Source organism: Mizuhopecten yessoensis, unplaced genomic scaffold (genome assembly GCF_002113885.1).
Source record: "Mizuhopecten yessoensis strain PY_sf001 unplaced genomic scaffold, ASM211388v2 scaffold10565, whole genome shotgun sequence".
Taxonomy (NCBI): Eukaryota; Metazoa; Mollusca; class Bivalvia; order Pectinida; family Pectinidae; genus Mizuhopecten; species Mizuhopecten yessoensis.
Window position 1 is genome coordinate 135,038 of NW_018408610.1, and position 144,179 is coordinate 279,216.

The 144,179-nt window shown below is 35.5% G+C and overlaps 6 protein-coding genes across 25 annotated transcripts in view; 5 read left to right on the forward strand and 1 right to left on the reverse strand.

Annotated features, from left to right (window-relative positions):
- The window catches only part of LOC110461109 (dentin sialophosphoprotein-like), a 95,120-nt gene extending 69,921 nt beyond the window's left edge, over positions 1-25,199 (forward strand). For 6 of the 19 annotated variants that reach the window (XM_021514402.1, XM_021514397.1, XM_021514401.1 and 3 more), the window contains exons 5-19: positions 387-755; positions 1,019-1,547; positions 2,525-2,614; positions 4,782-4,937; positions 6,403-6,492; positions 7,116-7,262; positions 8,921-9,010; positions 9,620-9,865; positions 11,344-11,433; positions 12,056-12,235; positions 13,713-13,802; positions 14,425-14,604; positions 17,077-17,091; positions 20,584-20,673; positions 23,472-25,199. In XM_021514402.1, coding sequence (XP_021370077.1) covers positions 387-755; positions 1,019-1,547; positions 2,525-2,614; positions 4,782-4,937; positions 6,403-6,492; positions 7,116-7,262; positions 8,921-9,010; positions 9,620-9,865; positions 11,344-11,433; positions 12,056-12,235; positions 13,713-13,802; positions 14,425-14,604; positions 17,077-17,091; positions 20,584-20,673; positions 23,472-24,580 — 3,471 coding nt within the window. In that variant the 3' untranslated portion in view covers positions 24,581-25,199. Of the gene's footprint in view, positions 1-386; positions 756-1,018; positions 1,548-2,524; positions 2,615-4,781; positions 4,938-6,402; positions 6,493-7,115; positions 7,263-8,920; positions 9,011-9,619; positions 9,866-11,343; positions 11,434-12,055; positions 12,236-13,712; positions 13,803-14,424; positions 14,605-17,076; positions 17,092-20,583; positions 20,674-21,936; positions 22,027-23,471 lie in introns of all 19 variants that reach the window. The other 13 variants (XM_021514415.1, XM_021514407.1, XM_021514406.1 and 10 more) reach the window with 13 other exon arrangements.
- Positions 25,200-43,561: 18,362 nt separating this feature from the next.
- On the forward strand, positions 43,562-69,704 carry LOC110461078. The gene is made up of 9 exons (XM_021514362.1): positions 43,562-43,878; positions 47,385-47,478; positions 47,810-47,847; positions 50,190-50,252; positions 50,854-51,207; positions 52,020-52,554; positions 52,727-52,918; positions 53,907-54,125; positions 67,346-69,704. Exons 2-9 carry the CDS (start codon positions 47,394-47,396, stop codon positions 68,713-68,715), a joined length of 2,856 nt encoding a protein of 951 aa, XP_021370037.1. The 5' UTR covers positions 43,562-43,878; positions 47,385-47,393; the 3' UTR covers positions 68,716-69,704.
- A 9,494-nt stretch (positions 69,705-79,198) lies between these two features.
- Positions 79,199-87,397, forward strand: LOC110461106 (mammalian ependymin-related protein 1-like). Its single transcript, XM_021514395.1, has 5 exons — positions 79,199-79,340; positions 82,090-82,200; positions 83,250-83,371; positions 84,525-84,730; positions 85,278-87,397. Exons 2-5 carry the CDS (start codon positions 82,108-82,110, stop codon positions 85,478-85,480), a joined length of 624 nt encoding a protein of 207 aa, XP_021370070.1. The 5' UTR covers positions 79,199-79,340; positions 82,090-82,107; the 3' UTR covers positions 85,481-87,397.
- LOC110461095 (acylcarnitine hydrolase-like) lies at positions 86,626-98,356 on the reverse strand. Its single transcript, XM_021514382.1, has 4 exons — positions 98,284-98,356; positions 96,203-96,398; positions 91,887-93,477; positions 86,626-89,420 (listed from the first exon to the last, which is right to left on the reverse strand). Exons 3-4 carry the CDS (start codon positions 93,446-93,448, stop codon positions 89,021-89,023), a joined length of 1,962 nt encoding a protein of 653 aa, XP_021370057.1. The 5' UTR covers positions 93,449-93,477; positions 96,203-96,398; positions 98,284-98,356; the 3' UTR covers positions 86,626-89,020.
- A 394-nt stretch (positions 98,357-98,750) lies between these two features.
- On the forward strand, positions 98,751-108,944 carry LOC110461104. 2 transcript variants are annotated; one of them, XM_021514391.1, is made up of 6 exons: positions 98,751-98,803; positions 101,130-101,477; positions 103,170-103,368; positions 105,068-105,121; positions 107,998-108,201; positions 108,726-108,944. In XM_021514391.1, the coding sequence occupies exons 2-6, from the start codon at positions 101,166-101,168 to the stop codon at positions 108,887-108,889; spliced, it is 933 nt and encodes a 310-aa protein (XP_021370066.1). In that variant the 5' UTR covers positions 98,751-98,803; positions 101,130-101,165; the 3' UTR covers positions 108,890-108,944. The 2 variants fall into 2 exon arrangements, with proteins under 2 accessions (XP_021370066.1, XP_021370067.1); XM_021514392.1 differs by having other exon boundaries at positions 98,767-98,813.
- Positions 108,945-124,236: 15,292 nt separating this feature from the next.
- Positions 124,237-144,179, forward strand: part of LOC110461094 (CAS1 domain-containing protein 1-like) — a 38,044-nt gene continuing 18,101 nt past the window's right edge. The window contains exons 1-12 of the mRNA XM_021514381.1: positions 124,237-124,379; positions 129,207-129,303; positions 130,345-130,531; positions 132,883-132,993; positions 134,194-134,245; positions 137,226-137,309; positions 137,795-137,885; positions 138,616-138,724; positions 138,949-139,073; positions 139,594-139,664; positions 140,454-140,574; positions 143,832-143,940. Coding sequence (XP_021370056.1) covers positions 124,247-124,379; positions 129,207-129,303; positions 130,345-130,531; positions 132,883-132,993; positions 134,194-134,245; positions 137,226-137,309; positions 137,795-137,885; positions 138,616-138,724; positions 138,949-139,073; positions 139,594-139,664; positions 140,454-140,574; positions 143,832-143,940 — 1,290 coding nt within the window. The 5' untranslated portion in view covers positions 124,237-124,246. The remainder of the gene's footprint in view (positions 124,380-129,206; positions 129,304-130,344; positions 130,532-132,882; positions 132,994-134,193; positions 134,246-137,225; positions 137,310-137,794; positions 137,886-138,615; positions 138,725-138,948; positions 139,074-139,593; positions 139,665-140,453; positions 140,575-143,831; positions 143,941-144,179) is intronic.

Genomic DNA, 144,179 nt, shown 5'->3' on the forward strand with positions numbered 1-144,179 from the left:
GCTCGTTCTGACATAATAACAAAAACAAATTGCTATCAATATCCCTAATAATTTTGTCGACACAACCCGATGCTCACTTTGAGAACATTACAATATTTTGATTTGACTTCGGTTAATCAAAGTTTTAGGGTTCATTTTGGATTCGATGTTTCCTAAAATATCCTTAGCAATAATTGAAAAGGGAAAGTATTAGAAACCAAACAGTTGGAACTTGTAAATTATTGCAGTATTTCCAAAATGAATTAAACTGCGCAATACAGCTGTTTGTATCACTTTTATCTGCATGGCTATTAAACTCATTAACGAAACTATAAAAACGTGTTATTATCATTGGTATAAGGTTCTTTGACACATGATTTACCATATATTTTTTTTTATTTCATTAGAAAATTGAAGTAAACAGGGTTCCGCTGAATCTAGAAAGATCAAAGCCAATAACCGAAGGGAGAAGACAACAGGTAACCAAGCAGCAACTGCAACATGGATTTAAACGGAATGATCAACATCGAGACTTGTCTTGTCGCAGTGTCCACGTTGGTTACTGTTCGTATACAGAATACAAGCATGATCGATATGAAACAAGATCAAGTCACATACCAGCGGCAGTCCCTGTCAGAAAACTCAAAAAGTTAAAACCATGGAAGAAGGTTAAGATACAACCAACTGTTCCATCACTGAAACCACAACTTGCTAGGAAAGCGCCCACGTGCTTTCAACATTTCAAGAAAAGGAACTACCATCATATTACATCAAAGGTAAATTCACATACACGGGTATATTTTAAATCAAGACTTGTAAATGCATGATTTAGTAAGCTCCTTTTATCATGACAGAAGAAAACATAATGCACCATGAATAAGGATGTGTGCCCTATACTTACAAACAAATACGTTATCAGGAGAAATTGTAGATAATATTTTTGACTGAGGAATATTCTTAATTATTAATTTAAATATATCTGTATCATTATTTCTTTTCAATGATTGTGTTTCTATCTCGTTGTATGTCTTGATTTCAGTGTCCCTCCTTTACTTCATCCGTTAAGCGCCAAAATCTTTACAAGAACAGAAACGTAAGGGCACCGGCCAACAGCATCCAAAATGTCAAGAAAAATATCATTCCCGCTTGTAACATGGAAACTTTTCAACATGTCACCCCGCCGAAATTTTACGCAAAAGCAAATTTGGAATCCAGTAAAAGTAAAACGTGTTGGCATCATCTGCCGTTTACACCTTCAGCAAACGATCCCGAAAGTTGCTATGTTCGTGTTCATGTGTATCATAACTCAAAATATCTTTTCAACATTGATGTGGACAACAAACATGCTTATGAAAGCATTCAAACGACATTATACCAAAAGCGTGTATGCCCAGTAGGATCGTTTCTCCTTTTCTATAACGGTAAATTGCTGGATAAAGCTGGTCATCCAACAATATCTGATGATGACAATATCCACATTACTGTAAGAGGCGTTGGTGGCATGAATCAAGATGATCTCCCAAAACCAACTGATTCAGAATACAATCGTGCTCAAGCAGCGAGGTCAGGTAGGTTTTGACAAAATACTAAATACTGTGGGAAATAGCTTACATATTTTATAGTTTAAAATGAAACTGATCAACGTTTGCTGTTCAAATTTAATTTGACTAAACGTTTCTCTATAAAATTGATTAAATTTACAAGATATACAAAAAAGTAGATACTACTAGTCTGAAGATTATTCTTTATGTTCCGAACGTCAGTTCTTTCGACAAATCCTGCTAAAACTAGTATACTAGGGTTTTTTATTTGGTTTGTTTGCTTGTTTTGGGATTAACGTCCACGAATCAGCCAGGGGCATAATAGAACATGTGCTTAGAGAGACATCGCATGAAACACCAAGTAGATAGACATGACAGAACGCAGGGAAGATAAAAAACGAAAAAAAGGCCAAGTGTTGCAATTGGGACAGCAGACCAATTGTGGTCTTTTCAATGTCCTTTCGTAGAAGACACGGAAGAAAAACCCCAATTGTGTGGGGGTTCCACAATAGTCACTTTTTACGATACACATACAGTGGGATACAACAAGTTGATTTATGATTTCTTCAATGTCTCCTAAATGGCAGACTAAAGAACCATTCCCAATTCTGCCGGTTGATCTCAAAAGCCAGTCGATGCTCTTGGTGGTTTTGCATACATGTATATATTACACTTACTTTGTTTGTGTTTGCAAGAATAATTCATTAGACAGAAGGTAAACTGCGGTATATATCCTGTGTGTAACGCCTAAAGCGATGTTGGTTGTGTCATTTCTAAATAATATTTGTATAGCTCCTTTAACCAGATTTAAGAAAAACGAACGTATTAAGTGGTTTTAAAGTTCATTGCAACCAATGAAAGTAGGTACAGATCGTACAGACAAACTGGTGAAAATTGGGCTTCAAGGGATAAATTTCAACAATCAAGTGCATATTGATGAATGGCACATGTTCCCTCCTTAAAAATAACCGATGAGTTTGAAATGTTGATATTGAATAATACAGACATGCCAGTTCGTACTTCTGATGACGATGGACAATCCGATACAAGTGTACATCAACACAAACAATCTTCAGACGTGACTGAAAGTACAGGTATGTATAACAGTTTGTCTACTACTATTTGTAGTCAGGAACACTTTGATAAGGAAGTATTTCAGATATTTTTAAAGATATTTTGATGCAATATTTAAGGTTGCAGTTATTAAAAACAAGACTTGTTTACCAACTATTTATAAAATGATCGATGTGTTTGATCAAAAACGGTGGTTTATAATGTATGCAAATGTTATGTCAATAGCTTTAACATAAGTTACTTCAAATAATTTAGCAGGGTCCTGGTTCTATTGTGATTTTTTTTATAAATCCTTATGTATTGACACTAATACATATATGGCATATTTATAAAACAACAAACCGATTATGTGAAAGTAGTTTTATCAATATTGCCGTGTTTAACGAGCTATCTGTGAACGTATCTTACATATTGCTTAAAGAACACATGTCCTTCTTGTTACATATTATCATACTGAAGCTAGTTATTCATTCTGACAAAGATGACGTTTTAGATTTAAACCAAACAATTATTTCTCAAGATGAATAATTGCAAATTGTTAATCGATTAGTTATTGATGATTAATTAAAGAGAAATACAAAAATGTAATCGGCTCCAATTCTGTGTGAACTAGATATTTGACCAGGTGCTATGAATACGGATATTTTTTCATGTCGTTATAACGTTCTTAATATTATTCCTTGCCTCGTTCACTTTCAGCATTACAACCATTTTTTGATATTTTACACAAGTTTCCCATAACCTTTAATGCAACACTGAAATAGAGATATTGAAATACAAGTGAACCACCAAATGAATAATCTCGCGAAGTGATTAAGATAATGGTATGTATCAAATTTTAAAACGCCCTTTAGTTTTTTTTATCAAAGCGTACAAGAGTATTTTTGTTACTTAGAATGTGATATTTAATTTACGATGTTGTTGTTTTTTCGTTTTTTTTCATATATATATTTCCCCAGCAATTATTTTCATAAATATGTATATACGTATACTGCTTCCAAGCACAGATATATATATAAACATATATACATATTTTGATAGGGGCTGCCAGGGTTGGGGAGCCCTGGAGTCAACCCCTTTACAATATGGTGTACTCACGCAGGAGGGTTCTCTTTCAGCATTCAACATTCTTCATTCATTATCTTCTCCATTCAGTTTATTTGTATAAGAGTGAAAAAATAATAGGAAGGGCGATGGGAAAATAAAATATTTGCAAATAGAGTACAGGACAAGAACACAAAACATACTTCTTTCACACCCTAACAAATTCCATATACAACATTATATTACAAACAAAGACACATTTAAGCTGCATAAATAAACGTAGCACTAGTATACATAGAAAGAACCCAACATAATACACATGTAAATACATCTACATCTAAACTCATACTACACATACATGTACATATATGCATTGATTGAGACAGCCAGACAGACACCGACAGACATGCAATCAGACAGTACATATATACATACATTGTGACAGACTTACATACATTGCATCAGACAGACAGATGCATCATTATGCACGCATAATTTCGAGCAGTTATGAAACAGTAACAAATACACATGAAAATACATCTATATCTAAACTCATACTACACATTCATGTTCATATATGCATTGATTGAGACAGACAGACAGACAGACAGACAGACAAACAGACTTTCAGACAGACACCGACAGACAGACAAACGGAAAGTACATACATACATTGAGACAGACTTACATACATTGAATCAGACAGACAGACGCATAATTATGCACGCATAATTTCGAGCAGTTAAGAAACAATAACAAATACATTGATCAAACACGTCTGCATGACACCATAATTCCAAGTTAAATACCATTGGTGTGAATTGATTTAAGTGGAAAACAACTATCATTATTTTGTTTTTCAAATCTTGTCAAAGTCTGAAAGAATGAGGACATTCTCAGAAAGTATGTTCTATACTTTCAATTTCTTTGTAACACATATTAAAAAGGTTACTATTCAAAACACCAATAGTTTAAGTTATTGTTCAGTGGGAGAAAGCGATTTTGTACCCGGTACTGGAATCACTGTGGTGTTGTATCCGTTGTTCTTTTAAAAGGAATGCTATACAATGCTATATATTCGCACATTTATTTGTATTATTTACTGTAACATACATGTCTTTTGGTTGGTATTGTATAATGCAGACACGCCATCCTGTTCTTCTAATGACAATGAACAATCCTGTACATGTGTGCCACCAAATGAACAACAATCCTGTACATGTGTACCACCAAATGAACAACAGTCTCGTACAGGTGTACCACCAAAAGAACAATTTCCCGTAGTGACTGAAGATACTGGTATGCATCACAATTGAATCTAAACCGTTACTATTTATTTTACCGATTAGGTGATACTTAACTTTGCTCAAGTGGCCTATTCTGATCGCTTTCCATCCGTCGTCGTGCGTGGTCCGTAAACTTTTTACAATTTTTGGCTTCTTCTACAGAACAAGTGAACGGGTTTCCACCAAATTTGGCAGGGGCAATCCTTGGTGCAAGAGGGTATCAAATTGTAAATTGAGATGCCTGCCCTAACCACAGGAGCCATGGCGGGGCCACAAAAGGGAATATTAAACAATATTTCAAAAATGTTCCTTTACAGATTCAGATATACTTAATTAAATCCTGCACATGGATCACAAGCTCATCAGGTGCATTATCTAATTTGTAAATTGTATTACCCCAAGGCCTTCCGTTCTCCCTTGGGCAGGGGTAAAGTTGACTAGTTTATATAGGGAAATAACTCTTTTCGAAATATTTTGTCAATTTTCTGCAGGAAATTATTCGCACTTGGTCAGAATCATATTTGGTGTATGAAGGTATGAAGTTGTTTAATTGGGATCCATGCTCAATCCCAAGGCGCTAGGGCGGGGTCTTTAAGGGAAGAGCTACCAATATTTCGAAAGAAAATAGATGTACTACAATCAAATTCTGTGCATGGATGAAAAGCCCACCAAGAGCTTTATCTATTTTCAATTTCATTACTCCCAGCCCATCTATTCCCGCTTGAGTAGAGTGTAAAGTTTACTTTTGTTTATACAGGGAAATAACACCTTTGAGTATATTTTGTCCATTTTCAGCAGCAAACTATTAAAACGTTGTTGGAATGATAATGGTGGCTTACGGCAATTAGATTGTTTGAAAAAATAAGATAATGCCCCATCCCAAGGGGCTGGAGGGGTGGAGCTGAAAGGAGGAAAATGGTTAAAGGTTAAAAATTCTGTAGGGGGTTCCACATTAGTCACTTTTTACGATACACATACAGTGGGATACAACAAGTTGATTTATGATTTCTTCACTGTCTCCTAAATGGATGACTAAAGAACCATCCCCAATTCTGCCGGTGGATCTCAAAAGCCAATCGATGCTCCTGATGACTATGCTTGCATGTATATATTACAATTATTTTATTTATGTTTGCAAGAATAATTCATTAGACAGAAGGTAAACTGCGGTATATATCCTGTGTATAACGCCTAAAGCGATGTTGGTTGTGTCATTTCTAAATGATATTTGTATAGCTCCTTTAACCAGATTTAAACAAAACGAACGTATTAAGTTGTTTTAAATTTCATTGCAACCAATGAAAGTAGTATATCTGAAAAACTAAGTAACTGTTCATGCCAGATCATTCAGACAAACTGGTAAAAATATAGCTTCAAGGGATAAATTTCAACAATCAAGTGCATATTGATGAATGGCACATACTCCCCCCTTAAAAAAATAAGCGATGAGTTTGAAATATTGATATTGTATAAAACAGATATGCCAGTTCGTACTTCTGATGATGATGGACAATCCGATACAGGTGTACATCAACACGAACAATCTTCAGACGTGACTGAAAGTACAGGTATGTATAACAGTTTTTTCTACTACTATGTGTAGTCAGGAACACTTGAATAAGGAAGTATTACAGATATATTAATGATAATTTTTGAAGCAAAGTTAAGGTTGCAGTTATCAATAACAAGACTTGTTTACCAACTATTTGGAAAATGAATGATGTGTTTGATCAGAAACGGTGTTTTATAATGTAGCGAAAGTAATGTCAATAGTTTAAACATAAGTTACTTCAAATATTTTCGCCGCGTCCTGGTTCTATTGTAAATTTTTCATAAATCCTTACGTAATGACACTAATACATATATGGCATATTTATAAAACAACAAACCCATGGTGTGAAAGTAGTTCTATCAATATTGCCGTGTTTAACGAGCTATCTGTGTACGTATTTTACATAGTTCTTAAAGAACACAGGTCCTTCTTGTTACATATTATCATACTGAAGCTTGTTATTCACATCAGTATTCAAAACACCACTAGTTTTCAAGTAATTGTTTAGTGGGAGAATGCGATTTTGTAACCGGTACTGGAACCACTGTAGTGTTGTATATGTTGTCATTTTTATTTCAACTGTATTCGCACATTTATTGTTATGATTTAGGGTAACATATATGTCTTTACAACCTTTAGATGGGTTGGTATTGTATAATGTAGACACGCCTTCCTGTTCTTCTGATGCCAATGAACAATCCTGTACAGGTGTACCATCAAATGAACAACAATACCGTACAGGTGTACCACCAAAAGAACAATCTCCCGTGGTGGCTGAAGATACTGGTATGCATCACAATTCAAACTAAAACGTTACTATTTATGTTACCGAGTAGGGGATATTTAACTTTGCTCAAGTGACCTATTCTGATCGCTTTCCATCCGTCGTCGTGTGTGGTGCGTAAACTTTTTACATTTTTGGCTCCTTCTCATGAACAAGTGAATGGGTTTCCACTAAATTTGACAGGGGCAATCCTTGGTGCAAGAGGGTATCAAATTGTAAAATGAGATGCCTGCCCTAACCACAGGAGCCATGGCGGGGCCTCAAAAGGGAAAATTATCCAACCATCTTTTACCGATTCAGATGTACTACAATCAAATCCTGCGCATGGATCACAAGAGCATCAGGCGCATTATCTAAATTGTAAATTGAATTACCCCAAGGCCTCCCGTTCTCACTTTGGCAGGGGTAAAGTTGACTATAGTTTATATAGGGAAAACACTTTTTTCGAAATATTTTGTCAATTTTCTGCAGGAAATTGTTCACACTTGGTCAGAATCATATTTGGTGTATAAAGGTATGAAGTTGTAAAATTGGGATCCATGACATGCCCAATCCCAAGGGGCTAGGGCGGGGTACCAAAGGGAAGAGCTACCAATATTTCGAAATTTTTCTTTAGACACAGATGTACTACAAGCAAATTCTGTGCATGGATGAAAAATCCATCAGGAGCTTTATTTACTTTTAATTTCATTAATCACAGGCCATCTATCCTCTCTGGAGGAGAGTGTAAAGTGTACTTTAGTTTATAAAGGGAAATACCACTTTTGAGAATATTTTGTCTTTTTTCAGCAGTAAATTATTAAAACTTTGTTGGAATGATTATGGAGCTTGATGGCAATTAGATTGGTTGAAAAAATAAGATAATGCCCCAATGATTTCTTCACTGTCTCCTAAATGGAAGACTAAAGCACCATCCCCAATTCTGCCGGTTGATCACAAAAGCCAATCGATGCCCCTGATGACTATGCATGCATGTTTATATGACAATTATTTTATTAATGTTTGCAAGAATAAATCATTAGACAGAAGGTAAATTTAGGTAGATATCCTGTATATAACGGATGCCAATGAACAATCCTGTCCAGGTGTACCATCAAATGAACAACAATACCGTACAGGTGTACCACTATTTGAACAACAATCCCGTACAGGTGTAGATTGTTTGAAAAAATAAGATAATGCCCCAATGATTTCTTCACTGTCTCCTAAATGGAAGACTAAAGAACCATCCCCAATTCTGCCGGTTGATCTCAAAAGCCAATCGATGCCCCTGATGACTATGCATGCATGTATATATGACAATTATTTTATTTATGTTTGCAAGAATAATTCATTAGACAGAAGGTAAATTGAGGTAGATATCCTGTATATAACGCCTAAAGCGATGTTGGTTGTGGCATTTCTAAATAATATTTGTATAGCTCCTTTAACCAGATTTAAACAAACGAACGTATTAAGTGGTTTTAAATTTCATTGCAACCAATGAAAGTAGTATATCTGAAAAACTAAGTAACTGTTCATGCCAGATTGTTCAGACAAACTGGTGAAAATATAGCTTCAAAGGATAAATTTCAACAATCAATTGCATATTGATGAATGGCACATATTTCCTCCTTAAAAATAAGCGATGAGTTTGAAATGTTGACATTGTATAATACAGACATGCCAAGTCGTACTTCTGATGACGATGGACAATTCGATACAGGTGTACATCAACACGAACAATCTTCAGACGGGACTGACAGTACAGGTATGTATAACAGTTTGTCTACAACTATTTGTAGTCAGGAACACTTGAATAAGGAAGTATTACAAATATATTAAAGATAATTGTTCATGCAATATTTAAGTTTGCAGTTATTGATAACAAGACCTGTTTACCAACTATTTGGAAAATGATGTATGTGGTTGATCAGAAACGTTTGTATATAATGTATGCAAAAGTAATGTCAATAATTTAAACATAAGTTACTTCAAATATTTTAGCAGCGTCCTGGTTCTATTATGAATTTTCATAAATCCTTATGTATTGACACTAATACATATATGGCATATTTATAAAACATCAAACCATGGTGTGAAAGTAGTTCTATCAATATTGCCGTGTTTAACGAGCTATCTGTGTACGTATTTTACATAGTTCTTAAAGAACACAGGTCCTTCTTGTTACATAGCTAGTTATTCACATCAGTATTCAAAACACCAATAGTTTTCAAGTAATTGGTTAGTGGGAGAATGCGATTTTGTAACCGGTACTGGAACCACTGTAGTGTTGTATATGTTGTCATTTTTATTTCAACTGTATTCGCACATTTATTGTTATGATTTAGGGTAACATATATGTCTTTACAACCTTTAGATGGGTTGGTATTGTATAATGCAGACACGCCATCCTGTTCCTTTTATGACAATGAACAATCCTGTACAGGTGTGCCACCAAATGAAAAACAGTCCCGTACAGGTGTACCACCGAAAGAACAAAAGTCCCGTACAGGTGTACCACCAAATGAACAACAGTCCCGTACAGGTGTACCACCATTTGAACAACAATCCCGTACAGGTGTACAACCAAAAGAGCAATCTCCTGTGGTGGCTGAAGATACTGGTATGCATCACAATTCAAACTGAAACGTTACTATTTATGTTACCGAGTAGGGGATATTTAACTTTGCTCAAGTGACCTATTCTGATCGCTTTCCATCCGTCGTCGAGCGTGGTGCGTAACCTTTTTACATTTTTGGCTTCTTCTCATGAACAAGTGAATGGGTTTCCACCAAATTTTGCAGGATCAATCCTTGGTGCAAGAGGGTATCAAATTGTAAATTGAGATTCCTGCCCTAACCCCAGGAGCCATGGCGGGCCCTCAAAAGGGAAATTAGCCAATATTTCAAAAATGTTCTTTTACCGTTTCAGATGTACTACAATCAAATCCTGCGCATGGATCACAAGATCATCAGGCGCATTATCTTAATTGTAAATTGAATTACCCCAAGGCCTTCCGTCCTCACTTTGACAGTGGTAAAGTTGACTATAGTTTATATAGGGAAATAATTTTTTTCGAAATATTTTGTCAATTTTCTGCAGGAAATTATTCACACTTGGTCAGAATCATATTTGGTGTATGAAGGTATGAAGTTGTAAAATTGGGATCCATGACATGCCCATTCCCAAGGGGCTAGGGCGGGGTACCAAAGGGAAGAGCTACCAATATTTCGGTTTTTTTTCTTTAGACACAGATGTACTACAATCAAATTCTGTGCATGGATGAAGAGTCCATCAGGAGCTTTATCTTCTTTTAATTTCATTAATCACAGGCCATCTATTCTCGCTTGAGGAGAGTGTAAAGTTTACTTTAGTTTATAAAGGGATATAACACTTTTGAGAATATTTTGTCCTTTTTCAGCAGTAAATTATTAAAACTTTGTTGGAATGATTATGGTGGCTGATGGCAATTAGATTGTTTGAAAAAATAAACTCATGCCCCATCCCCAGAGGCTGATAGGGTGGGGCCCAAAGGAGGAAAATGGTTAAAAGTTAAAAATTATGTAGGGGGTTCCACATTAGTCACATTTTACGATACACATACAGTGGGATACAACAGGTTGCTTAATGACTTCTTCAATGTCTCCTAAATGGAAGACTAAAGGACCGTCCCCTATTCTGCCGGTGGATCTGAAAAGCCAGTCGATGTTCTTGTTGACTTTGCATACATCTATATATTACACTTACTTTGTTTATGTTTGCAAGAACAATTCATTAGACAGAAGGTAAACTGCGGTATATAGCCTGTGTATAACGCCTAAAGCGATGTTGGTTGTGTCATTTCTAAATAATATTTGAATAGCTTTTTAACCAGATTTAAACAAAACGAACGTATCAAGTGGTTTTAAATTTCATTGCAACCAATGAAAGTAGAATACCTGAATAACTTAGTAACTGTTAATGCCAGATCGTTCAGACACACTGGTGAAAATATAGCTTCAAGGGATAAATTTTAGTTATCAAGTGCATATTGATGAATGACATATATTCCCTCCTTAAAAATAAGCGATGAGTTTGAAATATTGAAATTATATAAAACAGACATGCCAGTTCGTACTTCTGATGACGATGGACAATCCGATACAGGTGTACATCAACACGAACAATCTTCAGACGTGACTGAAAGTACAGGTATGTATAACAGTTTGTCTACAACTATGTGTAGTCAGGAACACTTGAATACGGAAGTATTACAGATATATCAAAGATAATTGTTGATGCAATATTTAAGTTTGCAGTTATTAATAACAAGACCTGTTTACCAACTATTTGGAAAATGATGTATGTGTTTGATCAGAAACGTTTGTTTATAATGTATGCAAAAGTAATGTCAATAGTTTAAACATAAGTTACTTCAAATATTTTAGCAGCGTCCTGGTTCTATTATGAATTTTCATAAATCCTTATGTATTGACACTAATACATATATGGCATATTCATGAAACAACAAACCCATGGTGTGAAAGTAGTTCTATCAATATTGCCGTGCTGAACTAGCTATCTGTGTACGTATTTTATATAGTGCTTAAAGAACACAAGTCATTCTTGTTTCATATTATCATACTGAAACTAGTTATTCACATCCGTTTTCAAAACACCAATATTTTCAAGTAATTGTTTAGTGGGAGAATGCGATTTTGTAACCGGTACTGGAACCACTGTAGTGTTGTATATGTTGTCATTTTTATTTCAACTGTATTCGCTCATTTATTGTTATGATTTAGGGTAACATATATGTCTTTACAACCTTTAGATGGGTTGGTATTGTATAATGCAGACACGCCATCCTGTTCCTCGGATGACAATGAACAATCCCGTACAGGTGTACCACCAAAAGAAAAACAGTCCCGTACAGGTGTACCACCAAAAGAACAACAATCCCGTACAGGTGTACAACCAAAAGAACAATCTCCCGTGGTGGCTGAAGATACTGGTATGCATCACAATTCAAACTAAAACGTTACTATTTATGTTACCGAGTAGAGAATATTTAACTTTGCTCAATTGACCTATTCTGATCGCTTTCCATCCGTCGTCGAGCGTGGTGCGTAACCTTTTTACATTTTTGGCTTCTTCTCATGAACAAGTGAATGGGTTTCCACCAAATTTTGCAGGATCAATCCTTGGTGCAAGAGGGTATCAAATTGTAAATTGAGATTCCTCCCTAACCACAGGAGCCATGGCGGGCCCTCAAAAGGGAAATTAACCAATATTTCAAAAATGTTCTTTTACCGATTCAGATGTACTACAATCAAATCCTGCGCATGGATCACAAGATCATCAGGCGCATTATCTTAATTGTAAATTGAATTACCCCAAGGCCTTCCGTCCTCACTTTGACAGTGGTAAAGTTGACTATAGTTTATATAGGGAAATAATTTTTTTCGAAATATTTTGTCAATTTTCTGCAGGAAATTATTCACACTTGGTCAGAATCATATTTGGTGTATGAAGGTATGAAGTTGTAAAATTGGGATCCATGACATGCCCATTCCCAAGGGGCTAGGGCGGGGTACCAAAGGGAAGAGCTACCAATATTTCGATTTTTTTTCTTTAGACACAGATGTACTACAATCAAATTCTGTGCATGGATGAAGAGTCCATCAGGAGCTTTATCTTCTTTTAATTTCATTAATCACAGGCCATCTATTCTCGCTTGAGGAGAGTGTAAAGTTTACTTTAGTTTATAAAGGGATATAACACTTTTGAGAATATTTTGTCCTTTTTCAGCAGTAAATTATTAAAACTTTGTTGGAATGATTATGGTGGCTGATGGCAATTAGATTGTTTGAAAAAATAAACTCATGCCCCATCCCCAGAGGCTGATAGGGTGGGGCCCAAAGGAGGAAAATGGTTAAAAGTTAAAAATTATGTAGGGGGTTCCACATTAGTCACATTTTACGATACACATACAGTGGGATACAACAGGTTGCTTAATGACTTCTTCAATGTTTCCTAAATGGAAGACTAAAGGACCGTCCCCTATTCTGCCGGTGGATCTGAAAAGCCAGTCGATGTTCTTGTTGACTTTGCATACATCTATATATTACACTTACTTTGTTTATGTTTGCAAGAACAATTCATTAGACAGAAGGTAAACTGCGGTATATAGCCTGTGTATAACGCCTAAAGCGATGTTGGTTGTGTCATTTCTAAATAATATTTGAATAGCTTTTTAACCAGATTTAAACAAAACGAACGTATCAAGTGGTTTTAAATTTCATTGCAACCAATGAAAGTAGAATACCTGAATAACTTAGTAACTGTTAATGCCAGATCGTTCAGACACACTGGTGAAAATATAGCTTCAAGGGATAAATTTTAGTTATCAAGTGCATATTGATGAATGACATATATTCCCTCCTTAAAAATAAGCGATGAGTTTGAAATATTGAAATTATATAAAACAGACATGCCAGTTCGTACTTCTGATGACGATGGACAATCCGATACAGGTGTACATCAACACGAACAATCTTCAGACGTGACTGAAAGTACAGGTATGTATAACAGTTTGTCTACAACTATGTGTAGTCAGGAACACTTGAATACGGAAGTATTACAGATATATCAAAGATAATTGTTGATGCAATATTTAAGTTTGCAGTTATTAATAACAAGACCTGTTTACCAACTATTTGGAAAATGATGTATGTGTTTGATCAGAAACGTTTGTTTATAATGTATGCAAAAGTAATGTCAATAGTTTAAACATAAGTTACTTCAAATATTTTAGCAGCGTCCTGGTTCTATTATGAATTTTCATAAATCCTTATGTATTGACACTAATACATATATGGCATATTCATGAAACAACAAACCCATGGTGTGAAAGTAGTTCTATCAATATTGCCGTGCTGAACTAGCTATCTGTGTACGTATTTTATATAGTGCTTAAAGAACACAAGTCATTCTTGTTTCATATTATCATACTGAAACTAGTTATTCACATCCGTTTTCAAAACACCAATATTTTCAAGTAATTGTTTAGTGGGAGAATGCGATTTTGTAACCGGTACTGGAACCACTGTAGTGTTGTATATGTTGTCATTTTTATTTCAACTGTATTCGCTCATTTATTGTTATGATTTAGGGTAACATATATGTCTTTACAACCTTTAGATGGGTTGGTATTGTATAATGCAGACACGCCATCCTGTTCCTCGGATGACAATGAACAATCCCGTACAGGTGTACCACCAAAAGAAAAACAGTCCCGTACAGGTGTACCACCAAAAGAACAACAATCCCGTACAGGTGTACCACCAAAAAAACAATCTCCCGTGGTGGCTGAAGATACTGGTATGCATCACAATTCAAACTAAAACGTTACTATTTATGTTACCGAGTAGGGGATATTTAACTTTGCTCAAGTGACCTATTCTGATCGCTTTCCATCCGTCGTCGTGTGTGGTGCGTAACCTTTTTACATTTTTGGCTCCTTCTCATGAACAAGTGAATGGGTTTCCACTAAATTTGACAGGGGCAATCCTTGGTGCAAGAGGGTATCAAATTGTAAAATGAGATGCCTGCCCTAACCACAGGAGCCATGGCGGGGCCTCAAAAGGGAAAATTAACCAACATTTCAAAAATGTTCTTTTACCGATTCAGATGTACTACAATCAAATCCTGCGCATGGATCACAAGATCATCAGGCGCATTATCTAAATTGTAAATTGAATTACCCCAAGGCCTCCCGTTCTAACTTTGGCAGGGGTAAAGTTGACTATAGTTTATATAGGGAAAAAACTTTTTTCGAAATATTTTGTCAATTTTCTGCAGGAAATTATTCACACTTGGTCAGAATCATATTTGGTGTATGAAGGTATGAAGTTGTAAAATTGGGATCCATGACATGCCCAATCCCAAGGGGCTAGGGCGGGGTACCAAAGGGAAGAGCTACCAATATTTCGAAATTTTTCTTTAGACACAGATGTACTACAATCAAATTCTGTGCATAGATGAAAAATCCATCAGGAGCTTTATTTACTTTTAATTTCATTAATCACAGGCCATCTATCCTCGCTTGAGGAGAGTGTAAAGTTTACTTTAGTTTATAAAGGGAAATACCACTTTTGAGAATATTTTGTCTTTTTTCAGCAGTAAATTATTAAAACTTTGTTTGAATGATTATGGTGCCTGATGGCAATTAGATTGTTTGAAAAAATAAGATCATGCCCCATCCCCAGAGGCTGGTGGGGTGGGGCCCAAAGGAGGAAAATGGTTAAAAGTTAAAAATTATGTAGGGAGTTCCACATAAGTCACTTTTTACGATACACATACAGTGGGATACAACAAGTTGATTAATGATTTCTTCAATGTCTCCTAAATGGAAGACTAAAGAACCATCCCCAATTCTGCCGGTGGATCTCAAAAGCCAATCGATGCTCCTGATGACTATGCATGCATGTATATATTACACTTACTTTGTTTATGTTTGCAAGAATAATTCATTAGACAGAAGGTAAATTGAGGTATATATCCTGTATATAACGCCTAAAGCGATGTTGATTGTGGCATTTCTAAATAATATTTGTATAGCTCCTTTAACCAGATTTAAACAAACGAACGTATTAAGTGGTTTTAAATTTCATTGCAACTGCAGATAGGTTAACAGTGATCATACATCAAAAAAAAATTTGATATCATTTTAAAATAAATAATTATAAAAAAATAACAACAATATAGTATATACATCTAACTAACCACTGACATTATATCTCAGTCTGTGATCTAACTAGCACCTGCAATTATGGTCACGTACTGGATCGCCAACATTTAGTTCCACAAATCGATGATAATGGGTATCAGAGTTTAACTCTACTATGTAATAGAAGTAGACGCAAGAAAGAAATAGGATCATTATTTTAAATAAAATCGAATATTTAATTTCATGTATATAGCAAAACACGTACACATGCACGTGGGAGGCAAGCTTGTTGACATGACGAAAACACGTGTACATGTATCACAATGTGCACGACTTACAAATAGCGAAGGTGCTATGTTTACATACGAGGACTTATATATAAAGAGTGATAGGATTGAATATTCATAGTGTCGGTAAGTCAACTTTGTTATTTATTGTATTGAACACAGGGATTCACTATGCCATATACTGATATATGCAAATATAAAATGAAGAATGCCCAGAGTGAGATTAATGTATTGTATGTACTTCCACTTATGTTACCTCGCTATCCCAATATTCATAGTCCGTTCCAAATGTCCAGTTTGACCACTTGAATTGTTCGGGAAAGCGTCACCTGACAAGGCAGTAAAACACAAGTGGTGTGAGCGAGATGAAACGGTTCCAAAAGGGGTCCCCAGAGAGGGGCCGTCAGGCAACTGCAACTTCTTACCGCACTATGAAACCAAGTAATATGATTTCTAAGTCCGTATTCAAACTTATTGAACAATACTTATTCATCATCAGAAGTTAATTGCACACTTGCCAATATTCAAAATTTAAATTGATTTAGCTTTAAACTTATATTTGTTGCCAATAAAATTGAACAAGGGATGGGGCACACGTTTTTACAATTTATCACAGTCTTCTCCCGTCATACATTTACAATTAAATGTCAACAATGATAATAGGCATGAACATAAAGTATATATATATATAAATATATATTGAATTTAGTACCGGAATGTGACACAAAGTGCATATATGTAATGACAAACTACACACGTATAAAAAGAGAGAAACGTTTTGGATTTTTTTAATTTATTGCACAACTCAATGTCTTTGGCCATTTATTTATTTTCTAGACCATGCATATAAATGTATGTATACTCTCTTTCATACTTTAACTGTCTCCATACGCTAACACTTAGTAAGTCATATTAGCCATCACACAAACTAAACTGTATGGCAAAACCATTCCGTGTACATGTACAATGTGTGTCAGATATGGAAAGTGTTGAGATACTTGATAATTATATTTTTTCAATATTTTACAGAGATTGAAGCATACTTGTAGATGGACCTTTTCTTGTCTTTAATCAGTTCCTTTTGTCCGAAACAGAAGCCGTAGTTATCGGCAGCACGCGCCCTTTTTACAACGTAATAAAATATTTTTTCCCCTGTTTTCAAAACGTATTCCGATTCTACCTGAAGTCAAAAATTAATTCTTCATAGAGAAAAGGTTGTTACATGATAATGCATGCTAAGTCAACATCAAATGGAAACATGAACTGTTGTAAAATTACGATTGAAAAAAATCATAATGCGATCCTATTTACTAAAAGTAGGTTCTCCTTCCTCAGTTATTCATTCTGGTCCGTCATTTTGACATTTTTCTGACGAAGAGCTGATTTTTTTTATATATTGTGTCGTCGTGCCAGAGGAGGCCAGGTATTTATATTAATACTAATTTAAATCTTGCATGTCAAAACAAACAAAACCCGTTTAATTAAGCAATATAATTAAATCATACCATTTTACTGATCCCGGTAATATTATAAATTATGTAAATCTAATAGCGCACGTATTTCATTTTACCCCGAGAACCAACAAAGGACAGAACAAAATACGCTGTGGCCATCACAACAGTTATCCCTTGGAGGGCCTCATGACAAAATCAAACTAACCAGTTATTTATCCCTTCCTTTCGCATAAACCACTGTATAATAATAGAAACACAAAGTAAACTCTCTCCGATACATGCCCATTAACATATTAAACTAAGTCCATCTGTGTTCAAACTCACACAATGATACTACTACTAGCGAGGTTAATAGTTTTAGATATTTATTATTAACATAAACAGTGCTAGCATTTCTGTCGATACGGAAGAATACATGCACCATACTAACTGCTAGGGCAGTCATTTTCTGCTTTGAATACTTCCCACTGGCAATAATGATTCCGTAACGTACCCTTTGCGCTATCTTTTGACCATTTGGCAACTTTTCGCTTCATAGCTGACATTGTACAACACTTTTCTTTCGCTTTCTTCACACGGCCAGTCATTTTGTTTACAAAGAAATGGTGTGCTATGCGCATGTGCTAGTAGAGGGTAATCCCTGAACAAAACGTTGGTCAGACATGTAGAAATACCGATGATTATCTTAGATTTAATCATTTTTATGAATCTATTTCAGCCAAATCCGATCGTTATTTTCCATAAGGAGTCTCACTTGATATGTTTATGTAGTATTTGAAAAAAAAGACACAAAAGAGTTACTTCGGCGTGATGCCCCTTTAAAAGAAAAAATTATGATTTATGAACATTTTTTGTGGTAGATTCCCCACGTAATGTACTCATGTACCAACCTTTATGTATCATTTATATTCTTAGAATTCAGTCTCTTGGGATATACTAAAATGCTAAAATAAAATTATATATATATATATGCATGTACATGTACCATGGTAGATAATCAGATGAAGGATGAGTATAGCTATATGGCATGTAAGATTCATTATATAAAATTTCAACATCATATCGAACCAACTGTGTATTCAATATATCCAAGACCTTTGGGTCAAGTTAAAAATTTACATATAGTAGTGCAGGTAGCCATTATAAACACCGTGCCTGAGAATGGAACTTATATTAAACAAGGTGGAATAGACTGCATTCGATTTCAGATTGTTTTAGAGTATATTACAAATTAGTTTTACAGTTTGATTATACGATTGTATTGTTCACAGGGCATGCATTTTTAATATACATGTAGAATGTAGAATGGGTTGTCTTGATATGTATATATATATACATACATATAGTATGAATAACTTGTATATGAACATGTTTGTATGTACAATGCAATTGTGGCAGATTCATTTATCAACAACAAAATGGAATCATTGCATTTGGGATTTCTTGTCTATGAAAAAATGTCATACACTGCATACAATTACAGATATATATATATACTACATGTGTGTACAGTTATTCAGTTTACAGGTGAGTATGCACGTAGTGCATACTGTTTTTTCCACAGTAATATTTAGTTTATTATAATATTATTTACTTTAATATAAAGTCAATAGTTTTAACATAAATTACTCCAAATAATTTAGCAGCGTCCTGGTTCTATTATGAATTTTCATAAATTCTTATGCATTGACACTAATACATATATGGCGTATTTATAAAAAAACAAACCGATGGTGTGAAAGTAGTTCTATCAATATTGCCGTGTTTAAAGAGTTATCTGTGTGCGTATTTTACATAGTGATTAAAGAACACTGGTCCTTCTTGTTACATATTATCATACTGAAGATAGTTATTCACATCCGTCAATAATGACGTTTTAGATTGAAACCAAACAATTATTTCTCAAGATGAATAATTGCAAATTGTTAATCGATTAGTTATTGACGATTGATTAAAGAGAAATACAAAAAAGTAATCGGCTCCAATTCTGTGTAAACTAGACCTGTGACCAGGTGCTATGAATCCAGATTTTTTTTCATGTCGTTATACGTTCTTAATATTATTCCTGGCCTCGTTCGCTTTCAGCATTACAACCTCTTTTCGATATTTTACACAAGTTTCCCATAACCTTTAATGTAACACAGAAATAGAGATATTGAAATACACAGGTGAATCACCAAATGAATAATCTCGCGAATTGACTTAAGTGAGTATTTTTGTTACTTAGTATGTGATATTTAATTTACGACGGGTTAGTATTTTTTTTTTCATATATATATTTCCCCAGCATTTTTTTCCTAAATATGTATATACGTATACTGCTTCCTAGCACAGATATATATATATAAACATATATACATATTTTGATAGTGGCCGCCAGGGTTGGGGAGCCCTGGAGTCAACCCCATTTACAATATCGTGTCCTCACGCAGAAGGGTTCTCTTTTAACATTCAACATTCATCATTCATTCTCTTCTCCATTTAGTTAATTTGTATAGAGTGAAAAAAATAGTAAGGGCGATGGGAAAATAAAATATTTGCAAATAGAGTACAGAACCAAAACATACTTCTGTGACACCCTAACAAATTCAAGAAACACGTAAACTGCAAAAATAAACGTAGCACTAGTATACATACACAAAAACCAACATAATACACATGTAAATACATCTACATCTAAACTCATACTACACATACATGTACACATATGCATTGTTTGAGACAGACAGACAGACACCGACAGACCGACAACTAGACAGTATACATATACAAACATTGAGACAGACTTACATACATTGAATCAGACAGATACATACATCATTATTAAACAATATTTTGTTTCCTGAAATTAACGTTTATGCGTTTCATATATTGGTATTGTAAAATACAGACATGCCAGTTCGTACTTCTGATGGCGATGGACAATCCGATACAGCTGTACATCAATACGAACAATCTTCAGACGTGACTGAAAGTACAGGTATGTATAACAGTTTGTCTACTACTATTTGTAATCAGGAACACTTTGTTGAAGTAAGGGGGTAATATAGACATAAACTATTTATAGACAAATTATATACATTTTTGATGTTATATTGAAGACTCTATTTAATAATAGTATGAATTGTTTACCAACCATTTGGAACATGATTTATATGCTTGATAACAATATTTATATGTCGTAAATAAAAAATGCAGGAGTAATGTCAATAGTTTTAATGGAAATTACTTTAACTAATTGAGCAGCTTCCTAGCCCCAGAATCTGGAAACTTCATTATTCTTAATTTTTAACTTACAATTCTTAATTCTATTCATTTCATTGCATCAAATTTTATTGACAAAATGTCATAATCAATTGGATTGAATAACAGGCAAAGCCTATATAAATTCTCTCCGTCAAATGGCCAAAGTTGAATAAACAAGGAGACATAATATTTTAGACATGTTGCAAATGAAAAAAATAACACAAAATAATTCATAATAACACAAGGCTAAGGGGAAGTAACTCATGAAGGAAACATCTCACACACCTCATACACACTTACACACACATACAAGTACATGTACAAATACATTTATTTCAGCATATATATACCCTATCATAGACAGATATTGGCAGACTTAGACCAAAAGTCCATGTGCATATATTGCACAGGTCACTGCTACCAACAACTGTTACAATTAAAAATAATAAATTCATTTAATACATATAAAGTGTATTTATTTACAATGTCATGATAAGTACACGCAATAGACAGTAGTCATGCTCAACTAGAATCTCCTGGATGAAATATACAATATATAGTATATTTTTGTAAACATCCTGGCTTTAAGTCATATAAAAATTAAAACGACGGGATTTTCCAATAAAAATATGCACATCATCAAGTATTCTTCTATTTGTAAGCCCATCACAATCAGGACAGCCCTGGAGAAGAATGTTTTTTATCAATGTGGTTGTGGTTTCCATAACTATTAAGAGAAGTGAACAAAGTTGTTCTTTGATTATTAAAAATGGGACATTCCAAAAAGCAATGAGATACTGTTTCATGTTCAGCAGAGCAGGTACAAGCAGGACTATTAGTAAGATGGTCATGGTGTAAATCATAATTTAAATTACTGCAAGAGTTCGAAGTCGACATAAAAAAATACTTGCTCTGCGGTTACCTTCTGTTTTGAAAATTGAAACAGATTCACTATCAGAAATAATATCTTTATTCAAATATTTTTTTAATGCTGCAGGAGAGGGAGAATTAAGAAGATCAGAATTTGCAATGTTAATGCACATTTGAGGGAAAAAACTGTCAAAATAGTTATTAGTTCTACATAAAGGTTGGTTGAAAAGCTAGTTTGTCTGAGAGGAATAATTCTATTCCGTGCCAAGATGAGAAGTTCTCAAAATGGTGAAGCTCAAAGGCATTCTTAAATATTTGAGAACGTGCTTAAATAAGAATGTGTTTGTTAATACATAAGTGGCCCTATTTGGAACTCTTTTAAACAAATAAAGTAATATCAATGTATTAAATGCTGCGGGAAATAAGTAAGATAACCTTGCACTTTTACTTCGTTTATGTTCAGCTATTTAAAACCATGCTTAAATTGTCAAGCTAAATTGAGATTTAAAAAAAAAAACAGTGACACCAGTTTAATTTTTATATTAGACATATCATTGAGTTCCAGATATGAAAAATACAGCTTTATTTGTTTTAATATGAAGAATCAATAGAGCAATGACTGACAGTTTTTGAAACAAAGGTACAACTTTTTATGTTTGATATAATAAAACATTAATTGTTACATTCACATATTTTTTTTACTAAAGTTCTGGGAAAGAAATGTAAGGAAAAGAGCCTGTCACATTGTAGGTTATTGAGGTAAAGAAATGTGGTACTGGCGGCTTAAAGATGTGGAAAGAGTCTTAGCCTACCTTACTTAAGTGTCAATATAGTCGGGTAAGAATTCATATTTGCAGGGCAGATACAAATTCTTGTGCTTACCCACTGACGAATGATCTAATGAATTTCCAAGGAAATTATAGAACAGCATATAAGCAGAAGTACACACCATATAACATATGACTACAACGATACAGGTTCCTAGTCATGTGTGTTTGAATTACGATACGTAGTAATGAATAGGGTATAACAGGTTCACATCTACAACGGGTTGTACTGGTGAAAAACTCTCTCAAATAGCATAAAACCACTGTTACTTAGATTTTACCCTCAAAAATGCGATTGGTCAAGTCGAGCGACACATATGTTTGGCCAAATTTTGTTTAACTTTCCGCATTTATATTGATATCCAAAGTTAGGATTTCGATTAAATTTTTACAAAATTACTAAAAGTATCGATGGAGGAAAATTTCCCAGACCGTATACATGAAACAACCACGCTTAGTAATGTAAACATTTCAGTGTGAAAGATTTATTTCTAATGTATTTTCATTAATGTTAAGAAACCAGATTAAATCTTAAAATAATACAGAAATATATATGTAGAATTTTCGCAAAAACTGATCAAAATACAAAAATGGCATTTTACTTTTAACAGCTATGGCAGGTTAAACTTATGATGAACAAGATATAACGAAGACAGAAACAAATTTACTCCCTGCAACAAGTATAACACACATGGTTTAATTATTATTGATTTACAAAACCCCATCACAACGTATGAGGTATAAACTTGTGTGGCAACATGCCCTATTAAATATTAAAAATAGGTTCACACGTAAGATTGTTTACACTGTTAAATGCATACTCATCAATTTCCAGCCCAGATCTACGACCGGGAGTTGAAGGACGAGTTACGAATCGTTTTGATTGGCAAAACAGGAGTAGGAAAGAGTGCGACAGGCAATACTATACTTGGGACAGACGCCTTTAAATCTTTAGTTGCAGGTGCCTCGGTGACTGATAAGTGTCAATCTGACAACGCGCGTCGATTCGGAAAAAATATCTTAGTTGTTGATACGCCAGGCATGTACGATACTGACCTCAGCATAGAACAGACTAAAGAAGAGGTCAGCAGATTAGTCAGTATGACGATACCGGGTCCTCACGCTATTATCCTTGTTGTCACCATAGGAAGGTTTACAAAAGAAGAACGAGATGCAGTTGGACACCTTGCTGATCTGTTTGGTGACGACATGTATAAATATCTTGTTGTGTTATTTACAGGACGAGACAATTTAGAACGACAGTCGGAAAGTTTAGAAACATTTATAAAGTATAGCACAAAACATCTTCGGGACTTGTTAGGTATGTGCAATTATCAGCATATTGCGTTTGACAATACTAAACCGAGAGCACAACGGGACAATGATGCAAAACAATTGCTGGATATGGTTGATGGAATCGTTGAACGTAATGGTGGTTCTCATTATACCAATGCATTGTATAAGAAAGCAGTGGAAGTCTTCAGGTCACGTGAACTGGAACGTCAGCGAGAAAAAGAAGAGCAAAAGCGATTACATGAAGAGCAAATCAGGAATGAAGTAAGTGCTGAGTACAGAAAACTTCATCAGGAAATGGAAAAACAAAATAAGCGCTTAGATTATGAGCTACAGCAGAGTAATTACCGTGCTGTTTCAAACGAAAATAGAATTAAAGATATAAGTGATAAAATGGAAGAACAAAGAATACATAATAAGGAAAGGGTGAAAAGGATGGAACAAGAAAAATATGATATACAGGCTAAGTTGCGAGACGCTCAGTCAGAAATAAAGATACAAGCAAAATTTACTGAAATGGGAAGAGAAATTGAAAGGCAGTTGCAGGCGAATAAAAATATATCTTATGCAAGCAATACAGAAATTTCGAATTTAAAAGCAGATTTAGAGAAACTCGGAGAGGAGAAAAAAGGGTGGTGTCTTATTATGTGATAGAATGTTTTAATTTGATGCATTAATTCTTACATAACTCTGATATTTTTGAGAGTTGATACATTTTCCTTGTGAAATTGACAAATCATATGATTTAAATATTAAGCATTAATCGAAATAGAGATACCTATACAATGATGTTGGACAAAATATCCTTCTCAAAGTTTTATCGAGTGAATTTCGTTAAAATCGTCAAATTTAGTAAGATATCAATAAATATAAAACAAAACGTCATTTTACAAAACAAAATGTTTGTAATATCTCATTACAACTATAACGTAACCATTTATTGTAAACAACATCATATATTACACGAACACTGCTGGTTACCTATATAAATATCCAAATACCTTGTATTTTTTAATTAACTTTACTTCATTGCAATTTTACAAAAATGGCTAAAGACCGTCTAGATATTGATAGTCCGGTGGCTTAGCAAAATTTTTGTGACACGCTGGTCCAAAGCACCAAAATTGGTACAAATGCTCCTTAGATGATACAAAATCATTCTGCAGGTATGTGCCCGACCTACGACTTCCGGTTTAGGATTTTTCAAGATGGCCGCCACCACCATTATCAAAAATAACCTTATGTACTATAACTTGGAAACTAAAGCATATACAAAGACGAAACCAATGTCTATACCCACTATTTCAGGGTCAACGAATGTGATGATAGTACTTTTTATAGGGGTCGATGTCATATTTGGCCATATTTGGCCATATTGGCCAAATACTAAAATCAATGTCTCCGCCATTATAAAAAAAATAACCGTTTTACAATAACTTTAAAACAAAAGGAGTTAGAGATGAGCAACGAGTGTCCATATCCACTATTGCATGGTCAAGCAATGTGATTATACTAGTTTTAGGATGACCAATGCCATATGTGGCCATACTTGGCCATATTGCAAAATGGATGCTGCCTGCATTATCAAAAGTAGACTGTTTACAATTGATTCAACGCTCACAGATTTGTAGAGGCAGTAATGTCTACATCCCCTATCCTATTGAGTCTCAGTGCAATAAACTAGTTTAATAGCGACTGATGATATATTTGGCCATATTTGTCCATATATGACCATTTTTCACATTGACGCCATTCAACCAGCGTCTATATTACTACTATATGCGCAGTCAACTAGTAATAATTTGAATGTAATTTCAGTCAGTGCAAAGTCCTCTACAATAGCACAGTGCTGTGCACTTGAGACCCGTACTCTTGCAAACACATTTTCTTGTGCAGACGGGGTCTGCCTTGCATCCACACTTGATAAGCTGCCTGCATGTTTTATAGACTTCTGGCTGTGTCGTCCAAACTGGTTGCCATTGATTGTTCTGTTTCGCCCAACCAAATCGCTCTGGACTGGGTAATTTCTGCTCAGCTTCCAAGCACTGCAGCCAGATACTTGCCTGATAAACACTGCGATTTGTGTGTTCGATCAAAGCAGCCTGAGTTGGTGGCAGATTTTGCATCATTGGTGTCTTTCGTGGAAACAGGTCTCTCCGTAGGTCATTTACACTGCTAGAGCCTGACGAGCGATCATACAGTTTGCATATGAACTTCTCTATGAGTTCAAATTGTGGTGAAATGGCACTCATTGGTTCAAATGAGTGCACGTTTGGATACATGAATGCCTCTGTGACAGATGGACATGACCTCCAACATTCCCAGCATGATTTCTTTGCCTTTCCAAGGAACTGAGAGGTCGTATCAGACGCAGTGAAGGCATGGAAGAATGGAAGGGCACATGATCCGTCTTCTCCAAGCTCAGAGCAAATTGAATTGATATGGAAGTAGCGGAAGTTCTTGCCCTTTCCAAATGCTACCCAAAGCTGAAGAGTGATGTACATCTTTACCAGTTGGAAATAAATGCCAATAAGAATTACCACAACGTCTGTATCCACTCTGCTGACCATGATAACTCTTGCTCCTTTTTTGGCAGCATCTGCAACATGTAGACACATTCTCGTATCGGCCTCCTCTTGGTCAGATACTGGCATCTGATCACTGTCGCCCTTTGTGACAACTGATTGCCCTGCGGTAATATGAACTACCTTGTCTGGAGGATAATCAGTCGCTGCTACATCTTCTGTGAGTAGGGCAAACAACTCTTCTTTGTTCTGCGAGTCTTGTAGAAAGGCACCAAAGTCCTTTGGTAGCTTTGTCTGTGACGAAACCTTTTTCCGGACCCCTTTGCCTCTTTTCTCACGTGTTGCCTCCTTCAGACTGTCATTCTTGTATGCATCCCATACAACATCAATGCGCTGACAGTTCTGAAGTTGACGAATGGTCCAGCGTCTGAAGACGACCTCACTATACTGGCCAAACGTTGACGCATCTTCTCGTGAAAGTGAATGTACCACTGCTGGGCCACCAAAGACTTTGCAATCAAAGTTAGGGGGAACTTCTGGCTTTGCACAGTTCAAGAGATCCAATAGCTGGGACTTGCAGGTTGGTAATCGCAGTTTGCCGTGGTCGCTCAGAGATGGAGGCCATGGGTGATTTTCATGCATGAAGAACTCATCATTGTCGTCACCACGCACTTGGCAGGAGAAATGGGGAGCCTCTTACCAGAAGTTATTAACGTGCGAATGTCGGAACATTCGAATGGCGGTATGAGCTGATATACACGCATAATGATGACGTCATCTTAAATAAATCCATGCGACATACACACAAACACACGAACAGGGTCGTTCCAAGAGATGCTACGAGCATCTAAAAACGGTTGATTTCTGATAATGGAGAGGACATCTATTTTGGAATATGAGCAAATACGTCCAAATATGACATCAGCTACAATAAAAGTACTATCATCACATTCGTTGACCCTGAAATAGTGGGTATAGACACTGGTTTTGACTAAGTATATGCTTTAGTTTCCAAGTTATAGTAAATAAGGTTATTTTTGATAATGGTGGTGGCGGCCATCTTGAAAAATCCTAAACCGGAAGTCGTAGGTCGGGCACATACCTGCAGAATGATTTTGTATTACCTAAGGAGCATTTGTACCAATTTTGGTGCTTTGGACCAGCGTGTATCGAAATCGTCAAAATTTGGGGCTAAGCCACTGGACTATGAGACACATGATGGTTTAACGTTCATTATGCACTGAAGATCAGGGAGGATATACTTAAAACGTTTGTTACTCTGTTCATCTTTAATTGTTCCCGCAAAACAACTCTGTGGTAAATGTGTCTCATAAGTATTGTTCCTCATACGTTGCATTGCTTGGTCAATATGTCAAAGGTAGAACTCTGATATTGCTATACATAGGCTCAGAACGTCACACACATATATATATAGCAGTTTTTGCCTAATTCGCAGGCTTGCGTTTTTTCTTTTTTGACCAAAACGAAAAAACAGTTCACACAGTATGAGTTTAGTTCTAGTATTCATCGTTGCAGTTTCCGCGAATCATTGTGACATGTCTTAGTTTTCAAAGATGTTTCTTTCAGCTTTCTTTATTGATCATTGATGTTGTAAGTTTAAAATCTACAATAGCTTTAGCGTATTATTTTAAAGGATGCAGTATTCATATTGTTTAGCCAATGATTGATGAACTACAAACCGCAGTGCTTATAAACTTCGTCCTAGATAATATATTCATTATGTTGACCAGTTGGACAATGATCAAAGTTTGTCAATTCTTAGCTCACCTGCCAGAATGGCAGGGGCCATATAGGGGAAATAGATTTAAAACCTTTAAAATCCTTTTCCTACAGCAGAGATTAGGGGTTTTACCCTAACTTAGTCTGAAGCATCCTTAGGCCAAGGGGACTCAATTTTGAATAAATCGTGGGTATGCCCCTGGGGGCATACGGGAGGGGCCCAATGGGGAAAAAGAGGAGGTAAACCCTTTAAAATACTTCTACTATATGGATTAGGGATTTATCATTTATTCAGTCTGGAGCACCCTTTTGTTTTAAGAAACATAGCAAATTCTTCAAAATCTTTTTTCTTTTGTAGAAATGATCAGAGTTTGTCCAAATTTGGGATGAAGCACTCTTTGGTGAGGGGGAACCAATTTTGTATAAATGTTGGGTCTGGCCCCCTTGGGGCAGATGGGCGGGGCCAAATTAGGGATATAGAGGAATAGCTTTAATATCCTTCTTCTGCCGTCGGGCTGAAGGTATTTTGACCAAATGTGAACAGTAGCATTCTTTGGGGAAGGGAAATCAATTTTGAATAAATGGTGAGTTTGAACCCCCTGGGGGCAAAGGGGAAAGGCTAAATAAGGAAAATAGACAAATAACTTTAAAATCCTTCTTCTTCTGTAGGAATGATAGGACTATGTCCATATTTGGTCTAAAGCATCCTTGGGTGAAAGGGACCTAAATTTGTATCAACGGTGTGGTGTGTCTTACCCTCCTGGGGGCAGAGGGGCGGGGCCCAATTTAGGAAACATTTCCAATTCTTCAAATTCTACTTTTCCTGTAGGAATGCTTTAACTGATTGCATATTAATATAACCCCTGACTAACCATGTCAACCAATACATGTACACTTCCAGGAACATCCAACATCTGGCAATTTCAACTTCAATTTTGCTTACATTTCCAGGTGAGAGATACACGCCCTCTGGGCCGCTCGTTTATTAAACCATTCTAGAGCATGGTCATTCAAAATGGTTCGACGTTTCGTACGAAAAAAAATAAGGCTTCATATGAAAAATGAAAAATCAAGTTTGTGTTATAATTTTTTTTTTTAACAATAACAAACAAAAATCAGAGCATTGTCGGCGTGAGGGATATTATCGACATACATGGATTAATAATATGGGTTCATGGTGAAATGGATACAACAATGTTACATTTATATTGACTGTGGTGGATTTGCTATAAAAAAAAACACATTTGTTCTTGGAATCTTGATTGCAGTGTATAGGTTTCGGTTTTTAAAATAAACCAATTTCCTTTATTTTATGTATTTTGATATCATATATTATTTAGATCTTGATACATATAATTTCAAACTTAAAAATCTAATAAATGCATATATATATTCATATGTGTTATATATCTGTTGTAAAATGGACATTTTGGAAATATTGTTGTTGTGGTAAACGGGAATATATAATCGATATATGATATCAAGCTTTACTTTCATTTTGTTATTATTATTATGCTGTTATTACAAAAGTGTGATACAGTCAAACATTTTATGATTGAATGCGCTGATTTCAAACAAAAACGTAACAGATTATATAATGAATTGTGTGTTAAAAGTTTATTTGATATTTGATACCGTTTCTGTTCAATCAACATGTGATTATTTACACTCAATTGATCTTAATAATAAAATTTGATATGATTTACAACCAATTCGTCCTTTGTTGATACATTTTTACATTTTAACACCTTTTAAACCTTTTAATTTCTAGTTTGATGTTTTCCTTTTTTTTGATTGCTTATTTCAACGTGTTGTTTGTTGTCGGTGGGCTGTGAAACAATACAAAAAAAAACAAAAAAACATTGAAACATTAGAATAACAATGAGTTTGAAAAAAGGCTAGACTGACAGTAATACGAATATATACTTATCGCCCTGGTGTGAGGGAGACCTGAGGAGTTGTTTCCCCGAGATAAATCATGTTTTCCGTGGGCGAAGCCCAAGGAAAACATTAATTCTTTAGGTCTGGTTGCATATATATACTACAAATACCTATGACTGTCGGTGTTTTGATTTTATATCAAATTAAACAACAATAACAGTCCTTCAAGTTCTTCAGCTGTTGGAAGTTGGAATCTCCCATTCGCAGCCATTGTTTATGGTGTCTCCCGGAACACATCGGGCGTTAGAGAGTCTAACAAAGAGAGACAACTCGTCCGAAAATGGGTGAGGGGTTCCGAGAGGGAAATTCGACAGGGTAAAATGAATCGCGTGAGGGAGACTCGATGTTTTATAATCCTGTCATGCGATGTGTTTAAACCAATCAGACACGCTGTAATATCGATGAGGAATAATATTATACAATGTACATTTCGTATACTGCTAACAATTGTAAATTAATTATTGAGACTGTGCATTCAACAGCTTCATTGTCCAGTTTGATATACTTGCAATGCACGATAAACAGCTTCATTATTTTTCACGAAGAGCAGTCTGTAGATTGAAGCCGGTATAACATCGAGAAATGAATTTTGACTTTTGAGAGTTTTGTTGGTTTGCCAATCGTAATTCATAAAGGGTTTGAATTGCCGAGAATCACCCATTCATTTTTTCCATAGTTTTTAATGAAAAGCCTAGCTGATCATGGATCTTTGTAAAGTAATAAAAAAGCATACCCTCCAGGACAAAATCGGAATCAGATATGAAATAACAACAAGAGGAACGAACTTTGTATACATGCATACATTACAATAAAAGGACCAAGCTTTCAAAACACAATTATGATAGAGTACGAGTTTCACGCTTCACGTGCATAAATATATGTAATACAAATCAAATCAGGACAAACATGTCATTCTCTAACTTTTAAACACATACTGAATCAGCCTCATACCTTGGTAAGGGACTTGTTAAAAAAGTACGATATACGTTTGAAATCTACAGAATGGGTGTCTAGGGTTTTGACTCCCAACTACCCTTTGCCACCAATTGTCAGTGTTTCAAATGAACAGATATTAGTTTGTTAATGCATGGTTGATCACAAAATCAAAGCATCGTAATTTTATTGTTGTTTTTGAAAACGTAAAATATTAATTTAATTATGAATATGAAAAAAAATTAATAATAATTGGCTATCATATTGAAGCATAAAATATGTTTTGTGACATCATAAATAGCTGTAATTTTATTTATTACTGAATGTTTATGTTGTAATATGTATTTGAAAGGTCTCACGATGTGCAGCCAATTCGAAATACTATCTAAACCAACCATATTTATAGCACAGTTAGTCAGCAAAACATCCAAAATGTCTTAAACACGCCGTTGGCGGTTTCGTCATTGCGAAGTAGTAAACATTTTTTGTTTCTCTGAGGTTAATCATGTTTCATGAAGGAGCTGAAAAAACAAATCTATCACAACAAAAACACAATAGAACAGGTGTTCAGGTTGACGCGCCATGGTCGTCGTCTGCTCCCGTCATATTCGGAACTACGTTTTAGTGGCTCTTGTCAAGTTTTCTAGAGATGCTCCGAATAAGGTAAAGATGATCGAGGAACCTTGAGCGCATGAGAGCAACATGATGTTTTATTGTCCCGTCGTTTGACCAGTATCATCCAATCAGACACGCTGTTATATCTATTAGGTAGAATAATATTAGTTGTTAAGTAGGCCTACTGAAGACATCATTTTTTACATTGCCTTCCATGACAATGCCTTACTTTAAGCGAGCGTTCGCCCCTGTGAGGAAAGCTTTGGGTTCTGTCCCTTGGCCGAGAAATACCATAGTCTTTAACAAGAGGCCCAGAGGACCTGTATCGCTCACCTGAAAATGCTTAAAATAATTGGTATGAAGAAAACTCCATGGTAGGTGCTTTAAGTACATATGAAATTTCAGAAAGATCCATCCAGTACTTGAGATATAGCGAGAACAAAGTTCAAACAGAGCCCCACCCTTATGCCTCTAGGGGGGTCATACCCACCAATTATAAAAATTGAGTCCCATTGGCCCAAGGATGCTCCAGACTAAATAAGGGTAAATCCCTTAATCAACCCTTAATCCCAATGGTCGAAGAAGGATTTTAAAGTTTTTACCTCTATTTCTTCTATTGGTCCCCGCCCTCCTGCCCCCTGGGAGACCACACCCACTGGTTATACAAAATGGAGTCCCCTTGGCCCAAGGACGATCCAGACTAAATTAGGATAAAATCCCTTAATCCGTATTGTAGAAGAAGGATTTTAAAGGTTTTACCTCTATTTCTCCTTTTGGGCCCTGCCTCTCTGCCTCCAGCGGGTCAGAACCACGGTTTATACAAAATTTGTTACCCAGGATGAAAAATATGGGACAAATCCATTCAGTCCTACAGAAGAAGAAGGATTTTAAAGAATTAGTTATATTTCCCCTATTGGGCCCCGCCCCTCAGCCCCCAAGGGGGCCAGACCCACCATTTATACCAAATATGTTGCCCTTTCACCAAGGATGCATCTGACCAAGTTTGGTCAAAATATGCTCAGTCGTTCATGACAAGTAGAGAATTTTGGGAAAAGTTGACGGACGGACGACGGACGCTGCGGTATGGCATAAGGTAGCAGTGTACATTAGAGGGTTGTAGCCATGGGTGATCTTTTTGTTAAATGGCTAATGATATGTAAAAAAATATGAAAATTAAACTGTACTAAAATTGGTATAAGCATGATGAAGTAGGATATGTGAGCTTAACAAAAAAAAAGAAAAATTATTTTGGTTCGAGAATAAAATTTTGGCCATAATCCGAAAGGGTGCCTACACATGATAAGCTAGCTAAACAGGAGCTAAAATGTTGACAGCAGCACACGACGCAAAATTGCAAACAATTCCAGTTTGAGAACTTTACTGGGACCCAGATAATTCTGCAACCAAGTAGGTATTCTTTAATTTCAGACAGAACTTAGGACAACAAATACTAGTTGCGGGGGTTAAAAACGGATTTTTTGGTAATTTTTGATGTGGAAACCACGGTTTTCACACAAGTGACATACATAGAGAAAAGAGGTTTATACACTTCTCAGTACTTTATATGTATTGCAAATATAATGCAGTTTACAAATATATATATATGTATATATGTGTTGTGTAGGGTAAATCCGCTGTGTTTACATTTCATGTGCCTTGTTTCGGGCCATTTCTACTGTACACTGTTACCTATACGAATAGAGAAAAAAATGATCTATGAAATGTGTGCTTTTTATACTTGGTTAAGCCTTATTTACCTTCAGTATTTGCGTAGAACCACAAAAAGAACAATAAACATGATTTTTGGCACAATCTATTTATTCATATTGGGAATGAATAAGGGGAGATCACTCTACAGTTCTTAGGTACAGTTCCATGCTATTTGGTACATTTGGTTCCTGTTGAATAAATTCCTCTGCAGTCCGTAACAGACAACAAGCAAGTCTCAGGTTATATCACAATGCATTTAGACTATATATCACTGTTTGTTACTGTGTTTACAATGTGGTATCTATGGTTACCAATACAGAAAGTGCAATTTTTTGGATTTTTTATGATATATCAATTTACATTGTGTTTACACTTTATTTTTATAGATATAGTCTACAGAAACATTTAGCAAAGTGTAAAATGTCGATTATATTCAGTTCGGTTATATCAGTGGCAGAAAGGCAGCTATTTGTGGCAAAATTGGCACAGCATACAGTTTCCAGTGATCACTGTCATCAATGGGGAGGGACAGTAAATAGAGATGGCTATGGTGTCATACGTCTGATGTTCCGGAATCGTAGATGGCGTGTCACTGTTCATCGCCTACAGTATTTCATGCATAATGATTGCCGACCTTTATCCTCTCAATTGCATGTGTCTCATCTTTGTCACAACAAATTATGCGTTAATGTCGACCATTTGTCTTTAGAGCCATGCAACATCAACAGTGATAGGACATTTTGTATGCTTGATGGAGTATGTAGAGGGCACCGAAGCTTTGCTTATTGTATCTTTTGAATAGGGCGAGTATAGTGTTCATGACGTTGTTAATCCCTAGTGAAATATGTGGTTTGTTTTTAAGTTCGTGTTCAATGTTTGTTGATGTTGATGTTGATACCCTAGTTGTGTATAATATTTTGCTGGGGTGAGCTATTTGTAGAGATTGTGTTCTGATTTTGCGGCTACTTTTTCTGAGTTTGCTTATGTGTCGACGTCGTTTGTATTGTGTTGTTTGTTTTTTGAGACTGTGGTATCTATCTGTGATCCTGTGGGGAGGAGGCAGAGACTGCCTTTAACCCAGCCTGGAGCCTGTTGTTAAATGCCATATCTGTTTTCACGGCAACAACAGACTGTAGTGGCCAGCACAATGCTCTGGTTGATTGCACCAGGTGCTAGACATTTGCCGTTCAACTCTATTTCTCTGTACATCTTAATAGCCGATGTTACAAATTTGCAGTGAACGCACTTGCCTTGTACTGTAATGCACAGACCCATTAGGTGTACTATGTTGATATTAGGGTCGGACTGTGGACATGAGTGTAGTGTAAATGACTGGCACAGAACAGATAGAGATTTTATGATATTATTATGTTTCCATTTTGTGTGTTAGCTAGGGTGCCCTCTATTTCCCTATCAGCTGCAGCAGGTCTCATCTTTGAAAGTAGCGTTCCTTCCGGTCCTTGGTACTGGTGCTGTATGGCATCCATCGCGTTTTTTGGGGGCCTCCTGTTCTTGCCGGGTAGCACAGTTTTAAAAGGTGAGAAATGTGGGTCTGATGAGCTGCCAGGTCTTGGTTTAGCATTACATGCAGTAGGTAATACTAATTTGTGGTCCCTCATTTTTGCAGTAGCAATTCTCATACTTCTTCTTTTGTGCCAGCTGTTTTTCCCCCATCATTAATTTACTTCACAGTGTTGTTTATTGTTGTTTATGGTGTGTTGCTATGAACAAGTAATATTATGACATCATTGAGCCTTGATGACATCAAAGATAATTACATTGATGACCCCACAGCATTGATGACATCATAATACCTGTGATGTCATGAATAAAGAAACCCTCATCACAATATAATCAACATACGTTTGTGCTATTTACATACAAATAATGTCAGAGTTTTGTTTTACCCAAATAATAATTTCAAACCTGAAAAATATAAGTTGATGGACATTTTTCATTTTCAAATTACCCCCGTTGGCATTGTTTTGAAAAATGGTGCTCATAGTGATTGGTGCTTTGTTTATGTAATTTACAGTGAATTCATGTGATATTCATAGCAGAAATTGGTTTAAAACTCTTGTTTACTGTTTAAACCACCTCTTTGATCATTTTTTGACTAATATAATTGCAGGAATCAGGAAGAAATTAGTGTAAAATAGCATTTTTTCATGAAATAATTCCCATTTTTAAGAAGAAAAAAAACAAAAAATTGACATATTTGGAGTGAAAATGCACATTATTTTTTCAGAATTTAAAATACTGATAATAAACCTCTGTGGAAAGTGTGAGAGAAGAAATATGGCAGTGTAGCACACATAATTATTACAATTTAAAATACATAACAGTTTGCAAAGCTTGTGCTAAATTGCAAAGCAAAATTGCTAAAAAGGCGAATGCATGTTACTCGATCACTATAAATAGAGTGAATACGGATATCTAGACATCTAAAGGGTTTTCAGAGAATTTTCAGAACAAATAAGTGATGTATAAGGTAGCAGTGTACAGTAGAGGGTTGTGGCCATGGGTGATATTTTTGTTAAATGACTAATGATAAAATGTAAATAAATTTTAAAAATAAAACTGTACTAAAATTGGTATAAGCATGATGAAGTGGGCTATGTGAGCTTCACAAAAATGTTTTTGGTTCGAGAATTAAATTTTGGCCATAATCTGAAAGGGTGCCTACACATGACAATGCCTCACTTTAGGCCTTTAGTTGAGCGTTCGCCCCTGTGAGGAAAGCTTTTGAGTTCTGTCCCTTGGCCGAGACATACCATAGTCTTTAACAACAGGCCCAGAGGACCTGTATCGTTCACCTGAATATGCTTAAAATAATTGGTATGAAGTAAAAAAAAAAAGCACTCCATGGTAGCTGCGCTGAGTACATATGAAATTTCAAAAAGATCCATCCAGTACTTGATATATAGCGAGAACAAACAGTTCAAACAGAGCCCCACCCCTATGCCCCTAGGCAATAAATATTGTCTGCAATATTAAGCTATTTGTTTTAAACAACTGAGGTCCCACAATTATTTTTTCTTTGTTCGCTTTCCTACACTGCATTATTTAAATAGCCGATGTGTTATACGCATAAGAAAGCAATGAACTTTCGGTTATTTTTCTATCTTTTGTCCCATTAGCTGACCTTACGATGATGTCATTCTACTACAATAGTCAGGCTGTCTTTCGTCTCGTTATAACAAATACAATTGTTATCCCTATGTCCCCTTTTCAGCCAGAAATACAAATTAAAAGGATTATTTCCAGCTATTTTAAATTTACATAGGAGCCTGTACCGTCATAAGTGCTACGAGCTATCTGCTGCTGTATTAACTTTATTCAATTCCTAATAGGAGTTATTACTTTGAATCACTCTACTAATTATGTAGATGGTAAATTAACCTAAATACAGCATGGGTTTGAAAAATGGAATATCAGCCTGAACATTTGTTTTCTGAAAGAAAAATCAAATTGTGTGCATCATTATACATTAAACAACGTTTTCTTTCATGCTAGTAAAAAATATGTTTCATTAAAAAAACGAAAATTTTGTGACAACTTTAATGTAAAATATAGTATTTTTCATTCTTACTATTCTTGTATACCACACATTTTAAAAGTAGGACGAAATGGTGTTATTTTAAATATGTATGCAAACATTCAGTCGAAAAAAAAGTGTTAAAAAGTACTTATTTCGCACAACAAAATATCATGTGTAACCAAATAGGTGAGGGGCAAAGACACCTCCCTGGCGTCCAGCAGAAAGCAATGCACCTGATTACAGGTAATTGGTAATGAAATTCAGCTTTTCAGTGCAAGTTAGATCGCAAAAAAATCCATTCAGATTTGCTTCATCATTAGGCATGATTAATGAATTGTTTGTTAACAATCAATTATGAAATCAATATCCTTGTCACAAACTTGTTGTCATGCCTGTGATCAGCCATTTACAGTCAAACACTTTATGATATAATGCGCTGATTTCAAACAGATTTTATAATGTACCCTCTATTAAACGTTTCTTCGATACAGTTTATGTGCAATCAATCTTTGATTATTTGCATTCAAATAATATCTATAATAAGATATGATATATTTTATAAACAATTCGTTTGCTATTGATATATTTTGACATCTTTACACATTTGAACCTTTTGTTTCTTATTTTAATGTATTCAGTTTTTGTGAATGGCTATTTGTACACTGTTGTTTGGCCCTAAATGACACAAATTGTCCATGGTCCGTAAAACAGTACAAAACAAACAAACACACTGTTTAGAATTTGTTTTTGTACATTTTGTTATCACTTTTTATTCATTTTATCATCAGAGTTTTGTTTCTACATTGCTTTTAGGTGATATTTTATAATCATTTGTTAATATTCATTTCATTATGAAGAGTAGGTGAATTGGTGAAGGTTTCCCTTGTATCTTTGAGAAATATCATAAATGTAAAGGTATAAGAAATGTAAAAAAAAAATGATATAAATGGCTTTTGGATATATTGACTGAAAGTGGCATACAATTGATTGCTTAAATGAAGATTTTAGTATTTGTCCGAAGTGCTACATAAGGTATCTGCACAAAAGAGAATAAGACTCAGATCGTTTGGAAGATGAAACTATAACATGTATTAGTTTTCCTCTCTTAACAATCAAGGACCTATTTTATGAGTCCTGTTCATATAAAACATGTTGTCTTTGTTTTAACAATGTTAACTCGAGCGGAAACAAATCCACATTTCTGCCAAAACGTGACAGGCATCAGTTACTTTTCACACACAAATTGTGGTGTTCTGCGTTATCACGTGTATGCCTATTTCACAGGTTGTCCTACAAGGAAAAGAGTCTTTGGATTCTCAATTATTAAGTAGGTCGTCTGAAATAATTGATGACCTTTTAGAAGTGTCCCACAACTTATTAAAGAATCGATCAGCCTTTACTCTGAATTTTTCTCTCTAAAACCACACTGTCTCCGAAGATTTGACAGGTTGGTCCAAAAAACGGTTACTCAAAATCCCTTCGTACTTGGTCCCATTTCTTTCTTCTTTAGTATATATCAAAACTACACATGCTCTTTTACTGTTTTGGGTAAAGATAAAAACTGATATATCTTGGAAACAGTGTTCCGCTCTTTTTGGCCTTTCTCTGTCTCTTATTTCAAAAGCCATTCATTCTGTAGAACAAGCATTTAATAAATTTATAGTTCCAGTGTTCCTTGGTCCTGACCATTTAAGTAGGGAATATACTTTCACACAATACTGTATTCTCAGAAACATTCTTTGGAGACAGAGTGACTGCCATACTAGATGGTACATATATTTATATTAAAGAAAGTGCTGACCATTAGCTTTAGATAATGTCTTACTGTGGCCAGAAGAAGTGTAATTGTCTTGAATTTATGAGCATAGCTCGACCATTTTGGACACAGTAGGGCCGTTCTCTGGAAGCCAAAATGATGGAAGCATTATAAAACACATCACAGACAAGCTCACATGATTGGATCAAGACGACAATGTAGTCGTTGATCGTGGTTTTAGAGATATCTTGCCAATGTAGGGGGCAGCTGGTATTACCAGTATTGCATTAACCTTAAACCTGGCCAATACGAACACTCTGACCTACAGGCTAACATTGCCAGGACAGTTACTAAATTCCAATTAATTTTAGAGTCTTATCATGACCGTAAGTAAACATTGGACATTTTTTAAAACTCAACTTATATCAAATTGCCTCATGTATATAATTGAGCATGCATATTTCGAAGGGATCAATTTATCAAAGATCATTGGAAACTGACAGAAAAGACAGAGAACTTCCACAGAAAAATGATGTTATGACTTCCAAGAGAGCAATGTCAGAATTCGAAACTATGGATGCATCTTCACTCACTTTTCCAGAGCTCAATTTGGAATATTTGAAGACTATAACTTGTGGCACCTACCAGTTAGCATTAGCTAATGGAGATTATGAAATATAAGTGTATCAGCACTCTCAAGACCGCACCCGTTGTCAAATTCGCTCCTGACACAAGAGCCAGACTAAATATAATTCAGTACAGCACGACACCAAATGATATTAATCCAATAAAAGACTACTACTGTCAATACCGAGTTGCCAGAGTTGTTCAAAGAACTATGGGAAAGTATGGTTTGGTTGGGTTTAGTATTGTCTTATCGACAGCTTTGGGAAAGTGTGATCATACATCAAGTTTACTTTATTATGTTAGCTATAATAGCAATCTTCAAAATCCAGAACAGTTGCAGCCAAGGGCTAAAAAGATCCGAAAAAGCTTGATTTTTTTCTTTTTTTCTTGTGAATCCATAATTACCAGTTTGAAAACAAACTTAATACCTCGCATCATTTTTTTCTCTTCCTTCTTTTTTCCTAATCTGCCATTCGAACACATCTCATACTCTAGCATCTTACACATTGTTATCTGTAAATGTCATCAGCAGTTAAAAGGGCGTCTAACTTTAATATTTATATAAAAATTAACAAACACACAATCTCTGAATTCCATTGATATCGCAAGGATCTGACAGCTGACCGGTTAGTAAAATTGATGTTTAGGTGCCCATCTTGAAAAGGATTAAACCAACGAATCTTTTCCAAACATTTTCTCTGTTGATTAAATAGTCATTCCATCCCAACTTGAACATTTTTTTCTTCTTTTCTGTCAGTTTTCAGATATATTAACTTGACCATACATACAGCCATGACCTCTGATGTATAGACCATATGATTATTTGATTACGTCTTTGAATATGTTTCACCACATATTTTGAATTTATATTTTTGTCGCTGGTAGTTCATAACCTAGTCCACCTATAATAAACATGTTTTTGGTATACAAAAGTTAAAAGATACTTTTATTCTAAGATGAACACATAAGATCATTGCTTGAGATGGCTTCTGACTGTTCTCTTTTCTCTGTAAATACCTGATCACTAACCAAAGCAAGGGATTTTTACATGGACACCCTAACAAATGATTCTTAGTTTTAGTTGCATCATCAATAATCCATCAATGCGTTATTAGTTTGACAACATTCGTCATTTGGGGGAAAACCGGCTTATTGAGAATTTCAGTTGTATGCTTCTACGAAAGACGAACCAACTACTCATTTAAATTATAATGGTGTTTTTTTGTTGTGATAAGTAAGGTTAAGGTCTACACCTAACCAACAGAAAATTGAAACCAAAAGGAGGGGCTGTCTGTACTCATTTTTGATTAACAACTATTCTTTTTTTGAGAAAAAGAAATGGTTATGGTATGATGCGTTAAAACAAGGATTTAAATTGTTCTTGTAACGTATCTGTTCACAGAATCTAAACAAGTAACTTTATAACATTTTTTTTATATTGGATGTAGATTCACAAAAGCTCCAAACACAATTAGAAAGCAAGGCGGCTTTATCTTATCCTGACCACCTTTTTAATATCTACTCCCATTCAGATGTGACGTTTTGAAATCAATTTTAGAAAGTTACAAGAATCTTATTTCTATATTCTTATAGATCCTTGACTGTTTTTTTTATCGGAAGTCTGAAACCTACATTGTTCCTTGTGTGCATGAATTGGAGGTTATGCGCTCTTGATAAGCTTTTGGTATTTCCATTTCTGCCAAAGTCTTCGTCATACAAAGATATGAGGGGGGGGGGGGGGGGATAACAAAAACACGTGAAAGGCGTTTAGTGTCTCAGTAATATGTATATCAAAAGACCCAAGGTAATAAAAAATTTAAAAAAAACATAATTCACTGTTGCAATGTCAGTAGGTATTGATATGTTTTCAGTGTCTTAGGTTACTCGTTTCAATCCTTAAACAGATGCGTAACCATTTCCAACAGATACGTTATCGGTCAAGTATTACACTCATGCTACTTAACATTATGACTAAAACAAACGTTGAATACATGTTATCACCACTTTGGATCAAATGTTCACATAACCAAGTCAATTTTATTTGAGAAAATAATTCACCAAAACAGAAATGTGACCAAAGTGCACATATACTTCACATGTTTTTCAAGAGATGTGATCCTTTATGTCCCACTGAATTCTTTCATATCGTTTTACTTATTAATCCTTTAAAATCCAATTAACTTTGTTTTGAAGATATTTCTCTTCCAATTTAAGCAAGCTGGTGCAAAAGAACATGTACAGCTGGTAAAAGGTTTGACTACATCATCCACATCAACATTTTACGAACATAACCTGAGTCTAGAGTATCGTTGTTATAAGAAACGATTTAAGATTTTAAACAAAATTAAAACACTCAGTATTCACTTTAGTTAACACATTGTACAATAATGTTGCACTTCAGTTTTATCGTGTTAGTTATAACAAAATAACCACGGCAATGAGTAGGGTGAGGGTTCCAAAAATGGAACTCGTTATGAAGAAAAATATTAATGTTTCCTACTTTTGAAAGACAAATGTTTTACTGAAATGAAACAGAACATGGCTTTATCCTTCATTTTGTGTATTTCTTATGTAAGTATGTATCATTAGCGATTGATTTGAGTCGTGTTCACTTAGAATTTTAACCTGGTAGAGGACCCGGAATGGAACATTAAAGTCAGTTTATGAAAAAAACTTACAGCATTTGAAATAATTATCTGACAATTTCTGACAAATTTTACTTATTTATTCCCTAAAATATTTGTTTGAACATACAGTGACTCAGGTTAGGAAATATGATATGACTTTTGTGTTGTCGCACCGTACCGTTTCTCGGGGTATTTTTTCATGTCCTTTTTCTACTATTTCAATTGAGTTTATGAGCGATTTAAAAGAGGTAAGCAGATGAAAATTGCTCAAATTGCATAAAACTTCATCCATCTTGATTGAGAATATATACCATTCATTTTTATGCAAAATAAAACAGAAAATGCTGCATCATATATATCAAAAGTGTTTCATTTTGGGTACCGTTCCATTGTAGGTACCCTCACGCTACAGTTTTATTTGACAAATACAGATCACGTATCTGTAAAACAAATACGGTTTTAATGCGTGATACTTGATATAAATGCTTATATAATAAATGTCGCTGGATGTCTATGCGATATAAGTCAATATTTCAAGCTATTTGAAATTTGTATTAAACGATAATAAACGACTGTAGTAATAGGTTTTTCTTTTAGTAACGTATCGGCAAGATATTTTCATAATTTTGCGACATAAATGTATCGTAAAGAAATCACATTTAAGCCCATAGACAGCACAGTTAACAATCCAGTTTCGAACCCGATTGCCAAACGTACACCAAGTATTTTAAGCTACTGTTTGTCAATGTCGCCACGCTAACAGGGGAGGGGGAAATTCATCAGGACCAGTGTTGGTTTAACGAGATATTTCTGAATTCATTCCAAGATTTCAGGAGCGATTGCCTCCAAATTGGGTACAGATGTTCTTTATGAGTTACCGACTAAGGCTACCTAGTCAGAAAGGGCTACAGGGAATGATTCCAAACATTGTGCACATGTGTCCCCTTTGAGTATCTCACTTTTCGTGTCGAGCAAAAAGTAAATATCAACGATACATAGGTGTATAGATAACTCTGGATTACTTCTGACTTTGTGATTTTGTGATTTTGTCATATATATTTGTATTTGTAATGAACAAACATAATTAACATTGGAAACAGGATATGTCAAACATTTAAACGCGTATATAAGAAATTGCAGTGGCTATATTTCTAATGTAAATCACATGCATAATTTGTAAGGAAGCATGTGGCATACATTTCAGAAACAAATAGCGTTATATGAGATTTTATTGTCTTTCCGAGCAAGGTGAGGTTTAAATTTCTCGGTATCCAGTTTGTTATCGTAGGCTTAGCAAGGCGCTCTGAATGAACTTCAAAATTGATATTTGTTAAAATAAAACAGATGTTATATCTTCAGTCCTTTATCAAACTACAAAGAGCGGAGTAAAATACGATACGAGGACAATTTGATTAATGATTTTTTATTAAACCCTTATAAAGAAAACTGTATTGACAATTCCTGTCCCAACACGGTCGTCTTTTATATACATTTTTCACGTAATGACCTTATCTGTCATCTGTCATACAACCACTGTTCTAACCAAACGTGTTACCTACCGTAGTAGTATTGACCTCAGTGTGTTTCAAACAACCGCTGTACTGAATACATCGTCTCTCAGACAACCGCTCTACTAACAACGTCGACTCTCAGACAAACTGCTGTACTGGAGGTCGGGGATCGAGAAAAAAATACACCTGCTGTCACCAAATGCACGCATCATAAGCGACTAATGTTTTGGCGTTGATGTTGAACGAGTATTTAAACATTTGTCGCCTGTTTATACATTGTGTGTGTACCTACGCATAGGCGTTTTTGTATTTGTTATGCCGTGGCGTACATCTGGGTATGTTATATTGTGACAAATAGTGAAGAAAGTGTAGATTCGACATAGTCGTGGTACGCTAAGAAAAACAAAAAGGCAAAAAGCAAAGGTAAGCATATTTTATCTACTTAGGTTTTGGTTTACGTGCCACATATATTGTTTTTAGTTTGTACAAGAATGAATCGTAATAAAAGGGCACCCATCTATTTATTTGTCTTTCTAGAAAATACTTAAAACATACGTAGTACGTTTACGACAATTTCATAGTTATTATTTTCGTAGTACAAAGAATAACATTGCGTTTTAAGTTTTAATTGTTGGCCCTAATGACTATCCTGGGCCGTAAATATATTGTTTTAAGCGACTTCTTCTCTAGAACTAAGTGATCGATATCAACCATATTTGGCTTGTAGCATCCCTAGGTGGTGGGGATTGAAAATTGTACAAATGGTGGGGCTGACCCGCCAGGGGACTGAGGGTCGAGGCAAAAAGGAGGCAATTTAGCTATATTACTATAAACAACTTCTTCTATAGAACTATGCGTTGGATATCAATCATATTTGATCAAAAGCATTCATGGGAAGCAGTGATTCAAAATTGTACCAATGATGTGGCTGAAACCCTAGGGGGCTGAGGAACGGGGCTAGAAAGGGTTATCTGGCTATATTGCTTTTCCTCTCTGGAACCAAGTGATGTATATTACCCATATTTGACTGGAAGCATCCCTGGGTGGTGGTGCTTCAAAATTGAACAAATGGTGGGCCTGGCCCCCAGGGCTAAGGCCAAAAAGGTGTATTACTTGGAAATGGTTGAGATCCCAATTCCGTATAACCATATATACAATTGCTGAGGATAAAGAGAAAAATGCACATTTGCCGCAAGGATGGCCCTAGGGTCTGGCCCCTACCTTGGAGACATAGTAGCTGGGTCATAACTTGAAACTGTTGATATACCCACCCCAAAACTATGTATACAAATGCTGGGCATAAAATGGTGAATGCAGTCATGATAGTAGAATTGATCCTTGGGTCTGGTAATACCCTAGGGACCTAGTTTCTGAGTCACAGCTTGGAAACAGTTGAGATCCCTGCCCCATAACCATACATAAAATTTCTGGGCATGAAAAATCTAATACAGATATTCTATAAGGATTGGCCTTGGGATCTGGCATATTCCCTGGAACTCATTTGGAGAATGTTTTGCCATGATTGCTTCAACATCCAGGTGAGCAATACAGGCCATCTGGGCCTCTTGTTATTATTTAAAAAATCCCGACCGACCTTACTTATTTTCCCAGCCATTTTACCTGTTACTTTTCATTTAATTGTAAACATTCAAGTCCCCAAAGAAAACGGCCAAATCAAAATCTATTTACTTACGTCTATTTATTGATTTAAGGTACGTCGTCATTTATATGTTATCTTAAACGTCCCACCTCCGTTAAGTATACCTTGGACCGTAATCATGTCGGAGCATGATATTTAAAATATATCCAAATTGTCAATGTGCTTAGTACAGGTACAATGTAGAATGATTTATTGGGTTTGAGATTGTACCTGATAAGTGACATGTTTTTAGTTATCGATTTAGAGGGGCTATTAAGCCAAACGACACCCTAAAAATCGAGTAGATACTGAAAGTAAATATATCCTTATTTTACACATACACAATAGATCGCAAGTAAACTTAGAATCCCATTCGTGTTATTAAATTTTAGACACATCTTTTTACTTTCGATTTTTTTTATTTTTTTTTACAGATTTCGTCCATGCAGAAGTAGTATCTGAATTTGTTGTATTTTTAGCTCACCTGGCCCGAAGGGTAATATGGGTAACAGGGGTCAAATAGGTTAAAATATTCAAACAACTTCTTCTCAATAACCAAAAGGCCAAGGGTACTGATATTGAGCCTGTAGCATGCTGGGATGACGGGCTACCAAGTTGGTTCAAATGAATTACCTTGACCAACTTCCAAGATCACAGGGGTCAAATGTCTTTAAATCTTCAAACAACTTCTAATCAATAACCAAAAAGCCCAGGGTACTGAAATTAGGCCTGTAGCATTCTGGGATAAAGGGCTACCAAGTTTGTTCAAATGAATGACCTTGACCCACTTTCAAGGTCACAGGGGTCAAATGTCATTGAGTCTTCAAACAACTTCTTCTGAATAACCAAAAGGCCCAGGGTACTGATTTTAGGTCTGTAGCATGCTGGGATGAAGGCTTCCAAGTTTGTTCAAATGAATGACCTTGACCCACTTTCAACGTCACAGGGGTCAAGTGTCTTAAAATCTTCAAACAACTTCTTCTCATCAACCAAAAGACACAGTGTACTGATATTGGGCCTGGCGCATGCTGGGATGAGGGCTATCAAGTTTGTTCAAATTAATGACCTTGACCCACTTTCAGGGTGACATGGGTCAATTGTCTTGAAATCTTCAAACGATTTCACAATAACCAAAAGGTCCATAGTACTGGTATTAGGTCTGTAGCATGCATGGGTGAAGGGCTACCAATTTTGTTCAAATTAATGACCTTGATCCACTCCTAAGGTGACAGGGGTCAAATGCCTTAAAATCTTCAAACCACTTCTCAATAACCAAAAGGCCCAGGGTACTGATATTGGGCCTGTAGCATGCAGGGATGAAGGACTATCAAGTTTGTTCAAATTAATGACCTTGACCCACTTTCAACCAAGTGTCCTTGTTCGTCATTCCAGGTGACAGGTGTATGTATGATTTTCTTATCAGAAATTATTTTATAGGTACACTTATGTTAGTGAAAAAAATGTCAATTCATATTAAGAGTTTTGAGCAGTGGTTTGACAATCATTAATATAACTAAAATGACTGGTTCCCAAAAAATGTGAATATTGAAATAATAATTGTGTACATCGCATTTTGGTGATGGCTTTCACACAACGTTTTACTCTCAAATATTGATATATCATGTCTATTTATTGATTTAAGGTACGTCGTCATTTATATGTTATCTAAAACGTCCCACCTCCGTTAAGTATACCTTGGATCGTAATCATGTCGGAGCATGACATTTAAGATATATAAAAAAATGTCAATGTGCTTAGTACAGGTACAATGTAGAATGATTTATTGGGTTTGAGATTGTACCTGATAAGTGACATGTTTGTAGTTATCGATTTTTTTCCTTTTCTCGTGCTTTCTACTTCGAAAACTACAATAGATGGAAATACTTTGGTTTGTTTGTGTTTTACGTCTTATTACGTCTATAGTCATTTAAGGACGTGTCAGGTTTTGGTGATGGAGGAAAGCTGGGGTTCCCGGAGAAAAAACAACTACCTACGGTCAGTACCTTGCGACTGCCCCACAAAGGTCTCGAACCCGCGACCAAGTGGCGGAAGGCTAATGGTGGCAGAATGTCGAATGCCTTAACCACTTGGCCATCGCGGCCCCTAGATAGAAATACAACATAAGAAATAAACAATTAACCCTTATGACTATGCACTTTGAAAGTTTCTCTTTAAACTAAATACCTTTTATTGTATAATCGTTTTTTTAAAACGCTTTATTATGTTTCGTTTGTTTTGCTCATGGTATATGAATCACGATTAATAATGTCATTATTTTCTAACGTTGCAGGTAAAAACAATGACGGTTGTCTTTGTGACCCGCATTCCTAAAGGGTTAAAACATGCCCCTGTGTCACGAATAATAAAACAAGGCATTGAAACAGGTATGTCGAGATATTTAGTAAGCATTCAGGAATCATTAACCTAAAGGCTTCTCTGCATCCGTAAGGAAATGATAGATGAATATTCCAATCAAATGTTACCGTTATTTATCGCACTTTTTTCCGAATTATGTATGTAACCTGATTTAAAGGTTTCTGTGGAAGTCTTTGAAATATGCTTTTGAACAAGAACACCTGGCATTAGAAATGATTAAAATGTATTTTTACTGATAAAATGATTTGATTATCTCTGTAAAATGTTTGCGTTTTCGTGTTACCGTTCATGACACTATTCGTATAGTGTTATCTAGTGTATTGCGTTTTATGATTGCAGTTGCTCAGGTAAAGAAAATATGGGTACATCCAAATAAGGTAAGGTTTCCATTTTTTAAGCATTAATGAAATTTATTATATGCATGAACATTTCTCGCAATCACATTGGTCGGATCATATACACGTGACCAGTCCTCAAAAACTCATGTAGACTGGTTATATCCGGTGAATATCGATTTCTTAATATAGCCTATATGGAAATTCCAGGAACCTGTCGTAGCGTATGCGCAGTTAGACCAGAACGCGATCTGCCAGACGACATTAGAAGATGGCTGCAGGCGAACGTTTCTCCTCCGTTACATCAGAAAATTACCAAAACTATCCGAGAATAAAGATGCGTTTAACATAAAAAGGCCATTACACACGCAGTGCATGTCCTCCATGCTTATCTTAAGAAAAAGAACCTACGAAGCTGAACTGTTGAATTCAAACCTGGCTAAATTTTACACGGAGGCTCGCTTACAAAAATCAGAACCTTGAGTTTTGTTTTGTTTTATTTTATTGTTGAAGCATATGATAAAACAGTTATGGGCTTTTGTGCTGGTAAATATGATGTGCTATGAACCTGAAAAAGTGATATTGACCTCGGTTTCGCCACAGTCAATATCACTCTTTCTGGTTCATATCACATCATATTCACCAGCACAAAAGTCCATATTCGTATAATATCATTTTATTACATTTTTGCCAGTGAAATATGGAATCTATCAACTTGATAAAGCTGATATCTTTCACACTGTGACAAATATCAAAAGCGATATTTTCACAGTGTGAAAATATCACTTTTTAGTATTGACCAATCATAACGGTATCTTCTATTCGCTGCATTCAAAGGCAACGATATTTTGTTCAGATTCATATGAAGCGACGGTAGAATAAGTAGTTTGTGGTAAATGTTTGGTACACAAACTTAAGTATTTCCATATATATACCAGTAATGACCTTTTTTATAAGCAATCATACCAGAAAATAGCAGAAAACGTCGATATTGCGTTGAGAATACCAATCAAAATGGCGCGCAGCCTTGTTGCCAAGCGTGACGTCATTAGAATATGGCGCTTATAATTACGCTTCTTATTCCCGCCCTTTTTTAATGCATTTCATTTCAATGTTTTATGTTTTAAAAATGTAATAAATAGAAAAGTTAATGGTGTCTTCAGTAATAACAAATATATTTCACTCGTGTGGCTAATATTTTGATATTTTTCACGAGTGCGAAAACATATCACTTAAGTTCCATGAAATTGTAATAATTAATTTTAATGATGCCTAAAAAATAATTCTTTCATAAGCATAATGGCATTTGCAAACATGCTTATTGCCAACAGAATTATAAATAAGATAATCATATAAAATCTATTCATTGAATCTGATTCAATAAAATGTATGTGTATTTTCACACATCCTTAGTATCATGTCAATGACCGCAAATGTCTTCATTCGCCATTTTCTAAGCCTGGTCCGCACGCTCAGCGGCCACAGATAATTTTACATAACCATTTACTTCCAAAAGTCTCTTAAGGCCATTGCGGTTTAATTTGCAAAAGTAGAAATCGTAATGGTGTGTCAAAGACAACTAGCAACAAGATGAACCAGGATTACGGAGAAGAAGTTTCCTCGGAAACGGCGAGTACATTAGATCACAGTGTTAAGAATACAGAAGTAAACGTTCTGCAGTTAAAGACAAATGTGTTGCACGCAATGCATTCGTGCAATGGAGAGGTCAGGGAATCACAGGGTAATGGCTATTAAATCTAGTTTGTAATCTCATTAGAATAAAATACACCTAAATTGACGTATTCCTTGAGTTGATATTTATTGACGAGTGTCTTCAACAATTTGAAAACTAACTAACAAGAGTAAGATAAACGTGATAACTAATCATCACGAGTTTGGGAACCTGTTTCTTCCATAACATTCGTATTTGATCAGAAAAAAACACATTGTTCCCTTTGAAATACATCATTTATGTTTCCGATGCGGAAACAATTGCCATGGAGTATGACGTCACAATACAAATTGACGTCGACATGCTTTGTCACGTATCGTCATCAATCAAATATTGACCAATGAAATCATGTCCAAGGAGTAACCCACTACTGGATAACCAAAACTGTTTACCAAAACCTAGCAGGTTTATCCAATGCGTCATGAGAAATGAAACCTACATGCTTATGGGAGAAATCATTTTCTAAAATCGCACATTATTTATCACCATATCGAGAATGTTGCTCTTCTGATTGGATTCATCATATTTGCTGTTCTGTTAATCTGCTAATTAGATCCCTAATCAGGATTTATCAGAATCATTAAAGCCAGATTATAAATAATCTCTAGCTGCAATCTTAAGTTTTGAGACGCTTGTCTTATCTATTTTTCAGGGGTATGCATTCGTTGAACTATACTGTGAGTCTTCAATAGACATGGTTCTTACGTTGGACAAAGTGAGTTTGAATATAAATACTTAAAAAAGACAATATATATAAATGTGCAGCAATGCTGCGGTTAAGCAGTATGTTGTGAGATGCACACGTGTTATAACACATTAATAGCTTTACAGATAGTATCGTATTAATTAAAGCACTATTTCTGAACGGTTTTGTTTTGTTTGTTTGAAACACCTTATTAATATTCTCAAATTTATGTGAATTTTAGCTTTCTTCATTTCTTTTTCAACACTTTCTCCTGGCTACTATATTTTTAGCCCACTATCAGTATTCAAATCGCCCTGCGTCCTTGGTCGGTCGTCCGTCCTTAACTAATTATTGTTATCACTATTTCTCAGGAAGTACAAGAGGGATCTTTCTCGAAGTTTTTATTTTTTTTTATAAGTTTTTTATACACAGCAGTATTAATTTTGATCAAAAGTTACTTCAAGGTGCATTTACTGTTAACATGACTCGATCAAACAGATTAGAGAAAAGATAAAACTGACAAAGAACTGATGAAGATGGTACAATGGTGGGCGCCAAGATCCCTCTGGGATCTTTTGTTGGCACTACAGCCACATATAAACTATCATGATTTATAAAAGTTTTTTTCTAGCAAATTGAAGTAAACAAAGCTCCGTTACAACTAGAAAGGTCCAAGTCGTCAATCAGAAAGAGAAGACAGCAGGTAACCAAGAAACAAGTGGAACATGTTCAAACTCCTGACTCCTTAAATAGCAGTAGCTTTGTTGGATACCATACGTATACAGAATATAAACATGACCGAAACAAAAAAGAAAGGGGGCACAAACCAGCAGTCATTTCCATTAGAAAACTCAAAAAGAAAAAACCATGGAAGAAGGTCACAATGCAAACTCCCATAACACCACCAAGACCAAGGCTTGTCAAGAAAGTGCCCACGGGGTTTGAACATTCCAGAAAAAGAAATTACCATCATATCATAGCAAAGGTAAATTGTCTTCAATAGAGAATTATGTTTATTATTCTTATTAGTAAATACACAAATTTAAGTTTTGGAATTACAAATAAAATCAGAATATATTCACACTACCTACATGGATATTGCGTCGTTTGGAATGTATGTACAGTCAAATAAAATATAAATATTGATTTTAACTTATTGAATATTATAACCTTTCATCTTCTTATCATCCATATATCGCCTCAATTAAGTAATTAACCGGATTGAAGGAATTTGAGAACCTTATTGGCATGTTCTCATGACGAACTTACCAATCAGAAACTAGCTTTCATGAGTCGGCCCATTTTTATTGACGCGTGCTGAGCCTGTCAATTGTACAAGACTGAATATTTGGATATATGAACAACCTACTGTCAGCGGTTTACAGATCCCATTTTGAAATAATAATGGCCAGATTCCTACAGTATGCATGACAAGCAGCTCGTTTCGACATCGGTGAATTTTTACTTCGCAAAAACAAATGTTGACGTTGTGTCTGATTAAAAATATGTTTTTCATTCAAGGACTGGGTCACACACCGGAGGTAGATTCAGAAAAAAAGTAGGGGGTCTTGCTTAAATTTGATGATCGGAGCTTAACATGAGTGAATCATGGTTCTTTCGGCAATAATAACATGACCCGTTTCAATTCAAGCATTCGTTGCAAACGAATCGTTTTGAAACAGTCTTAGATCAGATATGATCACAGTTCGACTGAAAATCTTTTTTTTTGTAATCATATTTGTCTAAGTAATTTTTCTCATGTGGTATATTTCTATCATAATGAAATTGTTATTGTAGTGTCCATCCATCACGACATGTGTTGAGCACCGAAATCGTAAACAGAACAGTGTCCTTAACAGTATTCCTGTCGACAGTATCCAAAATGTTGAAGAAGATATTATTCCTGCCTGTGGCAAGGATGCTTCGAAAATTTCAACCCCTCATACAGATTGCGGAAGCTCATCTCTAAAAACAAGTGGTTATTTTACTTTTCAAAAGCGTTTGCCGCTCAAGCGTGTTGCAAACAACCCCGGTAGTCAGTTTGTTCAAGCCCATGTGTATCACAACTCAAAATATCTTTTCGACATAGATGTTGACAACAACATGGTTTTTGAAAGCATTCAGACTGCAATATGTCACAAGCATAAAATTACCTCAGACTCGTTTCTCTTATTCTTTAACGGTAGGTTGTTGGATAAAACGTCTCAAACAATGATATGTAACGATGAAAATATTCACATGACTGTCAAAGGTGTTGGTGGCATGAATGAAGATGATCGACAAAGTTCAAGAAGAAGAAGAAGGTTGAGAGGTGCTCAGGAAAGGATACGAGGTTGGTAAAACTTTACATATAATTGAATCATTTACATGTACAAACATCAAAGCGTATATTCCATTTTACACAATTACCTACTTTCGTTTTGCATAATGAATGTTTAAAACATAAGCTGGGCATCATGATTATGATAATTTATTTGGAATTTATTTACCATCGTTTTTTTTAGGTGCGACATGGAATCGTGTGGAAGATAGATACTCATCCTCGGGACCCTTCGAGCACCAACATGTTACTCGAAAACCTGTAAATAGCAGTGGACGAAGGACTTACTTTGATCGGTGGTCAGCAGAAAATAGAAGTGCATCTAGCAACAGAGGTTATTTAGCCACACGTTCAAAACCAATCACTCGGCAAACAGGTAAGCATTCATATCTGTATCCCCAATGAGTGACACAATTATCGGTGTACGTCAATGTCACGCAGACGGTCCATCTGATCTTGAATGCAGCAGAGGCATTTAGGAGGAGAGTTGACTTTTTCGACAAAATTGCCCCACAAAATGGCTTCTGCTTATTTGAATAAATATCTTGACGATTTTCTCTCGGTTTTGTTATAAAAGTGTGTTACGGTACTGCAAACCCTATGTTCGTTTTCGTTTTTTAAGTTGCCAAATACTTGTCTCTGATTGATAGAACTTTGAGTATTGACAGATTTTAATCATATTTGATATGTAGGTGTTTCTTGATACAAGGAAATCTATTGCAGACACAGATTTGAGAATGGATCACCGTAAGTTAGCCTCTGATTGGTTTAAAATTTCATATTAACATATTTTGCTAAAATTGGTATACACATTCTGTTTCCTACTGGGACAAAAAGGCCGCAATAACATGCCTTCTCATTGGCTGAAATTGTGATACAGTCCCCTGTTGATCAAAGAAGGTATGTAGGGGCTTTTAAATCGTTTCGTTTTTCTGGTTCATCTTTGTGACCGTGGTTTGAGGTATTTCATAAATGGTCCCTTTTTCAATTGAAAATCGTCGTTTTTCTTTTGCCTGTATATCTGTAGTTGGCAATCATCATCCCATTTGTTATATAAATAATAATATCACATCTGTACAATGTAATATTCTCTTCTGAATAGAGCTCAGCATGTAAGAAAATCGCACTGGCTTCCGATATATACAAGTTTAACTACATATTACCTGGTTTAAACATTTTTCTTTCAGATTTGTTCCTCTATATATCAAACATCCAAAGACAAACTATTGCTTATATACTATAAGTAAAAACGTAACCTACGTATATTTCGGGCATATATTCCTGCGAGGTCTAGTGGCAGTTACTTATAATGACATGAAATCTGCTTAAAGAACATGACTTAAAAATAACTTGGGGTATTTCAGAAAAGACAACGAAACCCGTTGAGGATATAAGCCCATCTTTACGGGAGATATCCTCTTCCCTCGATCACTTACACCTTACTCCTACACCTTCATCTCGCAGTAGACGATCAACTATAACGGATGTCGATGATTGGCTGTCAAGAGGAAACAGAACTGCAAGTGACTACTACAGCTCTCGACATTTTGCAATATCTCCAGAACCAGTAGATCAACAAACAGGTGACCTTTTATATTTTGTTTTATTTTTCCTTCATTTCATTTGTTTTGAATTTTAATCTATTTCTTATCGTTGCGTATGTGAAATATGTACAGCGTTATCTGTTTCATGTTCAGTTTCATGCAAAACATATAATCACGCATAACGCATAACTTATCTGTCTGTGTTCTTTGGAACACAACTATCTGTTAAATGTTCTTATGATTATGATTTTAATCATATATATTTAATGAGTTAAAAATCTTCCCTCCTAATTGACCCCGATTAACAGTTTGGCGAAGAGATGATTAGGAAAAACACGAATTAAAGTTAATTCAGCTATTGGTTTATTTAACAACCTAGAGGGCCTGTATAGCTCACCTGGATGATAAAGCAACAATTGGAATTATTCTTATTACATAGAATTCCTCCAGTGGTTCAGAAGACTATTTTTTTTAAAGATTTAAGCCTCTAATTTCCCTATTGGGCCCCGCAAATTTCAGCCCCGTAGGGGGTCCATACCCACCATTTATACAAAATTTAGTCCCCTTTGCCCAAGGATGTTCAAGATAAAATTGGGATATAATCCCTCTATTTATATGGTAGAAGAAGGATTTCAAAGGTTTTTTCCTCTATTACTCTCATTGGACCTCGCAACTCTGCCCACAGGGGCCCCAATCCACCGTTTATACAAAATTTAGTCCCCTTGGCCCGAGCATGGATCTTAAAGGGTACCACTATTTCCCTCTATTTCCCCTCTATTTCCCCTATTCGGCCAACCCCTTTGCCCCTAAGGGGGGGGGGGGGGGGCACTCCACTTTTTTTTCAACATATAGTCCCTTTTCCCCAAAGATGCTTCAGATTAAATTAGCATAAAATCCCTTGATACCTACAGCAGAAGAGGTATTTTAAGGTTTTTATTTCCTCTATTGGTCTCTGTCTCCAGGAGGGCGACGCCTACCATTTATACAAAATCGGGTCCCTTTTGCCCAAGGATGGTCCAGACAAGAAAAATGTCCTTATCCCTACAGTATAAGTTGTATTTTAAAGGTTTTACCTCTATTTCCCATATTTGGCCCACTTCTCTGCCCTCAGGGAGGCCACAACAAACGTTTATGCAAAATTGAGTCCCCTTGGCCCAAGAATGCTCCAAACAAATTAGGATAAATCCCTTAATCCATACCGTAGAAGAAGGATTTCAAACGTTTTTACCTCTTTTTCCCCTATTGAGGCCCCACCTCTCTGTCCCCAGGGGGCCACACCCACCATTTATCCAAATTTAGTCCACTTGGCCCAATGATGCTCCAGACCTAATTAGGATCCTCTCCATTCAGTAGAAGAAGGATATTAACTCAGTTATAATTTGAAGCAAATATTCTCGGTATTGACCCACCACACGAGTACATAGTTCTGTATATGTATCGACAGGAAACGAGAAAGCTGGAATCGCTTCGTACACAAAACAGACAGCGAATGTACAAGAACAAAGTCAACTAAGAAGGTGTGGCTCCCCTGAACAAAAAGAAGGTTATCCCCTGTAATACTAATTAGATCATTTATTTTGTGACTTTTCATTTTATCAGCAGAAATGTTATTACTTTCTGTTCGATTAAATATAACTGGGCAAAGAAGAGATAATGGAAGTGCAGGCAAAGAAATGTGTCGATGTTTTTAGCGCAATCGGCTCCTTTTTGAAGATCGGATCACAGACACTTTCATTTAATATGTGAAACAATAATACAACATAAAAGACATGTTGGTACTGGCTTATAATGCATTTTCTCACATAATGATAAATAGCTCTTCAGATGAGTAGCATATGTCCGACATGTTGAATCAGCCCAAGCCTTGCTTTTCATCCCAGCTGCCACCTCCTGCAGTTCTTTTTCCAGCACACAATCTTTTGACAACAAATAGGAAAGACATGATCATACAATTCCTAAATAGTGAATGGTGTCAGGTGTAGAAACGGCACTAGTTCATACAGTAGAGTTAAAAATATGTAGCTTATGAGGTTCGTGGAGCCTGGAACTTGTATCTGCGATTACATTATTAATATATACACACTTCAATGTAAAATTACGAAAGATAAGCATAGCTTTTGGGTTACGCGACGACCCCTTGTTGAACCAGGGTTATTGTCTGTATGAATAATAATGCATCTGTTTTGTAGACTTGTACACCACCGACAAAAAGCAAGAAATAATGTTGTAAGTTATTTGAGGTTGTTGTGTTCCGATTGCAGGGCCGGCATATCTAGACGCCAGTTGTTATAGAAGTATTATTGCATACTAGACCGAGATTTACGCATTTCCGGCGGTGCTGGAAATTTCTATCCGACCCCCGGGTCTAGATCGCTTACACGCGCAGACTGACTGGGGAATTATAATGACCTTTTCACGCTATTGTTCGTGACGTCAATTTATGACGTTTTGGGGTCAGTCAGGGTCATTGACGTCACAAGCAATTGTCATCCGGGCTCCATATGCAAATGAGAAATGTGCGGACAGTTAATAACTTTACTAGAAAAGCAGCTATTTAAGGTAATAAGCAAGAAATAGAAGGGGGTCTTTTGCTCAATATTTTAGCCCGGGGGTTTGAATAACCTTATCAATTAGTCCCCTTTAAAGTATGCCCCATCACCGTCTGTACAAGCATCTGTCTGTAAAGATGTAACAGGTTTTGAGTCGATTAATACTGCCAGGAAGGATATCCACTATTCTATATTTGCGAAGAATTTCTCCGTTAATAACACCCTGTGATTCATGTTGGTCACCGACTCTTTTATGTTTATTTTGCGTCGTAAGAAGGTCCCTTCTATTATTGACCAGTTTATAGAGAACCCTAGGGTTTTTAAGGGTTTTATGAGGATATGAAGAGCCCTTTCATAGCGCAACGAATTAAAAAGTCATCCAGTTAGGCTATAACCGTAATACCAAATCTGTCCTTGACAATACGGCAAACCGCACTAATGAGTTTTTGGAAGATCTGGGCGCTTTTACGTTCCCCAAAAAGCAAACGGGAATCAAACATGTATGTGGGCTCATAATCCCCCGAGAACTTCAAATTAAGCATGTTGCTTGGTTATTTGAAGGGTAAATAGGTACCGACCGATACGCGCTACTCAGATCGACATAAGCCATGTTACAAGTTGGTGTTACATGTTTTTCAGCCTCTTTTATGTTCATATAAGTACACGAGCAGTCAGAAAGAATGAATATGGTCGTTACTAGGCCGGTTTGCGTCATGAATCAACCGAATCTTCCAGTCCGATTTTGGTATGGCACCCAAGGCATTTACAATTCTAGGTTTAGTCTGTGTAATAACATATACATTGTTTCTTTCATCTTGTATCTGTTTCTGTACTAAGTCACGATGTTTTGCACATGATGAATAATTGTCAATTTCAATATCCTCTATAAAATCCTCCTCCAGAATTTTAAAATCATGTCTGATACCATCTAAAATATAATCACGTTCAGGATCTTTCTCATTTAATAAGTCATGCCGCGCACTTAAACACAAAGGAACTTTAACCTCAATGTCCAATATCAATATATTTGGCACATCACGACCTTGATGTTTAGTAGCTGAATAATCTCCCACGAAACAAACACTAAAAGTATGTGCCAGTCTACATGCTGGTAGGTTACATGTGTCTGCATTAAATTGTCGGCAAATTCCGCGTCCATTGGGTAGGAAAGGCCCTATTTTACGTTTATAAGCCCCATTGTGCCTGCTCAACCTGCTAATAGTTTCGTCGTCGGGTTATTTGGTTTAGCTAGTAGTTGAAAGTCCTGTAAATCTCTCTTTGAGGATGACCAATGTAATCCTTCTTTCGCCTTGGCTTTCCGGTTTTCCTTGTCGTAAAGGAGAACACTTCCGCGTAAGTACCGGTGAAAGAAACGGAATGTGTTCTTTGTGAAGCAAAGATAATCCCGAATGCTTTGCATGTTTACCTCTTTTTTTTCAATCACGAGGAGCAAGATAGTAATGGAACCATACCCCCATTGTTCGATGGATAAATTCTGAATCTCCGGTTTACTTGGGAGTCAATGTTAATAGCGTCCGCATCGCGGTGTGATGGTTCCTTCCATACACAATCGATTATTTTGTAAACTTCAGACTTTGATGAGTGACAGCTGGGGTTATCAATATTACAACCAAACAGATTAGCCAATACTGAATGCATACCTCCCTTGTCCCCGCGTTGTGGACGAGTCGAAGTATCGTCCCCACCTTGCGTGCTAGAGCTCATGCCAGCGTTGGATTGAAGCCGATTAATTCGTGACCGTGTCTCTTCAAATTGAGTTCGTCAGCCCAGTTCCTTTTATCCAGTTTCAATTGGCGCAATTCTTCCTCGCGGTCTTGAAGGCTTTTGTCCAGTCCGGTATCTTGAAACTTGGCCCCGTCCTCAGAGCTCGAGTCTGAACCATGTAATGTTTCGTTGTCTTCTGCCATTTCGTCACTCACATACTTACTGGCGATTGCCGACTTTGGTTCCCCGAGTCTTTTAGGCTCAGTCTCGTTTCTCGCTGGCCTACTATTCATCAGCAATTTGATAAAAAAAATGTCAGCAACTGTACATGTGGTGCGCCACAGTACGTGGTAGGCACATGTTTAGCATAGAGAGAGCTCTAAATGGGGATAACTACAAAATGGCTATTGTAATGGTATAACATTAAAGTGATAAAGGGAGATAACTACATAATGGATATTCACAAAACTCAATTTATATCATAAATTCTCAACCTAGAAATATTCTGATTACTAAAGTCTTTATAAATTATTTAAGTCTAACTCAACTGTCGGAACACCCAAAAAGGACACCAGAAGTACGCTAAGATAGACAAAGTTAATAATATTCATTAAATGTAAACATTACTAATATCCACCGTCCATTCCCGTATCCTAATCTACGAGTTGCTTCCCTTAGCCTATAAACTAAACATACTGAGTACTTCAAGGTTTTGGAACGATCCAAAGATAAAGCAGCCACCAGCAGCTCATAAACCAAATTTACCCTAAGGATGTCCGATCGCAACTGATTCGCCCCTTGTAGGAACGCTAACATCAACGGGGCAACGCACGCGCTTAACGGGGAAACACACGTTACCCAGCGGACTTCGAAGATGTATTCGACACTTTTTAGTGAAATATTGATGTATTTCATACCATAGTAGCGATCCCAATTTTTTTGGTTCACTTTTCCTAAATAGATGTCATTTTGATAATAAGTTGATATTTCCGGTGCGTGGTTCTATAAAAAGAACCAGAAATATAGTCATGGCTACGTAATCGCGAAACAGGTGTAGCTGCACTCAAGTGACCCCGGCTGACACAGTTCGAGAGGTCACGAGAGTTTACAAAATGGCGACTTTCACACACACTCGCAACGTCCGCGCTCTCTGCAAAAACATGTCCTTTCTCACTCTCTCTAGACGGTCCTTTCACTGGACTAACGGTTTATCAAGATAATAAGGATATTTTCATCTGAATAATAACCATATTGAACATTGGAAAACACTTGATTAAGATTAAATAAGGTTTGAATGGACATTTTTTTTAAAACATGTGTTTGACAACTCAAGATATTTACAACATTTTAAACTACTGTCACTCTACAGTCAGTGACTATGATTGAACAATTCATTAAAATATCATACTTCATGACAAACAATCCAGTAAAATACAACTTTTAACAATATAAGCGCTATATCATATTGTACAAAATTCCTCTTTAATACGCGATGTCAAGTGAATTAAAAAAACAAATCTGAATAATTGAATATAGTTGTTGTGTGAACACGGCGTGAAAAAAACGATGCTCGTCAAAACATCGGATCGAGTCACTCCCAGAGTTACAGGATACAAATGCTAGTATGATTGTAGTAAATATGAATTATTATCTGGTAGTGAGTGACTTAATGAAAACCCTCGCGAGAACCGCACAAGAATGTTGTCTGTCAAACAGGGCTCCCCACACAAGTCGCTTCAAGGGTTCAAGTTCAGGGTACATACAGTGAGATAACGATCTGTCAGATAATAAACAGGAAATAATGATAGGATAATAACTAAGGTCACTTTAATTAAAACGTCAGACATTCCTGAACTAATCCAGACTTACTGACGTGCAGCTTATTTTGTTGTATACAGTATAACCTCGATGTATCGCTACCCGTTGTACCGCCAAACTCGTCTACCATTATCAACTTTGTCAGAACCGATCGATTTCCCCACACTTTCATTGGATATTTTACAATAATTCATGAAGCTAACAAGGCTATTGATACAAGTCAAGTCAGATTACCTGAGTGAGATCTTGAAGGTGTTTTGAATGGTGTACAGGTAAAATCTCACTTGCTTTGCATGCTTTTTTCCAACTTCATTCAGCCTTGTTGTCTTTGTGCTTAGTTATGATTTTTTCAATGTCAAAGTCTAAGTCAAAAGTTTTATTTAGAGTCGGTACATGGTATAACAATACAACATTAGCTCTAAGGAGCTATCAAAACCGACTAACATACAGGACATACTCATTGCATAATAAAACAGTTACAAAGTCAATAATTTACTCATACATCACATTTCATTTTCAACTAGGTTAGCACTATCATTTGTTAAAAGCACATGTACACAAGTAGCTGTTTAAAATAGCAGATATCAGTCTAAAAACATGGGGTGTAAAAGCATATTTAAAAACCTTGTGTACTTGTATGAGAGTAATAAGTGATGCTATGTTGTTGTGTGGTATATTATGTAGGTTGTTTGCATGTGACACATTTACATGGTGGTCCGTACCAGCTGTTTATAAGTGTTTTGAATTGCGAAAGTGTTGTTGCTGTTCGAAAGTGGTCTGGCAGAGAATTCCATATTTTTGGTGCTTCAGATCGAAAAGAGTGTTTGCCAAATTTGGTTGTTCTTACTTGTGGCATGTCTGCTGTGTTGTGGTATCTAAAGGAGTATGTGAGGGGGCAGAAGTTAAAGTTTGAGAGGATGAATGAGTGATATATAGTGAGTTTGCCTAGTCTGTTTAAGTGTCTGCCTATTCGTTTTGATACGTTTAATTGTCTAGATGTTTTTTTACAAGTGTTTGAGATGTGTGTATGAAAGTTTAGTTGGAAATCTATGGTGACACCTAGCAATTTCACTTCTGGTTCGCAGTGAATCAAATTGTTCTGTCCTAAACTAAATGTGATATTTTCTTGTTGTGTTTTTTTGCCTATAGCCATTGGCTGGAATTTGTCTGGATTTGCCTGCATGTGGTTGTCTGCGAACCAGTGTATTAGTGCGTCGCTGTCTGCCTGTAGTGAAGATTTGACTATGTCTAGTGAGGAGTGTGCTTTGCTGAGTGTGTTGTCGTAGGCATAGTTGTACAGGTTGCTATGTTCTATGAAATGGAATATGTCGTTGATAAAAATGTTGAAAAGAATAGGGCCTAAAATTGATCCTTGGGGTACCCCCTTGTATAAATTTTGAAATGTGCTAGTGGTTTTGCCAAGTTTGTCGCATTGTTTTCTATTACTTAAAAAGTCCGAAAGTAAATTTGTTGCCGACTGATCTAAACCATAATTTTGGAGTTTGAGAAGAAGAAGGTTGTGGGGCAAACAGTCAAAGGCCTTTGAGAGATCCATCAGTATGCAGGCTACATACTGATCTTGGTCTAGTGCCATCTTCCAGTCCTCAATGACTCTCAGTAATGCCGTTTGACACCCATATCCTGCTCTAAATGCAGAGAGATAAGGGTGAAAAACGTCATCAAAGAAGTCACTGAGTTGGGAATGTATGGATCTCTCAAACATCTTGGAAAGTGCCGGGAGAATGCTGACGGGTCTGTAGTTGCCTTTGTCAAGTGTACTGTTTTTCTTGTGTATTGGTCTGACTTGTGCTGATTTTAGGTTGTCTGGAAAGGTGGAGGTGGATAGGGCGGTATTAACAAGTGTAGTGACTGGTTTAGTGATGGCGGGTTGTGCTAGACGTAATAATTTAGGCGATATGTTATCGTAGCCCGTTGCTTTCTTAGGGTTTATTTTGTTAAATTGTTTATGTATGAATTGTTCGTCTACTGGTTTAAATTTGAATTGACTCATTTGAGTGTTGTGTTTCTGGTTTTCTGTGATTTTTTATAAACTAGGGTGGGTATTGTTTATGTCGATGCTGTTTGTACCTATTTCTTTTGCTTCGTTAACAAAAAAGTTGTTAAAAATTTCTGCTACTTCTGTTTGCTCATTAACTATTTTCTCTTCATCTAGGACGATGTCAATTTGTTTTTGATTTCCTTTGTTGGTTATAAGAGGTTTAATTGTGTCCCAAAAGTTTTGCGTGTTTTGCCCCCTGTACATTTGTCTATGAAATAGTGTCTTATTGATTGTTTTCTTAATTTAGTGACCTTATTTCTCTGTTTTCTATAATTTTCCCAGTTGTGGCCTAAACGGTTCGATGTGAATTTGTTGTGTAGCATTTTCTTGTGATATATTTCCTGTCGTAGTTTCTTGTTCATGAAGGGTGCTTGAATGGAAATATATGGCATTATTCTGGAGATTTGACAAATTTTCTTACAATGTTCTCGATAAAAGTGAATACACGGGTACTTCAGGAATGCATGTATAGGTAATTTTTATCATTAATTTCATTATTCATTGAAATGTTTCATTGCGTTGACATAACGTCCGGAAACGAAAGTAAAAACACTGCCCTCTGGTGATGGTAATTCTGAAGTATTGTGTTTGACCAGATTCTTGAATTACAAGTGATCAAGCGTCTGGTTGAACGAGACTATATTCGGCGTAGCTTTGCGCAGGCAACAAGAGCCTGGTTGAACGAGACTAAGTAAGCCCCGTGGGTCAGTTTCATATGTTGTCATTTCGTATGGTACGTGTGTCTAATCAATTTATTACTTTACATCCGAATACAATTTACCATATTAGCTCTGTCGGTTATTTATTCATTCACATTATATGGCTTCTCACATAGCTTCCCAAAAAAGTAAACAGGTTGTGAAGAAATTCAATTCATTTTACAGTTAAACGTCGGACTGTGGATGCTAATTGGACCAACAAATCGTAATTGTAAAAATGGAATAAAAAAGAGTAAAAGCTCATATGAACTGTAGACCTCGGAATGGTCTTAATGCAATGATCTGTGCAAATTGTTCTGAATTTCACATTGAACCAACTAGTATGAATTACGTAAACGTATGACGCTTCACAGACAACAGACAGGACAGTACGTATTATGAGCCAATATTGGATCATCGTTAAAGGGACAATTTAGTGAAGTAATATTTTTTTATAACTTTGCCACAAAATTCTTCATGATTATATAGTTTGATACTCTTTATGAACAATTCATATTGGGAAATTGGCAGGAGACAATATAACTGCACAGCCGTACGTTTTAGCGGCAGCTGTCGGTGATTTTGTAGCTAACAGGAATGTCTTTCCAGCCGAGGAGAGAAGGTAACTTCTCGCTTTATTAGCCTAGCCTCTCTAGAATACAAGTACATGCAATTATTATGAATAAAAATCATCTCCCAACAGCGTCTCAAACATCATTATAAATGAGTGATCTATTTTACGTTTAAACCTGTTGATATCATACATTCTGCTGTTTGAAATTCTCCCTTTGGCGCCCTCTCAGTGGGTGCATGCTCTAATTGAACCTGTTCGTTTTTATTTAAATCCAAATGTGGACAGAAATTTCTGATTAGAGGTAAATATTATGAAACTTATACTCTTACTTGCGATATACTGTGTAAACTCGGACTCATAACTAACACCGTGTTGTCGGTCGACAGTGTAGTGCTGTACATGTTTACCTCTCACTGAAAGGTCCAGATATTGCGCTATTTTGGGCGTAGCTATTTTTATCACGGCTTTCCCAAAAGATGAAACTGACCCCTTTTCGTTACGGAGTGATGGCCCTTTGCTGGAAAGTACTTGTCCAGACAACTCCTCCAAAACGATGGGGCCAGTTTCAACGGAAGTTTTAAGATATGATAACTACCCCTTTGGTGATGTGCATCCAGGTAACTTTTTCCATCACTTTTTTACGAAGTTATAACCCTTTCTTGAATAATCCTTTTCCTTAAAACTTATCATGATCAAATCGGCTACTGCCTCCTGATGTTGTGAATCCAAGTAGTATTTTTTCATTCCGATCCTTTTAAAAGGAGTGATGGTCCTTTGTTAAAACTTTGTCTGTCTCCTAAACCACCCCTCCGATTTCAATGAAAGTTACAGATATAGCAATTACCCCCTTGTGTCGCAAATCAGGGTAGTATTTTTTTTCATTTCGACTCTCTTTGACAAAGTTATGGCCCTTTGTTGAACAAACCCTAAAACATTTTGTCCGGACAACTCGTTCTTAAGTTAAAGATCGATTTCAACGAAACTCCCCAGGTATGATAAATACCAACTGAAGTTGTTCCTCCATGTATTATTTGTTTAATCTGACCCCCTTTTTACGGAGTGATGGCCCTTTGTTGAAAAATATTTGTCAAGACAAATGGGGCCGATTTCAACGGAAGTTTTCAGATATGATTACTGCCCCCTGATGTTGTGAATTCAAGTAGTACTTGTTCATTCCGACTCTTTAAAAGAGGAGTTATGGTCCTTTGTTAAAATAAAACTTTGCCTGTCTCCTAAACTACATGTCCGATTTCAATGAAAGTTTATAGATATGGTAATTACGCCCTTGTTTCGTGCATCATAACTTTTTGTCCGGACAACTCGTTCTGGATCGATTTCAACGAAACTTTCCAGAGATGATAAATACCACCTGAAGTTGTACATCCAGACGTTATTTTATTTTCATTTCGAGCCTTTAAAATGGATCTTTGTTGAAAAATCTTTCTACGGGCAATTCCTCCAAAACTACGGGGTTAATTTGATCAGAGTAGTATTTTTTTCATTCCGACCCTTCAAAAAGGAGTTATGGTCCTTTGTTGAGAAAAAAATGTTGTCTCCGAAACTGCCGGTCCGATTTCAATGACAGTTTACATGTTTGGTAAATAACCCCTGATGTCGTGCATCAGGGTAGTAATTCTTTCATTTCGACCCTTTTTAAGGAGTTATGGCCCTTTGTTTGAAATATTTGTCCGGACAACTTCTCCTTAACTACTATGACGATTTTAGTAAAACTGGTTCATCTTGGCTAACAATATTTGGTGTGCAAGTATGTTTTGCAATTGGGAGGGAGTACAGAAAGTATGTCAATTACCTATATACTTAAATAAGTGTACAGATCAGTGAATAAATAAACCATTACTGGTGTGAGACTATGGATTGCTTTGCAATGCTTTACCTTACTAAGCATTTAGATAGCCATTGACTTACTGTTCTAGTTGTTGAAGGTTGTGAGGTCGCGTCACCAAACATTTCGAACTCCGTCCCTTGAAATACTTGAGTTACTGCCCCTTAATAAGTAGCTTTTCATGTAAGTTTGTTTTCAATTTTAAAGTTATTAATTATAACTTATAAGTTGAACTTAAATTATTCCGAGACAGAATAATTGCTTTCATTTGACAATAGAAATTTTCATTGGAAACATACATCATTTGTTTAGTCATGTGATTTTGTTTTTTTGATAGTCATACCACACATGTGCGAGTTGCAGTGTGTGGTGAATGAAATATATGTGATATGAATAAGAATGTAAGCTTGTATAATTATCTGATACTAATTTGATTCCGATAGCACCTGTCTAGATTTCCAAATAACGAACACATTCGGTCTATATAACTGATACACATCTACTCCTAATGATGGTCAAGTTTTTAATGAGTGTAGTATTAAAACACAAAAGAAAAACTTTTGGGAAGTCTCAGATCTAGAAAAATAAAGAAAGTCAAGTTTAAATATTCTATTTGTTCCTATCTGATGCTTTGTGACTAAAAAAATTATCCTAAAATTTGTTAAAAAATATTGATTTTCATTTAGTTGAAATATGATTGTTTGACTGTAAACCGTATCATTCCATTTTTATCAATGTAAACGTAATCCGTATCACACAGGGACGGCATCCGTATCAGCATACATACCAACTGCATATTTTGGTAAAAATATCGCTAAAACTTGTGTTTAGTTCAGAATATTCAATGTTATTTTGTTAATAAGTAACTTGCCAAGATATGTACGTGTTGTGTAAAAGTAATTTAATTAAATAGTTATTACATTTAAATCTCCACAAAGCCGTATGTAAACGGATGTACGGACATATATATGATTAATTCAGTCAAAACCAATTCAATTAAAATATACATATATTGACATAGCAGCTTTAGACATACTTATTATATATAGACTGAGATAAAAGGGTAAGTTATACAAGAAAACGCAAACTAATGCAAACTACACATAGCAACAAAAACAAAAGCAAAGGGTTATCTCCCCCTCGTCATAAGAACCTTAATACAGCAATTAACCTTCCACCTCCTCCTCATTAACCTCCTCATTCCTTATTAGAACCTTAATACTGGAATAAACGAAGAAATGAAAACATATACTATATGACACTTACAACGCTGATGCACATGCTCAATAGAAAACGGGAATCGACTAGCACATTCCACTAGTTACCGACAATAATGCAATATTAATTATATATGCACTTTAGAATATATCAAATAGTACATGTTATAACATTTACAAAACCTTAATAATTACACACTTATAACGTATTATATGTTTTAGTTTTCTAAACAAAACAAAATAATCATTTTGTTCTCCATCAGACACAATTCTTTTGTGATATTTTCAATGGTTGCCCAACTAAATCAGAAACATGTTTTAACGACTTCTCAAATAGGTTGTAAGATAATGCTTTATCGACCATGTCGATTTAACTATTAAACATTTAAAATATATATTTAAGTGTGGACAAAACATTACTTTCTACAAAAATCGTGTAGAGATTTTAAATATCAAATACTATCCAGTTGTGCTAAATCAATCAAGCCTAAAATATATAGTACTGTATACTATGTACGATCGAGCTATATTTTCATTAATATAAATAATTCTCGTATTAATTTAAACATATGATGTATAAAAACAAAGATATTATCACGAAAATAGATAACGGAATAACATGTAATACAAGCACAAGTTAAATAGTATTCGTTTCAATAACCCCATCACTCAATAACCCCATCACACGTATAAGGTCTAGACTTGGTGGCAATATCTTAAACAGGCTCTCACATAAGATTGTTTACACTGTTAAACGAATATTCGTCAATTTCCAGACCCGTACTACGGTAAGGAGTTGAAGCAACAGTTACGGATCGTGTTGATTGGCAAAACAGGAGTTGGAAAGAGTGCGACAAGCAACACTTTACTTGGGACAGAAGCGTTTAAATCTTTCGTTGCGGGGGCCTCGGTGACTCATAGATGTCAATCTGACGAAGCGCGTCGATTTGGGAAACATCTCGTAGTTGTTGATACGCCAGGCATGTACGATACTGACGTCAGCATAGAACAGACTAAAGAAGAGGTCAGCAGATTAATCAATATGACGATACCGGGTCCTCACGCTATTATCCTTGTTGTCGCCATAGGGAGGTTTACTAAAGAAGAACAAGATACAATTAGACAACTTGCTGAGTTGTTTGGTGACGACATATATAAATATATGATTGTGCTATTTACAGGAAGAGACCATTTAGAACGACAGTCGGAAAGTTTAGAAACATTTATTAAAAAAGGCACACAACATCTTCGGGACGTGTTGGATATATGCAACTATCAGTACATTGCGTTTGACAATACTAAACCAAGAGCAGAACGGGACAGTGATGCTAAACAGTTGGTGGATATGGTTGACGTAATCGTTGAACGTAATGGTGGTTCTCATTATACTAATGAAATGTATAAGAAAGCAGTGGAAGTCTTCAGGACACGTGAACTGGAACGTCAGCGAGAAAAAGAGGAGCAAAAGCGATTACATGAAGAGCAAATCAGGAATGAAGTAAGAGCTGAGTACAGAAAACTACATCAGGAAATGGAAGAGAAAAATAGGAGTTTACAATATGACCTACAACAAAGTTGTGAGCGTGCTGTTTCGAACGAAAACGAAATAAGAAATATATATCGTCAAATGAAAGAAAACAAAAGAAAGGATAAGGAAAGGGAAGATAAGATAGAACAAGAAAAAGATGATTTACAGGCTAAGTTACGAGACGCTGAGACAAAATTAGCAAAGTACATGGATGGCTATGAAGTGGATCCCAAACAAGTGAAGCTGTTACAGGGAGATGTGAAAACTCTAACTGCAACTCTACACAAAAAAGAGAGAGAAAGAACAGAACAGGAACAGGATGGTAACGAACAACAACAATCTATGCAAGCGGTGCTTGATTCATTACAAAAGAAAAACGAGAACCATCGTAAATTGAATCAAAGGTTGTTAGATAAAGCTGATGAAAGAAAGAAATATCAAGAAACGGAGAAAGAAAAGATACTAAACAAAATGACTAAAATGCAAGAAAAACTTGAAGAGCAGTTACAGGCGAGTAAAAATACATCCGATGAAAGAAATGAACTAATTTCGGATTTACAAAAAAACATAGAGAAACTCCTAAAGGAGAAGAAAAAAAAGTCTTGTTCAATTATGTGATAGTACGTTTTACTGCGATGCATAAATGCTTGTATAACTCAGTATAATTTTTATTTATCATGGTATGTGTCCCATCGCCCAATTGCGGATCAATACACCTATAATGGCTCAATCAACCTAAATTGTATAGCTGTAAAAAATGTATAGCCGTATCAAGCTATAGTTTCTAAGATTTTAAACTTGCATAAAAATCTAGGATAATGTTGATATAGAGAGAAGCATACATTCAGGTGTAACCATAACATGATTGATTATTTCTCATCGAATGTAAACAGAGTACATATGTAAATAAACACGGAAAATAGTATTCATTTTTACACAAGTTTATGATAAAATTGTGGTGCCACATGTGTACAAGAGTTTTACATGAAGATTGTATTTTTGTTCCTTTGAAAACAACAACGGCGATCTACATTCGTAGCTGAAGAAAGATAGTTTTTTAATTTGTGTATGTATAACATACATGTATATAGACTTTCCTCATCATATCATTGCAAAAGAACCACTGAACATCATGCTTACACATGTATACTTCTAATGTACAGATGTACACCTGTAGCTCCATAGCTGGTATTTGATATAAAAACAGTGCTTTATTGAGAAGTGCTGTCTCTTTTAAGCTCCTTTGGTGGCACATGATGGTCTAGATGATGAATCCCGATATAAATACGTATATAGTCTTAACTGCTTGCCTAAATCTATCTCATTCAAAAATCATTTGTGTATATATGTATAGTTACGAATTATATTACTTTTTTTGTACCCGCATATGCTGTTTTACCTGTTGTCCCGTTTTTTAAACCAAATAAGTATACAACATGATGGATAGTTTTCTGTGTAAGGCAAGTCGAACATTTTAGTCATTTAAAAGTATTGTACTGAAATAAAGTACAAAGTTTATACAATACAATATGCTTGAATATTGAGTAATTCGACGTATGAATTGCACCAATTATGTTTTGATTAAATAAATATGATAAGGAATAGTACATATCCAAAAACGAGATGGCCTTATTCAAATATAATATATATTTTTATATAGTTAAATACCTTGACAAAATATCAAACGGATTAGTTTGTCATAACATACATGTAGCTTAATGTACAAGAGGAACATGTATTTATTTATTCTTTTTTAATTTATAAGTAATACTTTTTTTTCTCTTTTCAATCATTCGCTTTAAATAGATGATATGTGTTCTCCCTCTTTTTGAGTAAAGACGATACATTTAGTGTTTATTCTTAGCTACGGAATACAAACTTAATTATTTTGTTATGTTATTATATTGAGAGTGTTACTCTGAATATATTACTTCAGTCTCTTGTTCAAACACCAAGTGCTGGGTCCCATTTGTGTAAACATTTAATGATATATATATAAACACTATTGGCCATATTATTTGCAAGCCGAAAACGATAATCGTCATTCCGCTTTGATATTTACATTGTATTTGTAATCCGGAAAAGGAAGAAGTCATTCCGTTTTGTTACTTGTACACCAAACGTTCACCCTCGGGACATAGAAACCGACGATACATTTATACATTCGAACATGAGCAATGCAAGTTCCTAAAAGCACCTTTACATGTGGAAAGATTGGATACATAAACAACGTAAGTCAGGTCATTTCGCACAGCATTCTAGGTATATCCTGACAGCTGTTCTTTTACCGAAATATATGTCTTAGAACTTGCATGATGAAACGAAAGTGACCCGGTCAACCTGTGCGCACAGGGGCTCGGTTTAGAATTACACGTCAACATAAATATGTATAGTATAACTCTGCAGTAGCATGATTAATACAACAACAGCAAAATTAAAAAATACTAAAAAAGAAAACTAACCTGAAAATCTAATTAAATATGAACTTGCATTGCTAAGTGTCTCGGTGAATGAATGTCATTATTTTAATAAGTTAAATGATATAAAATTTATGATAAACTTATGCTGTATTTTTTTCGACATTGTCTTTTTATTTTGATACGTTAACCTTTTGAAATTTCTGTTATGTACATGTAACACAGAACTGTCCAAATTCATATGTAAACGAAGGGACAGGCTGATACTGAATACTGTGGGGTTTTTTGTTGAACAAGGAAAATAAGATGACACTTACCTCTTCAACTTTTCCTTTTTACCTTTGTGTATTTTTATGTCCGATTTGTAATGTGCTGTATGTGCTCGCAATTTTAATAGGGTGCTCAGCTAAGGTTCAATTAAAATTTAAACACGATGTGTGGATAATAAAGTAAGAATAGCATCAGTGAACTGTCAGGGCCTGTGTATGAAATAAAAAGACTAGATGTATTGAGCTATCTTAAAACACATTACACCAACTTTAATATAATTAATTGGTCTTCCAGATACATATTTTACAAGTCACAAAGAAAAAGCTATAGAAACAAAGTGGGGGTCTAAATGTTTGTTTAATTCCTTTCAATCGAATGTCCGTGGAGTTTGCATTATGATAAACAATAACTTTGAGTTTGAAAATCATGATAAGTAAGATGACAATGTAGCAAATATGTTAACTGTCGATATAACCATTGAAAAAAGAAGAATTACACTTGTAAATATCTATGGTCAAAATAATGATAAACTAGATTTCTATGAAAATGTAAGCAAAAAGATCAAAGATTTTAACAATGCAGAATGTATCATATGTGTTGACTTTAATCTTGTTCTTAATCCTGCAATAGACACACACAACTACAGAAACATTAATAATCAAAGAGCTAGAGATAAGGTTGCAGATCTTATGGAAGAATTTACCCTTGTCGATTGCTTTAGAATAAATCACCCATATTATAAGCGCTATACATGGAGAAAGCGAAATCCTTTTAAACAAGCTAGACTATACTTTTTCCTTATATCTGATAACCTCGTGAACTAAGTAGAACAAACACGCATACAGACAGGATACAGAACAGACCATTCATTATTAACATTAGAATTAAATATACATGAATTTGAAAAAGACCGTGGATTATGTAAATGTAACAATAGTTTATTATGTGATACTCAATATGTGGCCAAGGTAAAGCAACAACTTAATGATATTAAATAGCAATATGCATCACCAAAACACAATGAAAACCTGAATAATATTTCTGGAAAAAAAAATTGACTTGAAAATAAGTGATCAACTCTTTTTAGAAACCATGCTTATAGAGATTAGGGGACTATATATATCATATGCATCAAAAAAAAAAATAATATATAAATAGATTAGAAAGTAAACTAAAAGAGGAGATTGATCAAATTGAAAACAGTAATACATAACTAGAAGACACACTTGCTTTAGAAAACAAAACAAAATGAAGTAAAAGATATTAGAAAAGAAAAATTAAAAGGACACATGATCAGATCAAGAGAAAAATGGATAGAGGAGGGAGAAAAGATAAGTAATTTGTTCTGCAGTCTAGAATAAAAACAAACTATATAAATTAAACTATTTTCAGAATTGAAAAAAATAATGGTGAACTTATCACAAAACAGAACGAAATGTTGAAAGAGATAGAAATGTTCTACAAAGATTTTTATTCAAATCACTTTGAAAGCGTTGCAGATGTTGACCTAAACGTAAATATCGAAGGTGATTTGAAAGAAAAAGAATTATTATTTGCACAGAAAAACATGAAAAACAATAAATCACTAGGTTCAGACGGCTATGCTGCAGAATTTTATAAAAATAAATGGCAAGATCTAAAATATTTTATTATAAGATCTTTAAATCAAGGGTACAAAAATGGGCAGTTATCTATTCCACCAAAAACAAGGTGTCATAATATGTCTTCCATAAGGTAATAAACCAGGACAATATTTAAGAATTGGAGACCTTATTACTCTTCTGAACAAAGCTTACAAATTAGCATCTGCATGTATTGCAAATAGATTGAAATCAGTTTTAGACTCTGTAAATTTCTTAAACACAAACAGGTTTTTTAAGTGGGAGATACATTTGGGAAAATACAAGGTTAATAAATGATATAATGAACTATACAGAGCAACATAATATACCTGGACAACTTATTTTTATTGATTTTGAAAAGGCTTTCGACTCTGTGTCATGGGACTATCTTGCATAAGTATTAAGTTTTTTTCAATTTTGGAAATAGTAAAAAGAAATGGATACAGGTTTTTAATACAAATACTCGGCTATCATATAGAATGTTTTTTTATCCAACTTCGTAGACATAAAAAGGGGGTGCAGACAAGGGGATCCAGTATCATCTTACTTATTTCTTTTGATAGCTGAAATATTAGCTATCATGGTAAAAAATAATAAAAACTTTAAGGACATAAACATAAATAACATAGATCACAGGCTCTCACAGTTCGGTAATGACACATCCTATATTTTAAATGGCACAAAATCTTCATTCATAGAGGCTACAAACATGTTAGATAAATATGCTAAAATATCAGGGCTAAAAGTGAATACTGAAAAAACAAATGTTATTTGGAAAGGAAGCAAAAAAAATAGTACTTATGTATACCATTACAGGTGGAAACTAAAATGGAGAACAAACAAATTTACCTTGCTTGAGATTGATTTCTCTGTCAACTTAGAAGACATTGTACTGTAATTTCAACAAAACTATTGGTAGTATAGATGGCAAGTTACATCAATGGTCAAGAAGAATTTTAACACCTTTAGGGAGAATAACTGTTCTAAAATATCTTTATCATTGCAAAAATGAATCACCTGTTTATATCTCTCCCTACTCTAAGTAAAAACATAATTCAATCATTGAACAACATTTTTTACAATTTTATCTGGCAATCACCAATTGATAGAATAAAACGCTCAACAATTGTTCAAGACTATAGTGAGGGTGGAGTCAAAATGATTGACTTAGATAAGTTTATACATTGTATATGGACTTAAAACTACATGGATTAGGAGAATACTTCAATGACAATGAATGGCTAAACTTGTTTGGGGAAATTGGTAAACCTAAAAAAATGGAGAAATAGGAATTGAATACATTAAAAGTATTCATACAGAAAATCAATTTTTGAAAGATGTTTTTGAAGCATGGACCAAAGTGGAAGAAATGACAATTATTAAAAATTTTGATGATCTATTCAAATCGCCAATATGGTACAAAAACAAATTAAGATTAAAAATGACCACTTTTTCTATAATGAATGCAAGGCATATATTCTCTCATAATCTGTTATGAAATGGACGTTTTGGAAATATTGTTGTTGTGATCAATGGAAATATAAAATCGATATTCGTAATCAAGCTTTACTTTCATTTTGTTATTATCATTATTTCTGTTATAACAAACGTGTGATCAGCCATTTACAGTCAAACATTTTATGATTGAATGCGCTGATTTCAAACAAAAAAGTAACAGATTATATAATGAATCGTGTGTGAAAAGTTTATTTGATATTTGATACCGTTTCTGTTCAATCAATATGTGATTATTTACACTCAATTGATCTTTATAATAAAATTTGATATGATTTACAACCAATCCGTTCTCTGTTGATACATTTTTACATTTGTTTGTTGTCGGTGGGCTGTGAAACAACACAAAAACAAAGTAAAACATTAAAACAGTAGAATAGCAATGAGTTTGAAAAAAGGCTAGACTGACAGTAATACGAACATACAATGTAGCATACTGCTAACAATTGTAAATTAATTATTGAGACTGTGCACTCAACAGCTTCATTGTCCAGTTTGATATACTTGCAATGTACGATAAACAGCTTCATTAGTTTCCACGAAGACAGTCTGTAGATTGAAGCCGGTATAACATCGAGAAATGAAGTTTGATTTTTGAGAGTTTTATTGGTTTGCCAATCGTAATTCATAAAGTTTTGAATTGCCAAGAAACGCTCTTTCTTTTTGTCCCCTAATTTTTAATGAATATGGATCTTTGTAAAGTATCAAAAACGTACCCCTCCAGGACAAAGTCGGAATCAGATATGAAATAACAACAAGAGGAACGAACTATGTATACATGCATAAATTACAATGAAAGGACACAACTTTCAAAACACAAATATGATAGAGTACGAGTTTCGTGCAAAAGTAATATAAACGTTTCAGATCTTTGGACTCCAACTTTTTGCCACCAATTGCCAGTGTTTGAAATGAACATATTAGTTTGGTAATACATGGGTGATCTCAGAATCAGGCATCGTAATTTGATCGTTGTTTTTGTAGACGACGTTAATTATGAATTTGATAATGAATATGAACAACAAAAATCGACAATTTTGAATGGCTATCATACTGATAACATTATTAAAAATGTTGGCATATGTATTTGAAAGGCCTCAAGATGTGCAGCCAAGTCGAAATACTTTCCAAACCAACCATATTTATAGTACTGTTAGTCAGCAAAACATTCAAAATGTCTTTAACACGTCGTCGACGGTTTCTTCATTGCTATGCAGTAAACATTTTACTTAATTGTCCGTACTGTAGGGAAACATTAAATTTTTTGCCTGAGGTTAATCTTGTTTTATGAAGAAGCCGAAAAAAAATATATGAATCAAAAACAATAACACAATAGAAGAGATGCTCAGGTTGACGCCCCATGGTTGTCGTCTGCTTCCGTCATTCGGAACTAAGTTGTGGTGGCACTTGCGAATTTTTCTAGAGAGGCTCCAAATAAGGGAAAGATGATCGGGGAACCTTGAGCGCGTGAGGGCGACATGCTGTTTTATTGCCCCGTCATTTGACCAGTATCATCCATTTAGACACGCTGTAATGTCGATGAGGCAGAGTAATATATGTGGTTAAGTAGGTCTACTGAAGACATCAATGTTTACACAGCACAGTGAGAAGTGAGCATGCTTTTCCCGATTCTCCCCACTCAGCCACGATTACATATAATAAATACATTTATACAACAGTGAGGTTTTTTTCCGAAGTATGCTTCAGGACAACTTTGGTTCATATTCCTTCATTTGTACGGAAGGACAAAGTTGTCAAAGATTTACCTCCGTTTCCCTATTGGACTCCTCTGTCCTAAGAAAGCACAACATCCGTTTCTGATCATGAATCACTCTGACCGAAGGAAGATCCAGATGAACGGACCTTGCATGGTTGGGCCTTTTAGGCACCGAATTCCATCAAAGCTCCAAAACTTTGAATTCTCAAATCATCTTTATTATTTTTTTAAAAGACTGTAATGATACTTTTATTGGCGTGTTTCCAGTTATGAAAGTTTTGGTTACAAGTTAAAAGCTGGATGTATTATTTTAATTTGAATATTTAGACAATTTTGTTCAGATTTTGCATAATCTCTTCCATCATAGAGCACATTTTTGAACAAATTGTTCATTGTCCTAACGATGATCGCGAAAACATAATTCGCAAAATGATATGTCTATTGTAAATATAAGCCGCGATAACAATCTTCATAGCCGTTATGTAGTCATTAAATAGCGCGCATGTGGTTGTGACGATTTATATAAGTAATGATGTTTGAAAATAGGTTATATCATACATATGATATACTTACTTATTATGGGTCAATATGCAGTCAGAAAGCCTATTCATTTGACTATTTAACATTTAATACGCCGAGTGGCAAGTCTATTTGGTAAAACACCGCTAAGATTGAGTTCCTCCAAATGTCTACATCGCAAAATTAAAAACCGTGTAAACTTAACTTTCTAATCTTTGGTCAAATTCGCGAAAATTTTAGTCCGCGTAAATAACCCGTTATGCGGTATTAGTTAGATTCAAGCATGTGATCTATAGTTTACGGATCTTCTTTTTTCCTCTTATTTATTTGATTTCTATGATCCCTGTAATAGAAGGAGTCCTTGAACATAAACAGAGATGTTTATATTGAGATAGAGTACCAGGAAATAAATAAATATAGAACTTAGCTATATCTGTCTCGACGACAGACAACAAATAATCATAAGATACATCAAGGAGATGTGGGAGAGTATATGACATATAAAACTATTGCATGTACGAGATTAAGAAAATCCATTATCTAAAACTGAACGAAAGTATTGTGATCCGTTTTTTGTTAAGAAAACATCTAATTATAGGACTATGTACTTTGCGCGCATGCCAATGGTATAAAATGTTGCCTATCCGTATCAGGCGACATTTTTAATGATTTTAAGGATTGAAACTTCCTCGGTCGGTGTCATGGAGTGACGAATCTAGTTGATCTTGAAACACATTCAACGTAAATTGCTTCCAGTTTGTTGTCTCGAAATCAGCTCAATTCATCACGTCATGAACTCGTCTGAAGCAAGAATAAATTCTCAAATTTCAATTAACATGCGTTTTTGAATAGTTAGAACTTGTGAAATCTAATAGAGTCTGTCGCTGATACTGGTGGAGCTTGTGCAAGTCTACGTGATGACGTTATGTAAACAATGTAATCATTCACTGGAGGGTCACCATACAGCGGTGTAGTGTAAACTGATATTTCAATATAGCAATATTATGGTATAATACAATATGATAACATATAATAAATGTCAAATTTGATTGTATTTGATTGATTCATCAGTTTGAAAAAAATCGTCTTGCTTGATATACCATTTCTTTACACCACAGAGGTCCTGCATTGTTTTCCTTTTCTTTGTTCGCTTTTCAACACTACATTACTTAAATAGCTCAAAGCATAACAAAACATTATACTTTTGTATTTTTTTCTACCGTTTGTCCAAATTTCATCATTTATTTCTGTAAATGTCCATATAAACCTTTCCGTAACGTCATATAGAGAAGGGAATTAGTGTAAGCTTCCAGCTTGTTTTTTAAATCGTCATAATATACTTCTTAAAATGTTCGATCTATAAATGGTGGAGATGACTTTTTTTAACCAACACGTCAGAAAGTTTAATACTTTTAAAATGTTGAGTCAGAGGCCCTACATGGTTTACTATTGGATTAAAGGGGTTTGGTGGGGAATTAAGAGTTGGAACATTTAGTGAAAATATATGTGCTGATGATAATTTAGCTGACCTTATGATAATGTCATTCTAGTGCAATCGTCTGTTTGTGTTTCGTCTCTTGATAACGTGTCGTCACGAGCTGTCGTCACGTGCTGACCTTGGAAGGTCGACACGTTCGATAAAAGAGACACAGATTTTGAATAAACAATACACATTAAAATGCCAACACATAAATAATAATTTAGATACGGACCACGGCTGTAAACTGAGTCATGACTAATAACCAGTTCTCAATAGTCGCACCTTGTTTAAAACTGTGCAGGCAGACCGGAACCAAAAAATTAGACGGGTGCACTGATTGAGCCACCTGATCACCAGTAGGCATCAGGGATAACACCCGACCCACCCCCTACATTTACTACACTTTCCCTACTTTTTTCAAAACCTTGATCCCTGAACACAGCCGTATTTACAATCCAGTTTTCCGATCCCTTTGCCAAACTTACACCAAGTGCTTGGAGCAATGGTTGAAGAGAGAAAATGCATCTGACCCATGACCAGATCGTGATCCGACTTTGAGACTCCAACCTCTCTACGGACGCTTTAACCAATTGAGTTATCTGGTCACGGGTCCGACTCAGTCCTGCTGAACATCTTTCTTCTTTTGGAAAATGTTGGTCCTAAAAGACAACACTATTTGCAACCCAGGTTCGGGTATCCCTTTGTTTGTCTAAGCATTGTTTAGTCAAAGGAACCACGCTTACAGAAAAGGGAAAACTCAACAGGGCCATATCTGGATTTGAACCTGCGACCTCCAAGCTGTAAAAGAATGCTCAAACCATTTGAGTTATATCTGTTCACCGTGAAGCACCCGGCCCAGTTCCACTGCGCAATTACCCACCAATTAAGTATGTATATCCCTTCTCCCTCACATTGACAGAAGTATTAAACGTATCATAACAATATAATCCGTGACATAGGTAATTAGGTAAAACAAAAACGTTTTTAATTGAACTTTTATAATTATTATACGAACCACAAAAAAAGTCAGGAGATAAGGAGGATGATATGCTGAAATAGACTCAAAGCATATTATTTTGTTTCGCCATCATTTTGATTCGAAAAAAAGGAAATATGTATGTACAGGTATTTTATTATGTCTCGACCATAAATGAATTTATACGTGTCATATACTTATTGTAATGTTACGAACGGTCCTATCTTGTCTCGAGACAGGCTCAGACCGGCTGCGTAATGCCACTGCCCATGAGACACGCTTAGACCCCTTCTATCCTCCCCTAGATAGTACTTAATGCTAAAGGGTACATTGCCCGTACGTACGTAACTCTTTATCAACTGCAACGGCTTCTGTGATTAAAGATATCTGTGGTATATGAGGATCGCACTCACCCTATCTGTCTGATGACAAGAGATTGGGTCAAAGTTTAACACAACCGAGATCATATACTAGTAGTTATATTAACTGCCACTTCAGCATCGCATACTACAGATAAACGCACTTCACCATGTCGTTTCACCCGGTATCTTCGTCATATATCGATCACGTTAAGGATAACACTAGAGGAACTCCGGATAGAATGATAACAACGGGTTCATTCAGGAGCATCGTCTGAGGGTCAGGGTACGGGAGTCACGTGAGGTAGGCATAAAACCGCCTCCCCCTCGCGATCACAAACTGTTAGGGATCCACACCTGACGCCCATGTAAGTACACATATGTCGTATATTAACATTTGCTTTGAATTGCTTGATGTTTTAAAAATGTTTTCATTTCATAATTCTACAGAAAAAGTTCACAAACTGCATCCACAAACTGCGCACATTTACAATAAATTACGATGGTTATAGCAGAAATTTTGAAGAGAACAAACGCAAATTTGAATTCAATAAAATCGTTTTTTCTATATATGTCATCAAATTAATGTATACGGCTTGCAGAAAACGTTTCGTTTATTTCATATACCAAGAACAATTTTGCTATTTTTTCCTAGCTGACTCTAAATTGATATTAGACCGTTGTTGGATTTCATCACAAATGCATGAATGAAACTGTACCCAAACTGCGAGTATCGTTGTGAGTCTGTAGTGTGGTTCTTTAGGTACACATCAAACACAAATTCTGACGGTAGAATTGCCTCAGTCTGCGTTGTTATTAAGATGTTTGTGCAAAGACGTGTCGAATAATACTTTAACTTAAATTGTACTATGGATATGTCATACACTTTCACCTGTTATGTCCTATAATTTGCATATTTCTACTTGTATTGCCATTTGATCATGTCATGGTCGGCTTCAACATTTACGAAACTGGGAGCCAGACCCTAGTTCCGTTTAAGAAAAACAGAACTGGGAACCAGATCCGTTTTAAAACTAAAATAACACCAACAATGAAACTTGGACCAAAATACTAGTTATGTTTCAGAAAAACATCATTACCAGCCTCTTATAATCCACTGGGAACTTCAGTTACGTTTTCTCTTAAACGGAACTTGGGACCAGACCCCAGTACAGGAATCGAACCCACAACCTTTCACAACAAAAAATAACATTTACATAGCCCATATAAAAGAACTGGTCTTATACGGAACTGAATTCCAAACTCCAATAACGTTTTTTGTTAAACAGAACTAGGGTCTGGATCCCAGTTCCGTTTATCTTAAGCGGAACTTAGGAACCAACTTCAGGCTCCCTATTTATTCTTCTTTATCATTCGCCATCAAGATATATACACGTAAACTGTCTCGATATAAAGTAGCTAACAGGTAGGTACAGTGTACTGTGTTTTTTTTAAGGATGCTGGTTATCATTTCAAAAACGTGTTCATTCCATTTCCTTATAATTGGTATCAGTGACTAAAGGCGAATGTATTACCAATAAAAGTGTATCACCGATGGTCTAGCACTCTGTACTGTTTTGGCATTTGTTTTATAAGAAATATATATAATATTTAGTCATCTTTGAGAAAATGATTTATGAAACTTTTTACGTGTGCAATATTACGAGACTAGTACTTCAGAAATAGACGTACACTTGTTTTAAACTTATAAACATGAAAAAGTCCCCCCCCCCCCCCCAAAAAAAAAAAAAGCTGAATAATAACATCCTTTATAACTTGCGTAATGGCAGTGAAAATATCGTTTTTTGAAAAATCAACATTAGCTTGTCTTTTTTTCTTCTTCTTTTCTGTGATATAAGTAGGCCGGTTTTTCTCTTTATTATGACTGATATGTGAACTTTCGTACCTACCTGGGCCGTGAGTTTGCTATAAAATCACCGATATACACGTGCATGTACGTAGAATCTAAATGAAATTGCAGTTCATATAGAATGAATATATGGAATAGCCACACAGTGTAAAAGTTCTTGAATTAGTAGTTTATGTTAAAATAGCATTAAAATATAAAATACCTAGCTATGAAAAGTACGCAAGAAGATGTGTTACAGGAATATATTAAAAGAATGAAGCAAAATTGTGGCAGTTGTCATAATTCTAGCGTGACATGTGCACAAGCACATCAAAACTTCGATATAATGCCCCTTGTATCATTTGCTACTTCGCTTATCGCCAACATATTTCACAATTTTCTTTTTCTCCTTACTTAACAAATCCGTTATACCTTATCCTCGATATATCGCCAATAAACCCCTTTTTAACGTCAGAAATGTCGAGGTACAAATGGCGGCAATATACGGGGTTCATTGCACGCAAAACATAGAACATTGATATATAATAAAATGTACGCAAAATATAGGACTTGCATCTATTGTATAATATACGCAAAATATAGGACTTGTAGACATAATATTAAGTACACAAAACATAGGACGTATATTATACAGTTTATGTCAAAGTATCATTCCACATTTCCATGCACAAACATGTTTCTAATTACACTAGATGAAGCAATTGTACGGCCAAGAATGTAAACATAAACATGCTATGAAGACGAAGCTATCACTTTGCAATACACAACTTCCGGTTAAAAAACAGTTTCGTTCATACACCTATGGTATTCTACACATATTCGCTGTGAACTCTGTAACATCAAAAAAATATTGGTTGAGATACATAGAAGTATTTCAGTGTTTTGATTCATTTATTTGAACGTTAGTGTAACTCAAAAATAAAAATAAACAAAAATAAATGGAAAAAAAGGGATTTTTTTTTAAAAACGTAAACAATGTCGCCAGATGGGAAGATTCACGGAAATATAAAATGTGATTATCAAAATCTGTCTTGAATGATACTTAATCAATTCTAGAATTCCTTATGATGTTAGACAAGTTTATATAATATGTAACGGTGAATGTGATGTTAAATAAGTCAAGAGTCAAGAGATTTTTTTCCAGTGCAGCATGCCAATTTCACAACAGTTACATGTATAACTTTCAATCACTTATGTATGTTATGATTTTATATAATCAATTAGGTATGTTATAATTTTATCCCCAGATCGGATACAAGGTGAAAATGTTACAGACGATTTTGTTGGCCGTTCTGTTGTGTTTTGTGTCCGTTCAGGCACAGAACCCTACACCATGTATAGCGCCGTCGCAGTTCCATGTAAGTTTCACATATTTAAACCTCTGTGCATTCTCTTAATAACCTTTTGTCTGTACAAAGGAAGCTTCAGGGATTTAGCGACTTTCTGGATCCCCGAGATCAGCTCAAATTCCCGAAGACGATTATAATTGTAATATATAACGGAAATGGCTTTGTATAAGTTGTATAACGTGTGCCCAATCCCGTTGCTATTCAAGGCAATGAAATATGTTTAAATAACAAAAATTCCGAAGCCAAGGGCATTAAGCCAGGTCGAAAGGAACAGGAAGCATGCTTTATCCCTCAAGCCTATGATTTAACCTTTTTATTATACCGATACAAAACCGGAACCTTAAAGTACTTATGTATAGATTGAACAAGTTAGAGATACACTGAATGTTATGTCTGCAGCAAAGGAGTGATCTTTAGATAACAGACGTTGTTTCCTATTCTATATATAGATTTCATGAGTATTAACGTAACTGCCTGTTCTAACCATTTGTTTTATAGGCTATGACGTAGTTTCCTGTTTGTACGTTATTTGATCCTATAAGCAATGAGTAATCACATGATTTCAATAATTGTATATTGTTTGTCCTCTCAAGAAGAACATAACTTTCTCCTTGCATTTGATATACTTATAGAAATATATTTCATAAGAACTCATTTTGAAGAGGGACAGTCAGTCAATCAATCAACCATTCATTCATTCAATCAATCAATCAATCAATCAATCAATCAATCAATCAATCAACCATTCAGTCAGTCAATCAATCAATCAATCATTCAATCAATCAAACATTCAAATCAGTTATCTGTTGAATAGTCTTTCTCAAATATCCTTTTCATTCAGTATCTAATACACATTATTTTATACGTTCATACTTCAAAACCAAAGCACTATGTGGCAAACTATTTTCTTGCAGATTATTTCGAAAAATAAATCAATTTTAACATTTCGATGAAACTGTCATTAAATAAATGATAATGAAAGCCAATGCGCTGATTTTTTCCGCCATTTTTTTTTTTTTTTTTAAATTATAAGAAATTTTACTTTTGCCCTTTTGAAGGCCCGAGCGTCGCTTTACGACCATCAGGCAGATTTCGTTAACCGCTATATCTACATTTACGACGCTGCAAACCGCCGCCGTGTCTTGTTCGAAGAGATGGACGTAGGAATGCCGGGACAAAAGTATGTACATACAGCTACTCATAGATCCGACCAAAAGTTCAAATTCTTTATCAAGTTACCTTATCATTTTCACCACGGCGGACCACAATGGACTCACCCAGATAAATGTATGGTAGAGTCTGCTAATGTTACCTAGCTAGGAGTGAAAGGATTAAGGATGAACACTTCTGTGATTAAAATCACGTTCAAGTTGCGGTTTGATCTTGTTGATGGGTTTTTATACTATTCAACATATAATGACCAATTCTAAAAACAAACATGCATCTGAAAAAAATTGTAAATAAAACAATTTGCCTGTTGTTCGCGGAACTTATTCTATCTTTTTTTTAAGAAATTGCCAGTTTAGCGGCCATTCTGAGAATTTGTATTTCTTTCGCTCCACGAGCAAAATTTAATTTTTGACACCAGACCTGTCACTTAAATTGTCATTGTGACGTCATTTTTTAATTGTAGCAAGTTGATTTATGCTGTACAAGTTTATAATGTTCAATTTAATGAAAATAATATGTAAAACAGTGGGAAATTATCCATTACTGGTAAGGTTTTACTTATTTAGTGTAACTGAAGCTCCATGACCCCACAAAAGGTGAAAAATAGCACAAACATTATATGACATAATACGCACACGGAAACCCTCCCCCAACTAATTCCTGTCGATTTTTTAGAAGGTGAAACACGTTTTTGTTTTGATATTCAATAATAAACAAGGTTTGATAACAGAACGTTTTATATCGGGCTTTAAATTAGTAGTTATGGTGATATATTTGGGGGGGTCGTTAAAAAATGAGGCGTAGGGGAAACCTGAATCGATTTTCTAAGAATAAATTTCCTTCAATAATTTAGAAGAAATTACATTTTTGAAAGCACTTCAAAGATATTGTATGAATGTCTTCTGCATTCTGCTCTTCTCAGAGGTGCACACCCTTGTCTTGAACATTTATTACATGATAAGGAACAGGAGTAGGTCAAATATTGAAGAAACTAGACTTACCTGTTGCGTCACTAGCATCATCCGGGTCCTTTTTCTGTTCCACTTCATGACACATACTGGTTTATTGATTTGTCTAGTTTATCCTTTTTAACTCTATTGTATTTATGAGTTGTTAAGATTTACAAATGATAACATAATATTGTACATTTTTCTAATAATCAGATTTTACGTGTACATGGAGTTCGCTAACGAAAACGTGATGTACCAAATCGATATCAAGAGCAGGGAATGCACAAAGAGCATCCCACGACCATGGCGACCGATCGGAATCCCTGGCAACGCGACGTTTGAAGGGGAGATGACTCTTGGAGGACCAGGGGAAAGCTTCGTTGTTCAGGAATGGTCAGACAAGATCCCGTACCGGCATAGTAAGTATATTGTAGAAGAAACGACCCGTTTTACTATGACATACGGCCGTGTCATTAATATGGTATTACTGTACACACGTATAATAAAACCGAAAGGTGCTCCGGTTGGTCAAAACTCTCGGAACATATTCCTACGCCACTACAGGTACTATTTTCATTTACTATACAACATGCTAAATTTACTGCTATTTTAAATGAATTTGAGTTAATATTTATGTTATCATTATTATTTCCATTGCATTTAAAACTGTTCATTATAGAGGAAAAAAAACTGGAACCACTTTTCACTGCACGGAAGGACAATTTTATTCTATAATACTTTGTTGTAGAACTGAAATAATTGTGTTTGAATATGGATTTAAAATCGCAGCTTGGACAAACTATGTATTATATCACCTGATATCACCATAAAATCACAATCAATAAAACATTCTCCTTATTGCTTTTAAGAAATTTTATCTTTTTAATTTCAAATGTCTGAATTTACAATAAGTTCTTAAAAATACTACCAATTTGTATTTATTTTGATTTTTTCTTCAATTTTCAGATGCTATGTTCTACATACAGTTTTCATTGGTCAACTGTTATCCAATAAAAATGGTCGAAGTATCTGACAACAACGTCACCAACTCCGTTACCACTACCTGGTACGATCTGGTCGAGGGTATTCCGAACCCGAACGATTTCATTGTTCCGAAGGAGTGCCAGACGGCCAAATGGGAAAAGGTCATGAAACTTACCCACAAGTAAAACATTACCGGAAATGACGTCATAATAAAGTGGTGCAAGAGTTGAATGAACGAAATAAGAAGGCAATAATTTATCGAATTGAAAGGAAATAATAGTTACGGACGAAAATTTTAATTAATTATATCATTAACACGGCAAATCATTAGCACAATTGTAATCTTAAATCATTTGCTTGTTCCGCATAGTGCCAATTATTGTCCCGTCAGTGAAATCGATTGAACTTTTTTTAAAGCGCGGTTGTTTATACCTAAACTGTAAAAGTGAAATCGATTAAACGTGACTTCAAGAGTATTATTTTATGCATTGACAATGGAATATGATTATGTGAAATGAAAGTCAATATATTTGTATACCACGTGTTTATGAAAGACGTGCATGAATGCCAGAGAGATTGTAGTCAACCTTTTAGTATGCGTTAGTTTGTTTAACCCCTCTTCGATGTCGCTGTTAGCATGACATCGCTTCTTCTGTGATGTCGTTATGAAACAACATAGTTGGTTTGAATGTTGCTATGTATACTAGCTGCATGTGTGCCTTATGTAACTTATTTGTTTAGATTTTATAAAATATGTAACTTTAATTTTAATATTATATGTAAATATATTCTTGTTCTCTGAACGAGGTATATCAGGCAGGGCGATAGTGCAATAATAAGATAGTTAAGATATATCTAGTTAGCTCCCCTTACCCTCTTGCTTATCTCCCCTTTATTTAATACATCATGTTTAATGGAGCCCTTCAAAGCTGTGTTATAATTCTCAACATGAATGCACTGCCTCCCTATTTTATATAGCTGCTTTCGCTGCTTTTGCATCAGTTATCTCCCCTGCATTATAAAAATCATGTTGTAATTGAGTTCTCTATATCTATGTTGTGAGCATCCTTAATATGAACGTATTACCTCCCTTGTTGACACAGTGTTTACCTGCCAATGTCTGACTTATCTCCCTTAAATACATTTATCATTGTATAATACAGTCCTCCAAATTGTGATTCCCTTACACATGAATGTATTACCTCCCCTGTTTATATAGTTCATTCCCCTGTCATTATCTCGTTCAACCAGAATCTTGTTGTCTTCACAAGTTACAAGTGATCAGGCGTCTGGTTGAACGAGACTACCCTGTCAATGTATGAGTTATCTCCCCGTCTTGTATATACCATTGTATAATGGAGCCCTCCAAAGCTGTATTGTGATAGTGCAGATAATGCTTAATACACGGATCTCAGAATGTTTCACTTTTTCATTTTGACGGGTATTGCGCATGCGCATGTAACTATACCTGACGATTTTTATTCTTTCCGCAAAATGGTGTACTTTATAAGATCGGTTGGATGTTATTTATTGATGTTTCGTCAAATGTAAAGACGAAGAGTCTCGAGAAGTCCCGGGAATCGTAATATAATCGATATGTATAGCTGATACAAACGTCGAAAGAAAAGATGAACACTGATGGTCAAAGCTCGTGTGTGACACGCATAGTGATAATGCTGTAAATAGCTTTTAATTTGTGTAAATTTCTCACCTGCTTTTTGTAGCTTTTACAGACACACCTTTAGAAATATATATATATATGTATGTATATAACACTTGTATGTAAATTATATACGGCTAATTGCCATTTGTATATGTGTAACTGATGTGTTACCTATAAATAGAACAGTATAATAGATAATGTAATTTTGTAATGTAATATCTAATATAATGTGAGTGTATAGTTGTAAATATTGGTATACCTGTTGTAAGGTTAAGTGTGAATATATTGTATGAATGATGGGTTGTTCTCGTGTGAAAGACTTCTGTCTTTTTCCAGCAATAATCCCATTTCTGTGGTAGATTATTGTGGAAATAGGTGCCTCTTAATACTCATATGTACAGAAAAGTTTGTGATGTGAATAAATGTAGTATCAAATAATTATACATCTTTGTTGTGTTTTTGTGGGCTTTTGACCTTGTCTCGTGTGTTATACGGCAGTTTTTTATGAATCCTTGAACATCCGCAAAAAAACGTAACTATGCATTTTTTCCGGTGTGACTATATTTTTTTATTAACCATTTTTGAAAAAAAATACTTTCAAAACATTCATGAGAACATAATGAAGATGAAATTAACATACTCACAAAAAACAATGTGTTTAAAATGGTAACAATGCAACAGGTACAGGCAAGATTTCGATCCTTTTACTTTCTATCATTATATTGCCACAATCAGGGACCGTCGGCGCTTTCTCGTTTACGGAAAGTGCCGACGGTTCCCGATTGTATATTGCCGCTCTCAATAACAGCGCCATCTGGTGAACAACAGTATACCCCAGCCCAGTCGCGCTACATCGAAAATGGAATTACGAGTTAAGGAATAACAATACAAATAATATAAACTTTTAGAGACAAATGTGCCTTGTAGTTGTTTTAGCCCAGTGAGGACACATTCTATAAAGTATGTAGTTTGTAATCATTGGAGATTTCCAGGTCAATAAAAAAATAATTTCATTACGAGTCTTTTTTTCAATATTTTATGCGAAAGAAGATACAGCAATTTTCCAGCGTTCAATCATAAGACTTAGATAAAAAGGAGTGGCTAGCAATATCAATTTTCAAACTAAAGTGTCTAGTACATATGGACCAACTTTTTACCTAACTTTCTGTTCCGTATATGTATATCCGAAAAGTAATCCTGATAGGCATATATTTTATTGATTTTATGCTCCTTGATTATTATTTAAATTGTTGTAAAAATAAAATTGGACGATTCGTAAATAAACCAGTTAGGTATACCAACATTTCATTTAGATACTTTTTTTCAGATAAGCACTTCTGTTTCATTAAGACACTTCAGTATCATTAAGACACTTTTGTATTATTAAGACACTTATGCTCCATAAATAAACACCTGTATTATTAAGACACAGCTGTTTCATTGAGACACTTTTTCACATTAAGACACATCTGTATCATTAAGACACTTTTTCAAATTAAGGCACATCTGTATCATTGACACTTTTTCAGATTAAGACACAACTGTTTCATTAAGACACCCTTGATCCATCAATACACGTCTGTATAGTTTAATTAAGACATGTCTGTAACATTAAGACACTTCTGTATCATTTATACACGTGTGTATAATTAAGACATGTCTGTATCATTAAGACAATAATGTATCATAACAAAACATATGTATTGTTAAGACACTAGATCATCATTAGGGTTGCGGATATTTTGACACAATCATACCGTATCTCAAATGTCATAAAATAGGCAATATTATTTCCAGAAGGTATACAAATATTATACAAATAAATGTTGGAAGAACCAAGTCTTCGCTTAAGAACACTTAATGTTATTCAATGACAAAAGTATTTCCAGTAATAAGTAACTTACACGATTACTAATCTATAGTGTATGTTTATGTCAACCACACGATGTCATTTCCAAAAGGACGCGCTCGTTGAAGTTGAAACAAAAGACGAGCACTTTTTCAGAGATAAACCAAATGATAGTGTCTATTGGCAAAAATAGATCCTTGTCGCTTTTTCCTATTACAAACCAAGCAAAACAACCGCGAACACAAAAACAAGCATGTATTCTCCAGAACCTATTCTTCTTCCAGCGTTTACACCATTTCCTGCATTGACGTCATTTCCGGTATTGCCTGGCTGAGTGGGCGCGGGCGTAATTACAACGGGTTTGGGAGTGGTTGGTCGAGGCGTGGTTGTAGTGGTTGTTGTAGTTGTCGTGGTTGTAGTTTTAGTTGTTGTCGTTGTCGTTGGCGGAGCCAAGATGGCGGCCACAAGTCGGGGAAACGTATCCAACCAGAAGTTCATTCGTTCTGGCCAGAGATTTTTCTGGGGGACAGAAACTACGTCAAGATCGAGGTACGCCTTCTCTGCATATGTATACCTAGGCCAGGTGACATTTGGATTCGCAGAGTTTGGGTCACTGAAAAACACAAGTTAGAATATCACCTGATTTAACATCTTAAAGCAGTTTAATACAACACACCATAGTATGTCTTTCGTTGCACCGACCAATGCTGCCAAGATAGTCAGTTTCACATATCAGTCGATAGGACAGATTAGTTTCATCAATGTCCCTAAGTAGTCAATGTCTACAGAAAATGCAGTACCTCAAAAAATGTCACTTTTTACAAACGTGTATAGGAGTGAGAAGGCGAATAAATTCACACTTAACCCCGTTAGTGTGTGTAGCAGGTGAAACGATCTACCGGCATATTTTTTATGGTCAGATTTTACCCTACAAACATTGAAGGCATGCAATACTTTCAAAGAGTGTAAGGTTAGCCAATCAGCTTTGAAATAGCAAAGCTTGATTCGGCGGCCGCTGTTAAGTAAACTTTTGAAACGTTTCCCTGCAAAGCTTGAATATGTGGCCGAGATTTCCAAACTACGGCATCACAAGCATTGCTAAAACATTTATCCGTTTTATTGCTGGTGAATATTTTAAGCCATGGTGGCAATATTGAATGTCTGATGTTCTATAACATGCCCATATCTATCGTTTTAAAGATATCACTTTTTTCTTTTCTTGGTAACGATAACAATGACATGAAGAATAAAAATATGACAAAAAAAGAGGTCTGTTCATTTATTGGTGAAAACCCCAAATGATAATAGAATTTGTGATGGAGAGAGGAAAACATGAAAATATATAATCATATTTGTATGTACATGTATGTATAAGAAAAACCAAAAGTTAGCTTGAATGTATAGTACACAACCCAATGAATATTTCTTACAATCTTGTTTTTAAGATTTTTATTTGCGTCTTTAATTCAACAGAAATGGTTTATTCCAGGCTACGTGAAAAATACATAGCTTTGTATAGTTCAAAGTTATATAGTTTATATAATTTAATTCTGTTTGAAACAAGCCTTTCTATTGTTTTTTTATGTTATCAGCTCATACCATAAAACACAAGGCCTAATGTGCCTGAATCGCTCACCTGGTATTAATCTCACACTTGTAATCCTATAAGTGAACTAACATACAGTTACAGGCAGAATATCGGTGTTTGATTCAAAAGAATCTATGAAGAGATTTAAACATGTGACACCTGTGACCTTGAAAGTCAATCAAGGATATTAAGTTGAACGGACGTATAGCCTTTCACCCCAGTATGCTTCTGGTCGAATATTGTTCAAATTGTTTAAAGATTTCAACATATTTGACTCATGTGACCTTGAAAAAGGGTGAAGGTCGTTCATTTGAACAAACTTGGAATCCCTTCATCCCAGCATGTTACTGGCCAAATAACAACACCCTGGTCCTTTTGGTTATAAAGTAAAAGTTGTTTTCAGTTTTCAACGTGTTTGACCCCTGTGACCTTGAATTAAGGTCAAGGTCATTCATTTGAATAAACTTGGTAGCCCATAATCCCAGCATGTTACTGGCCAAAAATCATCACCCTAGCTAGGCTTCTTGGTTATTCAGAAGGAGTCATTAAAATAAGTTTAACATAATTGACCCCTGTGAGCTTGAAAATGGAAAAAAAAATCATTCATATGAACAAACTTGGTAGCCCTTTATCCTATTATGCTACTGGCCTATATCATCACATTAGGCCTCTTCGTTATTCAGATGTTATTAAAAGGTTTCACACATATTTGACCCCTGTAATCTTGAATATGAGTCACGGTCATTATTTTGAACAAACTTGTTAGCCCTTTATCCTAGCATGTTGCTGGCCAAATATCATCTCCCTAGGCCTTTTGGTTATTCTGAAGAAGTTGTTTATAGGGGTTACTTATATTTGACCGCTGTGACCTTGAATGCAAGTCAAGGTTATTCATTTGAACAAGCTTGGTAGCCCTTCATCCCAGCATACTACTGGCCAAATAGCATCATCCTATGCCTTTTCGTTATTAAGAAGAAGTTGTTTAAGTTAAAAGGTTGACGCCGGACGGACGACGGACAGACGCCGCACCATGGCATAAGCTCACTTGCACCTCGGGCAGGTGAGCTAAACACTGACGAAAGAACTACTTTCGGACGAAATAATTGTAACAAGCGTTATGATTGGATGATGGAAACAGTTTTGTCAGACGTCGGCGTATTTTTTTTAATCATTTTTTAGTATTGCATCATTTGATGCGTGATTAATCAAATAAAATGTTTGAAAATATTTAATCGTTTTAAATTTATATAAGAACAGAACTTTTTACGTTATTGAGCCATAAAATACAAAATGAGTGTATTTCTTTTATAACATGTTATGGCTCAATAACGTAAAAAAATCATTACTTCAGTGGAATTCACTATTGTTTTGCCTGTTTTGGGACAGGGATCCTTAAGGGGAAATTCAAGAAGGTTGATATTTTAATGTTTAATCGGCAAAAGGAAAATGCGGTACATAAAGGAAGGATAATTAATGTAATTTTATACTTACCCATTGCGTGCGAAGTTTGCAAACCACGTGATAACCTTCAATGACATGTCAAGGTCTTCTTCGACCATCATGTATGGATAAGCATAAACATCAAAGAGATAAGACAAATCATGGCCTTGTCCTACTCCAAACTGCCAGGGCCAACGCCCGAAGTAATACCCATACGGATATTCCTTCTTCATAATATATTGGTACGTGGAAGTCTCCAGGTTGTCCCGGGAATGCATTTTTAGTATCTCGACGACGGGAGCAACGTACAAGACATCGCCGTACATGTTTGAGAACGCAATGCTCTGATTGAGGATGTTGACGTCATTTCCGCCCTCAACGGTGTATCTATCACACACAGCTTGTGTCGCATTCGGTGACGTCACGTTGTACAGATCTTTCGCAATAATCGGCGCTAGTTCTTGGCACATGAAATCAGTTGAGAATTCTATAGTCTCGGTAAGGTTCCATCTTGTCCTCATATCTCCAACAAGCAGACTGGCTACGATGGATCCCTCCTGTTCCACATTCCCCGCTAAAACATCAAGGGACCGAAACATGCTATATTCCGGGGATTTTTTGTCCGCCAGTATCCGAGATGGAAAATCCCGTATAAAGTCTCCGTCTACGACAACCCCAAGAAAAATGTCTATTTTAATAGCGTTTAATTGCGTCATAAGTTTTTCAGCATATGTTGTTATGGATGCAACAAGCTGGTCGGGAGTTTTACTTCTAATACACGCCATGAACGCCTTGGTGTCTAGGTTCTCCTCTGTGTAGTCACCACATTTTATCTCCGCGTTAAGTTTTATCAAATTTTTCCGTGGGTTTGCAATGCAATCTCCTGGTTGTGTGGCAGATCCGCTCATGAGAATCACGCGCTGGAATCGTCCAATGTTGTCCGGCATCATGGCGTGGTGCGATATCGCATTTGCGCCCGTGGCATGTCCAAGCAGTGTTGTGCGCGACGGATCACCTCCAAAAGCGGCTATATACTTGTTAACCCACTCTATAGCCATCTTCTGGTCCCATAAAGCAAAGTTTCCCGGGCATTCGGCGTCTTCAGTCGAGAGAAGCCCGTATATGCCGAGGCGGAAGTTAAAAGTTACGACAATAGTGTTTGAGAGCACGGAAAATACAGAGGCGTCGGTATAACGGGTGCCGCCGAAGAAATACCCACCTCCATGTATCCATATAATTACTGGCAGATTATTGGAGCGCGAGACATTGTGAGGTACCCGGATGTCCAATGTCAGACAGTCAATGGCTTCGGGGAACGACTGTGGTCCCGGAAATTTGTACCCCTGTATACACACAGGCCCGTCAACGGTAGCGTCTCTGACTCCTGTCCAAGGACCGTATTCTTGTGGCTTTTTGAAGGCTAGATCACCCTCGGGGGATTTGGCGTATGGAATGTTTAAAAAACTGTGGACAATGCCCCTCTTCTCGTTATTTTTTGCGGGAATCGCAAAACCCCGTAGTGTGCCCATATCTGTGTTGACAATTGAAGACTCCCGACCCCTTGCCAGGGTTGCAATGGCGGCAACAAAGAAAACAGTACAATGCATGGTCATGCACGCGCCTCTCTGGTCCAGTATGTTGGCTACAAATGGACAAAAATAGCCTGTTATCAACAATCATTTTGCATTTTCGAAAAATCAGTAAGCGCGTTCATGTAACAAAATGACTTAAAATTAGGTAATTAATGAGAAGTAATTGAACTACATGTGAGATAGTGGGTATCAATAGAGAGCTGCACGTTTGTCCAAAGTACATTTGGGGTTAAATCTTATGATTTGGGTAACACTGTGAATTGATTGACGGGGGACTGTTGCATTGTAGATAGTGAGTGCTATAGGGCTATTCATCTAGTGGCGACCAGGTCCGTCATGGATGACATAGAGATGGGAATAATAGTGTGAACTCCCCAAAACAGACAGGTGTACCTGCCATATGGTCATGGATATATAAGGCCTTTTTATGGTCGAATTCGGGCCAATTCCCCTCACCAAATTTTGTATTATTTTCCCCCGTTGCAGCTTTACATTCCCCCATTTTAGTTAAAGAAAATCCCCCACATGTAACTAAGATACTACCACCTAAATATCTATCTTGGTTCCATTTTGTTGTTATTTTCCGTCAGCACCACGACTGAGTGATTTATTGCATTTTCCATATGTTCATGTTAATTGTCACTGCTGATATTTTGCAACACTATTTACAGTTAGCACAGTTAGCACGGTTAGCACGGTTAGCACAGTTATCACAGTTATCTCAATTAGCACAGTTAGCTACACTGTTAGCACAGTTAGCACAGTTAGTACAGTTAGCACAGTTAGCACAGTTAGCACTGTTTTCTGTTTACAATAACATCACAGTCACACAAACGCTTTATTCTAATGCATATATGGTGGTTAATTCGAAGCATATATTATGAACAGAGAACAACAAAAATTAAAGATGATTCCCCCCCCCNCCCCCCCCCACCCCCACCCTCCCTTTGTACTCTCCCCCTGGCTCTATCATGCAGCCCTCGTTGGACACTGGTCGTACATATACACCTTCTGTGCATATTTTCCCCTATTTCAGAAAAAAGGTACAACGTTCTATTCCCGCATTAATCCCTGATGGTACATTTAGTATTGTTTTTTTGGAAGGGAAAAGTTAACTGAGAATTTAGATTAGAAGTCAGATCATTACTTCTGCACATTAGGTGGTACCTACTCATGAATAGTTTATGTTGGATAGATTGTTAAAAGTACTCAGGGAAGATTTAAGAAGTAGTCCTGAGTTAGGAGTGGGACACTAGAGTTGAAAGTTGGGATTCGGGGTTCGGAAATGGGAGCATCTGAAGAGGGAGCCTGGCCTGCGAAGGCCTCGGTCGGAGGGGCCTGGGTTGGCCCCGGTACAGCACTTGGTGTGCTTAAGAACGATGTGTTTGATGTTGTAACTCTATATAATCTGTGTGCAGGTAGATTGCTGTCGTGCTCCAGAAATATGTAAAAAAAAAAGGATATTCAGTAGATTTAAGACTGTCGCGGCCACACCACATTCAGGGGTAACGTGCACTCTCTAAGTTCAATGGGTTTTTCTCATTTACTTTGTCTGCACGCCTGGAACATGTCATTACATCCAAATACCAAGCTGGTCAATTTTACCCTTACTTGCATCATCCACAATATTGCGTCATCGATTTTGACATGACATATCCCAGGAGTCCAAAAAAAATTCGAAGATAAGGAAACAAAATGTCCCCTTTTTTGCCAGCATGTTCTTTTTTTTTAAGAACCGGAGATTATTTCTTGTATTTCGGTACTACAATACTTCATTCGGTCTATATATATTATCTTCTTCACAACTAACAATAAAAATGGGAACATGGGGAAAGAAGAAAAAACACATCAAAACGCAAAACCGTTAAATAATAAGAACATTTTTTTTGTGCACTAGCGTTACATCAATGCCAATTACAAACAAACGTTAAGTCGGAAACAAAAGTAAGCTTTATCAAATATGTTTGTTATCGTGCAAATGTAGAAAGTATATTATTTTATCAGGTCGAAATTCACCTTAAGGGTTAAAAAACGGTAAAACAGATGTTTAAGCCGATTCACGGGGTAAATCGCCTGAAAGATAGACATTGCGATAGGTAATATTCGTGGGAATTATTGCTTTGGTCCTTTTCGTTTAATTATCGTTAAATATGGTTTGCAGAAAGAACATCTTTTCACTGGGTGTGGACTGTCATGTAGTATTACACAAATCCATCAGATCCAGTTTAACAATTACAAACGACGCAATAAAAAAGGGACGATATACCAACTGCCGCCTCTCAAAATAATGCGTGATCCGAGTAGCCCCGTTCCGACAGTAGATACATATTACGGAATGTTGTATATTTTAAAATTTACGAAAACGTCCAGAACTCAATTACAAAGCTTTATTATTGAAATGTTAAATAGAATAAGGATCGAAATCACTTTCATAGTAATTAAAATGGGAAACATCTCACATGCACGTCCTGTGACTTATCCTAAAAAACTAAATATGTTATTTATATGCACTTTTACATATATTTTTTTATTAATTACTAATAATTAAAAATTGGGCAATATGTTCAGTTAAAAACAGTGAAGCTGCCTTCAACTCGGTTTGGGCAAAATGATTACAACCACACAGCCAAAAACCATTTTTGAAAACTGCTTTTCATTCTTCAATAATTATAAATCATATACATGCAATTATTTTTCGTCGTAGTTATTGGGCTTAACTGCAAAACTATGATTAGAGAAAATATAGAAACAAAATGTTCAAAAAGGTACACTTACCTATGAGGAGGGAATACCTTGTCTACAATCAGTTGGTCAGGGCTCCGCGACGCTGATGGCCAGAGTAACTGAGTTTGCTGGAATTCCTGGTGGTCAGTAATAGTAGAAGTTCAGGACCGTAATCCTTACTAATGACCGTCGTACCTCTCCGTGTCCTTGGCCGTAATGACCAGCGTGATATCCCATTGTCGTGTTCCTGGCGGTCAAACTTTATTGTTACTTTATTGCTATGAAACGTATATATTTTTCTTACTTTCATGCAAACGTTTGACGGTCATCTTTGATCATTATCTGTTTACATGGTCATTGGAATCCTGAATTACCCAGCTGGACCTTGTGGTGAGATTAAAGCACATATCTTAGCGCGTGCTGGAAGATGACCAGTCTTCGGACATCATTCTTCATACACGTCGTATGGTACAGTGTTCGGGGTGGAGATAATTTGAGGTGGAGATGTTTTCTATACAAATTCTTTTATATATTTCGACACGGTGAATGATCCGGCTGATAGTTAGACACGGCGAGGTTTATCTTGTGTATTTATCTTTTGTATCAATAACTGTGGTATTTACCGGGTGTAAAACGTCCATTGTGGCCACGACCTTCAGTTCACGCTTAAACGAGTTCCACCTACGTATTAAAACAACAATCTGCTTAGCCGACAGTGTTTTTCAATAACATTAATATCTAGCACTATTCGCAGGCATTGCCATCGTGCACATATATAATAGGTGTTGTATTTGTGTCGGACTGTTTTTATAAGAAATAATTCCAGCTGATAATATGCAGTTAAGATCGCGGTCAGGGGAAACCTGTTTATTAGAGATCCCTGTGCGTCCCATTGCATTGCGATTTATATACTGTACCCTCCACTCTCCTCAGTCAGTTAAAAGCGTCAGTATAACAATCTAAAATCTAGGGTTCGAATCCCGGCCTAGCCCGGATGAATAGTTACACCCAGAACACTGTTGTTGATAACATATGTAAATATTATTTCATTTGTATATATTTTTTCCATACAACTCCCACAAGCTATGATTCATCAAAGCTTCAAGCATGACGTCAAACTTGGTTTCTATTGCATAGTTTTTTGGCAGTGGTACGGGGATCCTTAAAATATGTTATTACTACTAGCATTCTTTTGCAATGTCCGTTTAAGCATTTGTTACAGAAGTGTTTGATATAAAGCATGGGTATTTTGAAATTGATATTGCATAATTATGGAAATAAAAAGGAAAAAAACCACCGGAAATTATAAAGGATGGACCCGGGACGTCATGTCCACAATCAGTCCTACACGTTCATAAATAAATATAGGCCACAGGGGTTAGGCTCCCTGTGGTCCGCACAGTGCACATTTAAGATAGCAATCCTACACTTAATAAGTGTTGCTACATGTATATACAATGGAGATTGTAATTTCACAGTTTCAAAATGGTAGATAATTAAATTACAACATGAGATAATTCCAAACCAGGAAAAAGGAGAAGAAACTGTTATAACGTGTACTGATTTTATCTTAAATACACGTATATACATTATATAGAGGACAAAACTGCAAGTCGGAAAAAGGCTCTGAAGTGGATATATAGCACATTCACTATAATTGGTGCAGTGCACGATATGCCGTCATTTTGTTTTTGTCCTCGTTTTCAATTAATACGAAGTTTATTATTGAACAACAGTTATGAAGCAAGTTATTTCAGCTTATATCAATCACTCTTGTTGGCCCGGATGTAAGCGTACGGGAGTCTCATGTGGGAGGAAACCGGAGCATCCGGAAACAAACCACAGCAGGTGACCCATGCCTTTTCACGTCCGATGGGGGAATCGAACCCCGACCGCCTCGGTGAAAGGTAAGTGCCCTATCCACAGCGCCATCCGACCATCCTCGTTTTTATTACCTTTTCAGTCACCTGGTGTTGGTGTATTTTAGAAGGTAAACAGATATTTTCATCACGTGACTACGATCCTCGCCGAATACGTGAGTTTATAAAATCTGACGATATACTTCCGGTTTGTAAAAAAGGGATGTCTCAAAGAAGACTGTTATATTATGCGTATGATACGCCGTTGCTTACCTTGAACTGTCAGTTAAAATGAGACAAATCGAGGGCAGGAAAACGTTGCTGATCAAACACAATCGAAAACAACTCGGGCATTTCCGGCAAGTAAGGCCCGAATGGTCTTCCGTATATTTAAGGCTAAATTAAAAGATGGTTGCAGTCTTTCTACTGCACATAGCGCCGATCAGATATGATTAAGTAGAACATTTGCATAACCTCGCTTGACCTCGTTCTCATATACCCAAAGTCTATTTAGCTTAATGGTTTGAGCACCTAATTTCTGTAAAAAAAAATCTGTCTTCAAATATCTATGAATATTTCTGCATAAAGTTATACGTTTAATGTAAGCCACATATATCTCTCTGAATACACGCAGATGTAGATTTAATAACATATGGTAAGTTTTTATTTTTATTTTTTATTTATTTAAGTTTTGGTTTAATAAAACTAACAATGCTTGGGGCACGCAGACCCAGTTAGATAAGATTCGTTGTAGGATTATAGCACGCAAGCAACACACTCGAGTAACTGAAAGGTATAGTTAAGTTTGTATTACTTTTTATCATTTTAATTTATATAATAATAATAATAATTCGAGGTTCTTATATACCGTTTTATCACAACCTAGTTCGTAGGTCGTCTCAAAGCGGTTCACAAATTATTATCCGTGGTTATAGGGCCTTTGCAACCAGCCAATATCTTTCTCAACTCCCTGGGGAGCATACAGCCGAAGCTGCCATTTCGGCGCTAACAGCTAGCATTCAACAATTCTGGCGCTGCCCAACCACGTACTCATTTACAGCTAAGTAGACTGGAACAAGCAGAGTAAAGTATCTTGCTCAAATATACAACACAGTGCCGTGCCGTGACTCGAACCCGCAACCCTTCAGTCACAAGCCCGGCGTCCTACCATTAGACTACCGTGCCTCCACTATATATACATCATCGTCCTACAGGTTCGGGAATATATGGCCTGCTGTGTCACTCATTTGAAAAACCTACGAGGCGAGTAATGTGTAACCTCTGCAAATACCGGATTTCTTCTGTGTCCTATCGCTGGGAAGGTTGGTTGATTGTAACTATATGTGTATTGTGTGTGCGTGCATGTGGATACCTATGCTGGAGACAGGGCATATTGGTGTATTTGCCTCCTTGTGATAGCCCGGATCTCACGCCGACTTTATAGTGCTACCTCACTGGTATACATTCGGAAGGCACCCAGCACAGCATCCCGCCCGGTCACTTTATACTGACAATGGATGAACCCGTTGTAGACTTTACCCTTATGATGAACGTTAAGCAGGACTAACAACTATCATTGTAAGGACTTTGGTCCTTATATATATATGTCCCATAGAACGCATTGCCTTCCTCATCTGATCGAACGTTCAACTTAAAGCCAAAAGTGAGGCATTGCCATGAAAAGTCATTCATAAATAGCGAAAAATACAAAGATCCCAAATATTGCAATGAGTGCAGCTTTTGTGTCACCATGTAGAGGGCACAAACGTAAATCTCCAATTCTGTTAGGAGTTTCCCACATTAGTTGCCCTTTACGATCATGCAGTGGCTAACAGGTGTATTCTTTTCTCAATCCCCGACCTGCAGGGTCGTCCTAACGCTGGGAACACTGTGATAACTTTGACTGGTCTGCAGGCCGATGACCTCTGTTTGTCTGACCGAGCAATTGTGGCTAGCTCATTGTTATAGGGTAACGTGACTGGTTACTTTGTCATGCAGTGAGACGTCACCTGAAAAAAGGGTAATTGAGATGCTTTACCACCAGGGGCCGCTGTCGTCTTATTTATTGCCGACGAGGTTGAGAACACGTACATTTCAATTAATCAATGACGAGTGTGTTGTTACGTTGTTGTTTTTATTGATCAGTAGTTGCTTTGTTCTCTTACAAACGTACATCTTCTCACAAGCTTTGTCCGTGTAAACATTTTTTTTTATATAGTTGATCACTAAGCTGCTCGTATGTTCTGAAACGTTCTTTTTTTGATGAATGAAACGAAACAGTCAAGGCAGTATGCTACCATACACATTATATTTACATTTGCCCCCGCGCCGTCCCATTACAACAGTGTTAGAGGGCAAGTGTAATTATATAGGCTATAATTACAACTGCTCGACTATAATTACAACTGCCTGTTTCAGGTGTAGGAATATGTAAACAAACAAAATGGCCGCCTGAAATGTTTTTGAGNGCCTAGCGGGTTTTATGGGATTTGCCAGAGGCCACTTGTAATTATATCAACAATAATTACATCCAGACAACCAGTTATTGTTTAAATGATTTCAATTTGTGCAAACGTTACATTCTTGTGTACCTTACAAAAGCGTGTGTGTATCACAGCACTCTTTCTGAATGGAAGTGCCTATCTCAGTAAGGTTGCACTGATATGCCCTCAACCTGTTTTTTGATTGAGTCTATTTCAAAAACATAAATTACTCCTTCTCCACGTAATATTTATGCAGGTAATGGGAGCTATATTAATTCTCTGATTTTTCAAACTCCCAACATCCTGACCAATGACCAGTGCCATTCTTTCTTTTTAAAATGGTCTAAACCGATGATCGTTCTGAGAGAAAAGAATGCTCTTTTAGTTAATATTGTTCTAAGAGGTACATTAAATACTGTTCTAAGATCAAAGACGATTCTAAGAGGGAAACCATTCAAATGATAATATAATAATAATAATTCGAGGTTCTTAGATACCACTTTATCACAACCCAGGTCATCTCAAAGCGGTTCACAAATTAGTATCCGTGGTTATATATAATGTATTTTATCTTTGAAAATTAGATTTACATATTTTTAATAGTTTTAAGTTTAAAATTTGAATTGTTCATTTCAGACGAAGCGAAGTCGTGTTAGACTTAAAAACTGCATCATGCTGTATTTAGCTGTTCTTCTGGTAATACCAACAGTGACGTCATATGACAGGACGTATGCCTGCTTCTGCAACTTTGGAACTCGCCCTCTAGCGATCATTACCGGCAGCTACCAATACAGGGGACATTACTCCCCAATTCATGGTTTCCCGTCCCCAGACCATGACCCCTCCGCCAAATTGAATGCACTGCAAAATCCAAGATTTGTAAAAGGACTCCTTCCCCACCTACTTCCGGGTCGATGTTTGAAGCGCCACCTAGGATACAATGAAGCGCGTGCGGAAATCTTTCCAGTTTCTGTGCTGGGGCAGGTAAAAGCAGATCCAGCACAGCTGAAATAGAATTTAATGGTTAATAAAAAGTATGACGTACCTATAAATTAGTATGTGTTTCTGCAATGCACATCATTATATCTAAAGTTTATGTCGCATGCCCCCTATGCTTATGTTCTGTGTCTGGGCCCTTTGACGATAATATCATTCTTTTTTGCATAACACATGATGCACAAGTGGCCTGCATATTGATACATACATCACGAGCACATTGCCCGCCATTTACATGTATGAGAAGCTGGAATGAGTCGGATTATTATTATACGTTGACACCAGTTCCAATGTACTTGATTTATTGAGATCTGAGGGACCCCATAGGAATGAGGCCACAATGTGGCTTTATGAGTCATCCCAGGTAACTATCCTGGAAGGTGACAAATTCAACAATCAACCAGCATGCATTGCGATTTCTATATTTAAAATATGATGTCGGAAGTCGTGTAAAACTCTTTAAGCTTAACTTCCTAGATATATTTTTCACAACTATTTCGTCGTATGCGGGACGGGACAATAAAGGTTTCATGGGTTTGGTTTTCGATCATACACTATTATACACAGACAGTTCTTCATTGTAAAAAGTTTTGTCAACTTAGCGATTTTTTTTGATTTTTTTTGTATAAATTACGACATTCCCTACAGCATTGCACAAACATGAGATATGTCATCATTTTCACCTGATGGTAGGTTCTTTGAATCCCAACACATGCATGTTTATGTTAAGATTCTAATAATTATGAAAATTTAATAACTCAAATTTTGCTCAAATATAATATTAAGCTGACTTAGCTTGTCAGACTGACCACAGGTCTCCTACCCCGTTCTCGTTGTTGCTGTTGTGGGGCGGACAAGGTCGGGCTAGGTATTCGAGTTGTAATAATGAGGGATTTAGAGGTACTTGATACCCGGATTACTCTCCAACTGTTGTGAAGATTGTAATCATCACTTTGTTGTGTATTGAAAAGAGTTATCGCAATATCATTGTAAGAAACGAACCTGGTAGGAAACTTAATAGTTACAATAATGCGAGATAGGAAATATTACACAAAAGGGGGAAAAAATACTTTTTAAGCGATAGTTTTGACTAAAATATTCTGACTTGTATTCTTCAAGGGTCAATTCTTGTATAGTTGTTATGATTTTTTTCTACTCATCAAACCAGTGACGTACATGTACGTCATTATTTCACAATTTTGCATTTTGCTGTGGAATGACGGAAAAAAACATCGTTGTAGATCCACGCTAAAAAAGCACCCAAAAAGACTTGTACAATGTATGCTTCTTATTTAGTTAGATCCTTAATAAAACAGTTTATCGTAGGACAATTACTGCTAATAACTACATGCGAGTATTTCACATGTAAACAAAAATATCTCTCTTTTACAGTTATACTTCAGTTTCAAATAACAACACCTCGGCCTATTCCGTCATGGCTCGGATTTAAACACGAGTTTTGACGGAGTTGACCTAGTTTTTACACGTACCAGAGGCGTATCCAAGGGTGGCGTCACAAGGACCCGTGACATTCCCTGCCCCCGACTAATGAGATATTATTTATATTATCGTAGCTTACGATTGTTCCAAACTCTCGTTAGATATGGCGCGAGTAACGATTGCTCTAAGAAAAAAATATTCGTCCCATGTTCCAACATATCCATTATATCTATATTCCAGGTCGGTTACATACATAGCAACAAGGCGGACGAAATGTACAGGACACGCTGTGATGCTTCGACAGGGAAGCCCATCCCTATGACCACACCCACTTCACAGACTACGCCCAAATCTTTGCACGCCAACCCGTCAACTGATCGACCCAATCCTATGTACACGACAAACCACTCAATCAGCAAAAATGAATCATACCTTCAAAGTAAGATATGCATTTTGAAAGCATGTAGAAGAAAAATGATTTTGAACATCGCACATCAAAGATAAACATATTTATGTTTTCCCTATGAATAGACACGTTACGGTACAGTTATAATAAATATTGTTTTAATTTAAGTAGGACACCCCCTCCCAACCATGTCTGTCTATGCCCCTCCTTAATTTGTATCAATCACTTATACTTACTAGAGTCTATATTCCTCTTATCCGCTACCTACATATAATCTCACTGTTACGTACGCCGTTTTACTTTTCGTGCAACCACCGTTTTTTTCATAAATGAAATTAAGACAATAGCTTTAGGAATAATTGCATGTGCACTCGAAACTATGATAGACAACCCCCTCCTCCCTCAACCGAAAATACAGGCCTTGCAAGGCTTTGTAAGCAGCCGAAAGCAGCAACAGATTACTAGGTCCGACCTTGTTTCAAAAACTAAAAAATCTGGTACAACCGGTCCAATTGGTACAAAACGTCAAACATAACAAAGGGAAGCAACACTAAGAGACGTTTCCATTCTGGTCGAACCGGTCCAATTAATACAATATTCGGATCGCGATAAACCAATTTGTTTAAGGTAATAGGATTGTGTCAACATTTCTCAGTAGAATTTCTTCAAATTTTGTAGTTATATTGATTTAAAGTAAAGAAAATTTTCTGCCACAAAAAAAATAAAGGTTGTCAGAATTTTAAGGATTTTAAATGGATATTTATGTAAAAAGGAGTGAATTTTGAAAAAAAAATGAAAGACACAATATTTTTACAAAATTATGTCAATAAAAATGATCTTGACATATATAAGTATTGCATTAATGTATATCAGTTTAATAAATGCTGTAATTGTGTTAAATTAATTCTCTATACACGATATCAAAATTGACATTTTATTATAAAACCAGATACACATAGTAATTGCAGGTAAGAGTTATCGTTCTTGAAAACCTTCACAGTAGTGAAGTAGGTAGCCGGTTTCCTGAAGTACAGAAAAATGGACACATGTGACTCATTATTTAAAAAAAACCTGAATTAATGCCTAGATTGCTTTGAAATACTTTAATATTGAGAGAACACACTGTTCTATCAATAATAAACATACAATATTCATCAATTTAATATTAAACATTAGAATTTGCGGAAATTGTGATGCTGTCTCCCTACATTGGTTATTCAACTAGGGATGTACTGCCTGTTTCCTTTTATTAGTACACTCCAATGACCTTAAAATCATCTGTTACATGGCTCCGCCTGAACGATGTTTAGACGTAGTATAAAGTTAACGAAGCCATGTAGCATATGATTTTAATCAGATTGGCGATAAACAAAACAAACGATAAACATAACAAAGGGAGGCAACACTAAGAGACGTTTCCATTCTGGGTCAAACCGGTCCAATTGGTACAATATTCGGATCGCGATAAACAAAACAAACGATAAACATAACAAAGGGAGACAAAACTAAGAGATGTTTCCATTATAGTCGAACCGGTCCAATGGGTACAATATTCAGATCGCGATAAATCAAACAAACGATAAACATAACAAAGGGAAGCAACACTAAGAGACGTTTCCATTCTTGGTCGAACCGGTCCAATTGGTACAATATTCAGATCGCGATAAATCAAACAAACGATAAACATAACAAAGGGAAGCAACACTAAGAAAAGTTTCCATTTCATTTACAGGGAAAGATCTGACCTGTTTTGTACAACTCTGCATTGATTGTCACTGCAAGTTTGGTAAGTAACATGTAACATGTTACATAATTGTAGAATCTCATTCTTCCAGGTATGTTCTTGAAAATTCTAGAATAAGGTAAGCTATGTATATATTTGCATGGTAAACATTATAATACCTTATATAATAATGTATGAATGCGTTCATTTTATTGCGAATTTATTTCAAGGAAAACTATCTCCCGTTGACGGACATAAAACATACCAACTATTAGACTGAAAGTTTAGAAATAATCAGCGGTCATTTGATATGCATTCGTTTTTTTCTAAAAGTTTGGTATGTTTCCCTTAGCATTTGTCTTTTGCTTTTAAAACGAAGCAGACAAAATAATTATATGAAAAGACGTTTTTAAGAGAGTGATTTTTTTCCCAAATCTAACAGAATTCGTCCTCGGTAGACGTTCCTTCTTTTCTTGTTCCGTAATTATAAGTCCTTTTTTATTTATCAGCGGCCAACTATGCACAACCTGTATGCGCCGGTACAATATGTATATAGTGCAGTTTGGTGTGGTCTTAACTTAGTTTACAACTATATATATATATATAGAATAAAAACATAAATTTTTCAGATCTTCCGCTAGGCATTTCTGCCTTCTAGGGCTTCTTTAAGCGCCTGAAGAAGCCCTAGAAGGCAGAAAGGCCTAGCGGACGATCTGAAAAATTTATGTTTTTATTCTATATTTTCCTTAGCAAGGACATTTATATATTATCTACTATATATATATATATATATATATATATATATATATATATGTATAACAGAAACTCGATAATCAAGTCACCATTTATCTAGATGTTTCTCTATCCAGCAGGTATTTTAGGGGATATAGTAAGCCGAAACAAATTTGGGGTTTGGCAGCTCGAGTTACTTCCCTTTATTTGGATATATAATCAGAGAGAAAAAAAATATCAGAACACACAAATATCTCTTTATGAGACAAATAAAAGGGATATACAATGAACTTAATAAAATTCCACACAATTTTTAGAAATGCCGTCATAGAAATACAATTAAAATTGTAGACATTCAAAAAATATAAAACTGTCCAGAATCTTGAAGTATGTTTGAATAATGAAACCCTAAGAAAGAAAAGTATTTTTACGCAATTACGGACTCGCGTGCAACTTAAGATATTCGAATGCCACACCTTTCCACTTGTGACTGTTTTATAGTGTGACCCTATGGAAAAGCTAGAATTAAAATTAAAACAAACACAAAATCTTTTTCAATAAAAATCAAATATACATGAAAGAGAAAAAATATAATCCAAGAGCTATAACCGGCATTAGACAGAAAGGAGAACTTAACCAATGTGGAACATAACTCAATTACTTCTCAATGAAAATTGTAACCAAACCAAAATCTGGATTTATCATGTGGTGCCGGAAATAGACTCAGCTGTTGTCAAAACTGACATATATCTTTTAGTAAAATGCATATAGCACCATATATTGACCGCGGTGGTCAAGTGGTTAAGGCGTCTGACAATCTGCTACCACAAGCCCTCCACTATTTGGTCGCGGGTTCAAGAGGTACGTGGGGCAGTCGCCAGGTACTGGTCGTAGGTCGGTGGTTTTTCTCCGGGAACTCTGCCTTTCCTCCACCACCAAAATCTGGCACGTCCTTAAATGACCATAGCTGTTAAAAGTACGTCAAACACAAGCAAACCAAAATAACACATCACTATAAAGAGATATGGCGGGTTGCTATGCCTATTTCCCCAAAGCTATGTTACGCTAGTGCGCACATCCAACCGTGCACTGTTATGACGCGTCCTCATGTATTTTTATACAGGTAGCAATATCGGAATCCCGTGTCTAAGAATAGATTATTGTAAACAGACCACATATTTGGTATTTCGGCATTATTTGTTTGTGTTTAAGCACTTGATATAATTACTATTGCCAGTTGGAGGGTAAAACAATTCATAAATTTTATCAAAAATAGTCTTACCTGCAAAGCGTAGCTGTACTGTACACATGTACAGGGATTTGTTGACATGCTTCGATAGAAGTATGTCGCACTAAATAGTAAAGAAATTATTACTAACAAAACTGATAAATCAATAGGTATGTTATTAAAATGAAAACAAAATTTTCCATCGATTTAAAAAAACTATTGCCTTATAAAGGAAAATGATCACATACCTAAAAAAAATATAACTGAAGGAGGATTCGAACCTGCACCGTTTAAATTCTAGTCGCAAGTAAACTGCGTTACACATTCGGCTACATAGAACATATAGATGTTGGCAGTTACAAACTTATTTAACCCGAGAAACACCGGTCGCAGTTTAGAGAAACTTGATCACCCCTGTTTTTCATTATTTTGAGCACTTTCCCAAAGGAGGACCACTTTTCCATAATACGATTTGTTTTTGCAAATTACATCACGGTCACAAAAAGTTTATTCAAAAGTTGGTCCTCGGATGGGAAAGTGTTGAAAGTATTTTTTTTAAGTCCGGGAAACCCCATCACTTTATAGATATAGTGTATATGGCTATATTTGCAGTATCATATTAGCAATACCTAATTTCTCAGCAGTTTAAAAATTCATATTCAATTGGTTTTTTTTTTTATCTTTTGTATGCATTTTTGCTTCCCGAAATGTTTTACTCCTTAATTTTTTTCCCCGTTTTCAAACATGCCGACTTACGGGCATTTGGGCAGTTTTCCGCCATACCTCTTTCCATTTTTACACGCATTTGCTGTAAGTACAGGATTTTTTAATTATTAAGAGTACTATGTGTTTTGTTTGTATTGGGGTTTAACGTTCTAGTGACACGCAATGCTTCCCCAGGACCTACAGGGGTGTATGTTGTACATGTACAGTAGCTGTGCGTAGTATATGTATGTACTATTGTATTATATCATCGTAGGTAAGCTCACCCAGTCCATGATGGGGCTCGTGGGTAAGAGGACCATATGCTTGATGTGCAATTTTTGTTCCATCGATTGCAATGCTACAGAGGCGGGAACGATTACCACAGCGCACGTGGTTCCAGCGGCACAGATACTGACTACAGCACCGGTACCCCTGCCGCCAGTGACGACACCTACTTTTGGGCCAGCCGGGTTAGGTGGTATGTACCTAACAAGACACTGTTTCGCAAACAAAAATAATAAATAGTCATTTTTTGTTAAAGTTGTATTGTTATCAAGCAAACTTTATATCAATTAGTAGAATTTTTGTGATTGTAAAACGGAGGCACGGTAGTTTAGAACTGGTAGGACGCCGGGCTCGTGACCGAAGGGTTGCGGGTTCGAGTCACGGCACTGTGTTGTGTCTTTGAGCAAGATACCTTACTCCGCTTGTTCCAGTCTACTCAGCTATAAATGAGTACGTGGTTGGGCAGTGCTATAAATGCTAGATGTGAGCGCCGAAATGGCAGCACCGGCCGTATGCTCCCCAGGGAGTTGAGAAATATGTTGACTGGTTGCATTGCAAAGGCCCTTTAACCACAGATAATAATTTGTAAACCGCTTTGAGACGACCTATGCTACAAACTAGGTTGTGATAAAAGCGCTATTTAAGAACCTCGAATTATTTTTACAAATGTATTATTAAAAGAAAATATTTTCTTATTTGTTTCTTTGTTTGTTCAAGGCTGTGCCGATTCGGTGGACAGCTGCGCCATTCACAGCCGATCTATCTGTACGGCGTTTCCCGACTGGTCCAGACAAAACTGTGTAAAGTATTGCGAGATGTGTCCATCATTCGGGTACCCTAAACCCACAACTGGCCATTGGCTGTCGTTTGGAAATTCATAAACATGAATTACGAGCTGCATATTTTCTTTTACTTCGAAAATAAATATTTTTTTGTAAAGCTATACATTTAGAATCACGTTTTCTGACTCTCGTATTGTAACAAAAAAACCGGAAGTTGCATAATCATTAACGATGGCTTTCGGAAGACACTTCCAATTTTTCCGTCAGATTAGTTCAATCAGACTTGTCGTCTGCAGCTACGCCGAACAGAGTGATCAAGCGTCTGGTTATTACAAGTTATCAAGCGTCTGGTTGAACGAGACTACGTCAGATCGTAGTCCCGCTCAATCGGGAACTCTCAGCGCTTTCCGTAAACGGGAAATTACCTTCTTGTTTGCGGAAAGTGCCGACGGCTCCCAACCCCAAAACTCTCTTGACAGCGAGAATCTGGAAGAAGCATTCAGGTGTGTTTGAGAAAGAACTTCCCTCGCTGTATCCTACTGAAAATTATGTTCCGATATGGTCACCACTGTCGGTGTTAGCACGGAATTAAGTCCGTGGTGTTAGTCACGAGTTCGACTCTGAGTTAGCCTACTGTAGCTTAAGTCCCGGTTTCGACTAAATTATCATTATTGATAGTTCCTGGTTTGACATTTAAGCGAAAATGATTTCTTAATGGCTTGACCTAAATTAGACTCCTAATGTATTGTAAGTGTTCACGTTATAAAAGTTCGAAACATTGGTCATGTAGGAGAATAGCTCATTGTTGTCGTTAGTCGCAGGTTCGACTCATAGCGAATACCTGCGACAATTATTGAAAAAAATAATTGTATGACGTTATGATTGGCAAAATATACAGAAGTCATTCATGAAATCACATGTTTGTTGCTTAGCTACTTTAGGCAATCGGCAAAGGCGGAGATGATCAATCTCCCCAGATATTAACGTTTTAGCTCACGTGCGGCGTCCGTCGTCCGACGTCAATGTTTTACTTTAAACAACTTCTTCTTAACAACCAAAAGGCCTAGGGTGATGATATTTGGCCACAAGCAAACTTATTCAAGGTCACAGGGATCAAATATGTTCAAACATCTTTTAAACGACTTCTTCTGAATAATCAAAATGCCCAGGGTGATGATATTTGGTCAGTAGCATGCTGGGATAAAGGACTACCGAGTTTGTTCAAATGAATGACCTTCACTCATATTCAAGGTCGCAGGGGTCAGTTGACTGAAAAAAAACCTTAAATGGACTTCTTCTGATATTTAACCGTAACATGCCGGGAAGGGTGCTACCATGATTGTTCAAACGAATGACCTTGACCTTTATTCAAGGTCACATGGGTCAAATTTGTTTAAATTCTTTAAACGACTTATTCTGAATAACCAAAAAGCCTAGGATGATGATATGTTGGCCGTAACAAGCTGGGATGAAGTGCTACTAAATCTGGTCCAATGGATGACCTTTATTTTTATTCAAGGTCACAGGGGTCAAATTTGTTTAAAATCTTTAAACAACTTCTTCTGAATAACCATGAGGTCCAGACTGCTGATATTTAGACAGTAGCATGCTTGGATGAAGGACTATCAAGTCATTTGCATGACATTGGCCCACTTTCAAGGTCACATTTAAATTTGGTCAAATATGTATAAACCTTTAAATGACCTAATCTCAATAAACAAAAGGTCTAGGGTGGCAATATTTGGCAAGTTGCATGCTGAGATGAAGGGCTATAGAGTTTGTTCAATATAATGACCTTGTTCGACTTTCAAATGTTTAAAAATCTTTAAATAGGTTCTTTTGCATTTCTTATAGTCATAAATACTGGTGTTTTGCCTGTAGCTTTATTTTAGATCACTTTTAAGGTTACACGTGTGAGTTTAATACCATGTGAGCGATATAAAGTCTTTTTTTTTTTATATAAATGCAAAATGCACCAAGGTCATGCTGTATAGCGATACCCTAGGTGGGTTCTTTCCTTTCTTTATTCCAGTATAAAAACAGTCCCATATAGTAACGTTATTTCTCCACCACCAAAATCTCACACGTCCTAAAATGACCATAGCTGTTACAAGAAAAAGAAAACAGTTTACTACTGTTACGATATCAAGGGACATAACTCTTGTTACATAGATTGATCAAGTTCAATACCCTTGGTTTTATTTTTTTATGAACATTGGAATCAGATTCTTGATATGCGTACTTTCCGCTCTATATATATGTACGAGATTGATGTCTATTGAAACAACCAGATCGAAGGGTTTTCTGTGAGCTAAAAATAAATATGCAATTCTGCGCTTGAACATATCTCTGATATGCAAAGGGTGTTTCTCATTTACGTACCCTGGTGTACATAGATATAAAGTTACAGTAACCCCTGATATGTCAAACTAGTTCAGAAAGAGGAAGACAGCGTAAACCCTGGAATTCCAAATGGGTGCAGTGAACGTAACACCTGGAATTCACATATTTCTGTCTGTCCAAAATATATCTGCATTATAATCTTTCATCTTGCTCTTTCAACCACTGTACATTGTAAGAGTCTAAATATACACTACAAAGCGTAATAGTGAACATTATTAATAAACAAATATCTGTATTCATCTAAATATCAATCTTTGTCGCTCTGTGTTGGTATATCTATGTACATTTATTCCCTACAGCACGAGGATTGGGTGCCACGACGTTGGCCTGATTGGAAGCATGACTGCCATGTCCTAAAGATTTCTTTGGTGTGCAAAGTTTAATTTAAACACCAACTTTTTCATTGAAATATGGGTTCTCGCTGACAAAAAGGGATTATAGTTATATTTATCCATCAAATATTTTCTTAAATATTTCATAAATATTATGTGTGAAATCCAGATCCAAAGTGACTACTGGAATAATTAGTTATGAAAATCTGTAAACATGTATTATCTGTTTGTATTTTTTTTTACTACGGGCAAGATGTATTTCCTCAAGAAGACACCATTATTACAAGGCATCTTTGTGAAAACTTATTATTGTCTAAAGTTATATGTGGTACTTAACAGTCATACAGAAGTAATCCCCCATGTTTTTTTTATCATAGGCAACTCTATTGTGGCCTCGCATGAGGATGCCCTATGGTAATCACAGTGTCCGTCTATCTGTCGGTGCTTCCATACTTTTGTTTACAAAGGTTATCTCAGAAACCGTAAGACTAATCCTTTTGAAATTTGATACTATGTTATGTAGGTGTGTAGGGGTACACATTTTTTAAGGTCAGTGTCACTGTTACTGAAAAGAGACTGAGAGGGGCGGGGGTGTTATGGTCCTAATTTCGGTATCTAAAGTCCAATCTTGTTTGAAATTTGACATTGTTATACGCTGTGATCACAGGGACCTGATCATTTGTTACAGCTATATTTGGACCTAAACTAAGGTTTTTAGAGTATTTTTACCCGTTTGTGGGAGGGTGGGGTATGGCTGTTTAGATTGATTTTCGGTAAAAATGCCACCACCAAGTACATTGGGGGTGGCATTTTTACTGAAAATCGATCTAATCCCCCCAAACTTGTAAAATAACTCTAAACATCTTAGTTTAGGTCCAAATATAGCTGTAACAAATTATCAGGTCCCTGTGGCTGTGATATGTAGATGTGCAATAGGGATTGAAAAAGTTGTTAAAATAACTGTTACTAAAAATAGACTGGGGGTCAGTTAGGAACATCTCGGGCTCCTGGATTGCTGACCTGTCGGTGTTTTAGCTTTCTAAAATATCACAGGAAATTACAGATCATTTGTGATCATACACATGCTTGCATCACGTAACTGAGAAATCATTTAGTTTTCCCTATAAAATATGAAAGCAACAAAACAGTGCATGCCTATAAGATCAGTAAAATACTTAACTCCCCGGTCAGTCAAATACTTAACTCCCCGGTCAGTCAAATACTTAACTCGGTCAGTAAAATACTTAACTCGGTCATAAAATGAAATAATTTTCATCACATTGTAAAAATCGTATTCACAAATACAAGAGGTGCGTTTTTGAATCAAACATACATGTACTAAAATAAAAGTATACGTGGAATATATATAATTGTTTAACTGGGGCCGTTTCAATTCTTAACAACAAGAGTCTATCTTAATCGGTAAACTGGAAGAGAATTAGAGCAAGGAAAATTTACAATGTGCCTGTTTTTTACAAATAAACAAAAATGTCTTCCTTCCTAGTTGAGTTTTTTAACACAGTAATTAAAGTGTGAGGAAACAGTTTGACATTTCTTTTCGTTTCTCCTTCTTTTAATGTTGATTTTGTTATTCTTGTTCAGTATGACCACGAGGTAAAGGTACAATCAAAATTTGCGAAACATTACGGTACAGTAGATTCAAAAAGCAATTGGCTTCCATCTTGGAATTATCATCTATAATAAACGCCAAATGAAAAACTCTTAATTTACAAAAAGGAAAATTGGTGAAGTGTTTTAGCGTGGTTATTCTGAAAAGTTTCGAATCAACAAAATGCTATGACATTTTTATAAAAATCTCAATCCAGGTAGAATTGTTCATGGAGACATAAGAACTTTTAAAAGTACAATAGCTATATATAGAATGGGGTTCATAGAGGACTCCAGTTATATTAAATATTGCAATTTTCTCGTTTACGAGAAGTACCGACGGTCCCCGATTGTTAAATAATGATCATTTATGCTATTAATTTGTAACAATACTTTAGTCAAATAGCATTCAGTAAGTGGTGAAATGGGTGATATGATTTATTGTTGAAAGCTAAATATTATTTTTTCATACTGAGTCCGAGGAAAATAGGCCGCATGCATATGTATAGCATATGCGACATCCTGCGGAAATAAATGTAAATCGTTTCCGTAATTAGTTTTCTAGATAATGACAGTCTTCAAGTTAGTACACAAACGCAAGTCTGGTTGTCTTTCTCGAAGCCGATGTCTTGTCGCTCAAAGTTGTGTATTTTTCCTTATCCGTATACGTCTTTGCATAGGTACTAGCCTCGTCTGCCAATACACTCATCATATAAAAAGTCATACTATTTGATAAATGTTATATCACGCATCAAATTAAAGAAAAAAACATATTTTCTTGCCGATCTAGACTGCTCCCGGCGTGGTGTTATGAACGGTTATGACAAACTCGCATGTTTTCTGGAACGGGGCTATTTTACTAGACGAGGACACAGGGACCTGATAATTTGTCACAGCTATATTATATTTGGACCTAAAGTAAGGTGTTCAGAGTAATTTTACACGTTTTAGTTAACATTCGGTAAAAATGCCGCCCCCAATGATGACATGTACGAGAAGGGTGGAAAGTTATCGGTGCCGAAAAATCGACCCCACCTAAATTTCTTGCATCAAAACCACATTTCTAGTGTATGTAAGAAAAAAAGCTTTGTACCGTTGGAAAAGATGGATAATAGAAGAAATAATTCATATATGCACGTAAAATGTTTTCTCCTTCCACGGACATAATCTCCGTTTCCTCCAAAAATACACGCCAATTCCGAGTTTCAAAGTTTTTCGGTTTTTCGAAATCAAGAGCTTTCCACTCTTCTCGTATATCATCATTGGTGTGGCGTTTTTACAGAAAGTTGAACTAAATCCCAAAAACGTGTAAAATTTCTCCTAACACCTTAAGGTGACCCTATAGCTGTAATCATGTGTGGTGCAATACATACACTTAGTGCCACTCGTTGGTCTCATCAAGCACAACTTGTCAGCAATGATAATTTACTAATTGTGAATTTAAAAACAATCAATAATTTCTGTTTCATCGGTTGACTTGTCTAAAGTTGTTTGTTATATGACCTAGGCCTAATGTATGCACACGTGTTAATACATATACATTGTCAAATAGTGAACTCCTCTACCGTTTAAGAGAGAAGTCCGTTTTAATATGAAGCGCCTCGTAGAGAGTAGGAAATAATAAATAATCGCACATCATGGTTATCAGGATCACAGGGCCCTGATAATTTGTTACAGCTATGCTTGAACCTAAACTAAGGTGTTCAGAGTATTTTACATGTTTTAGGAGTTTAGATCGACTGTGGTCTCCCCCTCGTCACATGCAGAGACAAATAACGTGCAGAAATACCGCGCAAAAAAGCGGAAGTGAAAATTTGAATTGAATTAGATTGGGAGTAGATAAAGGATATTTAATGGTGTCTTCAGTAATAACAAATATATTTCACGAATGTGGCTAATATTTTGATATTTTTAACTTGTGCGCAGCACGAGTGAAACATCAAAATATTAGCCACACGAGTGAAATGTATTTGTTATTACTTAAGACACCATTAAATGTTCTATTTATTACATTTTTAAAGCATGAAACATGAAAAATGTAATGCATTAAAAAAGGGCGGGAATCTGAAGCGTAATATTATAATGACGTCACGCTTAACAACAAAGCTGTGCTTTGAATGGGATACTGGCAACGCAATTCCGACGTTTTCTGCTATTATCTGGTTTGATTGCTTATTAAAATGTTATTAATTTTATATTCATATAAATACTTAAGTGTGTGTACCAAACATTTACCATAACAACCACTTATTCTACCGTCGCTTCATTTGAATCGGAACCAAAAAATCGTTGCCTTTGAATGCAGCGAATAGAAAATACCGTTATGATTGGTCAAGACCAAAAAATGATATTTGTCACAGTGTGAAAATATCAGTTTATCAATACATGCCTTTTTCCATATCACCCCATATCACACCCATATCGGGTGTGATATGGAAAAAGGCATGCTTTATTCTGTTTATTACATACTCACTAATAAAAGCTATCTTATGATATGTTTTATTTTTGAAATATTGAAAAACGAAAAATTTCAAAATGTTGTGATACGCCGGGTTTTGCGGGCCGACACGGGTTTTGGGGTATGATACGGCTTTTGGGGTGTGATACGGCGAGGGCTGATATGGGTAAGAGCAAAGAGCAATTGTGTCGTATCGCATATATACATATACAAAAAAAAAAACGTATTTATTAGTGAGTAAGCATGTAATAAATAGAGAATAATACATGCCTTTTTCCATATCACACCCAGTATCACCCCGAGACTGTAATATCAGTCCAAGGGCCGAAGGCCCGAGGGCTGATATTGGTCGAGGGTTGCTTACTAATAAATACGGTTTTTTTTGTATATGCGATACGACACAATTGCTCTAACCCATATCAGCCCTCGCCGCATCACACCCCAAAACCCGTATCAACCCCCGCCGTATCACACTCCAAAACCCGTATCAGCCCGCAAAACCCATATCACACCCTTTTGGAAAAAAAATAGTTTTTCAATATTTCAAAAAAATCATAAGATAGTAGTTTTTATTAGTAAGTAACCACGGTTGCTGATCGATATTTTTTTCAATATATCAGAAATCTAGCTATACATTTCTATTCGGTATCTTTTAAATAGTAACTTATTTTGCATATATTGTGGTGTGACCAAATCACAACGTTATAACAACGTCAATTTCAAACGTTGGTACGATGTCTGATAACAAATGTTGCCCGGATGTTGTATGCTGGTTGCCGACGTCGCAACCAGAATACAACGTTGTACCAACGTAAATATAACGTTATTTACCCACTGGGTTAGTTTAGGTCCAAATACAGCTGTAACGAATTATCAGGTTCCTGTGGACGAGGTTATATAGTACCTTTGGTCTTGGTGTCGATATTAAAGAAGGCTACGTTTCATAACTGACTTGTTGACATGTACCAAATTCGTACATATCACTTCCCTTGTGTTTCTCGTCGTGTCTTCCTAGCTCTCGCGTTCCCGAATTATTTCTGTTTTCTTTTTCCCCAAAAACACTGACGATCGGTTGGTGAAATTCCGCACTTTTTAGTACACAATTCGGAGCGCATATTCCCGCTAAAACCCAAGGGCGCAAAAGCCTACGATGATAAAACAACACAACTTTAACATAAAGGTGATGTATGTTTCAGGGAAAATAAACGTCTGTTTGATGTGTGATTGTTTAGCTTAGAATGCACTATTGAGTATGGCAAGCCAAGTTGTCATTTATTCATGGAGCAATGTTGATCCAGTACTTAACCAAATTATATAAGATATCTCATATATTATATAAGATATCTTATAAACATATGAGATATCTTATAAACATATAAGATATCTTATTTTAAGTTTATGAGATATCTTATATCTTTTATAAGATATCTTATATACTTTATAAGATATCTTGTAAAAGATATAAGATATCTTATAAAAGATATAAGATATCTCATAAACTTTTCTTTATAAGATATCTTATATCTTTTATAAGATATCTTATATAATATATAAGATATCTTATATCTTTTATAAGATATCTCAATTAATTTTCTTTATAAGATATCTTATATATTATATAAGATATCTCATAAAAGATATAAGATATCTTATAAAGAAAAGTTTATGAGATATCTTATAAAGAACGAGACTCTCGCGAGACCGACAAAGAAGAAATGTTTGAAAATGACTGCTCCCGTTGTACTTAGATCACGAGTCCGATAAACGGGAGCTGTGTAAAACTAGCTTATTTTTCAACAGGAAGTATAACTAACACCAATATAGAATTTTAGTTGATATATTCAAATATTAATTATTATATTTACGCATACATTTTAAAATATTAGTGTTAGGAATCACACATTAATATATTCTAAAATGGCTGGAATAATCCAGAGTTATAAACTTTTCCGAAAGAAACTCGAGTGTTCTAAAGAGCCATTGAGAACTTAGAAAATGTCTGTGAAGTTGCTACATGTTTATTTATTCAAATGACAATTTAGTTTCGTTGGCCTAAAATCCAAAGGTTTAGATATAGTTCTTATTAGTGAGAATCACTGTCATTTATTAATCTGTTGTACGTCATTTTCAACCAGAATGAGACAAATGAAAGTAGTTTGCTGAGGATTTATATTGTGAAGGTGTAATGATGCCAAACTCGGTAAGAGCGCAGAAATATTGTCATAATCAGTCACCACATACTCAAATATAAAGTGAGATTTTAAAATTCATCTTGATTTATGTTATTTTTCGTACACAGCCTCGTTGAAGAATTCTAGTTTGGTTTGATTTGGGGAGGGGGGAGGGGTTTGGTTTATATTATTAATGAGGTCTTGTCTTATAGTTGATGTCAGAAAGCTAAGCTGAGTTAGTTGATTCAACATTTATCATTCACATCACTTGTCTTCTTTGTTGTAAGCAAAATTTATTGATTTCTGCTGATTTTCCTGTGTTATAAATTCATGGTTTAAAGTTTGTGTTCATGTATTTTGTGAGTTAACAGGTAAAGGACATGTACATCTGTTCAGTGTTCTTCCAAACCAATCAAATTAGTTAACCTACCCTCAGTGAGTCGCCCACCCCAAGTAGCTTGTTTAGATTTTGTCCCATTTTTCAAAGACTGTCCTATATGTTAATTTAGACCTGGTGGTATAGAATCTTGCAATCTACCAGATATAAGCAAATCTAAAATACACGAAGAATATTTATAATGAAATACAATTTATTATACCCAGGACATTAACTGCTTATTTTTACATTTGATCTAACTTGACCTCTCTAGGTTAATTTTAAGTCCAAGAAAAAATTCATAATAAAATATATTTATACTATATATGTGTACATATCACTATAGCAAGGTTATTTTATTATATTAAATTAATCTCATCATCTTTATTTATGAAAAGTGACTGGCACTAGATCATAAACTTAGGGAACTTAGATATAATTTCAAAAATGAAGAATGTCTTGTATTTCAGTTCCTTTTCCAAATTAATTTTATCACTCAGGGGAGCATATGGTACAAATAGGACTTTTCCCCCAAAGTTTGAAGCAGATTCCAAGAGAAATATTCAGTTTACTGATACATGTGCTTAACATTTGGGTTCAAGACTCAAAAACTTGTGGATAAGTATTGTATAACTCTTTTTAATAATAACATCTAGGATAGATATTTCAGCCCAAAAACATTTTTTTTTTTGATACAGAACAAATTCTGTTTGAGAATCAACTGTTTTGAACAGTTTTTTTTTTAAATATATAGCACCGACACTCAATCCATATTGATATGAAATATTTGAAATTTGAATATTTCTATAGTGCATAATTCCATAACCTTAAGTCTATAGGGACATGTCAAATACTACCAGGTACTCGTTTATATATACAATGGAAGATATTATATATAATGAATGGGCATCACAGTATATATATATATTTTGCAGCACACTTAATAAGCATGTGACATGTCCCTGTAACCCACATCTAATTATAGGTAAGTAGTGGGATTATTAGTGGAAGCCAATATCAACACATCCAACTAATACAGTACTTTAAAACAAGAGCCCCATGGGCCTAACAGGTCACCTGAGTTGTAATGCAATTGTTATTTGTTGTTGTGATATGTCAAAAATAAAAATTACATATATATATATGTATAGCAGGGAATTTTGCCCCTCACCAGGGAGGAATTAGTACCCAAGGGGTTGTGAAATTCACATTTTGATTAAGCACATCAGGATATTTCCATCCATGAGAAGGTTTTTTAACATATCTGGATCTGGAAGTAGACAATTATTGTTTGAGCTATTTTGGCCCCTTTTGGCTCCGCCCCTCAGGCCCTTAGCGTCCACATGATCACATCATGTAAATGTATCCCCTCCCCAAGAGTAAAAGGGCGACAATTGAAAAAAAAAACCTTAAGATATACACCTCATATACATCAGATATACACCTTCTAAACATCAGGTATATACCTTCTATACATCATGTATACACCTCCTATAGGTCAGGTATACACCTTCCATGCATCAGGTATATATACCTTCTATACATCATGTATACACCTCCTATAGGTCAGGTATACACCTTCCATGCATCAGGTATATATACCTTCTATACATCAGGTATACACCTCCTATAGGTCAGGTATATATATACACCTTCCATGCATCAGGTATATATATACCTTCTATACATCAGATTACACCTATACATCAAGTACATCTTGTATGCATGCACATATACATGAGGTATATGTAAGGTCCATATTCTCTGTAGGTAAGGTACCTCATCTTTATAATAGTTGTCTGATATTGGTTCATATTGATTGCATGCACAGGAAATATAACATGTTTGCTTGTGCTGGAGTTTCCCATTTATGTTCCCTTATTGTGGCCTCTCAAGAACAAGAAGCACAGGCACATTATTAATAGCTCACCTGGAATAATATTTTTCATTAAAAGTTGTTGATTACCTCTTACCATACAGGAAATATCAGCTTGGGGATCTCAACAATTTCCATGTTATGACTGAAGGAGTAAGTCCTCAGGGATGGGGTGGGCTCCATTAGGGACTATCTTGGTATCATGAGTGTTTTTCCTCTGCATGCCCAGCAGCATTTGGATGGGATCTTTACTGATTTCATGTAAAATTTGGGGACTATAAGCCCCTTGTGGCAGGGCAGGACCCTGGCGCCAATCATGTAAGCATGGATGTATTCAGATGGTTACATGGTGGGGGATCTTAATTATCTTTACACCCAAACTTCCTCTATTGGCACCCAAATGCTCTGGCCCAGTGACTGATTTGCCTCTGTTTTTTTCAGACCTGAGATATGCTACAATTACAGGTTTTTGAAGATGAAATGTCTTATTTTCCTCTTTACCGGAAATATACCATGTATATACTTTGTATCATGTACATTGTATCTTCTGGAAAATGAGTCAATACACTATATATAATAGAGATGATAAATACAGGTACCTTATGCAATGAGGCTGTATTATAGAGGATACCCTTACTAAATAAATAAGGACTTTTTATGTACCCTGTATACCACTCTCTATATACCATTCTTTATATACTCTGTAAACCACTTCTTATTTACCCTGTTTACTAGTTTGTATAATCTGTATACAAATCATTATATAACCTTCTCAATATTTCTTTATAAAGATATCTTTGTTGTGTTTTATAATAAACAAGAGGCACTGAGTTAGGACAAGTCTTTCTAACAAAAGTGTATCCAAGTTTTGATGCTCAGCAATATATTATATATATATATATTACTACATCCAGGTATAACACATGTAGTTACTACTACTGACAGGTATTACACATGTATATATTATCACAGATAGGTATTACACATGTAGTTACTACTACAGACAGGTATTACACATGTATATATTATCACAGATAGGTATTACACATGTAATTACAACTACAGACAGGTACTACACATGCATATACTATCACAGATAGGTATTACACATAAATACTACTACAGACAGGTATTAAACATGTACTACTACATACATGTATTACACATGAATATACTATCACAGACAGGTATTGCACATGTATTTACTACCACAGACAGATCATACACATGCATTTACTATCACAGACAGGTATTACACATGTATATACTATCACAGACAGGTAATACACATGTAATTACTACTATAGACAGTTATTACACATGCATATATTATCACAGACAGGTATTACACATGTATATACTATCACAGACAGGTATTACACATGTAATTACTACTACAGACATGCTGTAAGTGTTACCATGTATCTGGCTTGTGTGAAATGCCTTTTAGGTCACAAAATACAATTGTATCTCTACAAAATATATCTTATAAGTGATCAATATCTCAAAGACTTTAAAGAACATGCACCTGATGATGAAATATCACTTATCTGTATACATATGTATCAAATAATGAAATATTACTTCTTGTCTGTAATAGTATAAGTAAATACAAGTTTATAACCAGTTTGAAACAATGAATTAATGTTCCTTACATTACAGTATATTGATAGAACATAGAATTACAAATACATAAGTATGTTCTTTAATGTCTGTGATAGTTAAAACAATTTTATCTGAAACAATATAATTAAAGATACATAGCCTGTCTGTGATAATAAATACAGGTGTATGACCAGTCTGAAACAGTAAATAAAAAAAAATGTCCCCATGTCTATCTATATGTTATACTCCACAGAGACCAAAATGGCTTTAATGCGGTCTGTGATAAGCAGCCGAAACAATTAATAAATGTTCCTAATATGTTTAATGTCAATTACCTGTCTGTGAATTTGTACGGGTAATATTACAATTTTATCAAATTTCTTTAAAAACATTTAGAGGAAATCCGTGAAGAAAATCAAGATAAAACATTTTAATGAATAAATTGTAAGTAATACATGCAGTAGGATCGTTTTCCTTCAGTTATGAAATACATAGGAACATCCATTTCTCCACCACTTACCCCCCATCTACTTTATAAAGCTTAACCTTTTAAAATAATGTTAATACCGCTATAACCAGACCTATTTGGTGGCATTAAACTCCTACTTTCACTTTCACATACTTCATTTCCGGTTAAGAGATACGTACGAAACTAAGGCTTTCGATTTAATGCTTTACCGAGCGCTGTGGAGGAGGGTTTATTATCTCAAATTCAAATCTCGTTCTTTATAAGATATCTTATAACCGAATTATATAAGATATCTCATTTAATTTTGTTTATAAGATATCTTATATATTATATAAGATATCTTCTAAAAGATATAAGATATCTCATTTAATTTTCTTTATAAGATATCTTATATCTTTTATGAGATATCTTATATAATATATAAGATATCTTATATCTTTTATGAGATATCTTATAAAGAAAGGTATATAAGATATCTCATTTATTATATAAGATATCTTATAAAGTATATAAGATATCTCATAAAGTATATAAGATATCTAATATAATTAAATAAGATATCTTATATAATTTGGTTAAGTACTGGATCAACATTGCTCCATGCATAAATGACAACTTGGCTTGCCATAATTGAGACATATTGGGGGGATCCCCGTACGTCGTAATGTCCATTATCACTGGCCATGTGAGGACGCAATCCTCTCCTGTAATCCCCGCCGAATTTCGATCGACGTTTTGGAGCCTTTATGCTAAAAATGTATTTAAGCAGCGTCATATAAATTGGACACTCTGATCACTTGCAAATAATCGATCCGTTCTGTGCGGAACTCAGACTTGTGAAGGATTGCATTCAAGTTTCGTAAAATCATATATCCAACAGAAGTAGGGACTTAAAGACACATGTATATATGCATGTACATTGATGGCCAATAAATATACCTGTAGTTGTGCATTATACAATGTTTTGCTCACAATGACACATGTATTTGAACGTTCACGATATGATGTACGTTTCAGCATATATCCTAGATGACGTGTTTATATGGTATAGATTAACACTAGATTGACAAAAAATGACTGCTTGATTTTTGTATAATTCGTTTTTTGTTTGTTGGAGGCAGGTGTTGGGGATCCCGGAGTTGGGGTGGTTATGGATTACCACGTATTGATCTAAATCTCTAACATCTTACCTATACATGTACGTCCTTATATATATAAAATATATATAATTGATTCTCTGGCCCGTGATTGAATCCACAAGCCTGCGGCACGTTACGACATTATGTACCAGCTGTCAGGACATTTCATATCTATTGATGTATGTCAGTCTGTAATATGTACACATGTTGGCTATCTATTACAATCCATTTTAAAATGTTCTTTGTTAATGCACGGAATTAGATTAGAGTTATCTAAGTCCGTGGTAAATGTTATAGGGGATCCACAAAACTAGTAGGGAACTTATTTTTTTTTACGGCTAGATACCTTTAAAATAAGTAAGTCATTATAACGAGACACTAATTAGCTCGTTATATAATTATTTAGATGTCCTCAATCAGTCACCATACAGTTATAGGCTCCTTTATCTAAATTCATTGGTTCCAGGCACGGAATTAAGTTGGGCCATGGATCTACTATGCACTAATTATAAAACTAAAAAAAAAAATCAAGAGAAACGCAGTGTAACTATAAAGTATGCGCAGAAATAGTTTAAATTTATCTATTTAAACTATTTCTGCGCATACTTCATAGTTACACTGCGTTCATTTTCATTTCACGTTTCAGTGAAAGCAAATATATCGTAAGGCGGCCTACATGTAATTCTAGTTCTACCATATTGAGACCACCTTCACTGAACTAATTGAAGATTTTGTCATGAAGTTGGGTTTATGCAGCACATATGCATTTCTAATTCGGTTTTTAAAATACGTCAAAAGTAACGTCAGTTCTTTCTAAAATATAGATGTTACATTATTTTGATTAATAAATCTTGCGGATTTTCATGGAGGCGTCGTAATTCTTCGAATGCCAACCTATATCTAACGTATTTGCCCTTGGAGAACCTCACAAAAGTATAATCGTCTCGGATACGCTTGAAGGACACTACACAAGCACTACAAACGTTTCAGTGACGCTGCCATTCGGCGTAGAAACGAGCATGGCGGACAACCGCAGTAGTTCGACGACGCCTGAAATAACTTATTATTTGAACATCGAGAATGCAAAAATTCTTGCGTTTACAATGGTCATGGGATTCGTTATGTATCATAGTGTTATACACATGAAATATGGTAAGTTTATTTCTGTCGAAAATGTCCATTTTTGTAATGTTTCTGACTCAGTCGTCTGACAGAATATGACGGACAAGTGTAAATATAGAATGTTTGTGTTTGTTAATTTCTACGGTGAAGACATGTGCTTCTAGTTCTGCTTCAGCGTTGTCAATACCACAAATTTACAAATGCACAAATGCCAACTATTGCACAATGATGAATTGCTTGGTAAAAAAAAAAATCATCTACGTGATTTGCAAACAGATTGATCATTCCCGGAAACGGGTTCGTGTCTGACAGTTGTCGTCCAGGAGGTGTCAGGTCGTTTCGGCAACAAGACGAAAGTCGTTTCGGGACATTTTCCTATCGTTTCAGGTCATGTCAAATGTCGTTTCTGGACATCTCTCTGAATTCTGATGAATAACGGTTAATGTACAGCGGTTTACCTTGCCTCATGTTTGTCTTTTAATAGCATACGTGTACACGGGTACAGACGTAAATCCGGTAGTAACTAAGTAAGGAGGCAGGACCCGGATCAGTACCCAAATCGGATCCCTGTTTGCAAAAATACTTTTAAATCATTAAATGTGTCAACAAATAAGTTGTAACAATGATGTAGATTTCGAATATATAGTCATGTACTATTTTTTGTCAACAGATGATTAGTTTAGTTGAAATAGCACCAGAAAACGTAATTTAAACTCAAAAGTCGGTGTTTTGTTTATATTTAAAAAAAAAAGTGCGACAATGCATTCTGTTTTGGACTAGAAATCTAAAGGAATATATTCACCCTATAGAAATGCTTGTTTTCATATTAATACTAAAGGTCATCATCAAATGTTAATATGCTGACCAAAAAAATGTATTTGAAGTGTAAAATACTGAAAATTAAATTCAAACCTTGATCCGATTCGGGTCCTGACATTCGCAAAAATAGGAAACGCTGATTGGTGACTTAAGCTTCAGAGCGTTCTATAAATATCTGAAGTGAGCCCTGGGTGCCAATTTTGTTGGTAACAACATCAATCAATATTCTTCCTTTGATACAACAACAAATAAATATAATTCCTCCTCAGAATTTTCAATGAATGAATAAATTGATGGTTTGGTGATCTGAGTTGGGTACTGTCACCTTAGGTCATTTCGGCACCTAGATGTTTGGGTACTTGTATCTTTCCTTACATAAATAAAGAGCACTTGGATTAACATTTCAACCCGGAGCTTTGTTTGTGTTTTGTAATACAGTAATGGTGATAAAATTCAGCTTTTTTTTGTCCTTACAATTAATTAAGTAACAAATTGTCCTATTAACTTCTTTAGTACTGAAACTATGTCGTACAGAAACTTTCAGAATTTGTCAAATACCGGGAACTTTTCAGTTCGCCATCACAAGGGGATTCCCATAAAAAGTAGTTCCGGCTAGTAGGTAAATACAAATTCCGTATTGCACATGTGCAATACAGACCGTTGTATTTCATGGTCTGAAAATTGCTTGTATTACTGTAACAAGATTAAACAGGTATGTGATAAAACACAATATTGTGTACATATTAAAAAATTAAAGGTGTTGTTCATAAGTTATTGCAGATGCATTGAAATGATCATGACTCCATCCAACGGATAAGAAAATAAAAGAGACCATTAAGATCAAACGTACGTATGTATAAACGTAGGACCAGTTATTGAAGATCTTATAATTATAATGACAGGCCCAAATTATAATGCATCTGGGATCTATTTTTATTTACCAATAACACAGGGAAATGAGGCTTGATACTTTGGGAAAATATCACACACACATTTTTTTTTTTTGATATTTCGGGAAAATAGATTCGATTTTTGCATTAAGGTAATTTTAGGAAAATGCAGCAGAAATTCCAGGAGAAGCCAGAAGAGTTGTATACAATAACCCCAAAATCACCTTGCAAAATCATTGCTAGGGTCATGATATTTTGCCAGGTATAAAACTTGGATAAAGGACTTTAATATTTGCTCCAATAATGACCATGACCTTCACTCAATGTCACATTCAAATATGTAAAACCTTTAAATGACTTCTTCTCAAGTTCCAAATTTAAACCACCTTAGGTCATGATCTACCTTTGAGAGTGTTTTTGATTTCTCCAAATGAGCTTTGAATCAAATCATATACTACTGAAAATGTGTTTGAACTCTTCCAATTCAAAAGTTGGATTAGTTCATTATGAAATTCCAGGGGTGAATGAGTTAAGTTTTTACAGGACAGGAGTATAGTATTTGACACATGTCTTGACTCAAAAAATCAGTGAATTCTATTTGACTCCTGAAATTGCTTAACCCTTTCACCCCTATGTAACTTGAGTAGACTCTACCATGCATTGATATGGATGAGTCCATTATGGTCTACAGTGGTGAAAGGGTTAATGTCAAGGTTCAACTGATCAGGTCTTGCAGTAGATAGTTGTGATAAGGGCTATCATGTTGTTAAAAGGCATGACTTTAATTGACCTTTATCAGATTTAGAATTTACAAATGTATCATAGACAATAGATCCATGAATTAAAGATGTTCTAGATAGAAAATTACACTTGATAATTAACCAATTCACCCCTAAAGTCACATTTGAACCTTCCCAAATCAAAGACAGGGCAAGTCCAGTTTAAATATGTAGGGGTGAATGCACGTGGTTGATAACATCAAATTAATAAAAATTGTATAATCATAAAGGAAAAGGATAAGTAAACAGACTACTGTTTTCCTCACTACTATACTTTGTGGGCGGATTGGTCGAGTGGTTAACACTCCGGCCTTCCAAGCAGGCGGCCAGGGTTCGATCCCCGAAGTCGCCATACGCATGGAATATTAGAGAAAGGGTTTTTCTCCTGCCCACACAACTCCAACAACCCAGGTGGAGTATAAAATGGTCTGGGGTGGGTGTTGCGGTATGTGTGCTGTAGCATTCAAGTGAGGTGGCACTATAAATGATACCGTTGGAAGCACGGTCCCACTACAAACAGAACACAATACATCTCCAGCACACACACAGGCATACACACATAGGAGATATTAGCCAGGTGGCTTAGGACTAGTAATAAGCGCCTGATAAGGCAGCTCCTGCGAATTCCTCAATATTGTATTGATTAATATATATATGCTAATTGTATTGACTGTATAAAATTGTATATGTATGTACTGTTAAGCGCTTTAGAGTGGATTATGTTAGCTAGATAGGGTGCTATATCAAATGTTGTATATTTATTTATTTTATTTTTATTTATACTTATTGAATAACACACATCGTAGGCAATAACTTCAACTACTTTATTAGACCTATATTGCATTTGGTCTATGAAATAAATTATTCCATTATTCATTGTAGACTAAGTGATTTTCATAGGGATTGTCTATGGGTCTACCGTTAAGTTTGAACACTGCTTAAATTAAAAGCCACCTGGTTTAATTTAATTACGTTAAACAATTTTAATGGCTTCTCAAGTTCCTGACAGCCGAGCTAGGTTGATGATACATAATATGACCATTAGGTAGCTGGGACAGAAGGAACAAAGACTTTCAAAGTTGTCTTTGATCAGTTAAATACATTGATGTTATATATACCTTTAAATGAGGTCAGGTGACAGTCATAGCCTCTTGTTATAAAAAGGCTCACAAGTAATCAAGTTCAAGTAAATGTTATTTAAAAGTCGGTACATGGTTGAACAAGGCAACATAAGCCTATGGAAGGCTTTTACAACCGATTATTTACTATTTATTTTATTACTAAGCTTTGAGCTAATATGAGTGTTGAGATTTGAAGTTCAAGGCTACTGGCAACTGTCTAGATTCATAGACGAATAATAATAGTATACAACATTTGATATAGCGCCCTATCTAGCTAGATTAAGCCACTCTATAGTGCTTTACAGTACATAGATATACAATTTATACAACTAGCATATACATTAATCATTACAATTTCGAGGAATTCGCAGGAGCTGCGCCTTATCAGGCGCTTACTACTACTCCTATGCCACCTGGCTTATATCTCCCTTTATGTGTATATGTGTGTGCCGGAGATGTAATGTGTTCTGTTTGTAGTGGGACCATGCTTGCAACGCATACAGTATCAATTATAGTGCCACCTCACTTGAATGCTGCACAGATACCGCAACTCGACCATTATCCGCCCATATATACCATTGTACCCGACAAAAGCTTCAATAGGCATTGTTTGGCAGGTTATTTGGTCTGGATCGCGGAGCACCCCCTGACTTTCAACCCCATAATCTGCCATCACATATTAAAATCAGCTAAAACTGTACAAATTTTCCAGAGTTAAGTATCTGTAAATTTCATCAATAAATAAAAGGTCAATATTTACACAATTAAATTACTCGGACGCACTGTACTGAACAGGAACACATTTTAGGTAAGGATGACAACCAGATTAATGTGCGAGTCCTAAAAGTATATGGAAGATATAACCTTTTTTTTTTTTTTTTTTTTTTAATGTTCTGCCTAAGGAAAGCAGCCTGTGTTTGGCTGTGAAACATGCAAAATAATTCATGGAGTATTTCTTTACTGCTTAACAATCACTGGTGACTAGAAAATTCTGAATTTCCTCAGACTTGGGTATAATGTAACTGAAATTTGTTGAATATAACTTGACCAATCTGAATTTTTACTGTAATTCATTTTAAATTTGTTACCAGTGGCTATTAATGGCTATACAAAACTATTAGTGCAATATTTTACTCCAAAGTTTGATTGCCTCAAAGCCAGGGGTATACCTGGTTCAAACCACAAAGAAATTTCAATAAATACTTCATATTAATAATAAATAAAAACGACTTTGCTGTGTGTTTATAGGTAACGACTCCTGTAAGTGGTTGCTGAGCGATGGCCGCTTCCCCGGATACAATACGTGGCAACCATACGGTTGTATGATGCACAAGTACAACAACTTGTAAGTATAAATAATTATGCATGCACTTTTCCTTGTATGTAATTTTCCATGTGTTATCAACATTTATTGGAGAGCATACAGTGTACTTGCCAACGGAGGCTATTTAGGAGCTCGAGGGAGAATTCCAATTTTGGACCCTAAAATTTTGTATTTTCAATCAGTGAATTTGCTAAACAATTCCCTGATTCTAAGATCTATTGATTTCATCTGAGAGAACAAAACAAAATATGTCACTTTCAAGAATTATTTTGTTTGTAGGGGGTGTATACACACGTTTTACTTATGTTTTAATTTTGAGAATGCAGAATCTCCCCCATGGAAATTTCATTAAATTGGCAAGTATGGGAGAGCCCTGTTTATTTTGAATAATTATTTGGATGATACAAAATTCTTACTGTAAATGTTGAAATGTCGATGTCTACTTTATTGCACATATTACACAGGAGTGCTTGATTAGTTTTTCTTTGTGGGTCAATTTTCAATATTAAAAATGTCATTCATTAACTGCAATCTCGGCAGTTCTGAACGAATGAGTATCTTATAACTATGCAACTATGTCAGCACAATTTCTTAACCTGATAATAACTTTTGGAACTAAAGTTTTGTTTTCTGCCAGCTAACTTTACAAATTTTGAAATGGATGTAAAAGTCCCTAGATAACTAAACAGATACCTAGTACCTACTAAATTTGATGCCAATTTTATGGTTCATAGCTTGTGTGGTTAATTTATGTAAGTAGGAAAATGCCTGAGATGTCAGTTTGTACAATATGATTATTAAGATTAAATGTGTATGCTAAAAACTTCTGCTATTTCTCACCAAAATTTTGGCATTATATTTTATACAGGGGTTGAAGAAAATATATAAAAATAAAAAAAATAAAAAATCATCTTAAAATATATTTGTGGTAATTAAGTGGCATTTGGAACAAGGAGGCATTATAATAACATCTCTCTCTGTGTAATTAAATGAGTGAATTTTATAAAAAAAAAAGAAAGAAGATATACCACTTTGTTCAATGACGTCATATTTCCATTTCAGAGATGCCAGGATGTGTATGCATTATATATCCTACTGGGGAGGTCACAATCACATAACGTTTCTGGGCGACTCTCGAATCCGACAGCTGTACTTTGAATTCATCAACCTGTTGAGTCCCACACCAGTCAAGTCCTACAAGACACACTCCGATCTACACTTCCGGGATAACAAAATACACGCCACTGTGGTAAGTTTGACAATGGAAACGTTCATGAGATAAATCTCTCCCTAGAGCTGGATTGTTGGAATATGTGCTTGATTTTATCTCGACCATCACATGTTTCTCAGCTTCAAAGTAGAAACTTCAAAATTTACATGATATATTGCAAGTAAATAAGAAAATTTCATTTGCAAGAATAATAGATGACTTAATCACAGTGAACACATAGCATATACTGTTGTTTGATCAAATTAGCTAAGAACTTATTTCGGTTAAATTTTGATGTGTTTTAAGGTAATTACATTTCTACATATTTGCATTTGGGAATTTACAATTTATACTGCATATTTGTAAATGACTTGAATTTTCTAGACAGTATTCATTTGATTATTAAAAAATAATCTGCAAAAAATAAATACAATCAAAGTTGCCAGTGATAGACTAGTAGCAATTATTACTCTATTAGATTCATATTTTTGAGCCCTAGTTTTTCATTTTCTTTGAAACCGTTGAAGCCATATAGTTATACTGGTGTTTAGTCTGTCAGAATGAGACCAAATTTGTCAGCTGGTGATATACACATTACATTGAAAATACATGTTATGCAACTGTGTCATGTATGTAATATGATTGACATTTTAATGTATATAAATTAACTAAGTTAAACTAAGTTAAACAAATATTGGTATTTGATTATGTACAGGTTTATTTGTTTTCGGAACATTTGCAAATTCTCAGAGAGTAAGATATTTCATGGACTTTATGTTAGTTTATATTGATCAATCTACAATAAGTTCAAGTCCTTTTCCATTGTATTATATAAAATGTACGGCTCTCACCATGCTAAATTTCCGTATTTCCAAAAATACCATGATTCCCATCAAATTCAAAATTCTACGAGTATATGCATAAGACTTTAGGGCTAGAAAATAAGGGTAGTCTGATAGTCTGAGACTAGTGAAATCTGCAGCAGGACTAAAGTTCTAAAATCCACTAGCCTGATGGACTAGCCAAAACTTGATACTACTATCATATTGAAAGATGACTTGGGACTCATGTAGATGTATCACAGAGAATGGCTTCTGTCAGAATAAGTTTGCAATATGTGTGTTGTCAGTAAACATACTTAACTGGAGGATCTATAATAAATCACATGTACATTTACTGTAGGATTTCCTGTGGCACCCGATGGTAAACATCTCCAAGTACGCAGTGTATAAGAGCTGGATGATCTATAATAAATCACATGTACATTTACTGTAGGATCTCCTGTGGCACCCGATGGTGAACATCTCCGTGTACGTAGTGTATCAGAACTGGAGGATCTATAATAAATCACATGTACATTTACTGTAGGATCTCCTGTGGCACCCGATGGTGAACATCTCCGTGTACGTAGTGTATCAGAACTGGAGGATCTATAATAAATCACATGTACATTTACTGTAGGATTTCCTGTGGCACCCAATGGTGATCACATGTACATTTACTGTAGGATTTCCTGTGGCACCCGAGGGTGAACATCTCCATGTATGTAATGTATAAGAACTGTATGATCTATAATAAATCACATGTGCATTTACTGTAGGATTTCCTGTGGCACCCAATGGTGATCACATGTACATTTACTGTAGGATTTCCTGTGGCACCCGAGGGTGAACATCTCCATGTATGTAATGTATAAGAACTGTATGATCTATAATAAATCACATGTACATTTACCGTAGGATTTCCTGTGGCACCCAATGGTGAATATCTCTAAGGACTTAGTGTTTAAGAACTGTAGGATCTATAATAAATCACCTGTACATTTACTGTAGGATTTCCTGTGGAACCCGATGGTGAACATCTCCATGTACGTAGTGTATAAGAACTGGGTTATCTATAATAAATCACATTTACATTTACTGTAGGATTTCCTGTGGCACCCGAGGGTGAACATCTCCATGTATGTAATGTATAAGAACTGTATGATCTATAATAAATCACATGTGCATTTACTGTAGGATTTCCTGTGGCACCCAATGGTGAATAGCTCTAAGTACTTAGTGTTTAAGAACTGTAGGATCTATAATAAATCACCTGTACATTTACTGTAGGATTTCCTGTGGAACCCGATGGTGAACATCTCCATGTACGTAGTGTATAAGGACTGGGTTATCTATAATAAATCACATGTACATTTACTGTAGAATTTCCTGTGGCACCCGATGGTGAACATCTCCAAGTATGCAGTGTATAAGAACTGGGTTATCTATAATAAATCACATGTACATTTACTGTAGGATTTCCTGTGGCACCCAATGGTGAATATCTCTAAGTACTTAGTGTTTAAGAACTGTAGGATCTATAATAAATCACCTGTACATTTACTGTAGGATTTCCTGTGGCACCCGATGGTGAACATCTCCATGTACGTAGTGTATAAGAACTGGATGATGCAGGACATGAAGGACCGACCCAACCTGGTCATCACTGGCAGTGGCACGGTCAGTATAGTCAGCCACTGGACATTATATACACCCCTAGCTGTATTCCTCTTTTCTCCCCATGAGAGGAAGAGCCCATACCTTTTGGTGCATTTTTGCAGCAAAAACAGAAATCTAAGACAATTTTGAAATCATTTGCTTAAAATTTTGTATTTTTTTCATAAATATTTATTCATGCCTATCATACCAGGGGTGTAAAAATGTTTTTCAGTATGCTAACCCAGTGCAGCTAGTAGACACTAATAATCCACTATAGCCTGAAATAAAATTCTGCTAGCCCGACAAATACAAAATGGATCAAGCAGCCAAAGTAGAAATATAAAAAAAATTCAAGTCACATAAATTTCTTTACATATTGTAATATTATGCTTAGTGTAATATATGCCTGAAGACAAGTCAGAGAAATGATGTTTTGTTTTAAGTTAAGACATCTAGACATCTAGCATAGATATTTTGTTATGTTTACATCATATTCCATTTATCATGTGTTATAATAATGTTCATCTTTAATTCACTCATGAATACATAATTCTTTAAAAAAAAATCAAAAAAGAATCACAGTACTCAGTAAAGAGTATGTATCACTACATGCTATTTATTATTGTGCCTTATTCAGAAACAAAGTTATTTGTAGTATTTAAACTTGGGTTTATGTTGTTTTGCATCCATTTAGCTAATTTGCTTATGTCAGAGACAAAAATTGAAACACATTTGTTTTTGAGATGGGAGACAAAATTAGGGAGGGGGCTTAATTGCAGGCAGCCACCCTGTTCCCAGGACATTTACCAAAGTGGGGAGGGGGCTTATTTTGAAGACAATTTTGAAATCATTTGCTTAACATTTTGTAATTTTTTCATAAATATACATAGTGTAATATTAATATATGCCTGAGGACAAGTTAGTGAAATGATGATCAACATGGCTTCCTGTCTGTGGTACCATGTGATCCGTCATAACATCCACTATCCCAAATCTGCATATTTCTCACTCTAGCACTTCGGAACTCCTTTTGGCAGCTTTCAAGTTTATAATAACAATTCTGCTGTAACATGCATTTCATATTGTGTCAGTATGTTTGCAAATTCATATCTTCATACTGATCTAGTGAACCTGAAGTTTTAATAGCACATCACCGGGTTACAAAAAAATCAGAATAAAAATTTTGCCATTTACAATATTTGTACTGTGTATCGTTTACAGTGGTGTATCAAACAGTTCAATGGAAGTGAGGATGCCAAGAACAACTTTGCAGGTATTTACAAAGCTATCAATATTGATCATTGTACATAAACATTTCTTAAAGAAAACCCCCAGGTATTTACAAAGCTATCAATATTGATCATTGTACATGGACATTTCTTAAAGAAAAACCCCAGGTATTTACAAAGCTATCAATATTGATCATTGTACATGGACATTTCTTAAAGAAAAACCCCAGGTATTTACAAAGCTATCAATATTGATCATTGTACATAAACATTTCTTAAAGAAAAACCCCAGGTATTTACAAAGCTATCAATATTGATCATTGTACATAAACATTTCTTAAAGAAAAACCCCAGGTATTTACAAAGCTATCAATATTGATCATTGTACATAAACATTTCTTAAAGAAAAACCCCAGGTATTTACAAAGCTATCAATATTGATCATTGTACATAAACATTTCTTAAAGAAAAACCCCAGGTATTTACAAAGCTATCAATATTGATCATTGTACATAAACATTTCTTAAAGAAAAACCCCAGGTATTTACAAAGCTATCAATATTGATCATTGTACATAAACATTTCTTAAAGAAAAACCCCAGGTATTTACAAAGCTATCAATATTGATCATTGTACATAAACATTTCTTAAAGAAAAACCCCAGGTATTTACAAAGCTATCAATATTGATCATTGTACATAAACATTTCTTAAAGAAAAACCCCAGGTATTTACAAAGCTATCAATATTGATCATTGTACATAAACATTTCTTAAAGAAAAACCCCAGGTATTTACAAAGCTATCAATATTGATCATTGTACATAAACATTTCTTAAAGAAAAACCCCAGGTATTTACAAAGCTATCAATATTGATCATTGTACATAAACATTTCTTAAAGAAAAACCCCAGGTATTTACAAAGCTATCAATATTGATCATTGTACATAAACATTTCTTAAAGAAAAACCCCAGGTATTTACAAAGCTATCAATATTGATCATTGTACATAAACATTTCTTAAAGAAAAACCCCAGGTATTTACAAAGCTATCAATATTGATCATTGTACATAAACATTTCTTAAAGAAAAACCCCAGGTATTTACAAAGCTATCAATATTGATCATTGTACATAAACATTTCTTAAAGAAAAACCCCAGGTATTTACAAAGCTATCAATATTGATCATTGTACATAAACATTTCTTAAAGAAAAACCCCAGGTATTTACAAAGCTATCAATATTGATCATTGTACATAAACATTTCTTAAAGAAAAACCCCAGGTATTTACAAAGCTATCAATATTGATCATTGTACATAAACATTTCTTAAAGAAAAACCCCAGGTATTTACAAAGCTATCAATATTGATCATTGTACATAAACATTTCTTAAAGAAAAACCCCAGGTATTTACAAAGCTATCAATATTGATCATTGTACATAAACATTTCTTAAAGAAAAACCCCAGGTATTTACAAAGCTATCAATATTGATCATTGTACATAAACATTTCTTAAAGAAAAACCCCAGGTATTTACAAAGCTATCAATATTGATCATTGTACATAAACATTTCTTAAAGAAAAACCCCAGGTATTTACAAAGCTATCAATATTGATCATTGTACATAAACATTTCTTAAAGAAAAACCCCAGGTATTTACAAAGCTATCAATATTGATCATTGTACATAAACATTTCTTAAAGAAAAACCCCAGGTATTTACAAAGCTATCAATATTGATCATTGTACATAAACATTTCTTAAAGAAAAACCCCAGGTATTTACAAAGCTATCAATATTGATCATTGTACATAAACATTTCTTAAAGAAAAACCCCAGGTATTTACAAAGCTATCAATATTGATCATTGTACATAAACATTTCTTAAAGAAAAACCCCAGGTATTTACAAAGCTATCAATATTGATCATTGTACATAAACATTTCTTAAAGAAAAACCCCAGGTATTTACAAAGCTATCAATATTGATCATTGTACATAAACATTTCTTAAAGAAAAACCCCAGGTATTTACAAAGCTATCAATATTGATCATTGTACATAAACATTTCTTAAAGAAAAACCCCAGGTATTTACAAAGCTATCAATATTGATCATTGTACATAAACATTTCTTAAAGAAAAACCCCAGGTATTTACAAAGCTATCAATATTGATCATTGTACATAAACATTTCTTAAAGAAAAACCCCAGGTATTTACAAAGCTATCAATATTGATCATTGTCGTAAACATTTCTTAAAGAAAAACCCAAGGGATTTACAAAGCTATCAATATTGATCATTGTACATAGACATTTCTTAAAGAAAACCCCCAGGGATTTACAAAGCTATCAATATTGATCATTGTACATGAACATTTCTTAAAGAAAAACCCCAGGTATTTACAAAGCTATCAATATCGATCATTGTACATAACTATTTCTTAAAGAAAAACCAGGTATTTACAAAGCTATCAATATTGATCATTGTACATAAATATTTCTTAAAGAAAAAACCCAGGTATTTACAAAGCTATCAATATTGATCATTGTGCATAAATATTTCTTAAAGAAAAAACCCAGGTTTTTACAAAGCTATCAATATTGATCATTGTACATAACTATTTCTTAAAGAAAAAACCCAGGTATTGGGTACATTTGTGTAAATATTTTGCATTTTCTGCCATAAACTTTATATCGGTATTTGATGGTAGGTTCTAAATGATGTATCAACCCTATCGTTTTTATTTCAAGACAGTCACATGTTGAGTAGTGTTGCGATTGCATTGGGAGATTTGCTGCAGTTATTTAACTCATTCACCCCTGAAATTTCATAATGAACTATTCTAACCTTTGAATTTGAAGAGTTCAAATGTGTCTTCAGGGGTGAATGGGTTAAAAACGAAAGGAAGGGGAGACTACTGTTAATATGAAAAACAACAATGCAGTCGGATAGGGATCCTTATTGCAACACAGCTGCTAGCTACCACAACCTTAGATGATTTGTGTTATGTTTTATTGTAGTGAATCTGACGATGGTCATCCCACTGATGAAGAAGATGAAGCAGGCAGGAGAAGGCAAGACCAACATCATCTGGATGTTACAGGGTATTTTATTTATAATTTGTCTGTGAGTGAACGTTTTTGCCGGTGTTAAAAGTAGCCAGCTATTCATCAAGTTTGAAACAGTCATTTTTTCAGAATACAGATAGGTTTAATGTTATAACATGTGAACATCCAACCGGCTAATTTTTTCAGGTCAACAACCTTTTTCAGAACTTAGTGAGACTACTCTTTGCTGTGAAAATATATTGTTTAGCTGCTTATGAGTGAGATAATATTTTTAATCATGTGTAATTACAAAATTATGTTCTAGACTGGACTCTAAGTTTATATGGGATCAGAATTGTCAAATCCATTTTATTTTGATATTTAAATGTAAGATATTGTACGTCTGGGCCAGTCCCTTATAGATAGCTTCTCGACATTCAATTTCAGGCTAAAAGTTTGTCAGTGAAGTTGGACAAAATAATAAAGTTGTTGGATTAAAAACAAAATCTTCAGAAATGCATTAGAACGTTTCTGTATTTCAGACCCTGTTGACGAGTCGAAACTCTACGGCAACAGAAGCTCCATAACCAACCAGCAGATAGATATGTACAACAGGGTAGCACTTGACCATCTGTGAGTACACCTGTATTCGTTTGAGGTTTTAGTCCCTCCGAACGGCAATGGTAAATGATTAAAAGTCTATCATATATACATATGGGGAGGTTGGAAATTATCCTCAAAGTGTAGAATTTTGATAAAAACTAAGGCTATGTAAAGGTTCTGATTCAAATTTTACATCAGAAGTAGAATTTCTATATAGTCGTTGCCTACACAGCAATTGACTTCTTGTTCTACCACCGTCACCTGGCAATTTGAATAGAATATGACATCTTTAAGTTTATGCAAGTGCTCACTTCTTGATAATATATACATAAACTAAGGCCGTATTTGGAAAGAGCAGGAAAGTATGGTACAGGGATATATTGTATGTATATCTCAAATTTAAAGAACCTTCATGGCAAACCTGTGGAATGTTTTGTGAGTTGATGTCAGTTGTCAATGGCCAGATCGTCATTGTCAGTCAACCAATGTTTAGAAGAGCTTTCAATTGTAACTTTATGATTGTGGCACTGAATGCTCCCACTTGGAACACAGGAGTTTTATATTTTACGTGAAACACCATTGAAAATACTACTTTGTAGAGGGATTAGAAAAGATACAGATGTCACAGTGAAGGCAGCAGTTTTGTTGAGATATTGTTGTATATGGTAGTTTCACAATCAAAATCTTATAAGGGAATGAGTTTGGTATGGCAATGGAATCTTTTGTTCACACAACAAATTTGATATCTGCTTTTGTTTAGGGATGATGAAAGTGTGGCGAAGGTGTGGAGTTCGTCTCGTTTGGTTGCCCAGGGGATTAGGGATAGGTCTGAGGATGGCCTCCACATGACAAAGCCTGCACTAGACCTGGTAAGTGTACATGTGTCATAAACTCGTCAAAACCCACCCTTGATCTGGTATTAAGGATGAAAAGACAAAGAGTAAAGGGAAAAATATGTAATTTCTGGTGAAAAATTGGGAAAATGGGGTGATAAATTTCAGAATGCATGATAGTGGCAAGAACATATTTTTACCAAAATTATTGTGTTCTTCATCTCACAACACTAACAACCTTTTGATTTCCCCCCTGAAAGGACGCCCAGATGTTGATGAACATGTATTGTAACGACAATATGAACCATGTGGACGGTACCTGTTGTCGCAGCCCTGAAGTAGCCACCACACTCCAGATCATTGTGGCCTCTTTCTTCCTTGTCTGGTGAGTATTGACACTGTGGTTCCTGTCGAAATTACCTGGATTCCCAATAACCCTTAAAAAGGGGAGGCTAAACATGGAGATTTGCTATTCCAGTTTCTGATCAAAGTTTAAAATTGCTTTGAATCAAGACATGGCAGCGGAAGATGCCAGCACACTTGCCTGTGTTACATGATGCCAGCACACTTGCCTGTGTTACATGATGCCATGATAGGAGAATTGACCACTGAAATCATGTCTAGGTTTCTTCCCACATGTGGGCAACATAAAATGTTTAATAGGAACTCCTGACATGTTTATCAAATGCTTCAAGAGGGAGAAAGCCTGTAAGATGTCCATAGTTATTTTAGAAATTCCTATTTGATGCAATGTTTGCAAACTGTTAAGACATTTCATTATTCTTTTTTCTCATTTTTAACATTTAAAGATCAGTTAACTTTAACATTATGATCTTGCTGTTTGACAGTCTACATCAGGTTTGTTAGGGTTGCTGTATTGATGTCCTTATGTTTGTCTTTTTCAGTATGGTTTCTGCCTTTGCCCTGATGGTGTACAGGAAGAGGCTCCGGCGTATCAGTGTCAAGGCTCGGGCAGGTACTGTTCGCTCTGAGCTAAGAACTGGAAATGTAAAAAGCAGTGTATATATTGGTAGAACTTATCGTGGGCTATTTTGAGAAAATTATGTAATGGGGCGGAGTTCAGGTTCGGGGTGAAGCTGTCAATGTGACTTCATACACATTTTATACAAATATTAGACCAATCACAAGTTATTATCTGTTGTTTTGCCTCCTTGCTTTACTCCCCTTCCCAGCTGGCCAATATTAATGTATTCTAGTCCTTGTTAATATAAGTCTTGTCAATTCAATCTTTTTTCATCCCAGCTAAATCGGACATATTGGGACTACTGAAACCATTCTGAATAGCGACAGGGAAATGTGGTCTACAAAACACTAGCATGGCCCTTCTCTTTTAGTCTTCTGATAATTTTTTTTTTTTTTTTATTTGTTTATTTTCAAAGTATTTTTCACATTACAATAACATCTACATTTCATTATACATAATGATTTCCACTTTCACACATACTTTCATACTAATTAATATTGCTCTTTTTATAAGTGGTATTATTATTTTTTGCAATGTTATATTAGAAAGGAAGGAAAATCAGATAAGAGAAACAAGAAAACAAAGCAAAGTGGAAATAAAGACAGGTAAATGGACAGACAGAAAGACAGACAGACGGAAAGATAGACAGACAAGAGTAGAAGTTCCAATAACAATTTGTTTTAAGGAAAACATGTACCGGTACTATTATGAAATTCACATTAACTCAATGTTTAAAAGTTATAAATATATAAAAAAAAATATTTGAACTTTTTTTTACAGAAAATGGTCAGAGGAATGGTCAAAACTCCAGTGCTATTGAGCCGTTCCAGCCATGTTTTGACGTACTTACCTCCCTTGCGAAATTCGGCCTCATCATGGCTTATTTCTATATTTGTGACAGGTATACTAGTTTTACAACACTGTGTCTTTATCAAATTCATACATGGTAGTGGAGGAGTTTGCCATCTATAAAAAGCCCTTATGCAGCATTTGAGACCTTAAAGGGCTCTGAGGTACTGTACTAGCCTAAATCTGACATTAGTAGTAGAACTGTCACAATACACTTTACCCACAATTCGATACGTATCTCAATATTTGTACCACAATGTGATTTTTTCGATTCGATACAACTTTATTTTAAAATATAAACAAAATTCAAGATATACATGCCGTCGATACACGGGAACCCGCACTTTTGATTTGAAGCTTGCCGGAGCATCACAATTTTTCATTTCCTTACGGCGGTCCACCATTTTGTTATGAATGCTTTGTGAAAATTGCATCCTCGTAGCCAATTGGTTGAGGGTTTAGAGATCAGCCAATGAAACTGAATGTTTCACAGACATTTCGACTGAAGCAGCATACACCATTATTCAGATCATGACGCATCGAAAAATCCGGAAAAATATATTGTGAATCGAAAACAACATAAATAATCGCGGTACAAGTGCATCCCGGTGAATCGTGACGCCACTAATTAGTAGACTTACGTTAATGCCATGCTTCATGTTCATGTTAATATATTTGACAAACATAAACGTCGTGAACACAGCCTGGCCGTTTTATAAAGGAGGTCATGATTTTAAAGTAAGTTGTTAAAGAATGTGTATATGTGTGGCAAGAGCATTTATATAAGTCAAGAATGCAGCCTATCTTATATTATATAATATATATATTGTTGTCTGTTCTGGTAATTTATCGATGAAATTTATTAAAACCAGGGCTTGCAAGAAGCTTGGACATGGTTATGTTATAAAACAATCTATTTGATAATATTCATTATTACAATTAACATGCAAATTCATGCAAATTCATCAACTTATCCTGAATTTCCCTAGTTTTGTTGAGGGCTGTTCCATAATTTACTTTAGGGGAGGGGTGGGAGGCTCTTTTCCTTACACCACTGCAAGTAAAATCTTGAAAATTAATTAATATAAGGGAAGGAAGGCAGATCTGGTTTGAACCCCACCACCTATAATTCATTAATACAGGTGCCTCCAATCTCCCCCTACAATAAATCATGGAATAGCCCTGAGGACTTTTCCACTATGGATGCAGGATTTGCTTGCCAAAATATCTGGATAATTTTCTGAAATATATGATAGAGTTGATGGTGTTCCCCATGCTTCCACAGTTTTGGAATGTATGGTTTTAGACCATCATAGATAAACATGGAAATCAACTCTCATGGTAGCCCAGCGTGTCTGTAGGCCAGCGTGTCTGTGTTGCCCAGCATGTCTGTGTTGCTCAGCCTGTCTGTGTTGCCCAGCCTGTCTGTGTTGCTCAGCCTGTCTGTGTTGCCCAGCCTGTCTGTGTTGCTCAGCCTGTCTGTGTTGCCCAGCCTGTCTGTGTTGCTCAGCCTGTCTGTGTTGCCCAGCCTGTCTGTGTTGCTCAGCCTGTCTGTGTTGCCCAGCCTGTCTGTGTTGCTCAGCCTGTCTGTGTTGCCCAGCCTGTCTGTGTTGCTCAGCCTGTCTGTGTTGCCCAGCCTGTCTGTGTTACTCAGCCTGTATGTGTTACTCAGCCTGTCTGTGTTGCCCAGCCTATCTGTGTCTTACAGACTCCTCAATGGCTATCATGTTTATTTGGCTTCCTACAGATTGCAAAGGTATTCATGCATTTTATATATGATATGAAACCCCCTCCCAAAAAACGAGAAGTATTATTCATGGGGGGGGGGGGGGGGGGGTGTATTTCTTATCCTTGCAGGCATCAAAGTTTGTGCTAGTTTATTTACCCAACAAATGTTAGTAAATGTACCATGAGTTATAACCCCTGTGAATATATACAGACAAATAAAAAACATGATTTAGTATGTTAACCTGTTTACCGCCAAAATTTGGAGACAAATCAATTTCATGTCAAACCTTCAGGGTTCTTTTAACACAAGAAGAAGAAAAAATCAAAATAGCCATCCAGAATTAATCAACTGTGCAGTATCCCTGGTATCAGATTAATAAAATACATTACCTATAACTGACCGAGATTGGGATATCTCAGTTGAGGGCTAAGATTCTGTAACAGAACGCCTCGGTTGGGATGTTACAGAATCTTAAATAACCCAAGACAGATAAACTCATCTTGCTCTGTTGCAGGTTAGACACATGTATTATAGAGTTTTTTTCTGGCACCTTTAAGTTCGAAAAAACCTATTCAATTTTGCTAAAAACAATAAGTATCCCATGGCCATCTGGGGCCTCAACTAAATAGGACCTCTACACTACTAAAGTTACATTTGAATGCTTCCTCTTAAATATATAGACCGTCTTTGCAAAGAAGACAATGTATTTTAGAGCATAGGTTACATTTTTGTCGACAACATCTTACATCTTACTATAAAATTTACATCAAAACAATACATATAACGACAAAACAACATTTTCGTGCATATCAATATACGTCTCTGTGTAAAAATTCTGCGAAATGTCAATTAAAGGTATCAGACAGATCAAACGAGATTAATTGATTCTTTCACCCCCTTGGGGGCTAGACAGGGTAATCTCAACCCGAGGGGTAAGATTCTTAAGTTGTCAAACACGAGGCTTGCCGAGTGTTTGACAGCTTAAGAATCGTACCCGGAGGGTTGAGATCACTGCCTTACTCCCAAGGCGGTGAATGATTATTTTTCTCTTACCCTGTTTACCTGCTTATGTATTTTATATAGAAGTTACATCAATGCAAGACAATGTTGATGTGATGCAGCTGCATTGTCGACGTGACGTCATTGTATTGTTGCTATGACGTCGATCCAATTGTTGAGAACGTGCAAAGAACATGTGTAGCTTGTCTCAACCCTAGGGTGAGATAAGAAAATCTCACACCGGTAAAATGTTGGATATCCCTGTCCAGGGTAAGAGAAAAGGAAATCTAGCATGGATTATGACTAGGATATCTCTGTCTTTGGTGCGAAAAATAATGATCCCGTATTAAGCTAAAAGGGTCCTTCCTCTTTATCTATTTTGAGCATTTCAAACTTATCCAGAAATCTCTATTGATGTTTTCTTTAAAACTTGGTAGGGTTTACCAAACTTGGTATGATTTATCAAACTTGGTATGATTTATCAAACTTGGTAGGGTTTACCTCCATAACTATGTAATTTATATGTATCAGACATCAATCCCATGTTTGAAGTATCAATTTACTTTCTTGTATTTTTACAGAACCAATTTCTTCATGAAGGAAAATAAGTATTACACCCATGTGAACTTCATTTTACCCTTCGCCTACATAATGATTCTGGGATTCTTCTTCACAGAAAGTACAGATCAGGTAGGTTTGAAAACTAGAGCCTGTTATCCAGGTTAATATTGAAGTTTGGATTATGAATGTAAGTTCTTAAGGGTTGTTTTTGTGTGATTATGTTCCAACTATTGGACTTCAGAGCCTTCTTTCTTCTACGCTTTCTATATAACATTTGACAATTTATATATTAAATTATAATATATAAATGATGTCAGATGAATGTAAACTGAGAATATAATATAAAAATAAGCTTTCTTGCTTTGTGT

Coding starts and splice junctions, on each gene's coding strand:
- LOC110461078 (XM_021514362.1), top strand. CDS start 47,394: ATGACGGTTGTCTTTGTGACCCGCATTCCTAAAGGGTTAAAACATGCC. Junction 47,479..47,809: donor AAAACAAGGCATTGAAACAG/GTATGTCGAGAT, acceptor TTATGATTGCAG/TTGCTCAGGTAAAGAAAATA. Junction 51,208..52,019: donor ACCATCATATCATAGCAAAG/GTAAATTGTCTT, acceptor TTGTTATTGTAG/TGTCCATCCATCACGACATG.
- LOC110461106 (XM_021514395.1), top strand. CDS start 82,108: ATGTTACAGACGATTTTGTTGGCCGTTCTGTTGTGTTTTGTGTCCGTT. Junction 82,201..83,249: donor TAGCGCCGTCGCAGTTCCAT/GTAAGTTTCACA, acceptor GCCCTTTTGAAG/GCCCGAGCGTCGCTTTACGA. Junction 84,731..85,277: donor CAAGATCCCGTACCGGCATA/GTAAGTATATTG, acceptor TTCAATTTTCAG/ATGCTATGTTCTACATACAG.
- LOC110461095 (XM_021514382.1), bottom strand. CDS start 93,448: ATGACCATGCATTGTACTGTTTTCTTTGTTGCCGCCATTGCAACCCTG. Junction 89,421..91,886: donor GCAAACTTCGCACGCAATGG/GTAAGTATAAAA, acceptor TGTGTTTTTCAG/TGACCCAAACTCTGCGAATC.
- LOC110461104 (XM_021514391.1), top strand. CDS start 101,166: ATGCTGTATTTAGCTGTTCTTCTGGTAATACCAACAGTGACGTCATAT. Junction 103,369..105,067: donor AAATGAATCATACCTTCAAA/GTAAGATATGCA, acceptor TTTCATTTACAG/GGAAAGATCTGACCTGTTTT. Junction 105,122..107,997: donor TGATTGTCACTGCAAGTTTG/GTAAGTAACATG, acceptor ATATCATCGTAG/GTAAGCTCACCCAGTCCATG.